The sequence below is a fragment of the Magnolia sinica genome, chromosome 1, assembly GCF_029962835.1.
Source record: "Magnolia sinica isolate HGM2019 chromosome 1, MsV1, whole genome shotgun sequence".
NCBI classification, from domain to species: Eukaryota; Viridiplantae; Streptophyta; class Magnoliopsida; order Magnoliales; family Magnoliaceae; genus Magnolia; species Magnolia sinica.
In genome coordinates, this window is record NC_080573.1 from 5,870,980 (window position 1) to 6,015,158 (window position 144,179).

The window sequence follows — 144,179 nt, forward strand, 5'->3', positions numbered from 1 at the left end:
CTTCTCGAATCCACGAGGAAATAAAGCAGAAAATAGAAATAAATTCTAAGAAATTCAAAATTGATTAATTAATCAATAAAAACGAGTTCACAATCCTTTAAATTAGGGTACCAAGCAATGGAAAAAAAATCAGAATCAAACTACAACTCAAACTCTTAGAATCTATGACTTACTATAAATAGTAACCTTAAAATTTATAGACGGCCGTGATGTATACTAGTGAGCAAGGTTTTCGGCCAAAATAGTAAGTGTCCTATTTGGCTTCACCAAACTGTTCTCCTAATTATTCTAAGCTCTTTTCACATAGGGCGCAACTCCTAAAGCCCGACGGATGAAGAGTTATAATCAAACTAAAACTTACTATTTATAGTAAAAACAAAATTAAAACAGGAAAACGACCGTCGATTCAAGGATTTTTCGCAATTCCGGGCTGCGCAACCTAGAGTAGCAGGGTTGGTTGGCTTCAGTAGCTCGTTCTACCCCAAAATCATATATTTTACGTCAGATAACTCATTTCGGATTGCAAGATATACCCAATTTAAGATTCGATGGTCTGGATCATTTCTGTCGTCGACCGGGCCTTTTCTGATCCATCTTGGCCATGTAACTGTCTGCAACCCACTTTACATCATAAAGACCCAGCTCTTCCAGGGGCATGAGATTGAATCTGGGTATTAATGCAAGCACATTAGGAATATAGAATTTGGATCATTTGCATTAATCTAGTTTGTGGTGATGTTGTCTAATTACATTGGAATAAACATGAAATTTCTGCTGGTGATGAGTAGAGAATCTGAACCCTAGAATACATTGTACAAATCACTGCAATAAATTCAGATCCTCTTTTACCGCAAGAAGAAAATTCTTATTTCTCTGCACATGATTGGTTCACATCGTGGCTGACGTTGCCAACATTGTTCTATTAATTGCAGGGTATGATGACGTGATGATGTGACCCAATTACACTGTAGATCCTGACTGAATCAAGATATATTCATGTTACGTGTATCCAATACAATCTTGGATAATCGTGCCAGATAAGGCATCAGACTCGCATCAAGGATTGAGGGAAAGGAGAAAGGTATGCTGGGGGTGGGTCCCACCAAGATGCAGTCATGAAAATCCACCCCGATAATTAGATCCATCATGGCAATTTATCTGTAGGGCTCAAAAGGCAGGCCGATTCGTGATTTGGGTGGGCAACACCAAGGGAAACAGAGGGAGAGGGGACACCTAATCTTAAATTTTTATAAGGCCTATTGTAATGCTCACGTGAAATTCACTCCAGCTTTCTTTGTAAAATTTCATGAATGAGGACCAAATATTAAGCCCTTATATGATTTATGCGGGCACACCAAGTGAAGTTGTTTGGATGATAAGCATCCCGGGACTATTTTCGCTCATGTGGACCAGTGCTATTATATATATGGCTGAATTTTTATCCCTATAGTTACATTACCGTCACACACCCTATGGTTGGAATGGATCCATCTGACCCATATTAGTTGGGACGTGGATTGCATACTGACATGTCGATAGGGACCTTACTATTTTAGGTGCTTATGGGCCCAACAATAATGTATGTATTTAATTCAAGATTTCCATCTATTTTTCCAGCTCAATTTATGGTATGAATCCAAAAAATAAGCCGGACCCAAATCTCAGGTGAAACACACCATAGGAAAACAGCGGTGAATAAACGCCTACCATTAAAATCTTCCTAAAGTCTATTGTAATGTTTGTTTTCCATCTAACCTGTCGATTAAGTCATGTAGAACCGGATGAAGGGAAAACACAAATATTAATTTGAACCAAAACTTTTGTGGCCCCAAAGAAAATTTTAATGGTGGCGGTTCTTACTATTGCGTGTGGCATGGTTCGGGATTTGAATATAACTTATTTTGGGCTCATGCCATACAATGATTTGAAAAACTGATTGAGTAGTTTAGATTAAATATATACATTATTATTGGGCCCACGAACATAGACCAGCACCAAGTAGCCACTAGCAGCCTGGATCATCGGGCCTAGGACAACCTCTCAACCAATGCTGGTAGGTTGGAAGTAGACCCAACTTGATGTGCAGGTAAAACACACTCCGATTGTAAGAGTGTGACGATAATTTAGTGATAAGGCCCCAATATCAAACACATCAATAATTTGGATGGGCTACATGAGCAGACGCAATGCAGGAAAACGCCCACCATCCAAATTGTTTCACTTGGTATAGCCCACTTACATCACATATGAGCCTATTGTTTGGTCTTCATACATGAATTTTCAAGGAAACTAATGGTTTGAGTGGATTTCACATAAACGTCATGGTAAACCCTGTAAAAATTCAAACCCCAGGGACAAATTTTCACCAAGATATAAAATTTTGGGGGGCTATAGCAAAGAGAAATGAAAATCAATGGAGGAAACTGTTTTCATTTTTCATGGCCCACAAAAGTTTTGGATCAAAGTACATATTGGGCTCGAGGAGTTTCATGAGGTGCTACTTTGCGTGGACCATTCAGATTTTGGAGTCACATCCCAATATACGATAAGTTCTCAAAAAAGTTCGCATAAGTTCCATGCAAACTGGTATGCAGTTGAGCATTTAGCTATATATATACACACACACCATACGCTCGATCGTATTATACCTTCTATAAGGTCGAGTGTTGGCGGCGCATTATTCGTCGGATGGTGAAAATTTTAAACAAACTGGGAAATTTTATAGGGCCACAAGCAATTTATGTGCAAGCCTTTTGTTGTTGGAAGATCACGTGCAAGGATTCTGTGTGGGGCCCACTATGATGTTTGTCATAAATCCAACCCGTCCATCCTTTTTCAAAATCATTCTAGGACATGCAACAAAAAATGAGGAGGATCCAAATATTAAATGGGACGCATGAGGGGAAACAATGGGGATTTAGTGACCACCGTTGAAACATTCATATGGCTACAAAAGTTTTGTATCGGTTTATGTTCGTGGCGTTTTCATTTCATATCAGTGAAAATGACCTTATAAACGGTTTGGATGGAATATAAACACCAAGGTGGAGCGTAGGAAGGTTTCAATGATAAGCATTCCTTTCCCCACTATTTCATCTCGTATGACCCACTTGAATTTTAGATCCTCCTCATTTTTGGTATAATGTCCTAAAATGATATCTAAAAACAAATGGACGGGTTGGATTTGACACAAAGATCATAATGGACCCCACACAGAATCCTTTCATGAATCTCCGTGGGAAAGGCTTTAGTAGGAAATCCGCATCCCTAGGTTTGGAAAACGAACTAACTACTCCCCCGCAACCGGCCAACGGGTGGTAGGTGTTATGTGGGCCTCACCATGCTGTATGTGTTTCATCTATGTTGTCTATATGTTTTTCTAGATCATTTTATGTTAATGAGACCAAAATTGGGGTATATCCCAATCTCAAATGGACCACATTATAGGAAACAATGTTGAATGGGCGTCGAACATTAAATTTTTTTAGGGAGCTATAAAAGTTTTGAATCAAGTTTATCTTTGTTTTTTTCCTTCATATGGGTTTGTATGAGCTAATCAACAGGTTGGATGTCAAATAAACCGTATAGTGGGCCTTCGGATGATTTTAACAGTGAGCATCACTCTCCACACTTTTTTCTATGGTGCGGTCCACTAGAGCTTTTGATCTGCCTCAGTCTTTGGATAATGCCATAATATGATCTCTCAAAATGGATGAATGGTGTGGATATAATACAAACATCATGCTGAGACCCATAGAACTTGGTGATGTACTTCAGCTACTCAACCTCTCATTAGGTAATCTGCGTCCCACTCCGAGACGGAAACAAATTGGCTGGTGTACCACACACCAGCCATTTAACCGGTGTATTAACGTCAACAAGTTTTGTGGGTCCCATCATGATGTAAGCTCATCTTAAGGCTTGAGCCTAAAGATAAGACAAATATAAAGATCAAGTGGACCACACTGCAAAAAGCAGTTAAGGATTAAACATCTACCATTGAAACCCTTTTGGGGTCACAGAAGCTTCCAATTAATATGAAATTCGTTTTTCCTCTTCATCTATATATTTGTGATCTTATTAACAAATTGGATGGAAAATAAAAGTTATGTAGGCTCTACAAATTTTAACTATGAAAATCATTGTCCTCGCTACTATTTTTGGTGTGGTCCAATTGAGCTTTGGATATGATTCATTTTTTGTTTAATAGTCTAAATTGATCTTGAAAAATGGATGAAGGGTATGGATATAAGAAATAAATCATTGTGGGGCCATGTAACTTTGATCTCCTTTGAACCGTTCGTGCAACTAGGAGCTCAAAGAGCGTTGGCACTTGTCTTCGTGCGACACGTATCTACACTAGCTATATAGCTCGTGTGTAGTACACTAGCCAATCCGCTTCCCTCCTAGATGGGAGGGGATTGCTCAGCTTACTGAGTAAACTATGTGAGGTCCACCATGATTTACATATTTTATCTTCTCCATCCATCCATTTTCCCAGAAAATTTTATGGCTTGATCCCAAAAATGAAGTATATACAATGTTCAAATGGACCACACCACATGAAACAGTTGAATTGAACTTTTATTGTTGAAACTTTCGTGGAGGCCACATAAGTTTTGGGTCAAGCTTATATTTTTGTTTTCCGTTCATCCATGTATGTATGATCTTATGAATAGGTTAGATGACAAATAAACATCACTATGGGGCCTAACAAGGTTTCAATGGTAGAAATTATTATCCCCACTTTTTCCCAGGCATGATCGACTTGATCTTTGGATATGCTTCAATTTTGGGCTCAACCCCTTAAATTAGATGGAAAAATGGATGGACGGCATAAATGAAACACATACATCATGGTGGGGCCCACATAGCACCGACCACCCGCCATTGGCCAGTGGCGGGGGAGTAGCCAATCCGTTTTCCAAACTTAAAACAGAAGGACGCAGATTTCCTACTAAAGACTTTCCCATGAAGATCAACAGAAGAATTCTGTGTGGGGACCACTGTGATCTTTGTGTGAAATCCAATTCGTCCTTTTGTTTTTAAATATCGTTTTAGGACATTATACAAAAAATGAGGAGGACCCAAAATTCAAGTGGGTCATACGAGATGAAACAGTGGAGAAAGGAATACTTACCATTGAAACCTTCCTAGGCTCCACCTTAGTGTTTATATTCCATCCAAACTGTTTATAAGGTCATTTTCATTGATATGAAATGAAAACACCATGAACATAAACCAATACAAAACTTTTGTAGCCATATGAATGTTTCAACGGTGGTCACTAAATCCCCACTATTTCCTCTCATGTGGCCCATTTAATATTTGGATCCTCATCATTTTTTATTGCATGTCCTAAAATGACTTTGAAAAACGGATGGACGAGTTGGATTTATCACAAACATCATAGTGGGCCTTACACAGAATCCTTACACATGATCTTCTAACAACGAAAGGCTCGCACATAGATTACTTGCATCCTATAAAATTTCCAGGTTTGTTTAAAATTTTCACCAACCGACAAATAACATACCGCCAGCACTCGACCTTATAGAAGGTATAATACGATCGAGCGTATAATACCTTTTCATGAGAGCAGGTTCTCATGAGAGCTTGGTGGAAACTTTTGACAAGTGATGTGAGCATAAAATCTAGATGATTTACTATACATGTCACCTCGTGAAACCTCACAGTTAACTTCTTGGCCTGATTCAAAAATCTAGTGGCCATAGCATAGAAGAAACCCCATAACCTTGATTTGCTTCTCACTTTGCTATGGCCCATCAAATTTTTGGATCATGCCAAAAAGTTAGCCTTAGAGGTTTCATGAGGTGACTCGTTTAGTGTACCATTTGAATTTTGTGTTCACACCATGTGTTGAAAGTTCTCACAAAGTTTCCTTGAGAATCGATTAATGGTCGATCTCATGGGAGTTCTGGATATTAGAGTGAAGTCACGACAAGGTAACCTAACTGAAGGCGTCGCTGGATCACCTCTGTTTTTTTATGGAGAGCTAATTCTTTTGGGTATTTTTATTTAACACTGCTTCGCACACAAAAAGAAACGAGATCTGAGTTAAGCTTGGAAATGAAAGTCTTCTTTTGTTTTTCGATGGTGGAGTAATACATCTTATTATTTTAGAACGGAACCAGAAGATAGAATCTCATTTTTACCTCCTCATACCCTAGTCAAAGTTTCATGAATGCATTGCTTATAAAGTATGCCTTGATCCTATATGCCCTATAGATCTATTATTTGTTGATTGGAGGCTAGAATCAAATATTAAAAAGAAGCAATTGTTTACCTCAAATTCAAGAAGTTCAATAGCTGGAATGGATTCATGGGAGCGGAAGAGAGAGAGAGAGAGACAGAGAGACTCAAGTCCAACTGGTTTGATTGGACGTCCAACCAACGTAGAAAATAAGGGTTGATTAATGTTAATAAAAATACCCAAGGGCAGAGTTCACTTTGGACAAGGATGGAAGCTTGGCTAGGCTCCACCATGGTGTTGATGATGCAATTCCAAAAATCAGCCTCATTCATTATTCACACGATTGGAACAGTGCATGGTGTACTCTCCAAACTTTTTCCCTTGGTGTGGCCAGCTAAATCACTAATAAGCCTGATTTTTTGGCCCTAGAACTAATTTTTAGTATGGCATCTATTGGTTGAAGTTGATATAATATAATCATCATCGTAAGCCCTGTAAAAATCAAGAATGGACATCTATCTCCCAATTGTTTCCTTTGTTGTGGCTAACTTGAATAACGGGTCAGCCTGATTTTTTTGCTCCAATTCCCAACATGGGATTACACGTCTAGTGGTCAAAATGGATCTCATATACACATCATGGTGGGCCATGTCAAAAATTAAGGACCAGCATGAAACTCATTTATTTTTCTAAACAACAATGCCTCAAGTCCAATTGGCTAGACTATTGGTTGAGGTAGGCGAGAGGTGGGGCCAACCTATCAGAAGGGTTGGATTTTACATGCACCTAGCACTTTGGATGTTATCATATGGGTGGATTATAGCTTTTCATATATGTTGGACTTAACTACTTTTTATTTATTTAGTTTTTTCTTCCTTTTTCTTTTTTTGAATAAATGTGGTTTCCTAGGAAAAGGTTGGAGAAGGACATCCACCCTTTATTTTTTAGGTGGCACTGGGATATGGATGTGAGATCTGTTCTGACACTTACATGTGTAATCCTTGTTAGGCCTCTATCCAAAATATTAAGCGCACTCATGATTATGGTTAGGGGTGCACATCGAACTAGTAGAACCGTGGAACTGGACAGAAACCGACCAAACCGTATGGTTTGGTCCAGTTCTAGAGTGCACCTATTCCGATTCTAGTTTCGAAAATTAAAGAACCGATTAGTTCAGTTCGATTCTTGATTTGGGGGTATGTAGAACCGAACTGAACTGTGAATTGATCGGTAGAACTAAACCTGGAATCAAACCAAGAACCAAACCATATATTAAAAAAAAAAAAAAAAAACCCTAAGTTCATTTTCACTTCACTCTTCACGCTGCCCCAATCCCCATCCATTCCCCTCTCTCTCTCTCTCTCTCTCTCTCTCTCTCTCTCTCTCTCTCTAGAATGATCCTAGAACCGTGAAACTGATTCGGAACCAAACCCGTTTTAATGATCCCGTTCTGGTTCGGTTTTAGGGCACTAACAGTCCGGTTCCAGTTCCGATTCTCCTAGAACCGTTAGGAACGGTTTGGTTCAGGTTTCACCCCAGAACCGGACCGAACCGACCCGTGTGCACCCCTAATTATGGTGGGCTACAACAATGAAAACTATTGGGAGAGGGACGTCTACCCTTGATTTGTTAGGGCCCAGCCCAATTATTCCACTAAATCCACTCCAAGCATCAGTTGTCGCACTAAAACTTAATATTAGGGCTCAAAAATCAGACACATTAGTGATTTATATGGGGCCCACTAAGGGAAATAGTTTGGAGGAGGAACTTTACCCTGTAAACTATTTCTAATGATGTGGTTCACCTTAATCATGGATGGGATTTTGGATCATGGGACTAACATTTGGTGACGTACATAGTTGTCAAAGTGGATTTTACATAAACACCACATTGGGGTTCACTTGAGCCGGCAACTCCTTTCACTTCCAGGAAGTCCACTCCTTTATTTTTATTAACATTAATTAATCCCTTATTTCCAAGCTGGTTGGACTTGAGAGTTTCTCCCGACAGGCACACATATATCTTCACTTACATTTGTAAACACAGATGAGAGAACTCATACAGAAAACAATAATTCAGTGGGTCAAGCTTAATCGAGTCATTAAACAAATCATAACCTATGCACCTAGATGAAAATAAATTTTAAAGAAAAAAAAAAAAAACAAGACCTTTTTCACACAGACGCTCACACCATATTGAAATTTCACCACAATGAGCAATCGAACCTATGACCTTAGGTTGAAACTCTTGTGAGTCTACCACACACGCATCTGTAAGGATCAAACGACAACATGAAAAAAGAAATATAGAACTACTAGAACAAAAAGATCAAAATATATTAAATGCTTTAAAAAATAAGTAAATGAAATTGCAACCAATGGATTCATACATCGACGACAGAACAAACAAAGGAAATCACAAACACATCCAACCCCTACATCACATGGGCACTCGATTGGCATGATCTCAAGGTTATATAGAGTCGGTCTACCACGAGCCATGGATCCAAACCCATGATAGATGATTAATATGAATAACTACATGAATTAAGCACCCAAATATGGAAACACTGTCCATCAGAAGGGCAGCTCGATGGACGTATACGATTGATTCATTACCTTTTCACTTTTACTATAGATAGTTAGCTATACCATATCCCGGTTTTATTGGCTCCACACTACAATCTCCCTCAACTACATGCATGGCCGGATCGACCATTAATCTAACCAAATGCTCCCTGTGGGTCCCCTGATTAATGCAAGAAACGATCGAAACACGTGTGCCAAATCCAGGCCGATCATGTTCAAGGTGCGTCCCATTGCTTGACACAAAAATGAGCTGGTCACTCGAGGTGGGCCACACGCATGTTGAATATAGAACCTTGCTCGTTTGCTTCTAAAATCATTCAGGGAGCCCACGGATGAGTAGACCGGTCTGATATTAAACCTAGGAATGCTACCAACTCCAGCAATCAAGCTGGCAACTCATTACGTGGGCCACACGTATGTAGGATATGGACCTTGGCCATTTGTTTCTAACCGTTTGCGGGGCCACAAACAAGTAGAGCGGCTTGATTTTGTTACCAATGGACCCCGCAACTGATGAATGACCCAGATCTTGCACTGCCCCAAATCTACCTGCAAACCACATAGCATTTGGGACAAACGATAAGAAAGAGGCCTGATCTTATGGGGCGCGGATTCAGTCAGGTCGGGACCTGACCTGAGTTCTGTCAGGTAATGACTGTGGGGGGCGGCCTTGATGTATGTGTTGTATATCCACACCGTCCATCCATGTTTCCACCTTATTTTAGGACGTGGGCCCAAAACTGAAGCAGATCCAAAACTCAGGTGGAACACACCATAAGAAACAGTGCTGATTGAATGCCTACCATTAAAAACATCCTAGGGCCCGCCGTAATGCGAATGTGCCACCCAACCTGTTGATAAGGTCAAACAGACCTAGTTGTAGGGAAAATACAAAAATCAACTTGATCCAAAACTTTTGTGGCCCACAATTAAGTTTTTAATGATCGATAACCATTATTTCCTGTGGTGTGGTCCACCTGGGATTTGGATCTGCTTCAGTTTTGGGTCCACGCCCTAAAATGTGGCGTGGATATACAGTATATGTACCCTACGGGTATTACCTGACCAAACTCAGTGAGGTCCCTAACCTGACCGAATCCACGCCCTGATACTATACACTTTGGTAGAAAAATACTATTTTACAACTCTAATCATGCGGCCCACTGTCATTTGCAGGTGGAATCAAGCCCGTCCAGATGGTAATCCCACCAAAAAAGCTGGATCCAACCATCACATGCGCCACCAGGTGATATTTGGAAGTTTGTGGTGGGACGTCCATTGTTTTCTATAGCCTGGCCCACCCAATGACCATCCTGATGGTGTGACTCAATTGATGCACGGATTTAGATGGCATACACAACATTGTGAACCCCACAACAGTTGAATAACAATTTGACAATAGGCGAATAAGTTCCACGCATGTTAATAACACCATTACACTCAGGTGAATGGGAGGATCTTTTTTTCTACAAACGTTTGTAGAGGAACTAGCCTCTATAGAAATGTTATTTGCAGACAGCCCATCGAAATGTTCCACATGTGCCAACATGCCAGAGAATGCACCACCACAGAAGGTTTCACCATCTCCTAACCTCCAAAAACACTGCACACCATAATCTGCGCTCCATTCTAAAACAGTACTTGGAAAGATGATAGTACTATCCAGAAATCAAGATCAAAGTCTTTAAGCGGAGCTGCAGAGCTCAGGTACAAAAATCTGGTCCGTTCATCAGATGGCTACTTTTCTTGATCCCTACCCACATTCATGGATGCCATTGTTTCATAACTTCTATGATCGGTATGTTGCCAATTCTCTTCTACCATCCATTGGCACAAGAGATCAGGCGGTCGACGGTCCATCAGACTCCATCTGTAGGCGATCACATCCAATGAACAGTTCAGATCATAGAGCACTGGACCATGCAGTGCATGGCAGGCCGTGAAAATAAATAGCCATTCATGAAAGCTGATCACTCTTTAGCAAATCATCTTTTGTGAAATTGAAAGAACTTTGCAATGAAAACTTTAGAAAAATGAAAAAGTGCCCACCATCTCCTCTTCTAAAGCACTCCAAGCTGCTCAAATACCATGTTCAGGGAAATAGAAGACAGTGACCCAGACAAATAAGCAATCTGAAAAATGATCCGCCCCCAAATTTGTCGCTCATCGCAGGGGGGAGACAAACTGCCGGCCCAGGTTAAGCTATCAACTGGATCAGTAACCATTGATCTGTCTCGTGGCCGGACCCGAATAAAACTCACGGGTATCAGTCAGACGAGAGAAGGGTACCTGATTCCGGCCAGGCAGGCTCCTCTGGCTTGTAAACCGGTCGGTTGACTTGCCATCATCAGACATCGATCTCGAGAATGCATGGGCGAGCTCCAAGGCAGATGTGGCCCGGCCAAAACGTGGGCCTTGAGCATCAGACATGTGCTGCTTTGGGGGCTCAATGGGCTTGCGCCAGCTTTCAGGCTCTGGTCGCCGTTCCTGCGGCTTCTCGATCTCCTTGCCATTCCTACGGTTATCATTTCTCCTGGAACTCCTCTGCATATCTGGTTTCTCAGCGTCAGGCCGGTGATCTTTCCTCTCAAAGTCCCTTGCAGTCCTCTGGTCAGGCTGGAAATTCTCAGGCTTTTCACTGTAGCGAGTGTTTGGGAGAGAGGGCTCTGGCTTTGAGTCAGGCTTGGGACTGTCGTGCTTTGCCCTTCACATTCACATACAAACAAGTGAGATGTAAGCATTTTGCCACAGAAAACAGAATAGAACGGTCTATAATCAATGGTTCACCACAATTAAAGGCATTCCTTTAAGGTTAGCATTATGTGCAGATGGGGCCCACCCTAGAGCGATCAAGACCATCTAGCAGGTTCCACAATGGATGAGCGATGGATGTGAAGCCTTTTCATCTACCAAGCAAACCAGCAATTTGCATGGTGAACTTTGTTTCCCTGATCCATATGAGCATGGATGCATTCTTTTCAACCATCCCGCTTGCAAAGTGCAGATGGCAAGGATTTTCCACGGGGAAGCTTATGCATGAGGGCCTCCAAACAACGCCCCAATCAATGAAAGACAGGTCCCATCCACACAGAATCCTCAACACAGGTTGAAGCACCGCTAGTTTGGGCCGATTCTTGTACATTTCCTCTTTTCAACCAAAATCTCCTTTTCCAGGGAGAGGGAGAGGGAGAGAGACAAGAATGCCTTGATGATGTTTTTGGCACATGATGATTTACAGTAGTTATAATGGTTTCTTGGCAGAAAAGAAAAAACCCTAAATATAATATTGATCCGGTCAACCAGCAATTCACATCCCAATTAACAAAGCAAATGGAAGCATGTAGTTTTTTGCAGAAATATCTTGCTTTTGCAACTAAAACCACCTTACAGGTCACCTGCAGGACATACAAATTGGTATGCGTTCCTGGAAGGGGGATTTTGGTCACATTTTCTGAGATGGTCCAGCACATTTTGGTCGTTTCTGCCATTCCAAAGTATTCAGAAGCATAAAAGCCAATTTAGGAAAATTAGACAAGAATTGGATAAGCGGGTACCTGTTGGCAGGTTGGCTCATGTCAAGATTGTTAATAACGACATCGTCAAACCCACGCTCCTTCAAAACCTGCAACAGAGCACAGAATCAACCAGGTGACAGTGACTGAATGACAACAACAAAAACAAAGAGATGAAAAAGGTCTAGATTGTTGGAGAACTAATGAGAACAGCTGCAAATCCCAGCAAAGTGCCTCAAATTAGAGAAACCAACTTACAAATAGAAGTAAACAGCTTTCAGGCAACATCAAGTCACAATTTGTTGCCAAGAATGTCAAAGAAAATTCAGTCTTGAGGGGAATTTTAATAATGAGAACAGCAAAGGGACTCGCGCATCTGGACTGACCATGAGACTCAAATAATATGTGCCTCAGAGATATGCCAATATAGCACGTGTATGATCCATGCCATTCTTCACATGGTCCCACATTGCATATTCCCTGGCCTATGATTATATACAGACAGTCCACTGATCAGGTGGACTACACAAGTGTAGCCACCTGATGAGCAGATATCCCTTTTGCAAGTTCATCGGCTGGACTACACAGTTGAATGTAGGGAGAGTTATGCACTTTCTCCACTAACCAGGTTCTTTGACCTTTCTTATAAAAAACAGATTTTATTAGCCAAAGGATAAAGCTGCAACACCAAGAGGGGGCGGGGGGGTCACAATACAAAGATGTAATTTCACAGTACCCCCTTCCACAAGAGAGCCCCGGGATGCATTTGCTCATGTTTTTCACTGAGTTACCAAATTAGGTTGGTCCTTATTTTCACGTGGAAAGAAATCATACACACAAGGGAGGGGGGAAAGGGGGTTTACCAATTCACGGGGGCGGGCACCACCAAACAATGTGTTCCTACAGCACCAAATAGATTGCGAAAATCATCAAATCATGGAACCGTGAAAAGGAACACTTTATCAAGGTAAAGAAATAAGAACATCAAGTTGTATGTGTAACCAAGTAAAGAAGGACCGTGTATAGAATCCATCTAAAGCCATTTCACTTGCAGTGAGCAGTCAAACCATTCAAATCCAAGACTCTTGCTTTCTACTGTGAAAACTTACATTTTTAGCCCACAATCCTACGAGAGATTCCTCACAACATTAGTAGAAAAGCCCTACAAAGACACTTGGCCTACTACTTCCAAGTTCAAAGATGTATCAATCTCTTCAGCAGCTTCATGTCGAAAGGCCTCACACATTGTGACACTCACAAGGAGGTTTGAATGGCCTTCCCGCCAAAGGGTTTGCCCCTCCATAAACAAGTATTCGTCTACTGAACCAGTAAAACTAACACTGGCAATGGCCGGGTCAGGCCAAGAAAAGTCAATATTTTGAACAGGCACGGCCCTGCAGGCCCAGCCCGACTAGTTCCAAATCCAGGCCTGCGCATTGCTAGCCCTAAGTAGAACTACATATAGGAATAAACAGATCCATACACATGGTTTGTTTGTTTGCCCAAACCATTTAGAATAAACACAACAGAAATCGTGCTGTGCAATATATAGCACACCATCATCCTCATAGCCTTGTCCCAGCTGTTTGGGGTTGGCTTTCCAAATCCTATTTCGCCCATCAATCCTATCCATGACCCTATTCTTGGCTAGCGAACAACACTTCATCTCCCTTCTCACCATCTCAATCCAGGCCCCTAACCCTTGATATCTCTTCTCACCACCTCAATCCAGACCCCTAACCCTTCATATCTCTTCTCACCACCTCAATCCAGACCCTTATAGATCTTCCTCTCATCCTCTTTTCAGGCCCTTCAACCCCAATGGACCATCTCCCATCTCCGTTGAACATGACCAAGCCATCTCAATCTGCTCTATATCAGTCTCTCTTAGTGGGACTACTCTTAGGTTGCTCTCAACGACTTCAATCTTAACTCCATCCTTCCGGCTCTTCCCACATCCATCTCAACATTCTCATCTCTGCAACCCTCAAATTCCAATCCCGGTGCCTTCTAATTACCCAACATTGCCATATATAGCTCGGTGGGTTAAATAGTTGTCTTATAACATTTCCCCTCAAGAGTCTGCTTATATTGCAGAAAAAGAAAAGAAAATTCGTAATAATTATATAATGATTATTTCTCGTCTTATTTGCATTGCAAAGAAAAGGCTGATTCCACAAAGCAATTATCAGATTTTTCCAAAGGATTCTCTGGCACAAGAAACTAGGTGCCGATTGTGAAAGGAATATGAGATTCCTAGTTGCTATCCAAACAACCCTGAAAATGGAATCCACGGAAACAATGTTACAATAATGCTCTTGAAAATTATGGTTCCATAACATTTTTCTTTTCCCACAATCCAAAGACCCTAAGCTCCATACATATGCAGCAATCACACAACACTCCATAGCCATCTTCATACACCAAGTACTAATTCTATTGGAAACAACCTTACTAATATCCCCATCCTTTTGAATAACAGATCCAAGGTATTGGAACACACTGATTTGAGGGTTCTCTTTATCATGAATTTTAACTAAATCACACCTTCATAATTATCCATAATGAGTTGCATTCCAAATACTTGGTCTTAGTTCTGTTAATTTTTAAGCCTCTAGACTATAGAGCTTTCGCTCAAACCTAAAATTAGCAATTGGCCCCACCAGTGTTTTAAATAGCGGTGGCATGATGCGTAGCGCTCAGCCCTCCATAGTGTGTATCGTAAATACGTAGCGTGCTACATGCTACACGATACTTCTATTTTTAATTTAAAAATAGGACAAATATAATAAATAGTGAAATATATATATATATATATATAAATGCCTAAAAGATGATTCATTTTATCAATTATAAGCATATTCAAAGAAGTTATTAGTTATCATTTATCAAAAGCCAATCCACATATATAAGCCAAATCAAATAATTATCACATCAACAACTTTCTAAGCAAACCACTTTAATTAATAATGTCTAATTGAAACCACATCACAATAATGAAAAGAAATAAAAATCCCATACATTAAAAGTATCAAGTACAATACAAGTGTCACATTCCTTAACATTAGAAACAAAGAAAACATGAAAAAAATAAAAAAATAAAACAAAATGGTAAAAAAATACATCGTAGCTTACGCTACGGACACTACGCACTACGTAGCTGTAGCATACGCTATGACCCCTGTAGCATAACGCTATTTGGGACGCTATGTAGCGCCACGGCTACCCTACGCTATGTAGCGTACGCTACAGGCGCTATTTGAAACACTGGGCCCCACTAGTCTCGTTGACCAACATCACACAATCCGCAAACAACATACACCAACAGACCTCATCCTGGACAGTAGAGAGTAATTTATCTATTGAGAAGTACCAAAAAAGAGCTTAAAGCTAACCCCTAAAACACTGCCAGTGGGAACTTCCCCCAAAATCTCTGTACATCCCCATCAATTGTTAAGAAGAAAATTAAGTTTGATCCTGCAACTCTGTGCATCTCTTTTGACCTTGGAATGACAATATGTAACATAGTGCCCCAAAAAGATACCTTCCTTGGTAAGATATTCAGCTACCTCCTCGGTGCTACAGAAACATGACAAAACTAAGTCCCCATCCAACTGAAAAACCTCATTAATGATGGAAGATAAATTCCCAAGGACTAGGCCCATAGTCAAAGCCCATGAGATTGATTAAGCATATGAACCACGTGTGAACCAGGATATTCTCATGTCTTACCAATTGCAATACCATAGTGGGAAAATCCACCACAAGCTGTTGTATATTCTTTAGCAATAGCTTGGTTCAATTGTAGTGCAAGAAGTAATTATTTACTTTACAGGTAAAATGAATTGAAAATAGATCCCCCCCAACCCCCAAAAAAAAAAAAAAAAAAAAAGAACAGATTGTGGAGAGCAAAACAAAAACAACTAATTGCACAGTGTGAAAGGATAAGTGTTTCATTATATAGTTATGTAATGATCCACCACATGTTATGTTTGTGAGTGTCAAATTTCGAATTTTAACTTTTGAGGGAATCTAAATTTAGTTTGACAGATTTGATGTAGTTTAGAAATTTATAAAGGACATTGCTTGTGAACACTGTTCAACAAAAAGTTAAGTCCCTATATTCCGCTATATGTGTTGAACCATTGCCTAGGGTGCTAGCCCGGATCCATCACATTGGAAGTCTTTGGACCAGCCTCATCTGTTGACTTTCACTTGGCTAGTCAGCAAGGACAAGGCCTTTTTTATACTGATTCAAGGATAAGGTCCTTAAGATAACCACTTGAGGAATAGGAAAAATATATATATATCGTTAACATGATACAGAGAGCTATTCATGCACTGGTGCCTGTCTCAGAAGATATGGTGGTCTTTCCTTGACCTATCCAGGGTGGATTGGGTAATGCCCACTCATTGGTGACTTCTTTTGTTGGCACCATAGTTGTATGAAGCATAAAGCAAAATGGCAACAGATTTGGATGGGGAATTGGGGAAGCCTCTGTTTCAAAATGTTAGCAAGTATACAAAGGCAGGAAGCAGGAGCAGGACTATGAGTCCAGAGCATGATTCGAAACGGGAGCAGTCCATTGTATCAATGATTCTCATCACAAGAGAAGTCCATTGTATCAACAATTCTCTAGCAAAGGGGACCATAGAGATATCCACTGTGTAGGGGAATTTTTTTCTGAGGAACTGCATAGGAGACTAATTCATTGCCTTGACGAATTGTATATTGTTTTCATTTTCCCTTTAGCAAAGGGGACCATAGAGATATCCTGTGTGTAGGGGAATTTTTTTTCTGAGGAACTGCATAGGAGACTTATTTATTGCCTTGATGAATTGTATATTGTTTTCATTTTCCCTTTCATTTTATCATATATATATATATATATATATATATATATATATATATATATAGAGAGAGAGAGAGAGAGAGAGAGAGAGAGAGAGAGTAATGATATCCTACGAATTTCCCTTTTAAAAAAAAGGGAGACCTCCTGGGGACAGGTCCATAAACAAATTCCACAAGAACTCAACGTGAAGTATGCACGACATCCAACCCGTCCATCATATGTATCAACCTCATGAAAGGATGTGGATTGCCTGGTGACCCAATGTGGCGGGATTTGATTGGGCCATGTATTGCTATTAGAGATGGGCCCAATCGGCCGATCGAGTAGATGCTCGACCAAACAACTTTCAAACATGCTTTGTGTGGCCCAATCAAATCCCACAACGCCGGGCCACCAAGGAATACGCTTCCCTCATGAAATCTCTAAGGCCTAGAAATCAGCCCAATCAAAAACCTAGGAGGGCCACAACAAAGGGAAGAAAGTGGAAGGGGAGACCCACCCTTGATTTTCACAACGGCCCATCTAAGTTGCACCAACTTGGTTTTCCCATGACCCTTCATCAATCCACATGAAGGGTCTGTACGTCCTATATTGCACATATGCAATTGGGGGGGGGGAGAGGAGTTGTGACTGAATTCTCATGGGTTCTTTTCCTAGGTGAAAAGGGTTTAGGGTTATGCCCGCCCGGATGGGCACTCGCACACACATGCAAATTGGTGCTGGCTCAAGTGGACCCCATCGTAATATGTACATGAAATTCATTCCGACCATCACATGACTCAAGTGGTCCACGCCAAGGGAAACAGTTGGGAGAATGATGCTTATCCTCATTTTTTATAGGGCCCACCATGAAAATAACTTAAGTCGTGTGTAGCCTACACCACATGATAATTTACATGTACGTTACACGCTACGTAGCTCACATTACAAGTTATTTTTCACTATGACATAAAAATCAATTAATGTTTTCAATGATTTGTTACATTTTCTATTTACAATAAAAAGTAGTTAATCTTTTTAATGTTTTGAGTAAAAATAATGTAAGAAACAATGTTAAATCAGTTTTGTGCCTCTTTCTTTACCTTTATACTTAATGATTACCATTTCCTATTACTTTAGGTTTGGTTTGGTTGTACCAAATATCATGAATTTTGTTAAATTTCATTATTAATCAGTCTAATTTGGTGAATATCATGAAATTGGTGCAACCAAGCGCAACCTTGATGAAAAATCTATAAGTTGGGGGTAGCTTACACTAGGTGGACTACACCAAAGGAAACTGTTTGGAGGGTGGGTGTCCCCCTGTACACTGCTCCCGATCATGTGGCGCACTTGAATCATGAATGTGACTGACTTTGGGGCCTTGGGTTAACATGGGCTTTGACACATCTGATGGCTAGATCTTATGTAATCATCATGGAGGGCCCCGCCTGAACCCACTTGTGGAACTGCTCGCGCACGTGCGTACGCACACACGCTCACACACACACACACACACACACACAAGGGAGCAAAAGCTATCCAAATATAATAGAGAAAACCCAAACTGAAAACAACAACTTAAGGAAAGCAAAACTACTGAAAAAGCCAAAAGATAACCTAAGAGAACTATACAATTCGAAAGGACTAAACAACTCCTAGCCCGAGATGGACAAGAGAAGAAAAAAGAGGGAAAACAAAAATTACAATTTGCACAATAATTGCAGGAGAGAGCGGAGTCTTTGCAACCTGAAGAGGCCAACAAAGCCACCCACTAGCAACTTCAAGGGACTCCGAAGAGCCAGAGATGAGATCTTCGTTGAGATTTTAAATTAACAAACTAATCTCCAACATCCCTGAAGATTTGGGTGATGACCTTGGATGGAGGGAAACATGTATTTCTAAAGCAATGAAGGTTCCTCTCTTTCTAAATATTCCAAAGAGAGGCCGAGAAGGATAAGCACCAAACTGTCTTAAACTTCTTCCAATCCTTCTACCATACTAGGCAAACAACAAGTCCTTCATGCTACCTGGCACTGCCCAGTGGCACTGAAAGCTACGAAGAGTAGCATCCTAGACTTCAGCAAAGAAAGGGTAGTGCATGAAGAGATGGGGAATGGATTCTGCCTCACAGAGGAATAAGAAGCAGACATTGGTGAGGATCATGCCTCTACACGAGATTGTCCACAGTGAGAGTTCTACCTCTTGCCAAGATCCAGACAAAGGCTGAGACTTTTGGAGGAGCACCATAAGACCAGAAGAAGGATGGGAAGTCTGAATGATGAGTGGAATGAGTGGAATTATGACTCCTAATAAATCGCCAGAGAGATTTTGAGGAGAATTGGTCAGAAGAAGCAAGATTCTAAAGCAGGGAGTCTTCCTAGCCCAAAGAAGGCTAGATCCCTTGTAGCAAGGACAACAACCCTAGTAGCTCTTCTGCCTCAACATCAAAAAGGGCTCTCCTACAAGGAGGGCACCAAACCCCTGGGCCAATATGGGAAAAACAATCAACAACTGGGATAGAAATCTTAAAAGACACTCATACCACCATAAGGAAAGAAGTAGCCAAGGGGCAATTGGGGATCCAATTTGTCCATCTAGAATGTTATCCTAGAACCTTCCCCAAGACCAAAAGAACGGCCTTCCCAAAAGAGATTGAGGGAGGGGGATAGGGCTTTCCATACAAAGGAAGCTCTATACAGGGAGGATGGTTTGGTGAACCATCTAGCCTCTTGAATGTCATGTTTGCAAGCAAAAATTTCCCTCCACCTATTTGCAGCCTCAATGGCAAAGTGCCAAAGTGCCAAAGCCACATCCTAAAAAGAGCCTAGTTCACTTCGGAGAGAACTCTAATAGCAGCACCTCCTTCCGAATATGGTTTGCTAACTGTTGTCCAACTAAGGAGGTGATATATCTGAATATTAGAGTTGCCATTCCAAGGAAAGTATCTTATGGGTTTGTCTATCCTAAATAAAACAGATGTTGGACAACGAAATAAGGAAGTAGGTGAAAAGGTTGGAAAGAGAGTTTTTTATCAAAGTTAAGCGTCCTCCTAGGGAAGGACAATGGCTCTTCCAAGGGAAGAGTTTCATTTCCATTCTTTAAATGATGACAACCCAAAGAGGAGTTATTAGCTTGCCGATGCAGAAGGGAAGACCCAAATAGGAGGAAGGGAAAGACCGGCTTCACATCCAAAGACCACTGCTGATCGAGAGAGAGAGGAAGAAGAGAGATTATTCACAATAGTTCACTTTGAAAAGATGTCGAACAGGGAAATAAGGAAGTAGGGGGAAAGGTTGGAAAGAGAGCTTTTGATAAGAGTTAAGCATCCTCCTAGGGATAGACAATGGCTCTTCCAAGGGAAGAGTTTCATTTCCATTCTTTAAATGATGACAAGCCAAAGATGAGTTCTCAGCTTGCCAATGCAGAAGGGAAGACTCAAATATGAAGAAGGGAAAGACTAGCTTCACATCCGAAGACCACTGCTGATAGGGAGAGAGAGGAAGAAGAGATATTAATTCCCAATAGTTCACTCTTGAAAAGATTAATCTTTAGGCCTGATATAGCTTCGAAACAGTGAATAACTTTTCTAAGATTGGAAGCTACCACCTCTGTAGCCTCATAAAACAAAAGAATTGTCCGCAAATTAAATATGAGTAATAGAGGGGCTACTAGAAGAGACTTTGAAGCCATTGAAGAATCCAACCAATTCACCTTTCTTCTCTAATGAAAAGAAACGGGGAAGGGGTCTCCCCTTGCTTGAGCCCCCTGGAAGCGCCAAAGAAACCTTTAGGGGATCCATTAATTAGTACAGAAAAGGAAGCCGAGAAGAGATGGGAGCAGATCCCGCCTCTCCATTTTTCCCCAAAACCAAATCTGAGCATTTAGTAATCCAAATATCCCCAATCTACAAAATAGAAGGCTTTTTCTATGCTCAATTTACAGACCACTCAGTCTAGGCATCCGTGGGCTAAAAAAGCACAGTCTAAGATTTGCATGTCAGCAAAGAAAGCTCCTTGCGCCTCGGAGATAATGTTGGAAAAGACAAGACATAATCTAGTAGATAGGATCTTAGCTAAAAGTTTGAAAGGGGCTCCCAACAAACTGATCGACCGAAAATTTTTAAGATCAGTATCCCCTTCAACCTTAGGAATTAAAGCAATGAAGAAGGCTCCCATCATGGTTCTAAATGTCGGTATCAATTAGCGTATCGGTCCGGCGGAAAAATGATTCAATACAGCGCCGCATATCGGCATTAGGGCCATATCAGCCTATATTGGTCAGATTTTTTTAAAAGCAAAATAATATGAAAAAATATTTAAAAAATAGGGGGGAAATGAGATATCCAAGAATCTATGATTTTTTGTTTTATATTTTGACCATTTATTCAATAGTGTGTTGGACCATTCTTTGATGAAAATATTGTTTATCGATTTGACTTGTTGAAGGTCAACTAAATGGGCCCTAATTAAACACAAATCAAGCATGATTTGGTGAAAATGGCCCATTACATTGAAATATAATAAAAAGAAGATAAAAATATAAAAAAGAAAGTGAAGGCCTTCTTTTCGATTTTTTTTCCATAATGGTCCACTACGCTTTGATTTGTCAAATCCTATTCAAGTCATTTGTTTTGATCTTAAACTAGGTATACATCTAGCCTAAAACAAGTTTTTAAGCTTCTTCCATGGTTTAAATGAAAAGGAGAAAAGGCATGAAATTTTGAGGGGGGAAAAAAAAATCAAAATTGGACTATTATAGGCGTATCGACCTGTATCGATGCTGATACACCCCATATCGGCCGATACGGACCGATAAAGATCATTTTTTTTACATATCGGACTGATACAACCTTGTATCGCGTATCGGCTTGTGCCAAAACAAATACAATACCGTCATATCGGCCAATACGATGACAATATTCATATTCATGGCTCCCATGGCTCTAGAAATGAGATTGGAATGGTGAAATTCCGATGAAAGTACAACAAGATTATTCTTTATGATATTCTAGAAAACTTGAAAGAAAGCCAGGGAATAACCATCAGGCCTCAGGGCTTTGTCCCTGCCAAGAGAAAACACGGCATTTTTTATTTCTAATTCAGATAACGGAGCCTCGAGGGCCAAAGTATCCACATCGGAGATTAAAGGGAATTCGAGATTATCCAAAGATGGTCGAAGCCAAGATTCAGCAGATAGTAAAGAAGAGTAAAAGGAGACGATGTGAGAAGATACTTGCTAAGGGTCTTCTAACTTAGTACCATGATCAAATATACTACTCATATTGTTGGACCTTGCTCTGGCACTGTCTATTGCATGGAAATACCGAGTGTTCATGTCCTCTTCCTTTAACCACACAAACCTGGATCTCTGCCTCCACTTAATATCTAGTTGTTTGACTATCCTTGAGTACTCTCCCTTAAGAGAGGATTTTTTCGAGTCTTCTTCTTCTAATATAGGATTGGATTCCTCCTACAAATCCAAGTGTTGAATGGAAGCAAGGGCATTAGAGATGGCCACTTCATCCCGGTTTTCCTTTAGACGATGAGATTCAACTTGAGGAGTTTGAGTTTCGTACTCATGATGAAGCTCGGGTTGCCTCCTTACACTGAAAAGGAATTCCACCAGTTAGCTACTAGTGAATGAAATCCCTTGGTTTCAAGCCAATATGGCTCAAATCTAAATGGCTTAAGCCCCTAGCTTTCTTCAACAGAGTCCAAAAAAATGGGACAATGGTCAGAGATTGGCCGCAAGAGTCCTCACTGAAAGAATAACGGGAAGGCTTCCAACCAAGAGGAAGAAACAAAGAACCTATCCAGACGAGAGAGAATGGGAGGGGATTGCCCATTAGACCAAGTGAATTTTGTGTATAAAAGGGGAAGATCGATAAGATTGTTTTGTCCTACAACATATATTAATGGTTATGGATGTAAAACATTAACAGATGAAAGAGAGTGAAATTAATAGGTGTCCAAAAACTAGTTTATTGAATTTGAAAAGAGAGAAAACGATGCTAATTAGAAATAAATTAATGGAAGAAGGAATGTGGAATGTCGATGAAGAATTAAATGTTAAGTGGAATGAGATGGCTAAGTGCATCGGAAATTGGAAAAGGATGTTTTAGGACCATCTAGAAGGAAAACCCATTCATACAAGGAAACTTTGTGATGAAACGACGATGTACAAAAAGCTATTCACAAAAAACGTTCATGTTTCAAAGCTTAGCAATGGACTAGAACTGATGAAAATTTTGAACAATAAAGAAATGCCAAAAAGATTGCTAAGAAGGTAGTGAGTTAATCTAGTGAGTGTTGGGAAAGAAAAGAGTTCCAAGAGGATATATTAACATAATTAGGAATATGTATGAGGGAGCAACGACAAATGTGCGGACCATTAATGGAGAGACAAGTGAGTTTCCAATTATTGTAGGCATGCAGCAGATGTTGAAATTGGCGGCCTTACCTTCGGCATTGGCCATAGAGTTAGACATGAGTCGAACGAGCCAAGCTTGGCACAACTCAGCTTGGTTCTTTCAGTAGCCAACCCTAGCTCGAACTTGGTCCTCAAGCATGAATGGCCAGCTTAGCTCGGTTCGGTCAGCAGCTCGACCTCGAGCTTTTGAGCCACGTTCGGGCTCGAGCTTTTGATGGGCAATGAGAGAGGAGAGCGAGTGTTACCAAGGTGGACAGAGAAGTGGGGACGGTCTGGCACGCAAGGCAGTGACCTGCTCGGACAAAGGCAGGGACGGGCTTGGGGCTCGTTAGCTCAAACAGAGAGAGGAGAAATAGAAAAGGGAGCTAGGGCTCGTTTCCCAAAATGACCATTTTCGATACCTAAGGTCAATAATTCATGAGAACAATGTTGTACATAGAATTCAAACTAGTTGGAAGAAACGAAGATGTGCCCCCGGAGTTTTATGAGATTGTTGTGCACCTCTCAAGATAAAAGGGAAATTTTATAGGATAGCCATAAAACTAACTATACTTTATAGAACAAAATGTTGGGCAGTTACGAACAACATGATCATTGGATGAGTAGCTAAGATGAGGATGTTAAGATGGATGATCGGCAAAATTAGGAAGGATAAAATTAGAAAAGAACACATTTGAGGGAACTTAAGACTAGTACCAAATACCAATGGGTAACAAGATACGAGAAAGTAGACTTGGTTTGGTCATGTGCAATGGAGACCAAGAACCACATAGGTTAAGAGTGATTTGGTATAAGTTGAAGGTTCTGAAGGGGCAAGGGGAAGGCCCAAAAGATGGAGGTAGCAAGAAATGATGACCAATGGTCTAACTGAAGGCCTGGCCCTTGATAAAGTGGAACGGTGGAACAAGATTCATGTAGTCAACCCCAATTAACTAGGATAAGGCTTAGACACGTGCGCCCGCGCACACAGCATTCTCACCATAGTGCCGCAAGTGAACAGTTGCGCAGTCTGCTAAGTTGTGCCCCACTATAATGTGATTCTCACATACAAGCCGCCCATCAAATGCATCACCACATCTTAGGCCTAGGGCCCGAAAAAATCAGCATGATCCATAATTCAAGTAGGCCACACAATAGGAAGCAATTGAGCATAAGACACCTACCCTTGATTTTTAACGTGTTCCATCTTGTGTGCGTGACATCCATTCCAACCATTATATATGTCACCACAATTTAGGCTCAAGGCTCAAAAAATCAAACCAATCCATAATTTGGGTGGGCCATGCTAGGGGAAACAGTTTGAACAATACGCATTCATATGTTCACTGTTTTCCTATGGTGCAACCATCCTGAATCACGAATCAGGTTGATCTTTGGGCCCTAGGCTTGGCATGCGATGACACAATTGATGGACGGCTTGGATGTGCAAAACACATCATGATGGAGCCCAACCAAATCGGACCACATGAATTCAGCTGATGTAAACAATAAAACATTTGCTCTAAAAGTTCAAACTGATAGAGCGTGGCGAATCAATCCCTTTATCTCATAGCCCAACCCAACATCCCATGGGTTAGGTCATCGGCCGAAACCCCCTTGTGGGGCCCACATCACATGGGTTCCACCTCACACAAACCACCCACCTTACACGAGCCACCCACCCTAAGTGTGCCCCTGCATCCCACAGGCCACCCCACTCGAGCCTGGTGTGAAAATGCCCCTGCATTAATCACCCCCAGTGAGGAATCTCAAACACGAGACCTCCCACTCCAATACCACTTTGACGCAGGTAGAGCTGGGCATCGGACCGAGTCGAATCGGATTGGGCCCAACTCGACCAGATCCGAGTTCTACATGGCCTGACCCGAACTCGGTCAGATCCGGGACCGAGTCATGGTCCTCTGACCCAATCCGATCCTAACCCATGTTGCCCTAGACCGATCCGAGTCCGACTCGGTCAGGAAAACCGAGTCGAATCGGATTGGCCCAGGTTCGGATCAGTCAGGACGATACAACAAATGTTTGGAAAAGAAGCTGCAAATCACCTCTTCGAGGGAAACTGACAAGATTGGATACTAGAAATCTATCTCAAATACCAAAATGCAATATCCGAACAACCCTTTGTTTGAAAATTTAAAGCATATAGAAGGATAACTGCTATAAAACTGGAAGATAAATGTTCACATAAAAGCTGTATATTACAATATAACACTTCTATCTTTGTAAAGATTACCTTGGCCTAAAAATAGCCTAATCTATTCATCTGATGTACTGTGTCGAAAGCTCATGATTTTACTTGATGTATTTACTGTGTGTGGCTCACCAAATAAATGGATTGTACAAATTTTTTCCTTATAAAGGCAAGCCTATATATTTTTAGTTTCAAGGTTGTCTTATGTATTTAGGCAATTTATCTGTAACTTCTGTTCTGTGGGGTGCTTTTTCTCCTGGGAATCCAGCCTCTGCGAAACAGATTCCATCAGCAAGAGGCTGATGTTTGTGTTTGGGTCCCAAGAAAGTGAGAAATGTATTCCCAAGAGAACTGTAAAAGGTTAGATATTGGGAAATGGATTCCCTTATTATAGTCATATTTGTTAAGAGGATAAAATGCCTCTCTTCTCCTAACATTAGCAAAAGCTTCAGTCAGTTCACAGAGAAACACATCCTTCTCATGTTCTTATCTGATGTAATTAGGCAATTCAAATTGACTTAATAACACCAAGATGATCATGCAAAATATATAACTATAAGGTATCACTTTTACTTTGCACTTCAATCCACCAAATGCAAACATCAGTCAGTACTCAGTTACGCTAGGCTGGATGTTCGATTGATCAAAACCAGTTTCACTAATGACCATGACAATCTCATTGACCTAATCAGGTTTCACATCACCATCCTACCATGGGCGAGGTTAATTTGAAATCTTACTTAAACTAGAATTTCAAAGGATTGTGATATTGGGTTATTTTTCTTCACTTTCTGTCGATTTTCTTCACAAACCCATGTTGAACATTGAAGGCAGTGACAATGGTATTGTTGAAATAAATGGAACTTCTATACAAATCAAACAAGGGCTATGATTCAATTTGTTAAAATTACTTACCAAATGGTAGGGGTTAGATGTACTGAGAGCACCCAAGAACGGCACAAAAATCCTGGTCTAAGTGACAGTAGTCAGAAAAACCAGCCATCATAATCTCGCAAGTTTTACAACTACATATAATTTGTTGGTTTAAATTGTGCCAGCCACCATTAGTGATAGAAATTGATAAGTTGTGTTTGGATGCCAAAGTGAAATACCAAAAGTTGCTAATGTTCCTGGCATTCAAAATGAGGAAGTAGCCCTCAAATTGCAATTGCATTTCCACAATTCCAGCTTGAAATCAGCAAAACTGCAATGTGGATCTCAGGCCTTCAATATGAATGTGAAAGAGCAGAACTCTGATTTGGTTATTCCCACTTTGTAAGAGGGAATTGTAATGCAGTTCAAAGTGCATCTAAACACACGCAAAATGGAACTAAAGTATGGAGTACAAAATAATAATAATAATAATAATAATAATAATAATAATAATAATAATAACAATAATAAAGCAATAGGACTTCCGTCCTGCAGGACCTGGTTCCCACAACAAAGTGAAATACCAAAAGTTGCTAATGTTCCTGGCATTCAAAATGAGGAAGTAGCCCTCAAATTGCAATTGCATTTCCACAATTCCAGCTTGAAATCAGCAAAACTGCAATGTGGATCTCAGGCCTTCAATATGAATGTGAAAGAGCAGAACTCTGATTTGGTTATTCCCACTTTGTAAGAGGGAATTGTAATGCAGTTCAAAGTGCATCTAAACACACGCAAAATGGAACTAAAGTATGGAGTACAAAATAATAATAATAATAATAATAATAATAATAATAATAATAACAATAATAAAGCAATAGGACTTCTGTCCTGCTGGACCTGGTTCCCACAACAAAGAGACTACCCTTCACTAACCTTGGATTGGAACAACAGCATAAGGTGTTTCTTGTTAGAAAGTGAACAGAAAAACATTGCTGAGAATGAGAAGTGCCATGATATTCGAGGACTGGGAGGATTTATCTTAATGCAGCTCTTTTTTCAAAGGAGTAGACTACAGTGATTGTTCACAGTTGTCTCATTCACCATGCACATGATCTGGTAAAAAAAAAAAATCCTCTACTTGGTATAAATGCACGGCAATCTGGAATTTCGACTGAAATAGTGGGGCATAGCCAGATACCGGAACAAATTAATGATCATAGCCATCTTATTTCATTCGTTAAATTTAGACTATTGAACAATTTCTTCATCTGTAAGCATCCATTTGATAGCAAGATATAGGATGGTGCTCAATTTGAAATGCTCCATCCACAACCAGCCCCACGATTTGGACAATCTAAATTTAAGTGCATGAAAAAAATAAAAATAAAACAAAGGGTGTGTGTTCCACTTGCCTGATCAGTCAACAAATGCAGGGAAGTGTTTGCATTTTTGTGACTAATATTAGAACCAAGTCAATCCAAATCAAGGAGAACCTTGCTCAATGCTACAAGAGTTGAAGTTTGACATGAGAAAAAGGAGAATCTTACAGCTCCCTTTGGTAATAAATTGAGTACAAGAAAGGACAAAACAAACTTACCTAAGCAGGAGAACACTAGAACACTCCATTCAATCACATTTTCTAATAAGAAAAATATCTTGAAAGCTGATGGTAGCTACCTTGAAAATCACCATCAATAGCCCACAAAACAAAAATTATTGAGACAATGTGTTAGATTGCACCATTATTTCATGAAAATATCATGATATTTTATGCCACATTAGACGTGATATTTAGTGCAACCAAGATGTTAAAAAGTTGTATGGATAAAAAATTGTTATGGTTGCGGCAAATACCATAAAATTTCATGACTAATCAGTCTAATTTGGTGCAGATTTTCATGAAATTTGGTACCAAACACACTTTAAGCTAAAATTTAAAAAATAATAAAGAAAGAAAGAAAGAAAGAAAAAGAAAAAGATTAAGTAACATGCACATACTAACAAAAACCATGTCTAACATCATGTCCAAAATCAAAAGTAAAAAAACCTAACATGCACATACTGACATATAGATTAGGTAAAACTTTCATACATTCAATACCCTCTATATGATGAATGCCTTTGTGGCATGTAACTAAATGAACCTTGTCCGTAATAGTAACCCCCTCCTCCACCTCCACCTTCGTTACCAGATTCATCCTTCAGTTCTCTTTTTACTGATTCAACTGCAAGAGAACTCTTGGGCGACTCCGAGCTGGATGTGTCCAAAAAATGGTCGTTCACCTCTGCTGAATCGGATGGTGGGGATCCCTTCCCATCGTCCTCATTCACAGATGCAAGAACTTTTTTCAGACGCTTTTTATGATCCGATTTGTACAGGATTCCCAATAGCCTATAAAATGCTGCAAGACTTTTAACAAACTTTGATGGTTTACTTGTGCCTGCTTCAGCATCATATTGTCTCGGAGGTGGATGTTGTTGTCTGGTACTTCTTGATCTGTATGCCATTTGCATGCTTTCTTTGACGGCCTCTTTATAATCCCGTTCTTCTTGCTCCCTTAAAATTCTCTCTTGTTCTTCTTCTCTACTAATTGTGGTTGTGGAAGGCCTGGAACTAGAGCTAGAGGCAGTTGCAGTTCCTCTGCTAAACCCTTCTTCATTTATAACTGGCCTACTTCTATATATTCTTTGGTTAGTTGTATTGGTTGTAGTTGCAAGGTGAGGGGTGTAGGAAGTCTTTGTATTAGAATCGAGAATGGCTCCAAAAAAATCTCGAACCTCCTGAGAAGCTTTGCTACAAGGTGCGGCGTCTCCTCCCCGACAAGCCAAATGTAATTTGAGTCGATTTGTTTTGTTGACAAACTGTTTTCCACACAACTTACATTTCAACTTTATCTTTCCATCCTGGGAATAGGTTTGGACTCCATAATCCCAAATATCCGCCGATGCATCATCTTCCGATGACATATCTACTGTATATCTGGTTAGCTTAGGACAAAAAAAAAAAGTTATAAATGAATGCAATTACCTAACAATATAATAAAAGATTTAAACAATATTATCTAATTGAATAGTATTAATGAAACAAAGAGAAATATTCATCCACCCAAAAAACATAACCATAAAACTTCAATGTAACTATTTTAACAAAATTACAAATAACATGATATAACAAAATTAGAAGGCATCAAAATCATATTGCAACTACAGGCACTATCTCTTCAATCTTGTCACTCTCCTCTTCATCGAACGCCTCATCAATAGAGGTCTCTTCCCCCACATCGGATGCAGTCAATCCTAAGTACAAATGAGCGCTTCAACCGATTCAGGTGTAAGTGAGCTTTTATACTTGCTTACGACCCTACTCCTCATACTGAAAGCGGATTCTGAAGCCACGATTGAAATTGGAATTGATAATATACCGCGTGCCATTAACAAGAGCACAGGGTACTGCAACTTACCTGATCTCGCCCTCTACCACTCCAAAACGTCAAAATCATCGCATTTGTTTAAAACTAGAATATCCTCCTTGAGATACTCTTCAAGTTCTGATGTATGCATCTGTACTTGAGTCCCTTTCAGCTGTGTATAGTAAGACATGAAATCATTTGTCGTGTCTTCTTGCGATTCATCAACAGCAGAATTAGAAACCACATGAGGAGATTATTCTTTTGCGGCACACGCATACAAATTGTACAATTCACTGGCTGCACCAGAAATCTTTTCGGCCTCAGCAACACCCATCACACCATACAACCTATTACATATGAAGCCAACCATAAACATCTTGTACCGAGGATCAAGAACGACCGCAACACCCATTACCAGACTACACTCAGACCAATACTTATCAAACTTTACCTGCATACCCATGGTTATGAATTGTTAAAAGTCTTGTCCACTACTGCTTTTGTGCAAGGCATCTTTTACCTTCCAAAGTTCAGTCAGAAATATATTTGTTGTTGGATACTTGCAGCCCGAAAATTTCTTCGTGCAGTTGTAAAAAACAAAAAAGAACTTACGAACTGATTCAGCTCTTGACCAATCATCTTCAGAAGGCAGCCAAATATACGCACTATCACGCTCCGCATAGTGAGAGAAGGCAGGTCTCAAATCTATCGCTGAATCCAACATTTCAAAAGTCGAATTCCAACGTGTCGTGACATCCAACTTCATCGTTCTCTGAGTTGACAAATTCAACTGCTTCACGATCTCATTCCAAGCATGTAATCGTGAACGTGACCCCCGTATGTACTTCACACTCTCTTATGTTTTCGATCGTGGGATCGATTGTTTTTAAGCCTTCTTATACAATCAAGTTTAGGATGCGGGCACAACACCTAACATGAAATATCTTTCCACCAAAATACAAGTCACCGGTGGCCTTAAACTGGTTGTGCAAATTCATTATCACGCTATCATTTACAAAGGCATTGTCTAGTGTAATTGTCGAGATCTTCTTCTCAATTCCCCACTCCATTAGACATCTGTGTATGCAATCTGAACACATCAAACCACTATGAGGAGGCGCAAGATAACAGAAGTTTATTATTCTCTTGCAAAGCCTCCATTCGGCATCAACGTAGTGAGCAGTTAGGGACATATACCCCTTTCGTTGATTGGATGCCGTCCACAAATCTGATGTCAGGCTAATTCGGGAAATCGTGGCCAACTCTCCTTTCAACTTGACCTTCTCGCCTTCATACATCTTCATACACACCCTCCTGATTGTTGTACGAGAGACCTTCTCGTATCTGAGGTTAAGGCATTTGGCTAGTCCAACAAAAGCAAGACTCTCTACCATCTGAAATATCTTTCATCTGAAATAATTAACTTGGCCGTCCACTCATTCATCGACTCTTTGTCATACTTGAAGATGGACACTGACGGACCCCCTGCAGATTGCGAAAATGAAAGTGTTTCTTGCCTTAGCCCACTTCTCGCTTTTTAAGACACTTTGTTAGATGTTTCTTCAATGTTGTGGTCGAACCATCTACTTGCTTAGCATACTGACTCTTACAGTGCTTGCATTGTATCTTCACTTGGCTGTTCTTCAGGATTACTTCTTCAAAATCTTCCCACATTGCCGACGTCTTTTTCGTATTTCCCGCAACAAGTGACTGTGTGGTACTAGTATCAACCACGTCGACGGGTACCTCTCCATGTTCAACATCTAATCCTTCATCTTCAAGGATCATCGGTGATGTAATTGATCGACCACCAGCGGTCGGGGACAGAGTATTGGAAAGACCCTTGCTTTCCATCTGATAGTTGAAATATACTAAATCATATTAGTATTAGCAATTTAATGCTAACAGAGTTATACTAAATCCTAAATTAGTTACCCATCCAAGGTTGGATAGATTGTAATACTTTCATATTCCCATTTAAATGTCCACGCCGAAAATCCGGCAGCATCTCCCCATGCCTCTCCAGATAAGTTGATCTTACGTTACATTCCGATGTCAAATATCTAAAACAATGTAAAGATATTTGGCATTGGATACGAAACGAAAGAAACATATCCAGAGTGAAACGAGGAGATGGATCGCGGATCAGGCATGAACATTTAAATAGGTTATATGAAAGCATATTATCCATCTAACTATGAACTGTCCGCCCAAACAGGCCCTTAGAGATTTCAGAATCAAACTACAACTAAAACTCTGAGAATTCGCAACTAACTATAAATTGTAAACTTACTATTTATAGGCAATCTGTGATATCCACTAGTGCGTAATGTTTTCGACCAAAAATAGTAAGTGTCCTATTTGGCTTCACTCTCTTGATTATTCCAAGTACTTCTCACGTTGGGCGCAACTCCTTAAGGCCAACGGATGAAGAGTTATAATCAAACTAAAACTTACTATTTATAGTAAAAATCGAATTAAAATAGGGAAACGATCGTCGATCTGATGGTATTTCGCAAATCCGGCTTGCGTAACCCGGCATAGTGGGTTAGGTGGCTAAAGTAGCTCGTTCTACCCCAAAATCATATATTTTACTTCCGATAACTCATTCTGAATTGCGAGATATGCCCAATTTAAGGTCCGACGGTACAGATCACTTTTGTCGTCAACCGAGCCTTTTCTGATCCATCTTGGCCATGAAGTTGTCCGTGACCCACTCTACATCAACCGTCCATCTTGTTTATAATGGTGTGAATGAGCCATTAGCACAACAACCAGAATATATTAAGCATCCCAGTCAAATTGGACACGAGTCCCGCAAAAAGTCCACAATTAGCAGGTGGAATTCACTCAAACGTGGATGGTTCAGATTGCCTGGAAGGGGCATTAACTAAAGTAATGGTTCTTATCACTCCATACCAACCACATGCATGCACGGATGGCAAGTCATGGTGTAATTGATGGATGCAAACTGGGTATTGCCCCCACCTTGACCAAGCTCCCTTAGCTTCCAAAGTGACAGGATTTTAATAGATGATAAGCACCATAGGAGGTGAGGCCCAGTCAAGTAATTGATTGAGCAACTTTCAAATATCATGCCTATATAACAATTTACCATTCAATCAAAATTTCCCATGTCATGGAGGATGGAGCTCGGCCCAGGTAGGAAAGCAAGAGTGTCCTGGGGCATAGCTTAGGTGTAGAGTTGTACACAAGCAAAACTGAGTCGAGATAGGCCCAGCTTAGCCAAAAGGCTATCCCTAGCTTGAACTCTGCTTGGCCCGGTCCTCGAGCTTGACTGGCCAGCTCGATTTAGCTCATTTAGTAGCTCAGGCCAGCTTGAGCTCAATCTTTCGAGTTGAGTTCGAACCTACGAGTTGAGCTTGAGCTTGGGTTTTAGGATTTTTAATATATATATATATATATATATATATATATATATATATATATATATATATATATATATATATATATATATAATGTTGTCATCGGGTTTTGGTTGACAACTACAATCATTCATGGAGGTACGTCCACCGATGTACCTGCAAAGGACAAGGGAGATTTGGAGAACAGGAGATGTCGGTGGTAGGCTATGGACTCTCCAATGCCTAAGTTAGGCTAGTAAATTCTGATCAAAGTTTAGAGTTTGGATTTTAGAGCTTACCTCCATTCGTTTAGGGTAGTTGTATATATAGGGTCCTTGGGAGGTTCTGGAACCGTCATGTCTTAATGGGACACATTGTAGTCCCTGTTTTGATGGAAATTTGCTCTCGAAAATGTCGTCAAGCCCACTTTGGTCAACATAATCTTCGTCCAAGGTCAAGTCAAGCCTTCCTCTTACGAGTTTAGGACGTAATCCCTTCTGGATTACTTGTACTGCTCTAGCAGTGGTCGACCGGGTCAGCTCAAGGTGTTGTCTCAAGCTCCTTCCCTTATGGGTCTCTTACCCATGTTGTAGACATTTTAGGTGAAGCGAGTCCTCTCCTATCGAGCTCTGTCCTCGCTCGTCTCCATGTCAAAGGAATTACTCGTCCTGTTTTTGGGCCTTGTGCTCTGACAACTCAGCTTAGATAACTGTCGATGGTCCTTCTGCCTAGACATACAATTTGAGCGATTTCTATGCGACCAAAAACACACTCTATCTATATATGGCCACATAGAAATCCTCAAACGGGTAACTAATTATCTAACTTACAAATAACAATTAAATCCTAAATTAGTTACCCATCCAAGGTTGGATAGATTGTAATACTTTCATATTCCCATTTAAACGTCCACGCCGAAAATCGGACAACATCTCCCCATGCCTCTCCAGATAAGTTGATCTTACATTACATTCCGATGCCAAATATCTAAAACAATGTAAAGATATTTGGCATTGAATACGAAACAAAAGAAACATATCCAGAGAGAAACGAAGAGATGGATTGCGGATCAGGCATGAACATTTAAATAGGTTATATGAAAACATATTATCCATCTAACCTTGAATTGTCCAAAAAGGGACAATTTGAGCGATTTCTATGCCACCAAAAACACACTATATCTATGTATGGCCACATAGAAATCCTCAAACGGATAACTAATTATCTAACTTACAAGTAACAATCACAACTAAGCTAAGTATACAATGCACAATAATTAACTAAGCAATGCACATATTAAGCTAAGTATACACATTACAATGTACAATAATTAACTAAGCAATGCACATATTAAGCTAAGTATACAGATTACAATGCACAATAATTAACTAAGCAATGCACATATTAAGCTAAGTTAAGGAAAAATTTGAAAACTATAGTTAAGGATTCCAATCCTCTAGAATGCTACATATGTGGTATAGATTTTGAACCATTCTTGAATTGAAATCAAGATTTTCATTTTTCAGCAATGCTAAATGAATCCACTTATATTAATTCTAGATTTCAAATCCTCACTGCGCACAATCCAAGATTTTGAGAAGGTGCCAAACGGCGCCTTAAAGATTGACTCACATGATAAAACATAGTATACATCACAGTGGGCCTATTGTGGATTGGATTTTGGACCTATTGTGCCATGCTGTCACGTGTGGCATGTACACGAGCTTTATTGCACACAAGTGCACTTAGCAAAGCTCCTTAAACATTTAAATTGTTTTCTATTGCCCCAAAATTAAATACTGAGTTGAGTGGATTTTTCAGGTGTTTGTACCCAATACATGCCATCTTCAAATGTTTATAAATCAAGTTCAAGGTAATTTTAGCCAATCTTTACTGTTAAGAAGGATTGAGTCGTAGAGCTGTTTAGATCCCCGGATTGCACTGTGATGTGTTGTGCTGAATTATTGTAACAATGACAAAATGCAATACTTGTCTCCAAGTACCACAGTGTTTTGACCATCAATGTCAGTGGTTGGATACCACTATTTCTTTGAGAACCAAACACACTATTTCTTTGTGAACCAAACATTGTAATTGCAAATGCTTACGATTGGATAATGAATGAATTGAATACCAACTACACTTTAAATTAAAAAAAAAATTAAAATTAAAAAAAAAGACAGGTCTAATAATTTATAAATGTATTTGTTAGGGCTGATCATGGGTTTCTTATGACTCCAAATAACACTTTTGTTATGTAATCAGGACCAGATGGCTATAGAAAATAAAGCCAAATCAAGGATGATTCAACCATCCAACTAGTGTAATTTTTTACGGTAGCCCCAGAACAATAAATGGATCATGCACATCTCTGTTTCATTTTAGTCAAACAAAGGGTGGACCCCACCATGAAGTTCACCTGGAGAAGCAAAACTGAGGCTCGTCCACTTATCAGATGGGTTAGCCTCACCACTGTAATCAATGGATGACAAAAAGCAGTCTGGCTCAACATGTAGGTTTGGCCCACCAAATGAGCGGACGGACCTGATTTGCTGGACACACTAACATCAACCCATCCGACAGTCCAGTGGACCGCACGAGCAGCAGGCAGCGGGACATGGCTGGCCTGGCTGACAAGCCACGACCGCACGCTCTCACAGCGAGCCATGGCCTGTGGATCCCATTTCAGTAAAATAAAGAAAAAATAATAATAATGGAGTGGCCGAGTGGGTCCTACCTAATCAGGATCGGGAGTGCTGTGCCGGGCTGCAAAGTGAAGACTCTGATCTTCGGGTAGAGATCGGGATCGGGACGGGACGACTTGGGGATTCACCGAATCTTCGAGTGCGGGTAGGGTAGAGTCGTAGAGAAGACAGTCGGGTAGGGTAGAGAAGACAGTCGGGTAGGGCCGTAGAGATCTTCGTGTGCGGGACTGCGGGTAGGGTAGAGAAGACGATTTGGGGATTTTTAGGGTTCGGGCGATTTGGGGATTTTTAGGGTTCGGGCGGCGAGAGGTGTTGTTACTTAGGGTAGGGTTAAAAACACAGCCGGGTAAAAGTAAAATATATATATATATACACACACTAATATATATGGTCCGGGTCGGGTCAGTCCGAATCGGATCCTATCGGATCGGATTCCAAGTCGAGTCGGTTCGGAACAGGGCTTATCTGGGTCCGACCCAAAAATGTTTTGGATCTGCCTTATACAACCCGATCCTGACTGATCCTGACCGTCGGTTCTATTCGAATCGGGTCGGATCCACCGGTTCGGGTATGAAATGCCCACCTCTAGACGCAGGACAACTAACTGCTTGCTCTAAAAGCTCGAACTGATAGAGCGTAGCGAATTAATCCATTTATCTCATTGCCCAAGCCCTACATCCCATAGGTCCTCGACCGAACCCCCCTCGTGGGCCTTACATCACATGAGTTCCACCTCACACAAGCCACCTGCCTCACACGGGTGGGGTTGTCTCACACCGGCCGCCCACCCCGAGGGTGCCCCTGCATCCCACAGGCCACCTGACGCATGACCGATGCAGGAACCAAATAACATGTGAGGTCAAGTAGCAGAATTAAGATAATTAACAAAAAAAACAAAAAAACAAAAAACACCAGCATTGCCATAATCATCACGAATCCCATGAAAACCAAAAGAACATCATGCATGATCTTAGCCTAAGTTACCAACATCATCACACAAGATCATTAATTAATACGAAACTAGGATCTAATGGATGTAGAGACATACAATTAGCATAGGATACAGTCTATTTCAAAGTAGACAGCCTAATACAACCTACGGTAAAAATTAGGGTTTAGGTAATTTAGGAAAATAGGAAATTAGGGATTTTAGGTTTAAGTTTAGGATTTTGGAAATGGAAGAAACGGGTTTTGATATGTGGATGATGGAAAGCCAAAAGGAGCAAGGTGTGGCTGTACAGCCAACCTGAAGGGTTCACACATGTGGCCATGCGGTCACATGTGTGGCGTGAGATGGACGGGTTAAGTCGGTTAGGGTTTGAGATTGTGGATAGGTAAAGAAAAGATGTGTTTATGAAAGGATGAAGGCTCGGGATGGGAGAATCGAAGAATTTGAAAAAAAAAAAAAAAAATACATTGATGTAGGAGAAGAGAGAAGATAGTGTGTGGATAAATGGAGACATCGCACCTCCGTTAATGAAGATTAGCCTCTCACCAATCTCCCTTCCAAACCGCATGAAAGTATCTTCAAATCGCATGAAGATGGAAGAAGAAAGCAAGAGTTTTTCTCTTTTTTTTAATCACAAAATCCAATTAGGGAGAAGGTTACACGCCCACCCTCTTTTATAGCTTCACTAAAGTTCAAAAACTACAATAAACACCCTATTTTGTGAATTTTGATGAAAATAGCCATAGTCTAACTAAAAATAACTAAAAACACTCATAATAGCGTCCAAACATAACATAAACAAAACTAAATCCTATACGCTGGTAAAAGCTGAGAAAAACTAATGTGGACGATCCACGATCAATGGCCCCATCATGTGATCCAACGGCTCGATCGTCACATCCCTCCAATCCAACAATCTGCATCGCTCCATAAAGCAGCCCATGTGCATCTTCCTAGTGTGGGCCGGGGTCTTCCAGATGCTCACACATGCACATGGGGTCTTCAACACGATCACGGATACTCGCCTAGCCACAGGTAAATCGGGTGTAGCCCACCTCCTATGATACATACGAAAGGGTGTCGGTGAAGTAATGTCCTCATCACCACCCCACTCGAGCCCGATGTAAAAATGTCCCTACATTACCAGTTCTCACACACATGCATGTGCACGCATGCACAAACACACACACATGTATATATATTCCGCCAGTAGCAATTGCAACAACTATTACCAACAAGGAGGGAGTTGATGTCAGGTAGGCAACCAGTCATTCATCAAACCTTTGCCAAGCTACCATGAGAAAAGCCAAGCCTAAGCAACTAGTATGAGGCTATGGTGATGACAATGATGATATATAGGATTGAATGAAATACAACTTTAATAGGAATATGCGTTGGAGCAATTGAAAACATCTATAGACGTCGTATGTAGGGTTGATGAATTAAAACCACGTGTTATGTTTATTTCCTGCAACTGGAAATTAGGGCACATGACTATTCTAATTTAGCGGTGCAATTCTGGAAAGTAATTAGGACTATGACGACTCCAGTTCATTTTCTTCCTAACCAACAATTATCTACTATGTCTCGGATCTTTCTTACGATGATTTGAAGATCACAAATTCTGGTATGCATCCCAGAATGTTTTGGATGTGTTTCTACCATGGTGTGCTGTAAAGGCCGTTACAGGGCCGTAAAGGCCGTTATGTTAAGGTAATGGTGGCAACCGTTACACGTTACGGGGTTGTAACGTCCGTAACAGCCGTTATGGAAAAAAAATAATAATAATAACACATAATTGTCGTTAACAACACATTACATCCCCTATAAAGGCCATAATAGTCTCATAATGGTCTATTATGGGACATATATAGGTTTTTCATACTTTTTAATCAACATTACGGGGCACATACAGCTTTTTCGAGGGTTTTTTCAATAAAATAAAAAATAAAAAAGAGAGACCGTAACGGCCGTTACGGGGTTGTAACAGCCGTTATGCCCCATATCGTAAAGGTAACGATGGTGGCCATTACAGCTACCGTTACTGTTATAGAATACCTTGGTTTCTACATTCAAATGCTGCAGATTATGTTCCATGAGACAACCATTTGATAGGCAATGATTTTCTAAGACAAACATTCAAGGGGTAGAGTGTTGGACAATTTGAAAGCAATATTAGCATATATTGACATGGATGTGTAGAAAATTAGGAAAGGTAGAATTCAGATAAAAAGTTATCCGAAGTAATCTAGGAGTTTTTTGTAGGCATGAAATAATCTATGGTTAGTCCCCAATAACAGATAAAATGAAGGTGGGCAATACTAAGATGGTCCCACCAGGTTGAACGATGACCAAAGACAGCTCTTACAAGGTGGGAAACTTTGATTACTGTTGTAGGGCCAGAAAAAAAGGATGAGAAAGAAACGACATAGATCAATGTCTTGTTCAGTAACGTAGGATATGGCCATTGGAATGATTGGCGACACATTTGATGAGAGGTTGACCTAAGCCTATGGATAACTGGAATTTGTACTTGGGAATAACCAATTTTTTTCACTTTCAAGCTGGTTAGTTGTAGTGGATGAGCCCCTCTTTGACAATTTGCAAACCTATCATTATCACACCATCATCATAGCCTTGCTGTTACCTGTCCCTGATAGAGTGGAATGGAGGAACCGGATCCGTGTAGCCAACCCAAATTAGTTGGGAATTGGGATAAGGCTTAGATGCTGTTGATGAGCCTTGGCACAGCTATTTGGTGTCGACTGTGCAAATCCTTTTTCACCAATCATTCAAAATAGGTCTCATAATTGCATCACTGACCGGCTGCCTAACCAACATCAAACCTCGTGCTTTATGACTTTACCCAGCCTTAGATCAATTGGCAGCTCAAATCAGTTGGAGTTTAGTTGGGTGCATATATTTTTATATATTGTAATCAACCTATGTAATATTCTATTAGATTGTGCCTGTGGGAATTTTGTGCTCTCATGGCCGTTCCCAAGCCCAAATAAAGGAGGGCTGCATTTAAGTTGGCAGCCAGTGTCAAACTTATGCCAGAAATTCCATCATGAATCTGAACAATATGACTAGCCAACCCCAATTAGTTGGGATAAGGCTTTAGATGATGATGATATAGTGCAAGGGAAATGGTACATGTGATGCATGTGGAGCAAGGATGGGATAGAGAAAAGGGAGAGAGAATTGGAGGGGAAGTAGAGAGGCAGAGGGAAAAGTGTGGGACCAAAATTGTCTACAAAACTTGTTTTATCCCAACGCATAAAACGCCAAATCTGTGTGTGGCCCACCATGTTGTATATGTCAAATCAATTATATCCATCAGGGAAGAACCCTTATGTTCACAGAGCGATCTAATCTGCCATAAAGCCCTGGAGGGCACCTCGTCACTAGCTGCCTAGCTTCCTGACTAATAGGAATAATTACCTTCTTTGTTTCCTTCTGTACATATAAAATATGAGTGCGATAAAAACCTCAAATTGACCACGCCAATGGTAACAGTGTAAACTTGCCAAAAACCTCTTAGTTCCCACGTTGTGGCCCACTTGAGTTTTGTATCAGCTTGATCTTTGTATCCTCACTTCATCCTAGTGATGCTTGATGAGCGAGTTTGATGAAAGACAAACACCATGGTGGCCGTAGACACAAACCTATGGTTGGCACAATGTCATAAATAGCGAATAGTGTGTAGCATAGCGTTCACCCCTAAAGTAACACGAAAGAGAAATGATTAAATATAAGGTAGAGAAAGAGCAATGAAACTGAATTAATGTTGCTATATTATTTTACTAAAAGCAATAAAAAGGTTAACTATTTTTTTATTGGAAATAGAAAAATGTAATAAATCATTGAAAACATTGTGTGAGCTACATAGCGTGTAGCATAGTCTATGTAGCATGTGGCGTATGCAAATTATCATGTACTATAGGCTACATACAACTTAAGCTATTTTCATGAGCTACGTAGCATAAAGGCTATTCTACGCTACGTAGTGTAAGCTACAAGCTACATAGCATAGCTATTTAAAACATAGTGTTGGCATTCCATCTCCATGGTTCCCTATGGTGTGCTCCACTAGAGATGTGGATATATTTGAGTTTTGGCTGCAAAGCCAATCATCGGCGAAAGCACTTGATGGACGAAGTGGATTTCACACAGACAACATGGTGAGGCCACATAGCTCTATTGTTCTACGGGCTGCATAAAACAAGTGTTGCAGAGGATTCCAGTCAACAAATGTTGGCCACACACATTAAAAGTAGTGAAAGAAGCATGTGCAGTTTTTGTGTCCTTTGTATAGTAAAATCTCAACCGTCTGCTACCAACTGGCTACATTTCATAGATAAATTTGCCTGCCCAAATATCCAAAGCTATTGACGTTATATATAGTAGAGATGCATAGATGATACATTATCAACATCACTACATAAATGTATAGATGTATCCTTTTGTCATGTTTTCATCACCATGTCTGAAACCTCATTGCCCATGTTCAACACCAATCGTGAATCTAGATCCTCTTTGTGAGGAACTTCTACTAGCAAGTTGCAAATTATACTAGACTGATAAGTGATAACACTACCACTACAATACATGTGATTGGGAGACCCTGGCCCTTCATAAACAATGAGGTAAATCAATGAAAATGCATAAATAATAGAATATTATAGATTGATTATAAATTGATGCTAGGAGGGTGAACAAGTGTAAGAAAGAACCTTCTTCCAAGATATGCATCACAAAATTAAGTAATTCCTTCTTTCTTTTCTTTTCATTTGTCTTTTTTTTTTTTGTAGTGTAGGTTTTTTAATATTTTCTACCTTGTATTCATAAAATTCCTATTGCAATATTGCAAGTAGTGTTGATTTCTTTATAGGTTGAAAAGGAAAGAGATCTCAGAGGAGAATGTGGGAGAAGGGAGATGCATTTGTATCAACCCTCTCTACCTCCACCACAGCTTCTTCACAGTTGTCAACAAGAGGATGAAATCAACAAACACACTGTAAGAAACATTCATAGATTATGTACTGCATAACTTAGACACAGACATGTATGTTGGTGGTGGCATGAGAAAAAAAAAAGTAGCATCAGTGATGGATCATAGGCATGTGGATGAAGATCAAACATGCATGATTGACACAAATGTTGGACAAGAAAACTTGCATCAAATAGCATATAAATTTGCTCTAAATGCAAAAAAAAAAAAAAAAAAAAAAAAAAGGAAAAGAAAAGAGAGAGAGAGAGAGAGGAAAGAAAGACTAAGGCCCTGTTTGGTAGACACCGAAAAATGAGTTCATCTCATTTTAGTTAACAGTGGGTGAACATGCTAGGCTCCGGCTCCGTGCACCTGCCGACACCTTTCAAAGCACTCTTTATGAAACCGCAGTCGTTAAGTGTCACGAGTCTACAAGCCTTTCTCATTTCAGTGCTCACCTCTTGAATCTTCAATAGGGGCCTTTAGTGTTTTGATTCGAGTAGGGGTCGCAAACTCATCTCATTTTAGTTAACAGAAATTATGCATTAGCGATATAGATTTCCAATACATAATGAGTTCATGACAACAGCAATCATTTATTGGAGATCAATATCTCTTATACATTATTGTTGTTAACAAAAAGGAGATAAACTCATTTTTAGGCATCTACCAAACATGGCCTTGGGTTTTTTTTGCATCAATGTGGGCACAACATAATCACCAAACATGGCCTTGGGTTTTTATTGCCTTGATGTGGGCACAACATACTCACCAAACATGGGTTTTTGAGATGACGGATGTTTAGAAAATGAAGCGTCCATCTTATATAGTACATAGCTGAATTTAGTTTTAAACAAGTCAGAACTGGTAAAACAGGAACCAACCAAAGAGGGGGTTTTTATTGCATTGATGTGGGCACAATATACTCACCAAACATGGGTTTTTGAGATGACAGATGTTTAGAAAATGAAGCGTCCATCTTATATAGTACATAGCTGAATTTAGTTTAAAACAAGTCAGAACTGGTAAAACAGGAACCAACCAAAGAGAGGGGGTTGTTGTTGGGGGGTGTTGGGAAGAGATAAAACAGAACGACAATGGAGCAACTCACAAGTACTATCTGAATTTTGCACCAATTTCGGTAAACATTTCCAAAAAAGCAGACAAATGAAGAAGAAACACAAAGACAAATAAAAAGAAAGATATATAAATGAAAAGGAGTAACATCAGCAAACAACTCCACTTCCAAAATAAGATTACCAACCTTTCCCTCTCCACGCTACCGTCCGACCTTTCACGAGGCTGGGAGCGAGGCTTCAAATTCAATTTGGGACGCTCAACAGCCCGATTGGCCCCATCACCCCCAGCGGACCCTGGTTTCGGAGGATTCACATTCCCAAAAAATTCATTAACACTTTCAACATGACCCGAGTCAGCAACCGGTGGTTGGTACCCCTAGAATCAACCCAAAAGAAAACCAGCATTTATTACAACAACCAATGCCAGAACCTCTAGAAAATAAAACACATCGAGCAATAAACATGAGGTATTTAGACAATGCTCACACCAAATTACAGGCATTTAATTCAAACCAATCTGGCTTACTAGTGGGGGGCATCTTTCAGTGATACAAACCATCAATCAGGTGGGCCACATCATGGATTGAAAATTGAAATTGAACAAAAAGCCAGCCCCCTTCCCCCCCTATAAATTCAAATCATAATCCCATTAAACATAAACATTAACTGTATTTTTTCCTCTAATTAGGGGGGCCAATTATTTGGTGGCCAGGACCGCCGTGGGGAGTTCCGTGAGCATTATCCATCAATAGTAGAGGCCCACCAGATGAACGCTCTGCATAGCCAAAACTATGAAATGCTGACCCAAATGAAAACACCAATAATTCAGGCCAAGAATTTGCATATTTCCCTCTAAGTTTTATACCTGCTTATCATAATCCACAACATGTGCCTCCGAAGGATCCATGGGCTTCGTCCTTGGAAGAAGCTTCAGCTTTGGCCGCTCCAACGCTTCCATCACTGCCTGTGATTGAGACCCACTGCCCAACTTACCCTCAGTGGAAGCTGGCCAGGCCCCATCCGAATAAAATGCCGGACCCTTCTCCTTTGCTTCAGGGTACTTTGGTGACATATCCCTATCCCCATACTTCCCTCGCGCCACTTCCAATTCGATTCTACCATCAATCTGACTGTTACCAAAACGAACATGAGTCTCCGTCTCTGCCTCAACAAATCTAATGACTTCAACATCCGGCGGTTGGTGATAGACCTGCCCAGGCTTCGACTGCCACCTCCCTGATGAGATCTTCTCGACCGCGCTAGCTTGCGCAAACTTCGATACTGCACTCGGCCCACTCCAGGCCGATGCCGTCCCTGCTGCTGCCGCCACCACAGCCGGTGGGGCGGGCTCCACTGCCTCTCTCCTCGACGCCCATGCGTTCGGGCCTGCAGCTAGCTTCACCACGGCGGGCGGCTGGGAGTGCACAACGGGCGCAGTCGACACCTGCCGCGCGGTGACGGGCTTGGGATCCGGACGGACGATCAATGGGTCCCGCACGGAATCGTCGCTTGCAGGACGACGGGTAACACCGCCATCGAACGGCTTTCGTTCGTCCTCATCGAAATTACGACCAATGTGGGGAACCGAGAGGAAAGAAGCCTTCTCGTCGAAGGTGCGGGTGGGGCCCGACGATCCGGGCCGGGATCGGTGGTCGGATCGGACGATTGAGCTGGATCCCCAGGGCGGCGTCGGGATCTGACGGTCGAAAGGTGATCGATCGGACGGTCGTACGATACTGAAAAAAGGAAATTGAAGAAACACAAAGAAAGGTTAAAGAAAAGGGATTATAATCTTTTCAGATCTGAGGCGATGGATATAAGTGGAAATATATAAAAGTAAATAAAAAGGAAGGAACATACACGCCAGGAGCGGAAGGGAGAGGGAGATCGGAAGGGATGGAACCGCCATGGAAATCTTTCAGGGTCATGGTCGAGCCGCTGAAAGCTTTCTTCTTCGACATTTTCCCCTCTCTCTCTCTCTCTCTCTCTCTCTCTCTCTCTCTCTCTCTCTCTCGCCCTGTATTTTATTTCTTTTCTTTTATGTTCTGCCTGTTGCGAGAGAGAGAGAGAGAGATCTGTTGCGTTGTTGTTCTTCAAGGAGAGATTGAGAGAGGGAGATCTCTGTTGCGTTCTTGTTCTTCAAGGAGAGATTGAGAGAGGGAGATTTTAGACAGTCGAAGATTCGTGTATGGGTATGGAGGAGAAGTTGAGTACTTGGACCGTTGATTTGAGATTATTTACGAACGCATGCTGAGATTTGAATTTACTAAAGTACCCTTTTATCTTTTTCATGGACAACTGATCTGTGATTAGTGGTGTCAATGGGCCGGGCTCGGGCCTGCTACTGTGAATGGTGAATTAATCCGGGCCTACGTCCAACTCCGAAACTGTTCAAAAGCACTATCTGTGATGGACGCGGATTGCGTCCTACCCCGTCATCTCTGGCCACGAACTGATGCCCCAGCAGCCCCAACATCGTATATCTGTTTATCCCGGCCGTCCATCACTTTTTTCATATCATTTTAAGGTCTGACCCAAAAAATGAGCAGATCCAACGCTCAAGACCGCACCATAGATGGCTCTGCATTTAATGCAACCCAAGCTTACTTATTTGGTGTGGTTCACTTGAAAGTTGGATCTGTCTCATTTCGGGGCTCATATATGATATGAGAAAAAGGATGGACGAAGTAGATAGACAGATGCATCACGGTGGGCCCCACACAGTGGCTAGAGACAGCGGAGGTATGGATGCAATCGGCGTCCATCTAAGATCACCTGCAAGCGACGTACAATAATTTATGGTACAGCACCATCTTTCCACCAGAGTTAAGTGTCAACCTTACCGTGGGGCCCACCTTGATGACTTGTGAATATCCACTCCGTCCATCCGCTTTTCCAGCCCATTTTAGAAGAAGCTCCTAAAATTAAACAGATTCAAATTTCATATAGACCACACCTCAGGAAATAGTTGTGATTGAATGCATTAAAAACTTCCCAGAGATCACGGTAAGCAGATCCGTAATGTTCATTTGACACCCAACCCGTTAATAAGGTCAAACACACCTGGATGAAGAGAAAATACAAGATCAGCTTGATTGAAACTTTCGTGGCATATAAAATGATTTTAATCGTCATTTACTACTTTTCTAGTGGTGTGGTCCACGAGAGATTTTGATCTACTTAAATTTTGGAATAAGGCCCTAAAATCATCTAAAAACACGGATGGACCGCTTGGATATACAACACATTCAGTAAGGTGGGCCCCACACGGTAAGGGTACCCAGGTAACTCCTAATCCGCTCCCCACTTGTCCATGACATCAGCACTATTAAAACGGTAGAAACGGTAAGAGCCACATGAGTATGACTTTGCACAAGAATCGGGCCGGCCCACTCATCAGGTGGGCCATACGTTGAAATCAACGGACCGTTGTTCTAACTCACTAACATGCTTGCCCTGGCCCACCTAATGAGCGTACCAGATTTATTCTTTTTAGAATGGTGATTTCATGGAGGTTCCTATCGTTTTCATGATCAAATATCCTGAATATGTGCATGCGGGGACCCACCTGGTAGATCATTCACACGTGTGGATACAGTTGACGGTATGGGAAGACTTGAATTTTTTTCCTGCCTTTGATACAACAATAAAAAGGGGTATATTTCTATTTTTAAGTTGGGATTGTATCTGTCGTTAATGTAGTCATATTGCAAAGATCCGAGCCGTTTATAAGGTGGGCCTCACCGTGGATGGTCGATGCCTGGAGCCGTGGCTATCCAAACCTAGCCACACGGACCACTAAGGCACACATTTGCAATGTCTGACCTTTCTATCAAATATCTTACTGTTTAGATCCTTTGGCCTAATAATCAGGCTCTTTTGCACCTCAGGTGGACCCACCTTTGCTTGTCTTTCTAATTCCCAAATATTACTTTGATTGGATAATCCTAACCATGGAATCAATGGCTAAGATGATGGACATGCTGCATTAATTATAGTAAAGAAGGTGCAATCAATTATATGAACCATCCTTTTATGGGATCCGCCCTTGGCCAACCACTAACATACTAGGGCTGAAAGTTGGGAGGGTTCAACCCAACCGGCCCATAATCGACCCGACATTGGGTTGGGCTTGGGTGGGATGTATTGGGCTTGGTCTCAGGCTTGGCTCATAGAAAAATCAACCCGATAAAACTTGGGTTGGGCTCGAATTGAGGTCTGAGTTGCCCAACCCAACCTGAACCCAATTAATATATAAGTTCCTCATAAATTAATTATAATTGAGAGCGGATCGTCTGTGTCAAAGGCATGGGAAATTCTAATGCCGTCAGGTTTTATTGGTCCATGTCGTTTACAATGACTCAAGCTAACAAGATATGCTAGATTTTTCTCGCAAATAGATTGCTTGATGCACAATACGGCTTTTTAAAGTGTAGTTGTCCTATATTTTAGTTTATTTATTCAGAAAAAAATAAATTCCTTTATGATAAATAACTGCATATATAATTAATTAAATTATAGGTACAAAAAATAAGATGTGTATTGAAAATATAATAGACTAGTGTGATAATGAAAATATTAGCATATATCTAACCGACCAACCAAACATAGCCCGCTTGGGTTGGGCTTTGGGTTGAGTTCTCAACCCGAGGTTGGGTTGGGTTAGAGTTGAGATATAGGAATCTTAGGTTGGGCTAGGGTTGAGCACTAACCAACCCAACCCAACCTAACCCGCCCGACTTTCAGCCCTATAACTTACTCCCACCAAACAAATGGTTGCGGAACGGTGTCAAACGCCAATCCATGACCCAAGGAACAGAGTCCAAGTATAGCCCAGCCCATGAGCTAAAGAATTGGGCTTGATCCGGGCTAGGCCTACATATTGGATCCAACCTGCGGGCCTTGAGACTCCTTTCCAAATTCCAAAGCAGGCCATGCAAGGAGGCGAGCCAGACAGCAGAACCAAGTGGCTTAGAGTAAGGCCCAAGCCCGCCAGGCACATATGCGCTAACAAGATGATCCAAGCCCGAGCCTGGGCTCAACACATGTCAAAATTTGATAAAATCCCTATTTCCCAGTTGAATATTCCTAGTATGTCCGTTGATTAAATGGGCCACATGTGCACAAAAATTAGGCACTTTGAGGAATAAAATCAACCGTCTACATTCAAGGTGCATGGATTATTAGAATGGTATATTTATAGGATACAAGATATATATATATGTCAAGTTGATTCTGGGCTAGGTTAGAGCCCAAGCCCATCCCAGAAAGCAGTTGACTGGGCATGCAATGCTCAAGCATAGCTCATGGTCCATGCTACTAATTCCAGGCCCGGCCCAAAGCAGAAATGGCTCCTTGGGCTGGGCTGCCCGCCCTTAACTGCTAACTTATGTCTGTTAGTTGTGAAAATTATCATCCTTCCCGGCTAGGAGCTGTTTATGCTCCTGGTTCACTCGTGATAGAGTTTCCTTGGTTCGAGTCTCGTGAAGTTAAATCGACTCATTTGAGTTAAGAGTCAGCCAACAAGTTTTAGAACCACGAGCAAAACCAATTAAGCAAGCATCCAACTGTAACGGCTAAGTGCCATATCTAAGTTTAGTCATCGAGTGTCAATATCCATACATTTCAACTGTTGTTGTACCTATTTTAGACGGTTCTTGGTATAGTCAATCAAAGAATGACGCTTCTTATGGAAAAGAAATAGTATGCAAAAGATCTTTAAATAAATTTGAAGCACTTTTGAAATGAGAGTTGCTACTGAGCTGCATAATACACGTCATATGATGATAATGCATGGTTGACGAAAATCGATCAAGGGAAAGAATGGCTAGAAAAATATAAAGAGGTAGAAGGATCTAAAAAATTGGCATGGCAACGATTCAACTGTCATAACGGTTGAAGTAAAGAATAGAAACAAATGTATGGTATCTGCGTAGCAGAGAAGTGTATAGATTAAAAATAATAATAATAATAATAAATCAATAGAACAAATCGTCTCATACCAACCAAACACGTTATCTTTTCTTATCATAGCTTTAGCTCTATCTTAAGAGTATTAATAATCTTTAGCGATAATCTTTAACTGTAATCTAAATCTATGCTCATATGTTAAATTATTTATGTTTCAATATAAACATTTCTTCATTCATAAAGGCTCCTTGTAGCCTTGTCCTGTGGTTGATTGTAAGTATTCCCTTTAGGGATGTATATCGAGTCGAGTCGAGTCAAGCTGGGCCAAGCTTGGCTTGACTAATATGTGCTCTCCACGAGCTCAAGCTTGCTTTCGAGCTTAACATTGAAGCTTGACTTGTTTGTCAAACCTTTCAAAGTGAGCTTGAAGCGACCTAGTGGATCAAGTCGAGACGAGCTTACCTTGAGTCAAACCTACTCCCACACCCAACACAACCCATCTGTTAGCACCCAACCTAACCCGACCCAACACCCACACTCAACCCGACCCAGTACCCACACTCGACTCAACCCAGCACCTAATTTGACCCAACCCAACACCTACACCTTACTCAACCTAGTATCCAACCCACACCCAACCAAACCTAGCACTCAACCTTCACTCGACCGAACCCAACACCCAACCTGCACCCAACTCAACCTAACCCCCCCAAATTAAATATTCAATTACTTTTAACTTTTTCTTTCGTTTCCTACATTTTTTAGCTATTAAGGTTAGAATCTCCTTTTCATTTTTATTATTTCTCAGAAACCTTAACTCTAGCGTTTGTTTATGTTAGGATTTAGAGTCCCGACAATTGATTAGGAATGACTCATGTTATTGCAAAAGCCATATTTGGGTGTAGCCCCATATGGATGCCATGGTACACAAATTCTAATTCTCGATTCGTCGAATCGAGTTACGATTTGCTCAAATTGAGTTAGGTAAAACCCTTAACCATTAATTAAAATTTAATTAGATTAGAATTCACGTTACAAACAATGAAATTGTCATGAATTGGGGTTTGGAGTGTTTTCCTAAAATTTTTGACGCTATGGCCGCATCTGAATTAATGTTTTTTTACTCTAAGGTGAATATCTACCCTTAAGCTTCTACCTACATTTTAAATGTTTCTATTTGCTCTTTAGTTAATAATAAGCTTAATGAATATACTTAAATGTAGAGGTGTACACCTAGTCGAATCGAGTCGACTTGGCCTCAGCTCGACTCGGCTCGGCCACTAGCTGACCCCAGCTCGAACTCGGATCGGCTCGGTCCTCAAGCCTGACTAGCCAGCTCGACTCAATTTGGTCAGCAACTCAAGCCAGTTCGAGCCAAAATCAAGCCTCTATGGCATTTTCATAAGCACATGCAATGCACTTTTAATTTTTCACTGTATGTAAAACAGTTGTAGCTATTTACAAGTATTTCATCAAACACCTTATAGGCAACATCAAAATTAAGGAAAGGTTGTGAGACCCGACCCGAGTTCGCATGTGTGCATGTGTCTGTGTAAGTATGTATCTCGTTCATCTTAGTCCCGTAGTGACGCAGGGATGAACGTGATGAGGATAACTGCTCCGAATCCACGGAGCTTCTCTGGACTCCTCACAGAGACTTCTCGAATCCACGAGGAAAGAAAGCAGAAAATAGAAATAAATTCTAATAAATTTGAAATTGATTAATTGATGAATAAAAACGAGTTCACAACCCTTTAAATAGGGGTACCAAGCAATGGGAAAGAAATTAGAATCAAACTACAACTCAAACTCTTAGAATCCGCGACTTACTATAAATAGTAAACTTACTATTTATAGACGGTCGTGATGTCTACTAGTGCGCAAGATTTTCTGCCAAAAATAGTAAGTGTCCTATTTGGCTTCACCAAACCGTTCTCCTAATTATTCTAAGCTCTTTTCACGTTGGGCGCAACTCCTAAAGCCCGACGGATGAAGAGTTATAATCAAACTAAAACTTACTATTTATAGAAAAAGCGAAATTAAAAACGGAGAAACGACCATCGATCCAGGGGTTTTTCGCAATTCCAGTTGCGCAACCCGACGTAGCGTGTTGGTTGGCTAAAGTGGCTCATTCTACCCCAAAATCATATATTTTACGTCGATAACTCATTCGGATTGCAAGATACGCCCGATTTAAGGTTCGATGGTCCGGATCACTTATCGACCGGGCCTTTTCTGATCCATCTTGGCCATGTAACTGTCCGCGACCCGCTCTACATCAGTCTCCTCCACTTCAAAAGAACTCGTCCTTGAGTTCTCGTCATGCTCTGGTTCATGATACTCGGTTAGGTCCGTGACATTGAAAGTCCGTGAGATTGCCATGTCATCTGGGAGATCAACAACATAAGCGTTGTCATTGATCTTTCGGATGATTGGTACCGGTTCAATCTTCTTATTTTTCAACTTGTTGTACGTCCCGGTTGAAAATCTCTCTTTGCGCAAATGGACCATAACGCGGTCGCCTACATCGAACACTTTTTATCGCCAATGCTTGTCCGCTTGTTCCTTGTACTTCTCGTTCGAGGCATGTAGCTTGGTCTGCACTTCTGCATGGATGCCCATAATCTTATCTGCCATATGTTCTGCTGCAATGCTCGTGCCTAGGTGCTTGGGCAGAGGGACCAAGTCAAGTGTGTGGCGAGGCACTCGTCCGTAAATAATCTGGAACGGTGATCTCCCTGTCAAGCGGTTCACCATATTGTTGAATGCAAACTCTGCTTGAGACAACGCCAAGTCTCACTGCTTCGATTTTTCTCCTGAAATACAGCGAAGGAGGTTTCCCAACGTGCGATTCATAACTTCGGTCTGCCCATCAGTCTATGGGTGGTAAGCACTACTGAATTGAAGTTGTGTATCGAACCGATTCCATAAAGTCCGCCAAAAGTGGCTAATGAACTTCGTGTCATGATCAAAAGTAATGGTCTTAGGGACCTTGTGTAGCCGAACGACCTTCCTGAAAAATAAATTCACCACGTATGTTGCATCGAGGATCTTCTTGCATGGGATAAAGTGCGCCATCTTTGAGAAACGATTTACCACCACGAACACCGAATCCATGTCACGTTGTGTTCGTGGGAGACCAAGCACGAAGTCCATTGATAAATCCTTCCAAGGACCGTTAGGCACAGGTAACGGGGTGTAGAGGCCCGTATTCAAAGATTGTCCCTTGGAGGTTTGACAAACATGACAACGTTGTATGGCTTTTCCCACATCGCGTACTAACTGCGGCTAGTAATACCGCTCTTCCACAAGAGCTCGCGTCTTGTCTCGCCCCAGGTGTCCACCAAGGCCACCTCCATGTAGCTCCTGAATAATCTGCTCCCTCAGAGAACTCTGGGGGATGCACAATCAATTCCCTTTGAAGAAAAAATCGTCCTATATATGAAGGCAACTGGGGTGACCTTCTTGACACTTTATCCAAGAATCTTTGAAGTCCTCATCCTCGGCATACAGCTCCTTGAGACAGTCGAAGCCGACTACCTCGTTGCTTATTGTAACTAGTTGTGATGCACGACAGCTAAGTGCATCAGCCACCTTGTTCTGCTGCCCTGACTTGTGCTTCAGAACGAACATGAATTCCTGTAAAAACGCAACCCATCTAGCATGCACACGATTCACGTTAGTCTGACTATTAATAAACTTTAATGCTTGATGGTCAGTGTACAAAACAAACTCTCTTTGAATCAGATAATGCCGCCAATGTCGCGATGCGCACACAACTCAAGCTCATAAGTCGACCACTTCTTTCAGGCCTCGCTGAGCTTCTCGCTATAGAAGGCTACCGGCCTGCCTTCATGTGATAATACTCCTCCAATTCCGACGTATGAAGCGTCACACTCAACCTCAAACAATTTGTTGAAATTAGGAAGCACCAAGACTGGTGTTGTAGACAAACGATGCTTGATCTCATGAAAGCTCTTATCAGCTTTATCGGTCCACTGGAACGGTCCTTTTTTCATGCAATCTGTTATAGGCGCGACTATGGTGCTAAAATCTTGCACAAATCGACGATAGAAAGTCGCCAACCCGTGAAAACTCCTCACCTCATGAATGTTTGTCGGGATCGGCCATTCCCTAATAGCTCGCACCTTTTCATCGTCCACACGAATGCCTGTGGACGTTACAACAAATCCTAGAAACAATAGGCTGTCAGTTAAAAAACTACACTTCTTCAAGTTGAGGTACAACTTGTTAAGTTGTAGGACATGTAGCACCTGCCTGAGATGTTTCTTGTGCTCCGCCTCATCCTAGTTATATATCAATATGTCATCAAAATATACTACAACAAATAAGCCAGTGAACGGTTTTAGAACTTGATTCATCCAACGTATAAAAGTACTTAGTACGTTCGATAGGCTGAAGGGCATGACCAGCCACTCATATAACCCTTCCTTGGTCTTGAATGTCGTTTTCCACTCATCACCGGGTCGAATACGAATCTGATGGTACCCGCTCCTTAGATCTAGTTTAGAGAACACCTAGCCCCTTCTAACATATCGAGCATGTCGTCCAACTGTGGTATTGGGAACCGATACTTGATGATAATTTTACTGATTGTCCGGCTGTCGACACACATGCGCCAGCTTCCATATTTTTTTGGCGTTAATAATGCTGGTACGGCACATGGGCTCATGCTCTCTCAAGAGACCCTTACGGATCAATTCCTCCACTTGCCCCTGAAGTATCTTACACTCATTCGGACTTATTCGATAATGAGGGCGGTTGGGCAGGCTAGCCCCAGGGATGAGGTTTATGTGATGTTGGATGTCCCTCATGGGAAAAATTCATCAGGTAAATTCTTAAGCCAAACTTCTTTGAATTCGTTTAACAATAATCTTAAACTTGGAGGGATGTTTAAGGGTTCCTCGTCCTCGCTCTTCACCACTACGGCGTATACCTTGCCGGTTTTCTTGAATTCCTACATGAAATTCCGAATGGTCAAGAGGGAACTCTCATCCACTTCAGAGGCTTCAGGGTGGTTCTCTGGTGCCATAAGGGCAAGGATTATTTTTCGATTATCCTTGATAAATATGTAAACATTGTCTCTTCCACGATGGGTCGCATCACGGTCCGACTGCCAGGGTTGACCGAGTAGCATATGACAAGCTTCCATATTGACCACGTCACAAAGTATTTGATCCTTATAAATTTTGCCAATTGAAAACGAGATAGTACATTGTTCAGTTACCTTGGTCTCATTCACCTTTTTTATCCAGCCAATTGAGTACGGGAAAGGATGTTTCATCGTTGGTAGCCGCAACTTGTCCACCATCACTCTTGAGACGATGTTCTCGCTACTACCACTGTCTATGATCACATCACAGACCTTTCCATTGACGGTGCACCGAGTACGAAATATATTGTGTCGTTGTGGATGTAATTCCTTTCGTGGGGCATACAACAATCGCCTCACAACTAGAAATTCGCCACGATCCTCGCCCGTCATTTCATCGCCACCTGCTATTTCTTCAGTGATTTGTTCATGTTCATCAAAGCGATGGTCTTCTTCTGCGGCCTCATCTTCAGTGCCCCCTTCGTTTATAGTCAAGTGTGTTACGCGACGTTGAGGATAAGTGTTTGATAAGTGGCCTAGTTGGCTACAGCGATAACAATTGTTTGACCTTGGCCGAGCATAAGGATTTGGAATCCTACTCGGACTCGCTGTTGTAGGTGCTGCACGTTGAGGCCTGGATGAGCCGCTCCCCGTATCACGGTTTGCGGTTGTAGGAAGTTGAGGTACTGGGTCTTTTCCTCGTGGCAGCACTGGATCCTGCGTGGGACCCGTCATGGGGGGTCGAGTTGAAGGATATGGACGAGCAGGAGCTCTTGCAAGTTGTGTTTCTGCCCTACCCGCCAATTGAACTGCTTCATCCACAGTCCCGACTGGGTACATCTGAACTCGGTCCTGAATTATCGGTCGCAACCCACCTATAAATCGTGCCACCTTCTGTGACTCAGATTCTGATAGATCGTTTCGTGTAGCCAGCCGTTGAAATTCTTCGGTGTAATCTATGACTATTCGATTTCCTTGCTTGCAATTTTGATATTGCTGGAATAATATCTGCTCATAATCACTGGGGAGAAATCGAGATCGAAGAAGACGTCTCATCCGTGGCCATGATGAGATGGGCGCCTTGTTCTGGCGAGCTCGTGAGAGTTGTAATTGTTCCCACCATGCAGAAGCACCAGATTTTAATTTAAACGCTACCAATTTTACCCTTTTATGATCTGGCACGTCCATGTAATCAAAATATCTCTCTACTTCAACTAGTCAATCGAGAAACTCTTTTATACATAACAATCCATTAAAACTAGGAAGTTCGGCCTTACCTCGATAGTCTCTTTTAACACAATCTAGATGATCTTCTCCATGGACTGGTCATCGGGCAATGCCATCATTGAGGTCCTTGTCGCTAAAACTCGCTTTATCTGGTATAGCCCTACAATTCACCATTGTTAGTGCTCTACGGAAATCGGGGTTGTGCCGTACAACAACCATGGGCAGTTGAGCATCATCTAGGGCTCGGGGTGGAATTAACACATCCGCAATATTGTTGAGGGTTGCCTGCAGCCCTTGCATGGTCAACTGACTCTCCTGGTGGAAAGCTTCCATTTTTTCCGAAGATAACGAATCCTTGGATCACTGTCCATAGGATTTTGATTCATACCTTCGTTCTTTGCCATCGGCCCGAGGGGAATTCTCACTTTGATACCAATTGACGCAGGGATGAACGTGATAAGGATAACTACTTCGAATCCAAGGAGCTTCTCTGGACTCCTCACAGAGACTTCTCGAATCCACGAGGGAAGAAAGCAGAAAAAATAGAAATAAATTCTAATAAATTCGAAATTGATTAATTGATGAATAAAAACGAGTTCACAACCCTTTAAATAGGGGTACCAAGCAATGAGAAAGAAATTAGAATCAAACTACAACTCAAACTCTTAGAATCCGCGACTTACTATAAATAGTAAACTTACTATTTATAGATGGTCGTGATGTCTACTAGTGCGCAAGGTTTTCGGCCAAAAATAGTAAGTGTCCTATTTGGCTTCACCAAACCGTTCTCCTAATTATTCTAAGCTCTTTTCACGTTGGGCGCAACTCCTAAAGCCCGACGGATGAAGAGTTATAATCAAACTAAAACTTGCTATTTATAGAAAAAACGAAATTAAAACGGGGAAACGACCATCGATCCAGGGGTTTTTCGCAATTCCGGGCTGCGCAACCTGGCATAGCGGGTTGGTTGGCTTCAGTAGCTCGTTCTACCCCAAAATCATATATTTTACGTCAGATAACTCATTCCGGATTGCAAGATACGCCTGATTTAAGGTTTGATGGTCTGGATCACTTCTGTCGTCGACCGGGCCTTTTCTGATCCATCTTGGCCATGTAACTGTCCGCGACCCGCTCTACATCACGTAGTCCAACCGATTGAATTTCGGCGACCCGCGACTTTCAGTTAGCACTTGCTATCTTCCTTAAGTCTCATCATATAAACTCGACCCGGATCGACCCGAAACCTGCACTGTTGCAACCGCATCGACGCCCCGGTTCCAACGTCGCGTCTCGTGTATCAATTCGAGTTATAAATCAAAAGATGTAGGCCGAGCAATTTTTGGACCCTTGATCATGATGTGGGACCCACTTTATCCTTGTTATACGTCCTCCCATGTGGGCCCACTCTAGTATTCCTCATTCCCCATGTAAGATACAAGCTAGCCTATAGCCACCCTAGTCTAGCATGATGTCATCCCTACCTAACCTAGAGCATGACTTGCTTGTCATGATTGTTAGCATGCTCTCATCTTCTAAAAAAAAAAAAACTAATCATTTCATTCCTAGCTACCATTTCTTTCTCTCTTCTCTCTCTTTTATCTCATTCTCTTCTCTAAGCCTCTTGGACTTCCATGAGAGAGAGCTTTCTCTCCAGCCCCTTTCACCCAAAAACCCTCCAAATCTAGCCCTCCAAATCTCATCTTACCCATTAAAACCTCTCCTATGTTGTTACAGATCTCTAGTGTGGAGAAAGGAAAAGAAGTTTTGAGGTGGGTAATCCATAAGATTAGTCTCTTTCCTTTATTCGTGCATGAACCTTTTTCATTTGATTAGGAGTGTGTAAGACCCACCAATCAATGGTGGAGGTCCTATATAACTCCATGAGTGTGGCCAACAACTAACTTTATGCATGCATGATTGCCATGATGGGGCCATTCTCCATGGACTCCATCATGAGATTTCCCTTTGATTTACAGGTTTGTGGGTCACCTAGACCCTAGATCCATGGTGGAGATGGTATCCCCACCTCAGATTCCTGATTTTTATAAAGGCCCATGCTTGCATGGGACCCATGATCATGTAAATGTAGTTGTGATTGTTGTGGAGGACTCATTGTGGCGGAGTCTTCCCTATGGCCGTGACTCTCTCTCTCTCTCTCTCTCTCTCTCTCTCTCTCTCTCTCCTTCCCTCATTTGTCCCTGATGTATGTGGCCCACCGATGTGTCCATAAATTCCAGACCGTCCAGATTTTTGGGACGTCCAGGCCTATCCAATTTACATGGGTTGGATGGCCACTGCGGCCTGATTTCTTGGTTGATTTTGTAAGGGGCTTGGGTCTGGAGTATATATGGCCCATCTAGGTGGACCCCATTTTGTTGAATCTAAGCTTTAATCCCTCCATTTATTTTACAATGGGCTGGAAATGGATAGCAACATGTTGCTGTCCAGATTTCAGGCCCATTGTTGTATGGTTTTGTATATTGTTGCAAGGCCTGTTCACAATGCCTTGCTTCCAGATTTTTTTGATATTCTCTGAGGTGTGGACCCCACCTTGATGTAGGATGGAGCCCACACCATCCACCCTTGATTTGAGCTCCATGGAGTGGGCCCAAGAGGGCTGGATGGTCCAAATTTTTTGGATTGTCCAGCAATCCTACATGCAGAAATTACTCAGTATCATCTTAGTTTTGGGGATAGTGGGCAACTCTGGTGGGCCTCATTTGTTGTCCATATATGGGTGCATGAAATCCACCCATTTCCAATTTTATTTGGCAGGCCTGGGCCCACCCCATTGGGTGTGCAAGATGGGACCAGCAACATTTTTTTTTTGTAGTAGCAGAATTTTATTTACAACCCTGCTGTCCATAAATTGCAGGAGTTAAATAAAATATTTTTACTATCCCAAAAATTTTAAATTTTTTTAGGGAGGTGTCTCGCCCATGGTAGGACCTACCTGCACAATTTCAGGGCTAAGGGATCCCATTTGGGCATCCAAAAGGGTGGGCCAACATATTGGACTGCCAGAATTTTCTGTTGTGCAGTCCAGCAGCATAGTCCCATAAAAAATAAAATTTTAAAAATATGTTCTAAGAAGGTGGGCCATATTTCTAGTTTCCACCTTATTTTAGGCTTGATGAAGGACCTTAGGACCAAATTTCATGGATTTTGGAGGCCCACAACCCACCCATTGGATGGCCCAAATTCAGGACAATTATATTCTAGAAATATTTTACCCTGGACAGATTGTGTTCTTCAAATTAATTAAAATACTTCTGAGTATCCTAAAATTATGAAATTTTGTGGAGATATGTTACACCCATGGTGGGACCTACCTACCAATTTTTGGGGCCAATGGACCCCTTTGCACTCCGTGACAAGGGCTGGATTGGCCCACTACGTTGGGACATCCAGGTCAGTCCGATTTTCTAGACAAACTATTTTATTTAAATTAATTAAAATACTTAAGAATATCCAAAAATTCTGAAATTTTGTAGGGGTCTGGCCCACTCATGTAAGTGTCACTCTACAAAATTTCAGACCCAACAGACATTCGAGCTGACTGTGGTATGGCCTACAAATTTGAGTCAGTTTTGAGCCAAATACCTAGGCCCGTAGGACTACCCACCATGGGACGCCCCTACCTTGGGCTATTGTTGGGCCTGTATTTCAGCAGCATGGCCCACTCCTAGTGTGTGTTATACATTTTTCTCTCATCTGGTGGGGCCCACAGTGATGTGTGTGGGTCATCAGAAAATAAATACTATAAATTAATTTATTTGCTGGACTCCAACAAACCTAAAAAGCGGGTGGGCTGGAAATTCAGCAATGGGCCTAATGTTGCCACCCCATAAATGTATATTTTGGGGAATTATGGCCTACTAGATTTGAGGAGGATTTGGGTCAGTTATCTTGCCATTTTAATTTTATTTTTGGGCTTAATTAGTGCATGATTAAGGGCCCATTCCAATTGGATTCTTCTCAGACTAGTCTTCTAGTTAATGGGTCTTATAGCCTTGGTTAGGCTGGAACTTTTGATAGGCCCGTTGGAACCTTGGGTCCTATATTTACCACGTCATTGTGATGGGTCTTATGGGCCAAATACTCAAGTAGTTGGGCCCTTGCTTGCCCACTATAATAAATCCATACTTGGGCCGAGATGTGAGGCCCAACTTACTTGTGTTAAATATAAGGATTTCCCATATGTTAGGATAATGGGCTGCCCATTAGGCCCACCACAATGAGTGAACTCATGATCCTTATGGTTGGGCCCAAACCTCACTTGAGGGCCCACTTCGTGGCCTATGATTTGGGCTTAGGGTATGGCCCATTAGACTATACATTGCTTAAACCGTAGATCTCTTATCATTTGCATAGCGGGCTACCTTTTTGGGACCTAGTTGAGGTTGGATGTCCTCCTTGGTGGCCCTAGGTAGGCCTATAGAGGCCTTTATAGGTGGTTAAAGGCCGACCTTGGGTTGGCTAGGACCGTCCCTCTTTAGGGCCATGGCTCTCTCTTAAGCTTGTGGGCCATCCCAAATTACTAGGCCCCTACTAGAGGACTTCTCTTCTTCTTAGAATGCATGTCCATGTGCCTAGACTTTGACCCTCCTTAGGATGGAGGATTCCATATTCCACAGGTAGCACACTTACATTTTTTATGACCCATATACATCATCTATATGAATTGATTGCATCGTGTGGTGGTCATTAATGGATGGAGTTTCTCCCCTCATGCACATTGTGTACCTGCAGCTAGTGTATGATTTGTATCTGTGACTCATGCATTGTCATCGCATTTCATGGTGATATCGCCCTTGCTTCACTAGGGCCTTGCCTCCATAGGTATATTCGTGGATGACCGTATGTGTGGACACCGAAAATATTACTTGAGCATACTGGGTGCATAGGATGCCTATGGGTGAAATTTCCAAAACTTCCATGGTACCAAGGAAATGCCCCAACACCGTGACCGAGTAGAAACTATGAGTGCACGAGGGCCTTATACCGTTAGGCCGCGACTCCCACAGTCGTATAGTCGGTTGGACAAGGATGTGGCCTTATCCGCTTGTGAAGGAGTGCATTATTAGGCTGAGTCTGACTAGGTCATGAAATGGGTCCGCTACCTTCAAGTCTTATTGGTGATTGGCTGTCCACGGGCAGGTAGTGAGGTCTCTTACGCTCGTTTGACTGTGTTGGTCTGTAGAGCGGCAGTCATTTAGCAGTGTAATGGACCCCGGTGATTACCTTATGATTGGAAACGTACTTGACATGTGGTTTGGATTTGAGCACTGACATTACTTGCATCGCATTAGCATTGGCCGTATAAGCCTTTCATGCATTGCCTTGGTATGGCGCCCAGTACCTATTGCATGGTATTCATGATATGCCTTCGTAAGGCTAGTGATATTCTCATTGAACATGTTTCTCTCCTTGTACCTCCTACTATTCTTCTGTGCACCATTATCACACACTTACACCACCCTCTAAGCTTCTATAAGCTTATGCACGATTGATGCGTGCAGGAGACTCTAGGCAGGCGTCGTAGCAACAGAGCTTGGAGTAATGTCGAGCTTGAGGGCCCCAGTGTTGCTGATTTCTCTCTCTTTTCCTATTATCTTATGTGTGTTCTTTTGAACATGATGTAAACTTGTAAAAGTTCAAATTCTTAGTGGATTTTGTGATGTGTATCTTTTGTTATTTCCAGATGTACTTGCTGTGATCTAGGGGATGCTCGCATCGAAAATGATTATACTATTATGGAAATCCTCCTTGTAGGATCCTAGGATCGGAACCTGTCTCAAGAGCCGAGAATGGGGTACTACGGAGGCTGTTGCGGCCAGAACCAGCCATCGGGTTCCTTGTGAGTCCGGTTACCGAGTCTGGGGCGTGATAAAAATGGCATTTGTTTTATATACATACATTCCTTGCCACTAGCCGACGCTTCATTGAGTCATTTCATTAAACACTTGGTGAGCAACATCAATATCAAAGTAACCGAGTCATCGAACTAATTCGATTTGAGTTCAATTCGGGTTGGGGATCAATCTGAGTTGATTTGAGCTTGGGTAAGCTCGAACTCAGTTCGAAATTTTTTCGACCTCAAAAAATCAACTCGACTTGGCTCGACCATAGTTTTGAATCAAGCTTTTTCGAGTCGAGTCAGGCGAGCTAACCAAGCTAACTCGGTTCGTGTACACCCCTACTTAAATGATGTGAAATTTATAATATTAGAACTCTTTGATGTCGAATGTTAAGAAATGTTGATATGGATCAAAATCTTTTGATGTGAATTTAATTATATTAAATTATACATGTGTTGATATACATCAGATTGTGTTGATGTTTGTTGGATTATATTGATTCATACATGTGTTCAATTGGTACACTTTGGTATGGTATTGAATTTCCTTGTGATTATATTTATGTAGTTGATAAATTCAAATTGTTATTGTTGTATTTGAGTTGAAAATCTTTGTAATTGACATTTAATATTTTTGAGTTGTTTTGGTTTGTCATTGGTATGAACCATGATAATGTATATGTTAGTTTTGTCACATAATTGACAAATGGAGAGATTGTTAGTACCTCAGTTTTGTCAATGACTTGAGTTAGGTATCTTGAGTCGGTTGAGCCTCCATAGAAAAACATTAAAGACTGGAGATTCAAAGACTTAAAGTATCAAAGCAAAAAACAACATGCAAATCATGAGCTGCAATGGTAATTCTAACTCTAGACTCCTTTAGGTTTAAAACAACCTACCCTAGATGACTTGATCCATATAGAAAAACTCTTAGTTATTAGGTTTGTGTCAGCTGGATCATGTGAAAAAGAAAAATAAACTATATGTACAAGTTCAATCGATCCTCAATTAATCAAGTAAATCCTCGATCAGTCTCGATAGATTGAAGGCCCTTCGCTCGCTTGATCGAAGGTGTGCTAAATCATCTAGTAAGCTTTTTGCATTATTTCGTAGAAACCTTAATTGATTGACATATGAATCTCGATCGATCAAAAGTGTGCAAAAATATCTAGTGAGCTTTCTGCCTTTTTATCAAACCAAGTTCGATCAATTGAAGGGGTTGCTCAATCGATCGAAGGGGTCACTCAATTGATCGAAGCTAGCTGTTATAGATCCGTTAAAGGCTTTTTCTATAAATTTAGCAACTGGATCTTTTTGCAAATGATGGTTTTGAGTAAATTAGAAGCTATAGTATGTCTCAATACTTTCCAACACTCATAGGCTTTCACTCAAAGAGATCCATACCTTCTTCATTGTGATTAGTCACTCTAATGAGCATTCCAAGCTCCATTTGATGAAGAATATGACATCTTGCATTTTTAAAAAGATAACACCAATCCAATGGGTAAATCCTTTATCTTTTAACCTCTATAATGCCCATCTAGGTGAATCCCCAATTGGAACCAACTATCTCATAGTTGTAAGAGATTCAACCTCTCTCCCATTACATTGGTATCCTCATTGGATCATCAAATGCAAGGTGATTAATTGTATGAGCTGAACCATCTGCATCAATGATCGATGGAGCAAATGAGAAGATGATTCAAGCATGGGAGAGGATTGAAGAAGCATCTTAAGAAGGCACATCAAAGGAGCACAATCCGACAAGTAAGGTTATCAATTGTAAAAGTTTACATAATCTTTCCTTGTGTATGTTCGAGTATAAAGTTTGTGACCCAAACTCACATAGGTTCTTGTGTAAGACTGTATCGCCACTAAAATGGGTAAGTATATGTGTAAGTCTTTGTGTAGGCCTCCGAATGAAGTGCAGTGTCTTTGGTCCTTGTGTAAGCCTTCGAAGGGAGTGTACATGTTTTATGTCCTTGTGTAGGCTTCCGATAAGGGTGTACATGTGTAAGTTTCTGTAGGAGCCTCCAGCAGGAGTGTATATTTGTAAAGGTTAAGGGTGAACCTATTGAAAACTCCTAAGATAGTGAAATCTAGTACACTCGACGAGAGTGCGTTTGCCAGGAGTGAAGTAGGCAATTGGCCGAACCTCTATACATTCTTGTGTTTGCGATTATTAATTATTTGCAATTCTATTCATGCTTATGTGTTTGATTAGTCAAATTATATTAATACTTAAATTGGATCGTATGTTAGGTAGTTAACTTGTAAGCACACACAAGATCACTATCTCTAACATATAGACTAGTTGCTCAATTATTTATATTAATATTGGTTTATGAGAATTGGACCCTTATGCCTTAATTATTCATAATTGGTAAGCTAATTAATTAGAAAATAAATTTTTAAATGGTCTTAGTCACCCCCTCTAAGATTTAGCTCCACTAAGCTTCCACATATTGTGGTATGTAATCCACGTAATTTCATGTCCCACCTAAATAACGGATGGGGCTGATCTTTGGGCCTCATGCCTAAGTTTTGGTATGGTATTTAATGGTGGGAGTGGATTCTATATAATCATCACAGGGGACCTTGTAAATATCAATGGTAGACGTCTCTCTCTCAATTATTTCCCTTGGTGTGGTCCACCTTAATCACGGGCCTGGTCTTTTGGTCATGAGCCTAACATAGGATTACACATTTAAGGCCAAAGTGAATCTCACCTACATATTGTGGTGGGCTCCGTAGAATATAAATGATAGGCCTCTCGAGGAGAGTTATGTCACGCGCGTGCGCGCACACACACACACACACACGAGGGAGAAGAATTATTTCACATGAATTTTTAGAAATGGGTCAGCGATTTGGGTGGGCTCTCCATTGGTGTTGATGTAAAATCTACCAAACCACTTGGTGGGTCACACCAGGTTAGGTCCATGGTCTCAAAATTAGCCCCATCGATGATTCAAGTGGGTGACACGTTTGGAAACAATATACATGGCAAGGCTCACCATCCAAACCGTTTTCCTTTGTGTGGCCCACTTGAATTATGGATGGGCCTGATTCCTAGGCCCCATGCCTAAATATTGGTGTGTTATCTAATAAGCCATGTAGTAATAAGGGTGGACATCTTTCTTGCAAATGTTTCCTTTTATGTAGCCCAACTAAACACAGGTCAACCTAATTTTTTTCATACTTAGCCATGATGCATGGATTTTATCCACACCGTCTATGCATTTTTCCATCTCATTTTCTCTCATGGGCTCAAAGATAAGACATATTCAAAGTTCAAATGGGCCACACCACAGGAAGCAGCAGGGAGGACGTGAGGTCGAGCACCGTCTTCCTCAAGAGGATAACTATTCCGAATCCACAAAACTTCTCTGGACTCCTCACAGAGACTTCTCGAATCCACGAGGAAAGAAAGCAGAAAATAGAAATAAATTCTAATAAATTCGAAATTGATTGATGAATTATTAAAAACGAGTTTACAACCCTTTAAATAAGGGTATCAAGCAATGGGAAAGAAATCATAATCAAACTACAACTCAAACTCCTAGAATCCGTGACTTACTATAAATAGTAAACTTACTATTTATAGACGATCGTGATGTTTACTAGTCGCAAGGTTTTCGGCCAAAAATAGTAAGTGTCCTATTTGGCTTCACCAAACCGTTCCCTAATTATTCTAAGCTCTTTTCACGTTGGGCGCAACTCCTAAAGCCCAACGGATGAAGAGTTCAATCAAACTAAAACTTACTATTTATAGTAAAAACGAAATTAAAACAGGAAACGACCGCAATCAAGGGGTTTTTCGCAATTCCGGGCCCTAAAGTAGCTCGTTCACCCCAAAATCATATATTTTCCGTTAATTTTGGATTGCGAGATACGCCCGATCTAAGGTCCGATGGTCCGGATCATTTCTGCCTCCAGGCCTTCCTCGATCCATCTTGGCCATGAAACTGTCCGCGACCCGCTCTACATCAGTCCCCTCCACTTCAAAAGAACTCGTCCTCGAGTTCTCATCATGCGCTGGTTCATGATACTCGAACAAGTCCGCGACGTTAAAAGTCCGTGAGATTGCCATGTCATCTGGAAGATCAACAACATAAGCGTTGTCATTGATCTTTCGGATGATTGGTACCAGTCCAATTTTTTTATTCTTCAACTTGTTGTACGTTCCGGTCGGAAATCGTTCTTTGCGCAGATGGACCATTACTTGGTCGCCCACCTCGAACACTTTTTGTCGCCGATGCTTGTCCGCTTGCTCCTTGTACTTTTCGTTCGAGGCATGTAGCTTGGTTTGTACCTCCGCATGAATGCCTATGATTTTGTCAGCCATATGTTCTGCTGCAATGCTCATACCTGGGAGCTTGGGCAGAGGGACTAAGTCTAGTGTGTGGCGAGGTACTCGTCCATAAATAACCTGGAATGGGGATTTTCCTGTCGAGCGGTTCACCATGTTATTGAATGCAAACTCCGCTTGAGACAAGGCCAAATCTCACTGCTTCAGTTTTTCTCCTGAAATACATCGAAGGAGGTTTCCCAACGTGCGATTTACAACCTCAGTTTGACCGTCAGTCTGTGGGTGGTAGGCGTTGCTGAACTGAAGTCATGTATCAAATCGAGTCCAAAAAGTCCGCCAAAAGTGGCTTATGAACTTCGTGTCACGGTCAGAAGTAATAGTCTTGGGAACCCCGTGTAGCCGCACAATTTTTCTGAAAAATAGATTCGCCACGTGTATTGCATCGAGAGGCTTCTTGCATGGAATAAAGTGCGCCATCTTGGAGAAACGATCTACTACCCCGAACACCGAATTCATGTCGTGTTGTGTTTGTGAGAGACCAAGCACGAAATCCATATATAAATCCTCCCAAGGGCCGTCAGGCACGGGTAACGGAGTGTAAAGGCCCGTATTATGAGATTGTCCCTTAGAAGTCTGACAAATAGAACAATGTTGGACTGCCTTTCCCACATCACGTACCAATTGCGGCCAGTAATACCGTTCTTCCACAAGTGTTCGTGTCTTGTCTCTCCCAAGGTGTCCCCTGAGGCCACTTCCATGTAGCTCTTAGATTATTTGTTCCCTTAGCGAACTGTTTGGGATGCACAGTCGATTTCCCTTGAAAAGGAACTTGTCTTGCATATGTAAGTCGCCGGGGTGACCTTCTTGGCATTTAACCCATGCGTCTTTGAAGTCGTCATCATCGGCATATATGTCTTTAAGGTGCTCGAACCCGACAACCTCATTGCTCATAGTGACTAACAAAGTTGCATGGTGACTCAGTGCATTAGCTACTTTGTTATATTGCCCTGACTTATATTTTAGTACGAACGTGAATTCCTGCAAAAATGAGATCCATCTAGCATGCACACAGTTAATATTAGCTTGACTATTAATGAATTTGAGAGCTTGATGGTCCGTATAAAGTATGAATTCCCTTTGAATCAACGCAGTGCCTGGACCACCACGTACAATTCGATCTCATACGTAAACCACTTCTTACGTGCATCGCTAAGTTTCTCACTGTAGAAGGCTAGCAGCCTACCTTCTTGAGACAAAACTCCCCCAATTCCGACATATGAAGCATCACATTCGACTTCAAACAGTTTGTCGAAGTTGGGAAGTACAAGAACTGGGGTCGTGGATAGTCTGCACTTGATTTCGGCAAAGCTCCTGTCGGCTTCGTCAGTCCACTGAAACTGCCCTTTCTTCATGCAATCTGTGATTGGTGACACAATGGTACTGAAATTTTTCACGAACCGATGATAGTCGCCAGTCCATGAAAACTTCGCACTTCGTGAATATTTGTAGGAACCGGCCATTCTCTGATTGCCTTCACCTTTTCCTCATCCACCCGAATGCCCGTGGATGTGACAACAAAACCCAGAAACAATAGGCTATCAGTCATGAAGCTGCACTTTTTTAAATTGAGATACAGTTTATTTTTAGTGAGCACTTGAAGGACCTTCTTGAGGTGTTCCATATGGGTGGTTTCGTCTTGACTGTATATCAAAATATCATCGAAGTAAACCACAACGAACCGCCCAATGAAAGGTTTCAGAACTTGGTTCATCAATCTCATAAATGTGCTAGGCGCATTCGAAAGCCCGAAGGGCATGACCATCCATTCGTATAATCCTTCCTTGGTTTTAAAGGCTGTTTTCCACTCATCACCCGACCGTATTCGAATCTGATGGTAGCCGCTCCTTAGGTCCAATTTAGAGAATATTTTTGCACCCTCTAGCATGTCCAGCATATCGTCCAACCGTGGTATAGGAAACCTGTATTTTATGGTGATTTTGTTGATGGCTCGGCTGTCAACACACATGCGCCAACTCCCATCTTTCTTTGGAGTTAATAGAGCTGGTACAGCACATGGACTCATGCTCTCCCGAATAAGACCCTTACGGATCAACTCCTCTACTTGTCCCTGCAGAATCTCGCACTCATTCGGACTCATTCGATAATGGGGACGATTGGGTAAACTGAACTCGGGGACAAAGTCAATATAGTGTTGGATATCTCGCATGAGGGGTAACCCATCGGGAAGGTCATTAGGCCAGATTTTTTTGAATTTATGTAACAAGGGCCTTAGTCTTTCAGAGATGATGGTAGGCTCGTGTTCTTCCCCTTTTACAATTAATACATAAGCCTGTTTGTTTCTTTGGATTCTTCCACGAAGTCTTGTATGGTTAAGAGAAAACGGCCATCCACTTTAGAAATTTCAGGTGGTCCATCTGGATGCATAGGGACCAATATGGTCTTCCAGCCATCCTTGACGAAGATATATATGTTATCTCGCCCTTTTTGAGTGGCATCACGATTCCGAGGAGTATGTGACATGCTTCCATGTCGACCCATCGCATACTACTTCATCCTTATAATGTTTGCCAATTGAAAAGGATATGGTGCACCGTTCGGTTACCTTTATTTTCACTGACCTTCTTGATCCAACCGATTGTCGATGGAGACGGATGAAACGCCGTTGTCAATTGCAAATTTTCTACAATGACCTTGGAGATGATGTTCTCGCTACTCCCACTGTCAATGATTACGTCACAAACCTTTCGATTCATCGTACATCTAGTGCGGAAGATGTTATGCCGCTGTGGATGCACTTCTTTTCTTGGCGCATCTAATAGTCGCCTCACGACGAGCGATTCGCCGTGATCTTGCTGAACCCAACCTAAATTATCTGCTTCGTCCTCGGTGGTTTGCTCCTGTTCTTCAATATCTGGATCTTCATAAGCATTATTAGCACTACCATCATTGATGGCGAGGTTTGCCACTTTTCGCTGGGGACAAGTATTTGATAGGTAGCCCAGTTGGTCACAACGATAGCAGTTATTGGGCCTTGACTGAGCATAGGGGTTCAGGATTCTACTTGGACCATCAGTAGTTGATACGCCCCTTTAGGGTCTAGCTTGCCCACTTCCCAGATCTCGGTTCTCAAATGTAGGAGTTTAAGTGCGTGCTCCTACGGGCTCCTTCCCCTTGGGCTGTGCAGTTCCCTAGGGCGGACCTACCACAGGGATCCTTGCAGTAGGATAGGTCTGTGTGTTAGGACGTTCAAGTTGCACTTCTGCCCGAGTAGCCAACTTGATCACATCATTCATCGTTCAGACGGACTGCATTTGGACCCGGTCTTGGGTAGCCAAACGCAATCCACCGTTGAATTGGACGACTTGCTGCAATTCAGTCACGACCAAATCGTTACACGCCACCAGGCGGTAAAATTCTTCTGCGTATTCTCTCACCAACCGACTACCCTGTCGACAATTTTGGTATTGTTGGAATAATACCTAATCGTAATCGCTAGGGAGGAATCGAACACGTAGTAGCTGCTTCATCCGCTGTCAGGTACGGATTGGTGCTTTTGTCTGACTGGTTCGCACGAGTTGCAGTTGTTCCCACCAACCTGAAGCTCCTCCTTTCAACTTGTAGACCACAAGCTTGACCTTCTTTACTTCAGGGATGTCCATATAGTTGAAAAATCACTCAACTTCAGAAAATCAATCGAGAAAATCATCAATGTGTAGTTGGTCATTGAAGCTAGGAATATCAACCTGCATCTTGAATTCTCGATCTGTTCGATCTACTCGATCGCCGCCATGTCTGGGGTGTTGGAAGATGATGTCGTCGATTTTCTCTTCACTGGAGCCCCCTTCCTTAGGAATGACCCTTAGATGCACTGTCGGTACTATCCTACGATCAGGGCAATTACGAGTTTCAGCAATTGGTGGTGGAAGATTACCATCAGGAACACGGAGTTGCCTTAGGTTTTCCACCAAGAGATCCATTATACCGTCAATGGAAGCCTGCAGCCCTTGCATGGCTTGCTGATTCTCTCGTTGCCCTACTTCAAAAGCTGCCGGCGTTAAAGGTAAATTCTCTGGAGCACCGCCCATGGGATTGTTACTCGACCTGTCGTTAGAAGCCATCAATCTGAGGAGAAACCTCGCTTTGATACCAAACTGACGAGGGGAGGACGTGAGGTCGAGCACCGTCTTCCTCAAGAGGATAACTATTCCGAATCCACGGAACTTCTCTGGACTCCTCATAGAGGCTTCTCGAATCCACGAGGAAAGAAAGCAGAAAATAGAAATAAATTCTAATAAATTCGAATTTGATTAATGAATGAATAAAAACAAGTTCACAACCCTTTAAATAGGGGTACCAAGCAATGAGAAAGAAATCAGAATCAAACTACAACTAAAACTCCTAGAATTCGCGACTTATTATAAATAGTAAACTTACTATTTATAGACGATCGTGATGTTTACTAGTCGCAAGGTTTTCGGCCAAAAATAGTAAGTGTCCTATTTGGCTTCACCAAACCGTTCCCCTAATTATTCTAAGCTCTTTTCACGTTGGGCGCAACTCCTAAAGCCCAACGGATGAAGAGTTACAATCAAACTAAAACTTACTATTTATAGTAAAAACGAAATTAAAACAGGGAAACGACCGTCAATCAAGGGGTTTTTCGCAATTGGGGGCTACCGGGCGTAGCGGGTTGGTTGGCTAAAGTAGCTCGTTTACCCCAAAATCATATATTTTACGTCGGATAACCAATGCATTTTTCCATCTCATTTTCTCTCATGGGCTCAAAGATAAAACATATTCAAAGTTCAAATGGGCCACACCACAGGAAGCAGCGGTGCTAATGACACTTACAGTTGAAACCTTCCTACGGCCCGCCATGATGTTTATTTTTCATGCAACCTGTTAAGAAGGTCCTAGAGACCTGCACCAAGGGAAAATTAAAATATCAGCTTGATCCAAAACTTTTGCGGCCTTCGCTAAGTTTTTAACCGTAAGCATTTAATTTCATTTGGCGAATCACTTGAGCCTTGGATAACCCTAAATCTTAAACCCTAAACTGCCTCATATTTGGGCCATATCCTAAAATGACATTGGAAAAATGCATGGACGGTGTGGATAAAATCCATACATCACGGTGGCCCTCAAGACCCCTAGCCTGCCCCAAGCACGGGACGGGCGAGGGAAGTACCCAATCCGCACCCGGTAGGGGTCACTACCGAATCCAAATCCCATGGGCAATTCACTATGGTGGGACCTACTTTCTGGGCAATTCAGATGTCGCAGAGAAATTGGCAAGTTGGCAGCTGCGCGTGGAGAGAGGGATGCTTGTGGGGTTATGCGATCGAACATCTTCGTGGAGATCGATGATCCTATAGAACTGATGAACATGTGGAGACTTCTAAACCGTTTATCTGATGGGCCCCACCCATTGTATGGCCACATCACCAGAATCCCATTCGAAAGGTTTGATTGGGAAGTTTTGGCCTTTCAATGTAGTGATCAGTTGCTGAGAAATGCTACCATGGCAACGCCAAGATCGAGCCCATCACAAGAATACTTGGATAAGATGCAGTGCATGTATGGTATTCTCAATCACAAAACAGAATGCAGTTCGATTCACTTGGGCATCCAAACGCAGCTCAAAGCCATCGGTGCTGGATAGCATTTAAAAGCACTAAGAGGAGAAGAGAGTAAGCATGTTTATGCTCATGTTCATGCTGGAATTGCTGATGCTTGAAAATGAGAAATGTCAAGGAGATGGAAGAAAGAGGATTTATTAATACTTCATAGCACTCATGTACAAGATCCGGGCCATTCACCATGTGGTAACTGGGAACATGCTGTGACCCAAAAAAAAAAAATTCTGGACAATATAGAGTCTATCCATCAGGTGGGCCAGTCTGAAACAACATAAGATGTGTGCTCAGAAAATACTCAAAAGCTCCATTTTTTTCATGCTTCCCTTGCACTCTCACCACCTTCCATTCCAGCCATCGTATCATATAAGGGCCGATTCAGTGTCTCTGGCAGGTAGAATGCGAGCAAACCCCCGGCGAGCCCACACACCCCAAACATCGCGAGCGGTAGTCCTCCTCCCAAAACCACCACCAACGGCGCTAGTATCGCACCCATTTGTGCCCCCTGCGTTGCACACCCCAATGCAGCATTCCTTACCACTGTTGGGAATAGCTCCGCCGCGTAAATAAACAGCAAATTATAAGTTCCGGCCATCCCGAATATCCCCAGAATGCTACAGATCATTCTTACATGCTTCCAAACACCCACATTCTTAATCAAGCTTCCCACAATGCAAAAAACTCCACTAAACCACATTGTTCCAATGGCTAATGGCTTCCGCCCAAAAATGTCCAGCAGCCACGCTGTTAGTGCGAATGCTGGCATTTCAGCTACTGCATTAAGGGCGACGTTGATGTAGATGTTCGTTCCGAGGTTGACGACGTTTAAGCTCAGGCCATAGTATACTACTGAAGTTAGGAAATTGATGATAACAATTAGGATTAGGCGCACTCGAGTGAGAGGTAATCGGGCGACGTCGATTAGAGAGCTACCTAAGATAGCTGTTTCAGTTGTTGGGTCATCACATTTTTGTGAACTAGCGTCGTCCAATGTCAGTGATACTCCATCAGGGAGGCGCTTCCCATTGCACTTGGCGATGTCTTGCATTACATTCATGGCTTTATCAATGTTTCCACGGACGAGGTACCATCGCGGTGAGTCGGGGATGAATGGGATGACTGTAACAAGGTAGAGAAGGGATGGGATGGATGAGATGATGTAGAGGTGCCGCCATGACTGGAAGATGTAAGCCATTGCTGATAGTATTGCTATCCCACCTGAGAAGAAGTAGAATGTGGACATCCCAGCTAATCCTCGCTTGGTGGGACCCACGGGCTCGGTGGCTAGGACAAATGAACATAGGCCAACGGCACCAGTGCTGAAGCCGGTGAGGAAGCGGAGGAGTGTGTAGATCCAGTAGGTTGGTGCGATTGCGGTTAGGCAACCGAAAATGAGGTTCATGACACAGACGATGGTTAGAGACCCTTTACGTCCAAGAAAGGAATCGGAAAGGTGACCAAACACGCCGGCACCTGTTACAGGAAGAAAAATAAATTATTTTTAATTATATGATTTTTCCTATAAGCATTGCATGGACATTTCATGCATACATGGTTTGTAGCAGATGAGGACCCGATTATGGATATATATGGCCGTCAACATGGTGGAACACTCTTTAGATTGCCCATCACTGATCGGATGGTTCTAATCATTCGATAGAAGAAATTTTGGGTGTTAGAGAGGATGTTGCCTGCATTTTGTTTGATCAACGGTTTGTAGGCTTTGGATTGGTTGGTTATGATCATCTGTTGACAGTGAGTATTGGACGCGGATTTCCTGCGAAGTTCGTGCGCTGGGAACCAGGTGGGGCCAACCGTGATATTCGTATGAAATCCACCCTGTCCATCGGTTTTTTGAGCTCATTGTGGCTATGAGAGTAAAATTGAGCAGGATCCACGACTCAAGTGGGCCGTACTTAAGAAAACGTGGTCAGGGAAATTCATACTGTTGAAACCTCCCTGGTTCTACAGTGATGTTTACATGCCATCCATACCGTTAATAACATCGTTCATACATTCATACTGGGATGAACTGAAAAAACAAATATTAGAATGATTCAAAACTTCTGTGGCCATGAATATTTCAACCGTTGAAATTCAATTCTCACATTTTCGGCACACTTGAGAATTAGGTACAGATCATTTTTGTCCTCGTGCCCTAAAATAAACTCAAAACACGGATGGACGGAGAGGATTTCTCAGAATCATCACAGTGGCCCCCACCTGGGTTCCCACGGTACGAGCCTGCAAAAGGCTTTCGCAGGAAATCCGCGTCCGTGAGTACTGGCAACTGGAAATCAGAAGTAGATCACACCGATAGAGGTCAAGATCTTATATGGTTTTAGGTGGAATTAGAGCTGATAGTCGGGCGGGTTTGGGTTTGGTCGGTTTGGTGCTCAACCCTAGTCCAACCCAAGGTTCCACGTCCTTCAACCCTAATTCAACCCAACCCAACCTCAGGTTGGGAATTCTCAACCCAAGCCCAACCGAAGTGGGCTCAGTCCAATTGGCAAGTTGGATACATGATAATATTTTCATTACTACATTAGTCTATCGTATTTCAATACACATCTTATTTTTTGTATCTATAATTTTATTAATTATATATGTAGTTATTTATAGTAAAGAGCTTCATTTTATTTTATTTTTCTAAACAAACAAGCTAAAACATAAGACAATTATTTCTTTCAAAGTCGTTTTGTGTAGTACGCAATCTATTTAGGAGAGAAAAATCCAGTATATCTTATTAGCTTGAGTCATCAAAAATGATGTGGACCAATGAGACCAAACAACACTAGAATTTCCTATGCCTTTAACACAAACGATCCACACTCAATTATAATTAATTAATAACTTATATATTGATTGGGTTCGGATTGGGTTGGGCAACCCAAGACCTCAACCCGAGCCCAACCCAAGTTTTATCGGGCTGGTGTTTGTATAGCCCAAGTCCAAGATCAGACTCGATACATCCTGCCCGAGCCCAATCCAATGTCGGGTCGGTCACGGGTCTGTTGGGTTGAACTCGCCGAACTTTCAGCCCTAGGTGGAATGTAGTTGAATGGATATGTATTGCATCATCTCGGAAAAGCTAACACATAAAAAGGGTAATTATAAGGAAACAGATTGGCTACTCCCTTGCCACCGGCCAATGGCTGGTCGTTGGTGCTATGTGGGCCCACCATGATGTATGTGTTTCATCCATGCCGTCCATCTATTTTTATAGATCATTTTATAGTATGAGACCAAAAAATAGGTACATCCAATATCAAGTGGACCACATTATAGGAAACAATGTTGAATGAAAATTGAACATTAAAAACTTCTTGGGGCCATAAAAGTTTTTGATCAAGCTTATCTTTGTTTTTTCCCTTAATCTGGCTATTTATGACCTAATCGATGTCAAATAAACAGTACAGTGGGCCTATTTTAATGATGAATCTACAATTACTATTGTTTTCCTGTGGTGTGGTCCACTTGGGATTTATATACCTCTCAATTTTGGTGTCACCCCCTAAAATGATTTGTAAAAATGGATGAAACACATACATCATACTGGACCCACGATCACCGAGCATCAGCCACGGGGCTGGTGGCAGGGAAGTAGGGAACGGATTAGCTGCACCGGGAAACAGTTTACTAGGGTTTTTAAAATTGGTGAATGGCTATTAAAAGCTTTTTCTTAATCAAGCTAATATTTTTTTCATATCCGCGCGCAGCCATTCCAATTTTTTCGGCGCATCACGTGAGGTTTCAATGGGTGCCGCATCACGTGAACCGTTCAGTTCCTGTGCCCATAATAACACGTGTACAAATGTGTCCACGGGTGCTTACATAAGAAGGCGAGCATCTTTATATAATATATATATATATATATATATATATATATATATATATATATATATATATATATATATGGGAAAAGTTTTCATACGGTCAAGCTCATGGGAACTCCCCATGAGGTCGAGCTGTGTGGGCCACACCATGGTGCAGTCAGATGCACCATTTCATAGTGGGTGTAGGGATTAAAAATCAAGTCAATCTGTGACTTATGTCAGCCACACCACATACAAAAGTTGAGAGGGGTTACCCTCCATTAAAATATTCATAACTATTTTTTGGTCCCACTGGGATGTGGTTCACAAATCCAGCCCATCCATTATGTGTGTCCCACTTGGATGAGGGGTCAGACCAAGTTTCAGACACATCCAAATTTCAGGTGGGCCCCACAAAGTGCTTTTATATGTTTTAGGCATGTCTTCACATGAGTTTAGAGGTATGGCCCACCTAAGTTCCATGTACTACTGATTTTTTGGATATCCTATAATTTAAAGGGACCCATCAAATGCACCGATAATGTTAGACATACATCATGATGGAGCCCACGCAGCTCCACGTCATGGGAAGTTCCCATGAGGTCGAGCTGTCTGGGCTCCATTGTGATGCGTGTCGACCATATACCCCATCAGTCAGATGCAGCATTCCATGGCGGGCGTGGGGCTTAAAAATAAAATCAATCCATGACTTGTGTGGGCCACACCACATGCAAAAGTTGAGAGGGGTTACCTTCCATTAAAACATTCATAATCATTTGTTGGGTCTACTGAGATGTGGCTCACAAATCCAGCCCATCCATTATGTGTGTCCCACCTGGATGAGGGATGAAACCAAGTTTCGGATGCATCCAAATTTCAGGTGGGCCCCACCATGTGATTTTAAATGTTTTAGGCATGTCTTCACATGATTTTAGATGGTATGGCCCACTTGAGTTCCTTATACGGCTGATTTTTGGGATATCCTATAATTTAAAGGTGACCCATCAACGCATCACGGTGGGGCCCACACAGCTCGACCTCAACTGCATTTAACCTCCCCCCCCCCCCCCCCCCACACACACACACATATATATATATATATATATATATATATATATATATATATAATATATATATATATATATATATATATATATATATATATATATATATGGGATAAGAGATTCTTTATTTCCTGCATGTAGCCTCACAACCTAGGCAGGAAAAAGAAGAGAAAAGAAAAGAGAAAGAACAAACGCTTTACCTGGGCCGGGGAGAAACCCATAGCACTTCGGTGGTCGGGAAAAAAAAGGGGAAAGGGAAAGAGGAAGAATCCACAGACTGGGTGGGCCACGGAATAAAAAGGAGATTTTGGAAATATTGCCAATATTTTGAAAATCTTACTATGATATTGCCAAAAATACATTAAACAATATTATCATGAGATTTTTAAAATTATCTAATTGTTGTGATATTATTGTGATCAATATTTAAAGAATTTCGTACATGAATATATATTTACATTTTAAATATATTTATTAATTTAGAATAAATATTTTAAAACATTTTTATTTTTGACGAGAGCTCCTAATAGTAATAGCATTCCAAGAACAAAGCCTCAAAACTCTTAGGCGGATACATTGTTAAAAATGAGATTTGTTACAGGACTGAAGTTTCCGAATTTATTTATTTATTTTTTTAAAATTGCCGTGGGGGTACACTTAAATAGGTGTACACAAATCGAGCTAGCATGGTTAGCTCGCTTGACTCAACTCGAAAAAGCTTGATTCAACTCGGTTCAAAGCCGAGTTTGAGCCTAGTCAAGCTGATTTTTTTTAGCTTGAAAATGAGTTTGAGCTGGCCCCAGCTCGACTCGACTCAACTCGGATCGAACCCAGCTCGAATCGACTGGGATTGAACCAGTTCAATGACACAGTTACTTTGATATTAGTGTTACTCACCAAGTGTTTGATGAAATGACTCAAAGAAGTGTGGTCGGTGGCAAGGAAGTATGTACACGAAACCAACACCCTTTTTTTCTTAACTTCTATGTTGCTTAGAAGGTGTTTGATAAAATACCTATAAATCCATTGCTGCTGTCTCAAATACAGTGAGATTTTGAAAGTGCAATCTAGGTGTTTCTGAAAATGCTGCAATGGTGAACTCGGCTCAAACTGGCCTGAGCTGCTAATTGAATTGAGCCGAGCTCGCCAGTCAGGCTCAAGGACCGAGCCGAGCTGAGTTCGAGTTGAGGTCAGTTAGTGGCCGAGCCGAGTCGAGCTGAGGCCAGCTCTACTCGATTTGACTTGATGTACACCCCTACACTTGATGAATTTGTTACATATCCGTGCAGCCAATCCTTTTTTTGCAGTGCATTTAAGGATGTTATCCCAAAACTTAAGCAAATCCAAATATACAGTGGAACACACCGGTGGAAAAATTGGTGAATGACTATTAAAAGATTTTTCTTAATCAAGCTAATATATTTATTTTCACTTCATCCGATCCTGGATGGTGGGATGAGAATAAAACATTACAGATCTGCTTACAGTAGGCGTTGGAAAGTTTTGATGGTGAGCGTTTAATCATCACTGTTCCTATGGTGTGGTCCACATGAGATTTTGATATACTTAATTTTTGGAAACGTAGCATAAAATGAGCAGTAAAAACTGATGGACGGAGTGGATATACAACATATGATCAAGGTGGGCCCTACGGTAAGGGTAACACCTAATCCGTGCCCATTATAAAAAAGACAATGGAGCGGGAACAACGGAAATTTGGCAGAGCCATCCCTCCACAGCACACGTGGCAGGTTTACGCATGGCCTAGTTTGGATGGTTTATATCCAAAAAAATTACAATTATCAGACAATCGTATCCATACGATGTGTGGCCATTAATTTGAAAGGGGGAAACAAAAGCAGTTAACGGTCAAATATGCATTGGAATAAACTATGGATAAAAAAAAAAATAGTAACCGATGCTAACGTTTCATGACTTTTATATTCAATTTGCGAACAATACATGCTGGCCTGTTGATAGATAACCCTATCACGTGTCCTGTAGAGAGTTGTCTCTATCATATTTTGGTTTTTCCGGTTCTAAAGGAATGTGGGCCACCCACAGCCTGAATTTGGGCCAGTGCATCTGACAACCGATGGGAATTTCAAGATCTTCAAGAGGCTCTAAGTAGTTTGATAACATTATCACAAGTAGTTGGACCACTAGATCCACATGGAAGTCAATGCAGCAACTGATATTTTGTCTACTCATGCTTACACAAACTATCGTGAATGTATGATCACAACTTCTTAATTTATTGTAAATTCACGTGGAGAGAGAGAGAGAGAGAGAGAGAGAGAGAGACAGAGAGAGGAATAAAGAAAAACGCGGGAAATACATTGGCAAGAAAAGACGAGAAAAAAAAAATAAAAAAATAGAAGGAGAGCATGCAGCTTAACGTACAAAGAGGAAGAAGGTTGCCTATCATGGGCAACTTTATTGGGATGTAATTTGGCCATCTGGTACATGTGTAATTTGTGGGTGTGTCATAATCGATCTGTGGTTCAATTCTCAATTCAATCTGAATGTTACTGACCCATGGCGTCGAGATAGAGTGATATGTAATTAATTGATCAGGAAAACAACTTTCTATTCTGTCAATTGTAAAGTGTACTTATCAAGTGATTTGCAGATATTGAGGCTCTTCCTCCAATGAATTCTTTTTATCTTAAAAACCAATGACTTTTGAAGATGCAACAATTGTTTGGTCGAACGGAAATCGAAAATGAAGATAGAAAAGTGAAACTTACCACTAAAATATGATAATTGTCCCGGCTGAGAGCATCAGAGTGCTTAATCGAGTAAGTCACTGATGAGTGAAGAAAGGGTAATGGCAAGATTACAAGCTACTGTAAAGTGGCGGTTGCCTTTACCCGATCGTACATTACCATTGTTAAGTGCATCTTTATTCTTACAATAGGTTATCGAATGTGACTCGATGCTAATATAGCCCTAACGGGTACTCATCCTTATTCAAATATTGCCTAAGCACTACAACTCTTCGAAGACTTGATCATTAATGAGCCATCCTCCATAAATTTGGCGCACGTTATGAAGATATTATGACTGCCACGTGACTACATCTATACCATTAATTTGGTGCCACCAAATCTTGTCTGAACACTACCCCCCACATTTCTCTCTATACGGCAAAGGATGGAGAGAAACGTAAAACCTTTCGTTGAGCATTTATTGCTTGGCCACATGGTAGTACCCTCATTCGTTTAACCTGCGAACAATGCTTATGTCGCTTCATTCTTTTTGCAGGCTTTGGCCACATGTTCCTCTGCCGAAGGTATTCTCTGCCTTGGTGATAGTTTGATAAATTTTTCAGCCCTAAGGAGATCGAAAATCGCCTACCATGTTTTATAAATTTCTTGGTAGTATTCAAACTCTAAGTAGAAGACTCTTCATCAATCTTTGTCAAGGTCGTATAGAGAAAAATCTTTTAAAAGTTTATTTCAATCATTGCTGGCTCATAATTCGATTTATGGTAATAACATCATTTTCTTGTGCTAACAAAGTGCCAATTGATTCCTTGACAGCTGATATGTATAGTATAAGAGATCTTTTTTTTTTTTTTTTTTTCCTATGGAGGAATTAACACTGGTGGCTTTGTCAAATATTCTTTTATTTTTTTGAGAGTTGCCTGATGATATTCTTCCCACTTAAATACTTCGCCTGTTTTCAACTTAATTAAAGGAGAAAATACATTAGTTTTTTCCAATGAATTATAAATGAAATGGCGGAGATAATTAACTTGCCCAAGGAATCTTTGCAATTCTTTTTTATTCTTTGGAGGTTGAGTTTCGATGATAGGTCATGTTTTATTACGGTTTACTTTTGTTATAGGTAAAATTGAATTGACCTGGTGTATGAGATGCATGGCAAAGCGACCATCGGAACAAAATATCTGAAAATAGCTAGAGAAGATGAGCTGAGCAAGGAAACTCAATGACTGAGCTGAAACAATTAAACCAAACTCATCAACAGACCTACCAACCTCGACATTTAATATCGACCTCGACCTCGATACTGACCTTGAACTTGGATATCGACCTCGACCTCGGAATAAAAACATGTAGAGAAAAATCCTGCAAATCGTATATGGTGGGACTGCCCAACGAGGCCTCGGCTGAAGATCATGTAAATTGAGGCGTAATCAGAGAAATATTTAAGAGCATATTCTAACTCCACTACAGGTCCCTCCAGTGTATTTCGTGGAGTCTCTCGGATACGCATGCTATCCGCCCCCCTTATAAATACATCTCCTTATTCAAGAGAAAGATACACACAATTATCCTGATTTTATTAAACCTACTGTAAGTCCATACACCTGACTTAGGCATCGGATGATCCCTGGCCACAACTGGTACCCCTAGTATCTCTTTGTTCTCCATTAACTTGTAGGTACCTAACGGCTCCTAGGAAGTGGGGCATGATTGACCAAATTCAAGCATCAGTACAGTTTTGGCACCATTTGTGGGAACGATAGCAAAGCCGTTCAGAAGTTCCTATTGTATCAAATTTACTCGCCCTCTTTCCCCCTTTACCTTACGGTGGCTAAAGGGAAAAAAGGGCTTTAGCCGCCATTACTGAACCGATCCCTGTGTCGGAAGAACAGCTTGAAGATCCTCAAGCCCCACATTTAGATCACCACACTGATCCCCTCCAACAGTGGCCGTGCAAAGATCCCGTAACAGGGGGGCGGATCGTCTCCTTAAAAAATCAAGTTGAGGCCTTGGCTAGCAACGTGGATCGGATAATGCGGATATTAGAGAGATAGTAGCCATTCCCCAATCAAGGCGAGGAAGTGGGGGCAACAACCGAGCAATCCAACCTCCACGGGTATCTCATGATCCACACGAGATGAAGGACCGACTAATACGACACGGGCAGGTTCCCACACATATTGTCGGAACGACCATGCTCGCTGAGTTTGACTTGCGACATACCCTAGAAAAAAGGAAGTGTGGGAAGGCCCTTGAAGTTGTGGCAAAAAGTGAGGTCCCGTGGGAGGCAGAGCTCAAAGAAATCCAAGATCAGCTCGATGATATTCGGCAGGTGTGCCGAGCCAAAGCCTCGGCCTCTGTCGAAGCCGTGCTAGAAGAAGTCGAGCCTCTTTTCATTAACGAAATTATAAGATCTCAGCTCCTGTCTAGGTTTTGGATGCCCTAGATCACCCATTACCCTGGATCTAGGGATCCGACCGAATACCTCAAGTCCTTCAGATCCTGGATGGAGCTCCACGGTGCCTCGGGGCACATAATGTGTAAAGCGTTCTCCTTAACCTTATCGAGAGTAGCACGAAAATGGTATAGACAACAGAAGCCAAAATCTATCAGCTCTTTCACCTAACTCAGCGAGGCTTTCATCACACAATTCATCAATGGGAAAGAGAAGAAAGCTCTCAACTCATTTCCTCACAATCACACAAAGGGAGGATGAGCTATTAAGGGATTATATTATTAATTTAAAAGTGGAAGCAATACAGGTCGACGATTACTCCGACAAGATAACTCTCGCGGATATGATAGATGACCTCAAACAAGGAAAGTTCCTCTTCTCAATTAGCAAGAACCCCCTACCACTCTAGCCGACCTCTTTAACTGAGCTTAAAGGTATTCAAACGTAAAGGAGCTCTTTAGTTTGCGGAAGGTTACTCAGGGCATAAGTAGCTCGGTTAAGGGTAAGAAGTGAAAGGAAGAAGGGGAGTTGTCCACTGTTAACAACAAAAAGAAAAAAGAGGATGACCAGAGCAGAGGTCAATGTACAAGTCGATGGTCAGAGAGTGGACTCCACTCGTATACTTTTTTGAATGCCACGCCCAAACAAGTGCTCATGGAGATACGCGACAAAAGAAACCTGAAGTGGCCAAGCAGAATGAAGGCCAATGCCGAGAAAAGGAATAAGTAGAAATACTGTCATTTCCACCAAGACCACGGTCATAACACTGCAAAGTATTTTAACTTTAAGGAAGAGATTGAGTCCCTCATCTAGAAGAGGCACCTGTGATAGTTTTCGACAAGAGAAAGGAAGACTGACTAGACAAGTAGGACAAGCAACACAATGACTAGAACCACAACAAGGCAACGTGTGAGATATGTACCATATTCGGTGGACCGGCCAGTAGTGAGGACTCAAACAGAGCACGTAGAACACACACTCGAAATGCAAACAATAACGATACAGAGCAAAACGTATACCTCACCAGCAGGACCGTGAAAGAGCATATGCTAAGTTCGTGCAGCTTAACCTTCATAGAAGAAGACACCTGGGCATTCTATAACCCGTATGACGATGTCTTAGTAGTCACTATGACTGTGGCCAACCACAAAGTGCATCGGATACTAATTGTTTTTTTTTTTTTTGTTTTTTTTGTTTTTTAATATCCACGTTATCCATCCATTTCTCCATCCCATTTTAGGACGGAGTCTCAAAAGTTATGTATATCCAAATCTTAGGTGGACCACACTAAAGGAAACACTAGTGATTGAGTGCCTCATCATTAAAAATTCGAAAGGACGTATCTTAAGGTTTTTATAATGTTTATTTGCAATCCAACCTGTTGATAATGTTAAGAAGATCTAGATGAAGGGAAAATATAAAGATCAGCTTGGTCCAAAATACTTGTGGCCCACAAAAAGCTTTTAATGGTAAGTAGTTTGGTCCACCCGAGATTTGGATCTTCTTAAGGCTTGGATCGCACACTAAAATCAGATGGAAAAACATATAGACGGTGTGGATATATGAAAAAATACATCAGTGTGGGCCTCACACGGTTAGAGTAGCACCCCCTGAGGCTTTACAGATAACATCTAATCCGCTCCGCACCTAGGAAGAGTGAGGGACGCGGATTGCCTGTTGTTGGAATTTTCTGTGAAGCTATGTGGAGTCTACAGCAATGTTTGTCATAAAAATCCACTCTGTCCATCCACAGATGGACGCGGATTTCCTGCGAAAGCCTTTCGCAGGAACTTCCTGCGCAAGAATGCTATGTGGGGCCCACCGAGATATTTTGGAGAAATACAATCCGTTCATCCGTTTTAGTAGATCATTTTAGGACACGTGACCAAAAATTAGGTGGATCCAAAACTCAAGTGAGCCACAAGAGAGGAAACAATGGGGATTCGGTGAGCACCGCTGAAACATTCTTATGGACATGAAAGTTTTGTATCAGGATATTTTTTCGGTTCTTTCACTTTATCCTATTGAGAGTGACCTTATAAACGGTTTGGATGGCCCATAGACATCAGAATGGAGCCCAGGAAGGTTTCAACGGTACAAATTTCTTTCCTCAATTTGCCCTCCTGTGTGACTCAATTGAGTTGTGGATCTAACTCATTTTTGATCACGTGTCCTAAAATGAGCTATAAAAACGGATGAACGGAGTGTATTTCTCCAAAATATCTCGGTGGGCCCCACATAGCATTCTTGCGCAGGAAGTTCCTGCGAAAGCCGAAATCCGCGTCCTCCACAGATTATGTTAGGACATATGTCAAAAAAATAAGCAAATCCATACTCAGGTGGGCTGCATGACCGTAAAAAAGTGGATAAAAATGGCTACCTCATAAACCTTGTTGGGATTCACCGTAATATTTATATGCCACGCATGCCGTTCATAAGGTCATGCACGAATGTTTCAACAATGGGTGTTCAAACCCCACTGTTTCTTTGAGTTTTGGATTGCCTTATTTTTGGTGTATTTCTTAGCATGATGGAAAATTGGATGGACGGTGTAGATTTCTGATAAACATCACAGTGAGCCCCACCAAGCTTCCTGGGGCAGGAGCATTCTATCGGATGGCAATCCGCGTCGGTTGGGAGGAAAAGGCTTACCGCCAGAAACGGATTAGCCACTCCCCCTGCCACCAGCCCGGTGGCTGATGGTCGGTGCTCTGTGGGCTCCACCATGATGTATGTATTTCATCCATTCCGTTCATCCAATTTTACAGATTATTTTAGTGCTTGATACCAAAAATGAGAGGGATATAAATCACAAGTTGACCACACCACAGGAAAACAATGGTGATTGGATATCCACCATTAAAATCCTCCTAAGGCCCACTGTACTGTTTATTTGACATCAAATCTGTTGATTAGGTCATACAGACCAAGATGAAGGGAAAAAACAAAGATCAGCTTGATCCAAAACTTTTATGGCCCCCAAAAAGTTTTTAATGGTCGACGTTCATTCAACACTGTTTCCTGTAATGTGGTCCACTTGAGAATTGGATATACCTAATTTTTGTTTTCATAACATAAAATGATCTATAAAAATAGATGGACGGCATGGATGAAACAAATACATCATGGTGGGGCCCACAGAGCACTGAACACCAGCCATTGGCTGGTGGCGGGGGAGTAGCCAATCCGTTCCCCAGCCACAAACAGTAGAGTACGGTCCGATAGGGTGGGGCAGAGAAAGAGAAGGCGTGGTTGCGCGCCAGACATGGCCGAATCTTCTAGATTTCCGGCGCATCCCTTTCTAACGGGAGCGGGTTAGGTGTTACCCGGGTAACACCTTAGTGGGTGTTACTCTTACCGTGTGGGGCCTACCTTAATGAACGTGTCGCATATCCACACCGCCCATCTGTTTTTCCAGATAATTTTACGACGTTACTCCGAAAATTAAACAAATCCAAATCTCAAGTGGACTGCAAAACGTAGTGAATGACAATTTAAAGCTTTTTTAGACCACAATAGTTTTAGATCAAGCTGATCTTTGTATTTCCACCTCATCCAGGTCCACCTGAGATTTATATCTGCTTAATTGTTCAGAGCACGTACTAAAATGGTATGGGAAAACGGATGGACGGAGTGGATATCCAACACATCATCAAGGTGGGTCCCAGGGTAAGGGTAACACCTAACCCGCTGCCCTTTCTAACATGATCCCGCGCATCAGCAAACGTCAGCATTCTAACTAGCAAGATTCAATGCATTTTGGACCGTTGGTTCAGTGATCCAAGCCTTTGATCTGATGGGTCTCACCTACTATGGGATGCACTGGAATTTCACGCAATCAAAGATCCCAACCCTTGGTGGACGATTAGTAGGTTCTCAATCCAAGGGTTGGATCTTTTAGATTTCCGGTCCTGGACCATCAGATCAACGGTTTGGATTCCATATACGATGTACCCTCGGTGCAAGTTAGAGGACTCACCAACCATGCATCCGGCGAAGAAAGCCGACTGAGCCAAGCCGACCTTATACTTCTCTCCGCACACGAGCCCCCACTCCGCCACCGTCGAGACGCCTGGCCCACCTATCCACTCCCACGTGCCCGGCACCAAATCGCAGACCGTCGCCCCACCACAACCTGGCAGACCACCCGGAGCCGTACATCTCCAAGCCGGCTCGCGATCGGCGAAGATCATGACCATCGTATGAAAAGCCTCAAGCGCCCAAGCCAAGCTGGTGAGAACGAAGTGCCTCAGTTGCCACGGCCCGAACTCCCCGCAGAATCTCTGTAGCATCTCGTCGATCCCGATCTTCTCCTCGCCTTCCGATTTAATCGGGAGGAGGACCGACGAGAGATCCGAGCCGCCGGAATCTGACGCCACCGCCATCATCTTTCCCTGATCCCTTTCGGAGGTGGGAGGGATATACGTCAAAGGGCCTTTTTTATAAAGAGACGGAGGTTTTTCCTTTCTGACAACTAATCCCACACGAGTGTAGAGCCCAAGTCCACGTGTCAGGTGGGCCATACTAGTCTGATCAACAGGAATGTAAAGTCGTGTCGTCGCTCTCCTTTTGTGGGCGATGCTCGGAGTAAATGGATGGTTGAAATAGTTCATTTTACCCGTCTGTTGTTGTACGTAGTGGCCCACCTGAAGAGCGAAAAGGCCCGATTGAAGGTCGGATCTGGCACGCGAGTGCTTATTGGTGCACGTGTGATTATCCGATGGATTAGGAGAGCTTGAGGGAAATGTTTGGGGGTGGAAATTGTAACGACGGGGGAGGCTGAGTCGTCGCTTCCCTGTTAAACGTAGAAAAACTTTGATACTCTGGAAGAGTGTGATAGTTGATGCACACGCGCTTAGAAATTGCACATGTGGCATACACGTAATCAAATTGAACCGTCCAAATTATTGTACCTATTATACATGTAACATGAAGAAAATTGATCGTATTAATCATCTGATTATTGGATTAGTGGACACTTATTGGACGGTTCACATGAAAAACATCCAATGGTGTTATTTCCACAAGCAAGAGTATGTGGATCATAGGTTAGATTTGATCTTGGGATTGTGATTTGGCGATAGCGGTCTCCACGGTTCAGATAGTCCTTGGAACATTAATCATAATCATCAGAAATTAGAAGAAGATAAATAATCATTTTCTTCAACACATGTTTGAAAAGGAGGAGAGTTTCACCACGAAACTCAACATCCCGAACCGTGCTTCCAAGCCAAAATCCGTGGGCCCCACCAAAATGTATATGTTTGTCCATTCTAATTTTTAAATCATTTCCCGTAACAAATCTAAATTTTGGTACACATAAATTCTTAAGTAAAGATGTTAAAATTTTATTTATTTTTTTGTTAATAAACAAAACAAGTCACTTAGATCCAAAGTGCAGTGTGGTTGGATCCTTACTCTTGATGTGGTGGTAGACTTTCAGGAGTTTCAACACCCGGTCAAGGGTTTGGGCATCCATAGGTGGTGAAATCCTACCATGGTGTGAGTGTGTGGTGGTGTGTGTGTGCGCGTGCAACAAAAATAAGGAAAAATAAAAGAAGAAGAAGAAAAAAAAAAGAAGAAACAGTGCAATGTGGACCACACTAACGGAAAGAGGGAATTGAATACTTCTTTTCGAAAACTTTTTGAGAGAGATTGATATTTGTTTTTTCCCTTCATCATGCATAAGGACCACAAGCAAACATCACTATCGGCTCCAAAAGGTATTTGCTTTCAAAGGTGGATTTCATATCTCTCCCACCAGTTTGGTTAACTTGAGCTTATAATCTGCCTTATCTTTTGACTCATGCCTTTAACATGAGCTAGTAAGATAGATAAATGATATGGATCAAGCACATATAAACAGTGGGACCCACAGATTTTACTCATGCAATTCCCATTAAGTTTTGCCACCTGCAATTTATGTTGGAGGCATACTCTCTCATGTACTCATCAAAACCATAATAATAAGTTGTTATTGTTGATTTATCACTATTTACGTACACTGAAAAATGAAAAAATATATACGAAATAAAATTGAGAAAATAAAATAACCATGATTCACAACGGCTGTATATTCAGAAGAATTTCAATATTTGAATGGATAGTTCATAAGATAATAATGTAAGGCCTGTTTAGATTAGAAAATTCCATGAGAGAAGAAATCAAAAGTGCAACGAGAAGTACAATAATTACATTTTATCCTTTTCGTTGTTTAGAAAATGTTCAAAATTCGTAGTCGTTTGCAACAATTGCTTATGGACAGAAATAGGGATCATTGCCCCAACAATGGAATGGCTACATGTGAATTGCAGGATGAAAAAATATTTTGTTGCATGTAAAAGTCTAAGGTACTCTGCTCGACAGCACGAGCAACCACTTTATACATGTTTGAATGAATGGAACACCTCAATAATTGAAATACGACACCCAACACACAACAATACATGATTTACCGAAGAACTCCATAATCCTACTCTCTATGCATAGAAGATATGCACCACTTGATATAACACTTGTGCTTAGTTCAACAGATAATGTTGTCTCGTAAGTCATTAATGACCATTAAAATTAGAAACATCATCTACATTATTTGGGAAATAGAAGGTGATCAACACAACAATTTGTACTATCAGAGGAGACAGTTCGTAGGGAGTACAATAAATGATGAATCAAAGATGAGTCTATATCACAAGAATCACTAAAGCTTTAACTGCAATTGGCATCATTTTACAACAGTAGAGAGAAAAATAACTAGAACTAGTAATTCCACAAGCAATTTCCATTTCCATCTTTCCTTCAATTTATATCTAGGAAGCATGCATGATGTCTGAGGTTAAGGTCGTGAGAAATACCTCTCTTAATTGGCAATGCAGCAGTCCTGCCTTCATCTCTCCTGTTGTTGTTGACAGTCCTACATAGCATGCTCTGTAACTGCTTGCAGATGTTGAAGATGATACTGTAAGGGGCCTCCGACAAGACCCAACTTTAGAACCTTTGTAAGGGAGGAGTGTAGAGTACGAGAGCTCCCAAGACTTTCATTGTCGATGGAGGGGCTCAAACAGTTACTTGCATTCATATGGGAGTCCATCCTCTCAAGTCAATATTGGGCAATTTTCCTTGAAAACCGTAGGATTTCAACTGACACTGAATAAGTTGATATTGGGATTGTAAGTTACTTTAGATAATTAACTTATCTTGGTTTCTACTTAGGAATTAAGCTTGTTTTGTAAACAATTAATTTATCAGCTAAAAAAATATAAAATCATGTTTTGTTACCAACATCACATAAGTATTTATCCCCTTACTTTGTTTGGTCCACCCTCATATTCAGTGTCCATCATGTTGGGAGGACCGTTTATTGTGTAGACCCCATCTTTGATGTGGGCCATCAATCATGTAGGGCCCACCTTGGATGTGTGCCATTCATCATTAGGGCCAACCTAAAATGTGCATCGTCCATTATGTAAGCTCCACCTTTGATGTTAGCCATCCATCACATGGGGCCCACCACCAATATTATTTTCCATCATGTGGGGTTCACCTTCAATATTCATTGCTCATCCTATGAACTGTCCATCATGTGGGGCCTGGCTTGGATGTGGGTCATTAAACATTAGAGCCAACTTTTGATATGGACCATCCATCATGTGGTGCCCACATTGATGTGGGTCATCCACTTTGTGAAGCCTACCTTTGATGTCGACCGTCCATCATGTTGGCTCCACTTTCAATGTGGATTGTCCATTATATCGGCCCTACCTTCAATGTGAGTCGTCTATTATGCCGGACTCGCCTTGGATGTAAACCATCCGTCATTAAGGGCCAACCTTTAATATGGATTGTCCATTTGGGGCCCTTCATGATGTGGGCCATCCATCACTTGAGGCCCCGCTTCAATGTCCATTGCCCATCATGCGGGGCCCACCTTTGATGTGGACAGTATTTCATATAGGCCTCACATTTGAAGTGGGTTGTCCATTATACTAGCCCACTTTAGATGTGGCTATTTATCATTAGGCCCAACTTTTAATGTGGACTATCCATTATGTGGGTGCACATTAATATGGGGTCATCCATCATGTGGGGCCTACATTTTGACGTGGTATGTTTATAGTGTGTGCCCCACATTTGATGGAAACAATCCATCATACGGGGCCTCCTTTGATAAGGATCATGAGAGGTAGTATCCTTTGACATGAGCAGTGGCTTAGAGAAAGTAAGTAGAAAAATAATATGTCGAAAATCTATAGCAAATAAAACTTGTAAGATAAGTAACTTTCACTACGTGAAAAATGGGAAAAAATGATGGATTTAGAGATGGTTCTGGACCGTCTCTAAAATTGCTTGGTTTAAAGACGCTTTAGAGACGGCTGTAAACCGTCTCTAAATTTTTAGACAGCCCTTGACCGTTCTTATTTTTGTCCTAAAAATTTGAACGTTGAAAAATCATTTAAGACGGTCAAAAACCGTCGTTATCTGCAAATAAAAGACGGCCATTGACCGTCGGGAATAAGAGACGGTCCTTGACCATCTTATATGGTGAAATTTGAGACGGTCAAAGACCGTCCCTATTAGAGACGGTTATTGACCGTCTCTTATAATTTGAGACTGTCAAGGACCGTCTCAATTAGAGACGGTCGCTGGCCGTCTTTTCCTGTAATATGGGACTGTCAAAGAGCGTCTGTATTAGGGACGGTTCTTAGCTGTCTCTGTTTAAGACTGTCAAGGACCGTCTCATACAGGTAATCTGAGACTGTCATTAACTGTCTCAATTATAGACGGCTGATGGCCGTCTTTTACTAGTGCTGGAAGTGAGGAGAAAATAGGCTGGATTAGGGACGGCCCTTAGCAGTCTCTATTGGAGACTGTCAATGACCGTCTCTGTTAGAGACGGTCCTTAGCCGTCTTATTATAGTTATTTGAGACTGTTAACGACCGTCTGCATTAGAGACGGTCCTAAACCATCTCTAATGCTCAAGTCAAACATTAAAAATAATATAAATTATGAATTTCGAAAATAAAAAAGGTTTAAAAACTTTTAAAAATAACTAACAATGTTGAAGAAAAAAATTTAGATTTTGAAAAAAAATGTAATTTTATAAAAATCTAGATTTTGAAATAAAAGTTAAGAACTTTTAATAATGTTGATAATTTTGAAAAAAAAAAATCGATAAGAAAATGATATTTTGACAAAGAAAATTTAAAAAATTAAACAAAATTGTAAAAAAATTGTCAAATTGCAAAAATATATATATTTTAAAAAAGAAAACTAGATTTTGTATTTTGAAAAGAAAAATTAAAAAGTTGTATAACAAAAGTGATATTTAAAAAATAATTTTTTGAAAAAGAAAATTTAAAAAATTAAACAAAATTGTAAAAAAAATTGTCAAATTGCAAAAAAAAAAAAAATATTTTTTTAAAAAACTAGATTTTGTATTTTGAAAAGAAAAATTAAAAAGTTGTATAACAAAAGTGATATTTAAAAAATGATATTTTGAAAAAGAAAATTTAAAAAATTAAACAAATTTGTGAAAAAATTGACAAATTGTAAAAAAATATATATTTTAAAAAAGAAAACTAGATTTTGTATTTTGAAAAGAAAAATTAAAAAGTTATATAACAAAAATGATATTTAAAAAATGATATTTTGAAAAAGAAAATTTAATAAATTAAACAAAATTGTGAAAATTTGACAAAATGTAAAAAAAATATATATATTTTTTAAAAAAGAAAACTAGATTTTGTATTTTGACAAGAAAAATTAAAAAGTTATATAACAAAAGTGATATTTAAAAAATGATATTTTGAAAAAAAAAAATTTAAAAAATAAACAAAATTGTGAAAAAATTGACAATTTTTAATTTGTAAAATATATATATATATATATATATATATATATATATATATATATATTAAAAAAGAAAACTAGATTTGTATTTTGAAAAGAAAAATTAAAAAGTTATATAAAAAAAATGATATTTTGAAAAAGAAAATTTAATAAATTAAACAAAATTGTGAAAAAATTGACAAATTGTAAAAAAAAAAATATTTTAAAAAAGAAAACTAGATTTTATATTTTGACAAGAAAAATTAAAAAATTATATAACAAAAGTGATATTTAAAAAACGATATTTTGAAAAAGAAAATTTAAAAAATTAAACAAAATTGTGAAAAAATTGACAAATTGTAAATTGTAAATTTATATATATATATATATATATATATATATATATATATATTTATGTGTGTATAGATGTATGTATGTATGTATGTATGTATGTATGTATGTATGTATGTATGTATGTATTAGAAAAGAAAACTAGATTTTGTATTTTGAAAAGAAAAATTAAAAAGTTATATAACAAGATTTCAATAAAAAAATGATATTTTGAAAAAAAAAATTTTAAAAATTAAATGAAATTGTGAAAAAATTGACAAATTGTAAAAAAAAATATATTTTTTTAAAAAAAGAAAACTAGATTTTGTATTTTGACAACAAAAATTTAAAAGTTATATAACAAAAGTGAGATTAAAAAATGATATTTTGAAAAAAAAAATAAGAAATTAAACAAAATTGTGAAAAAATTGAAAAAATGTAAAAAAATATATATTTTAAAAAAGAAAACTAGATTTTGTATTTTGACAAGAAAAATCGAAAAAAAAAAAGAGATATATAACAAATTGAATGGATGTGGCCTACAATACACAAGGTGGGATTAAAAACATATAAACATGAAAGAAAAAAGAAAAAGAAAAAGAAGAAGAAGTGTTAACTCGAGGTTAAAAAAAAAATATACACGTTGAAGAAAGAGGAGTGCAAATCAAAGTTCCTCAATACCTTGGTAAAAAAGAAAATGGTTTAAATTCAACGGTAATATCAGATGGTTGAGATTATCCAATCATTGTGTATTCAAATAAGTGTTCTACCCAACAGAATAGATGTGCCCTTCAACACAAGTGCAGACCAAAGGAGAGGGTTAAGATCCAGCGACACAAGTGAAGCATATAGATGTTTAAAAAGAATAGTACAAGTCAATGTTCCTCAGGATAGTTAAAAAGAAAATGGTCTAAATTAATCCAGCGGCAATTTCAGACAGTTAAGATCATCCAATCAGTGTGACCTTTAGAGAGGGTACAGGTATGCCAGGTGTTGCCAACATTAAGAATTGGTACCAAATGCATACATTAGTATAGACCATTCTCATGTTATCATTTTTCGGCTATTAACTCGTCTCCAAAGCAATGAGATGTAAACTTGCATAGCTTAGATATAATTTAAGCTGCTTGTTAATTAAAAAGGAACTGAAATATAGTTAATTAAGCCAAATGGAATCTCAAAAAAAGAAAAAAATAAGACGACCGACATCCATCTAATCGTACTAAGTCCACCAATCAGGTGGTAGAGATTGTTCCATGAAAGGCATTTCCAGCTCTCCACTCATCTACAGTCGGCCCCTACATATTAGCTCTAAGGACTCAAAAACAGTAAAACACAACACATAAGTCTCACTAGAAACCTTAGAACTTGCAGAAACACAAGACATTGACACAGACAGAATTTTTTCCAAATGGAATCAAATTAATATCAGAGGTTAGTTTCCAAACACCACTAGTAGAATCGAACAATCTTTAATAAGAAAACAAAATCAAGCCCTACAACCCCTAAAATTCAACATACAGCCTCATCAAAACAGCAAAATCCAAAGGTGAAAAAATCACCATAAGAGCGATTTCATGACCCAAACCAAACCAAACCTAAACCTAAATCTATAACCTATAGCCTAAACCTAAACCTAAAACCTAATGTATTCTCAAATCCCTAAACCTAAACCTACACCTAATCCTAATCTAAACTCCCTAACCTAAACCTAAACCTAAACTTGATAACCCAAACCTAAACCCGATCCCGAACCCGAACCCGATTTCCTAAACCTAAACCTTAACCTATTCTCAATTTGCTAAACCTATTGCTTATAACCTAAACCAAAAGTTAAACTTATACCTTAACCTAAACCTATAATATATAACCTAAATCAAAACCAAAACCAAACCTAAACCTAAACCTATAACTTATAATCTAAACCTAAACTTAAAACCTAATGTATTCTCAAATCCCTAAACCTAAACCTACACCTAATCCTAATCTAAACTCCCTAACCTAAACCTAAACCTAAACTTGATAACCCAAACCTAAACCCGATCCTGAACCCAAACCCGATTTCCTAAACCTAAACCTTAACCTATTCTCAATTCCCTTAACCTATTGCTTATAACCTAAACCGAAACCAAAACCTATACCTTAACCTAAACCTAAACCTAAACCTATAACCTATAACCTAAACATAAACCTAAAACCTAAATGTATTCTCAAATCCTTAAACCTAAATCTAAACCTTAACCTAAACCTTAACCTAAACCTATAACCTATAGCCTTAACCTAAACCTGTAACCTATAGCCTTAACCTAAACCTAAAACCTAAATGTATTCTCAAATCCCTAAACCTGAACCTACACCTAATCCTAATCTCAACTCCCTAACCTAAACCTAAACTTGAAAACCCAAACCTAAACCTGATCCTGAACCCGAACCTGATTTCTTAAACCTAAACCTCAACCTATTCTCAATTCCCTAAACCTTAACCCATAACCTAACCTAAACCTAAATCTATAACCTAAACCTAAACCTATAACCTAAGTGTATTCTCAAATCCTTAAACCTAAACCTACACCTAATCTTAATCTCAACTCCTTAACCTAAACCTAAACCCGATCCCGAACGGGATACCGATTTCCTAAACCTAAACATTAACCTATTCTCAATTCCCTAAACCTATATCTTATAACCTAAACCTAAACCTAAACCTAAACCATAACCTAAACCTAAACCTAAACCTATAACCTATAACCTTAACCTAAACCTAAACTTAAACCTGTAACCTATAACCTAAACCTAAACCTAAAACCTAAATGTATTCTCAAATCCCTAAACCTAAACCTACACCTAATCCTAATCTTAACTCCCTAACCTAAACCTAAACCTAAACTTGAAAACCTAAACCTAAACCCGATCCCGAACCTGAACCCGATTTCCTAAACCTAAACCTTAACCTATTCTCAATTCCCTAAACTTATAGCTTATAACCTAAACCGAAACCTAAACCTATACCTAAACCTAAACTTAAACCTAAACTTGAAAACTCAAACCTAAACCCGATCCCGAACCCAAACCCGACTTTCTAAACCAAACATTAATGTATTCTTAAATCCCTAAACCTAAACCTACACCTAATCCTAATCTCAACTCCCTAACCTAAACCTAAACCTGAACTTCAAAATCCAAACCTAAACCCGATCCCAAACCCGAACCCGATTTCCTAAACCTAAACCTTAACCTATTCTCAATTCCCTAAACTAATTGCTTATAACCTAAACCGAAACCTAAACCTATACCTTAACCTAAACCTAAACTTATAACCTATAACCTATAACCTAAACCTAAACCTAAACCTAAAACCTAAATGTATTCTCAAATCCCTAAACCTACACCTAATCCTAATCTTAACTTCCTAACCTAAACCTAAACCTAAACTTGAAAACTCAAACCTAAACCCGATCCCAAACCCGAACCCGATTTTCTAAACCTAAACCTTAATCTATTCTGAATTCCCTAAACCTATAGCTTATAACCTAAACTTAAACCTATAACCTATAGCATAAACCTAAACCTAAACCTAAACCTGTAACCTATAACCTAAACCTAAACCCAAAACCTAAATGTGTTCTCAAATCCTTAAACCTTAACCTAAACCTATAACCTATAGCCTTAACCTAAACATGTAACCTACCTAAATATAAACCTAAAACCTAAATGTATTCTCAAATCCCTAAACCTAAACCTACACCTAATCCTAATCTCAACTCCCTAACCTAAACCTAAACCTAAACTTCAAAACCAAAACTTAATGCTGACGCACGTCACCCACAAAGCAACCCCTCTCCTCCACGACTCCCTCTCTTCCCACTACTCTGTGGTATGGTTGCGGATGGGAACCCATCCACCATGATTGCTGTCATCATGGTGGGACCCAGTCCTCAATCTAAACCGTTCATTAAACTCCCAACCCACTAACTCACCTGACATTATTTTTTATATCTCATTTTCTCATGCTATCTAGAGGAAACGAGAGAGAAAATCATAAAAGAAAGATTGTGATAAGAAAAAAAGAGATCAGGAGAAGGGAGAGTATCCGTGAGGGTTTAACATCGAGTTCAGAGTCGATCAATCCAAGCTAGTACACGTAGAAATCAACATCACTTCAGATTATTTTCCTCCCATCACGCAATTTTTTCATAACAGGTAGGTGATCTTTCCCTATTTGAAAAATTCATAAGAAATTGCCTTATATAATCTGGATATTGGAATATTCATAAGGAATTCCCTATTGAAGAATATTCTTTATGTGACTACTGAACCAATGCAAATATTATTATTATTATTATTATTATTATTATTATTCTTCTTCTTCTTCTTCTTATTTTCTTTGCATTTGATATTATCTAATGGGATGATGAATATTTATATGATCAATTATTATTTTTATTTATGCAATGATTCTTACAGATGCTCTGATATTATTTGTTACAATGTTTCCTTGTAAGTTAGATGTATCTTATGTGAATAATTATTTGTTTTATGCAATGATTCTTACGGGTGCTCTGCCCAGGGTCATTCCCGAAATGATCAGCACAACACGGTGCTCTGCCCAGGGTCATTCCCAAAAGGATCGGCACGGGTGCTCTGCCCTGGGTGATTCTCTAAAAGGATCAGTATACACGGGTGCACTACCCTGGGCTTTTGTTCCTAAAAGGTTATACCGGTGCTTTACTGAGGGTCATACCCTGAAAGGATCAACACCGGTGCTCTACCGTGGGTCATCCCCTAAAAGGATCAGCACACATGAGTGTTTTGCTCACTCCAAATTTTAGTATTTTTAGAAAAGTTATGTTAAATAATTTATTCATTTCATAATCATAAATGTTAAATTATTTACTATGATTTTACATCCAATGTTCGTCTTATTTTGATTAATATGTCGAGATTAAATTTAGTAATATTTGTGAGATTTTCAACTCGGGATTGATGTGATCCTATTGAGTTGTCAACTCATTATATTTTAACCGTTTCAGGTTATGAATATTTCGAAGATGCAGGGTACTACTATTAGTAGTGGAGCATGGAACGTGGTTGGATGCACATGACATGTCATTCTGCATAGGATAAATTTTATTTTTATTTTAGAACTCTAAATGTAGTAATGTTTGATTTGATTTTCTTATTTCAAGTTAAGTTAAATAAGTATGCATCGATGAAATAATAAATTATGTAATTAGTTATCATAGTTTGTGTTTGGATTTTAAAGTTTTAGGCTATGGTGGGAAAAAAAATGAAATGCATATGAAATGGACATACTTTATCTTTTTATTTTTATTATTTTTATTTTTTTTAATATATATGTCACGGGTCTGGAATTCGGGTCCTGGACACCCTATTCGGATACCCGAATTTTGGAACGTGCCAAACATGGCTTAATTAAATCCCACCACACCATCACCAAGGATGTATGCCACTAGACAAAACCCACAATGGGAACTAAAATGAGTTGGTAAAATAAATGCTCCACTTTAGCTTGGATATGGCTCATGTTTGGACTCATCCCCTAAAATGAGTGGGCGAAATGGATAGACCCAGTGGATATAGCACATACATCACGGTGGCCCAACAGCATGGGGCTGCAAGGCATTCCCTGTCCATTTTACATGGGCCAGTACAGGAACCGGCTTCGTCAATCATTTCAACAGAACTCAGTTTGATTCACTTGTGCATCCAAACGCAGCTCAAAGCCATCCTGTTGGATATCATTTTGAAGCACTAGCTAGCAGGAAGAGGAGAGTAACAACGTCCGTATTACATCCAGACCATTCATCACGTCGGCCCCACTGGGAAAATTCTCTGTCACAAAAGATAGGCCAATCTGCAGTCCATCCATCGGGTGGGCCATTTAAAGAGTAGACCAGCCTAAATTTTGTTCCAGTGATGTGCTCACAACAGGTGCGACTGATGAATCTCCACAGCATTCCCCCCAAAAAGACATAAAATATATCCTTTAGTACAAAATTCAAAATCTATGTTTTTTTTCATACTCACTTCACAATCTCACCAACCTCCATTCCAGCCATTGTATCATACAAAGGCCTATTCAATGTCTCCGGCAGGTAGAATGCGAGCAAACCGCCGACAATTCCACACACCCCAAACACCATGAACGGCACTCCCCCTCCCAAAACCACCACCAATGGCGACAGGATTGCACCCATCTGCCCCGCCTGTGTCGCGCACCCCAGCGCTGCATTCCTAACAACCGTCGGGAATAGTTCTGCCGCATAAATAAACAGCAAATTGTAAGTTCCGGCCATCCCAAATATACCCAAAATGCCGCACGCTGCTCTTACCGTCTTCAAAGAACCTGCACTTACAATCAAGCTTCCTGCAATGCAAAACACTCCACTAAACCACATTGTTCCAATTGTTAATGGCTTCCGGCCGAAAACATCCAATAGCCATGCAGTTAACGCGAATGCTGGCATTTCTGCCACTGCATTGAGGGCAACGTTGATGTAGAGGTTTGTTCCAAGGTTAACAGCATTTAAGCTCAGACCATAGTACACAACCGATGTTAGGAAATTGATAATGACGATTAGGATTAGGCGACTCCGAGTAAGAGGTAATCGGACAACGTCAATTAGCGAGCTCGAGGTTGACACTTCATTAGTTGGATCGTCACACTTTTGTGAACTAGCATCGTCTAATGCGAGTGATACTCCATCAGGGAGGTGCGTCCCGTTGCGCTCAGCGATGGCATGCATGACTTTCATGGCTTTGGAAACGTTACCGTGGACAAGGTACCACCGCGGCGATTCAGAGATGAAGGGGATTGCCATGATGAGGAAAAGGAGGGATGGTATGGAGGCGATAATGTAGAGTTGCCGCCATGACTGGAAGACGTAGGCCATAGCTGCGAGTACCGCAATTCCACCTGAGAAGAAGTAGAATGCAGACATACCAACCAAGCCTCGTTTGCTTGGGCCAACGGGCTCAGTGGCGAGGACGAATGCACATAGGCCGACGCCACCAGTGCTGAGGCCAGTAAGGAAGCGGAGGAGCGTGTAGATCCAGTAGGTCGGTGAGATTGCGGTTAGGCACCCAAAAATGAGATTCATGACAGAGACGATGGTTAGTGAACCTTTACGTCCGAGGAAGGAATCGGAAAGATGTCCAAACACGCCAGCACCTGTTTCACTAAATAAATATAGTTAATTTGATTTATATGTATTTTTTTCTTGTAAGCATTGCATGAACATTCCAGGCATACCTGGTTTGTATCGGCCGGTATTTTATAAATTTTTGTGTAATCAAATCCAGCCGATATTTCATACCTTGACCATTTTAATTATTATGATGGGTCATCGAACTCGAAGGAAAGTTGGGCAGGATTGATTCTTGTGACCAATGTGGAGTGTCCCCCGAGGTTTGGATTCCTGGCATCCATTGATGAAGTAGAATACGAAGCACTCCTCGTCAGGTTCAGATTGGCCAATGCAATAGGAACCTGAGCCTTAAAAATCCACCGTGATTCTCAGCTCATAGTCAACCAGATCGCCATGAAATACCAAATTAGATGAGAAAAAATGATTATCTATTTACGAAGTTCGACAAATATGAGATGATCCTGATTCCCGGGTCAAAAAATACCAAGGTAGATGCTCTAGATAAGCTAGATGATAACCTCTCGAATTCTTGTTTGAGCCCAGTATCAGTCAGCCCAACTAGAAAAAGATCCTGCCTATAAATCAATCACTGAGCTGATAGACCCGATTATACTTTACTTATAACTGGGTATGAAATTTTGTAAGATCCTAATGAATATGGAATTTCAACATGGTGGGAAACTTTTTGGATGATCCTAACCATCGGATAGAAGGAATTTTGGATCTTGGATCTTGGAGTGGATGTTGCCTGTATTTTGTTTAGTTTGATAGGTCTTTCGTAGGCTTTGGATCGGATGGCTATGATTATCTGATGTGAGAGAGCTTGGCCATTGGCAATCCGATCTGGCCCCACGAGGTAGAGACTGATGTCCTATTTTTATTGCCAAAATGGTTGTGCCCCATCACGTGTAAACCATCCGCTCATTGATTGGGAATTGTCCATTTATTTGAGCTAATGGCAGAGAACAGTGCAATAATTACGCTAATCCGACGATCCTAGCCATCCATAGCACTAAATGGACTCTTAAGATCGTGCAAAGAAGAATAAGTCCAATGACCAACTTTGAATCATCCGTTCGGATTACCCACCTTACATTGTTCACTACTAAAAAAGACAATTCGGTCAAATGCTGCTGACCATCTGATCTGATCTAGGGCTGGCCGAACAGTCTGTTATGAAAAGATGATAACATTCAACTGACAGTATAATATGATCCAAGCCATATATGTGTTAGGGTGAAAATACCGTCTGAGATAAGTTTTTAATGCAGGGGCATTTTTAAAGCGGGTAGCTTGTGGGATGCAGGGGCACACATAGGGTGAATGGCCTGTGAGAGGCGGGTGGCTCGTGTGAGGTGGGTCCCATCCGTATGAGGCGGGTAGCTCGTGTGAGGTGGTACCTATATGATGTGGGGCTCACGATGGTGTTCAGCCAAAGTCCTAACCCATGCGATATGGGGCCTGGGCTATGAGATAAAGGGATTAATTTACTATAACATATTATTTTGAGCTTTTAGAGTAAGTAGTTAATTGTTATGCATCAAATTAGTATTAGAGTGGGAGGTCTTGTGTTTGAGACTCTTCATCGGCTCTAAGTAGATGTTATCCTCTATATAATTTAACTCTCTTAACTAAGATATTAGGAGTGGTTTTTCTTTAATTTCACTAGTTTTGTCTATATAATCTAACTCTCTTAACTAAGATATTATGATTGGTTTTTCTTTGATTTCATTAGTTTTGGTCATAGCCGTTTATCAGTGTTTTAAATAGATAGAGCTTTAAAAATTGAATGGATTATTTGAATTTTAATACAATGGAGATTGCTTGATCAGTGTCATTACTCTAAAAAAAGTGCTCTACGACTTGAATGGTCTGTATAGCCATAACGACTGCCACATGCGAAGAGGATGAGAATGCCATTAAAAGTTCTGTATGTTATCGTGATATTGATGGGCCATCCAATAAATAATATACAAACATGGTAAGAGCATCTCGTGGGGAAAATGGGATGAGGATCTGAAAAGGATATGCTCAGTGCTCTGAGAGCACTTATTAAGTTATAGTGCTCCTCGTTGTAATGGGACGTTTTGTCCAATCCATTGATCTTGACCGTTCACTAGAGCCATCAGACATATCATGGCTACCATGAAAATATCAAAACGATCTGAAAAATGTTAACTGTTTGATCTATGGCCTTAATGTGGCTGTTTAGATCATTTACAGGAAAATAAGTCCAATCTACAATTTGATCCTTTCTTTGTTAGGGTCCATCACGGACTGGTTATGATCCTAAGGGATCACTTTTATTTGGAAATCATAGCCATATCATCAATGGCTTGGAAAAAAAATGGCCGTAGAAAATGAGGCCAGATGGACGATGAATTGGATCATCCAATCAGTGCAATGTTTGGATGATAACAAATGAAATGTGTTTTTAAACTTAATGGACAGTTCAGATCAGTCGATTAGACTGTCCAAGCGTACGGATATAAGTAGGATCACTGTAACTAATAATGTTCTGAGAGCAGTGGAGCATCTCTCATAAAAAATAAAAAAAAAACAGAAAGAAAGCCAATAAGCATCACGCAAACGAAGAAACTTCCAAAAAGAGCTGTTAGAAGAAGTTTGACTTTAAGAAAATCTAGAAAACAGAAACATGGTTTGCTAACATCCTCTCACATGGTTGATATCTTGATTGGACGGTTAGGATTGTTCAGTTGGTGTGGTCTTTGCAATGGTAGCCATCCAGAATGGATTCCACTGGATGAATGGTTTGGATTCGCTGATCGTGTAGCCATGTGTGATATCGTGCCTCGTAAGAGGAAAACTTTGACACTCTGAAGTGTGTGGCGGATGATACGCAGGCACTTATAAATTGCCTAGAAATTCCATGCATGGGATACAGGTAATCATGTCCAAATTTCGGGTCCCAGCTTCAACGTACCGCTACCAAAAAATTACGGTTACTTGATGATCCGACGATCGGAGGACAGGGATTTGACGGCTAAAAATGAAACTTATCCAATGGTTCCCTTTCAACAAATAAGTGTCCACCAATCAGAGGTTTGGATTATTAATCCAATCTGATTTTGGAATCGTGAACTAAAGACATAGAGTTTTACAATTTAGCCGGTTTAATTTGAGTTGATATATTCCACGTGCACAATTACTAAGTGCATGAGTGTCAAGAAAAATAGTCTGCAAGAGTATCAAATAAACAACCCTGACCGGACAGCTCAGATTATTCAACGACTGGTATTTTATTTTTTTATTTTTATTTTTTCTTTTATCCAATGTGGGATCGGTACGGGTTTGGACTGTGGTCCACCACAAAAGTGGCCCACGATTTATATTCTGGACCAACATGCATGTAGCCCACGTGTACAGTGGATGGGTTGCCTCGATTTAATAAACGTGGATTTAATGAGGTCATATGCCGACTTCGGTGAGGCCGTGATCGTGGGCCCACCTTGATGTATGTGTTGTATATCCACGCCGTCCATCCGTTTTTGCATAAGCAAATATGAAGCAGATAAAACTTTCAGGGTGCCGACATCACAAGAAATAGTCAAGATCGAATGCCCACCGTTGAAAAATTCCTAAGGCTTACTATAATGATTGTTTGCCGTTGATAAGGTCACACTGCTGTTTTAACCGTAGGCATTCAATTACTACTATTTCTTGTGGTATGTTCCAACTGAGATTTGAATCCGCATCGTTTTAACCCAAGCCCTAAAATGAGTTGTAAAAACGGATGGACGGCGTGGATATACAACACATACATTAAGGTCGGCTCTAAGACCACGTCCTCACCTAAGTCGGTGTTTCCTGGCTGCACCGAATCCGGGTTCGATTTAATAATAGCCCTTGAAACGACCGTCGTCAAAAGATACCGCGAATCGTTCGTGACGACAAATGACTGTTTTGCCCTTACACGTTGCAATTTGCAGACTCACGTTGAATTTTTAGAGCTGAAGAATCGGGAGCGGATTAGGTGCGGCCCCACCCTCACCCAATAGGGTACGGCTGTTACGGTAGAACACAACTTGATGTATGTATCCACAATCCACACCGTCCATCCATTTTGATAGATAATTTTAGGCCATGAGCCAAAAATTAAAGCAGTTCCAAATATCAAGTATATTATACTTATAGGAAACAGTGGTGATTGACCGCTCCACCGTTAAAAACTTCCTAAGAAAAAATATCAGCTCGATCCAAAAAATTTGTGGCCCGCAAGAAGTTTTTAATGGTTAATCACCACTGTTTCCTATGGAATGGTGCACCTAAATTTGGATCTAGTTTATTTTTGGTATAATGCCATAAAATAATCCATCAAAACGAATGGACCGCGTGGATATGAAATATATACATTAACGTGAGCCCTACAGTAGGGGCCCGGCTTCAGCGAAAATTTAGCTTGGCGACACTTAAGCCCCATGTTTAACTGATCCGAACCTTTGATGCGATGGGCCCACAAACTATATGGTGCACTGGAATCTCCCAGATTCAAATATACCAACACTTGGATCCAATTGAATCTGAACCATTGATATTCTCTTAAATATTAGCTGCATATTTGTAGGATATGAATCGAAACGCTACACCTTCTAATCCAGGGGATTTAGGGTTCAAAACCTATCAACGATGGGCCCATCATATCAACGGCTTGGATGACCCTAAACCTTTGCAAAACGTAGTGCTCCATGAACATAAAAGAAGAAGATGATGAAAAAAAAAAACTTACCGACCATGCAGCCGGCGAAGAAAGCCGACTGAGCCAAGCCGACCTTATACTTCTCTCCGCAGACGAGCCCCCACTCAGCCACCGTCGAAACGCCTGGCCCACCTATCCACTCCCACGTCCCGGGTTTCAAATCGCAGACCGTCCGTGGATCCACCACGCCACCGCAGCCTGGCCCACCACCCGGAGCCGTACACCTCCAAGCCGGCTCGCGATCGGCGAAGATCATGACCATTGTATGGAAAGCCTCGAGCGCCCATGCCAAGCTGGTGAGAACGAAATGCCTCATTTGCCAGTGCCCGAAATCCCCCAAGAATCTCTGCAGCATCTCGTCGATCCCGATCTTCTCCCCATCATCGGATTTCTTCGTTAGGAGGGCCGACGAGAGATCCAAGATAGCAGAAGCCGGTTCCACCGCCATTATCTTTCCCTAATTCCTTCGGTAAGGATATACATTGAATTGAACCGCTTTTAAAGGGAGGGAGATTTGTTTTATTTGGTATATAACCCTGCACTCGTGACAATCGTGTTAGAGGTGGGAAGTAGGGACGGTTGAATTGGAAACGGATTGGCTACACCCCTGCCACCAGCCAATGGCTGTGGTGGTTGGTGCTCTGTAGACCCCACCACGATGTATGTGTTTCATCCATGCCGTCCATCTATTTTTGTAGATCATTTTATGATATTAGACCAAATGAGGAATACAACAATCTCAATTGGACCACATTACATGAAACAGTGTTGAATGAACGTCGACCATTAAATTTTTTTTGGGGGCCATAAATGTTTTTGGATCAAGCTGATCTTTGTTTTTCCTCCTCATCTGGGTCTTTATGACCTAATCAATCGATTGGATGTCAAATAAACAGTACAGTGGGCCTCGGAGGATTTTAATGGTGGATATCCAATCAGTATTGTTTTCCTGTGGTGTGGTCTACTTGAGATTTATATCCATCTCATTTTTGGCTTGAAGTCCTAAAATTATCTTTAAAAATGGATGAACAGAATGGATGAAATACTTGTTGTAGTTGTGCTTCATTCTTGTTGAATCTAGGTATAATGGTAGCTTCCCCATGTGCAATTGGTAACAGTGCGTTGTTGGTTTTAACAACCACTTTGCTGCCATGTTACCTGGTAATTAAGGGTAACAAACTTTGATTTTGCCACTTTGCCGCCATTGTACCTGGTAATTAATTAAGGGTCACAAACTTTGATTTGGTCTCCTGTCATGTGATTGGAATATCCTAAGTCAATGATCTAGTGCCTATATTATAGTTAATGTCTTTAGGATTGAAGACCGTCGCGAGTGTTTTTTCTTTGCAATTCTCAATAGTGGCACCAAATACCTCCTCTTGAATCCTGTTTAAGTGGTATATCTCGCATAGTCCAAACTCAACAATTTGATCTTGCTGGAGTTGCTTGGACCTCCTAATCTTCTTCACATTCGCTCTAATAGCTCATTGTAGTCATCAAATTTCCTTCATTCGCTTATTTCTTTTGTAGTCTATAGTCACGAGCAAAGTGACCCATCTTGTCATAATTATAGTACTCGATGTTTCATCCTAAACTCTATTGTTATCGATTACCATCTATGTTATTTTATGAAGTTTCCTCTAGTTGAGAATTATTTTTTTTCACAAGTTAGCCTTAACAATCTTTGATTTCTTTGGTCTTGTGATGGATTTTCCCTTTCTTCTTCATTTTCTTTTATTAAAATGCTGGCCATTTTGCTTAATCTTAGTCAGACTTTCTTGATTTGCTAATAAACTCTCAAGCTTTACAAGAGACGGTTGAGTCGGCCAACCCCTGATGGTCGTCATGAACATGTTATACTCGAGTCTCAATCCTCGAGCAATAATGTGCCTCATCCTAACTTCAATGATTCACAAATCAGGATCGATTTGTGAGATCTTGTTACAAACTTTCATGAAATATTGGTCAATTATCGTTGACCCTTGTGTATCTCGTTTTTAAATATTAAAGATGAGCATCATTTGTCGTAGTAAAGAAAGTTGCCAATGTGTCCCAGGCTAATTTTAATGTATCATCTTCCCAAGTGTACTCTAACAAATCCTCTTGAATTGTTGTCTTTGCACGACTTTTCCCACTTTAATCCGCCACAGACATGGTGCTTTTGTATCTTCTTTTGAACGTGCAACAGTTTCATGGTCGCTGACGACCTCCTAGAGATCCTAACCTTGTAGGAATGATTCTATGCATGAACGCTAGAATTCATAGTTGTGATTGTTCAACATTTTGAGCCATCCAAGTATATTTGCAAGATCCGCTATCATGCTTGGTGTGATCACCCGTTGATCTTCACTATTAAGAAGCTCAATCCCTGATCAATTGACTTCATAAAGTCACACTACTCACAATAAACCGTCCTTAAAGAGAATAGTTGCTCCAATACCACTTATAAGAAGAGAGAGAAAAATAAAGTACAAAAATCTTATGTATATAAAAATAAAGATACATACAATTATTACAAATCACAAATACAATTTATACTTTCGATTTATACATTTATTCCTCCTATGCTTATTATTGTAATACTTACAACAATTAATACACCAAGCAATTACAATTTTTGTTGGAAAATATTTCATAAATAATATTTGAAACTAAAAAAAAAAAAAAAAAATTAACACCGGGCTGAATCATATATGTTGGGGAAAAAATAGGACAAGTCCAGGGACTCGGCTATGGAATGGTCCAATTCTACTAACACCGCCTGGGATCCCGAGGCAACAAGCCCGACCAAGACAAATATATCAAGTGCCTGAAGGAGAGACTTGGCTCGGATTGTAGGAAATGGATCCTAACCGACACTTACAAAGTCAAGAGCCGCAAGGCAAAAGTATATAAGATACATAAAGTTGACTCGGCAAATGAGGCAGCAACATTCGAAGAGGCTAATTAGAGCCCAACGCTCAGAAGCCACCCGATCAACCATAAAACCGACCCATCTTAGGTCAATTACAAAGTTGGCTCTCAGATTAAGAGAGTACACTAAGTATGAATCAGTCTAATCTCATCCGACAGTAGGCGAATAACACTACCCTTGAGAGCCGGCCGAGACTTACTCACCAATGGAATCGGCTCGGCCCAATCCAAGCAACGCAGAAACGGTGTAAAACAAAACACCTTCCCGAGAATATGGTAAAAAGATTCCCGATCCCGAAGATCTCGGGATCGGCTGGAAACCAAAAATGGATTAATACCAAATCTCTAAAATATCAGGAGATGAATCCTGGCACGATGGGATCCTCCCCTTCGTATAAATATAGGAAATCTCCAAGGTGAAAGGTACACAAAAACTCCCTAAAAAACCCTCTTAAACAATCACAGTTCTGACTTTAGCATCGGAGGGCCCCCGGCTCTAGCTAGGGTCTCCTTTGTCTCCTTCCTGTGCAGGTGAATGGAAGAAAGAGAGCATACTAATTTTTTGCATCAATAGTTTGGCGCCGTCTGTAGGAAACGATACAAAAAGTCATTTCCTGATTCTATCCAAATAACTTCAAATAGATCTCCAATGGCGAGAACTAGAAGAACCACTCAAAATAAGCCTAATGAGGTCGCTGCCATTGGACCACCAGCGACGGAAGGCCCGCCAGGCACGAATGGAGCCCAAGGGGCCCAAAACTGCCCCAACAATCGAAAAAGTTCCGCGCCTCGGTCAGCAACCTCCGTTTCGACCAGGCATACTTAGCGGAACCAGGGGAACATGCGGTTAGATAAAGAAGTCCAAAAACTTAGGACCGACATGAACTACATGAAGCAAATACTGGAATAGATCCATCGCCAGCAAGTTCTGCCTCAGCATGATGGCGGTCGAGAAAATGCCCCACAATAATTCCTGATCCTCAACCTGTTACTCCGCGAGCTATCCCTCAGCAAAGTCAGCAACAGGGTCCGACCGAGTCTGCACCCTCTTATTCTGTGACCGCCCTACTGCCTGCCACCGATCTACGACACGAAATATATCAGAGAAGGCGCAGCAGGCCTCCGGTCGAGGGTACAGCTGATAGCGACGAACCTTAGATAGCTGACCTTCAGAATTTTAGGAGGGAAGTGTGGGAAGGGATCACCGATATGAGGCAAAACTGAAATCTAGGTCAAACCAGACCCGAGGCGAAGGCATCCTTGTTTACAGAGAAAATTATGCATGCCTGGTTATCGGAGCGATTCCATCTACCTCACTGGCAAAATTGATCTAACCAAGTATATCGAATCCTTTTGGACGTATATGGAATTGCACGATGCCTCGAACGTCGTGACGTGCGGAGCATTCTCCCTCACTTTAGTCGATGTAGCTCGGTTTTGGTTCAAACAGTTGAAACTAAAGTTCATTAGCTCATTTACAGAGCTCAGCGATGCTTTCCTCACCAATTTCATCAGTGGGAAGAAAAAGTTGAAGTCACCTGCGCACCTGAACAACATAGTTCAAAAGGAGGGAGAGCTGCTAAAGGATTATACCAAGTGCTTTAACTTCGAGTCGCTCCAAGTCCGGAAACATTCGGACGAGACAACTCTAAATTCGATCATGCAAGGTGTCAGAGATAAGTCGTTTATTGCATCCTTAGATAAAAATTCGTTTACTACTCTGGCAGAATTCATGGCCCGGTCGGATAAATATGCAGATGCTGAAGAAACTTGGATCATGCGTGAAGCCGCCCAAAAAGCACAAGCCCCGGCTAAAGAGTCAGCAAAAAAGGAAGTTGACTCAGCTAGTGGAAAGAAGCGTAAAAATGATCGGACCCGTGATGAGTGTAGGTCGAGTAAGCGACCTGACCTCAAATTTTCAACAAACAGCCCGCTCAATAAACCACAGGAGCAGGTATTGATGGAAATCAAAGGTGAATGGTTTGTCAAGTGGCCAGAAAGACTTCGAAGCAATCCAAACCGATGGAGTAAGAATAAATATTGCCATTATCATCGCGATCATGGGTACAATACGAGTAACTACTATCACTTGAAAGAAGAAATCAAGAGGCTCATCCAAGAAGGCCGTCTCAAAGAACATGTCGAGAGAACCAGGATGATGGAAGAACGTTTAGGTGACAACCGACCCATAGAAGAAATTCGAACTATTGTCGGTGGTCACCGAGGCGGGGGCGACTCAAACAATGCTTGAAAAAATCACGCCAGGAGCATCAATCGACCTGAGTCTGAGAACTTGATTCTAGTTCGGCTTTCAAAAGAAAGGAAAAAGGAAAAGTACTATATATCGTTTACCGATGAATATGCTCGGGGTATTCATCATCCGCATGACGACGCATTAGTTGTCACCCTCACTATAGCAAACCGCAAGGTATTTTGTATTCTCATTGACACAGGGTCGTCCGTAGACGTACTGTTTACTCAAGCATTCAACAAAATGAACGTCAAACGATCAACATTACGACCAGTTCATACCCCATTAATTGGATTCTCGGGTGGACAAATCCTTCCTGAAGGAGTCATCTCAGTGCCCCTCACTGCCAGAAATTCTCCACATCGAGCGCAAATAATGGTCGACTTTTTAATAGTTAATCAACCATTAGTCTACAACGCCATCCTCGGTCGACCCTCTCTGTGTCTTCTCCAATCTGTAGTATCAACGTATCATCTCTCCATGAAATTTCTGACTGAGTTGAGAGTAGGTGTCATCAAAGGTGCTAAAAAGACACAAGGCATTGTCATGCAACGGCCGTAAAGGCTCCAACTAAGGTAACCACGATTGAATCGTTGGACCCTCGTGCCGAGACTTACGAGCGAGGACAACCGGTAGAAGACCTCATCCTGATACCTTTGGTTGAGTCAAACGGATCTAAGACAGTTCGAATTGGCTCGTCCCTGCAGTCACCCCTGAAAGATAAGTTGGTATCCCTACTCCGATGGTACGCCGATGTATTTGCATGGAGCCATGAAGATATGCCTGGGATCGATCCCTCGGTGATGACCCATCACTTCAACATCGATCCGACCTACCGATCGATCCGACAAAAGCGACGACCACTCGACCCTGAGAGGTATGCCATCATCGAAGAAGAGGTTAGCAAGCTCCTCAAGGGTAACTTCATCGAGGAGATATACTATCCAGAATGGGTAGCAAATGTTGTATTCGTCAAGAAAGCCAACGGGAAATGGCGAGTCTGTATTGATTATACCGACTTGAACAAAACCTGCCTAAAGGATAGCTTTCCTCTTCCAAGGATCGATCAATTGGTGGATAGTACGACACGACATGAACTTCTTAGTTTTATGGATACTTATTCTGGATACAATCAAATTGTAATGCATCAGTCAGATAAATCTAAAACTACCTCTGTCACTGACAAAGGTCTTTACTGTTACCGTGTGATGCCGTTTGGTCTAAAGAATGGAGTAGCAACTTACTAACGATTAGTAAACAAAATGTTTACTCGGGAGATCGGCTGGACCATGGAAGTAGACATTGATGACATGCTCGTCAAAAGTATACATGCAGCCGATCATATTGCTGACTTAGAAGAGATGTTCCTTATCCTTCGTAAATATCAAATGAAGTTGAACCCAAGCAAGTGTGCCTTTGGGGTAAGCTCGGGTAAATTTCTCAGATTCCTGGTCAGTCAGCGAGGGATTAAAGTGAATCCGGATAAAATCAAAGCATTGCTTGACATGGAATCCCTGAAAACGATCAAAGATATACAAAGGTTGACTGGACGAGTAGCTTCACTCAACCGCTTCCTTTCCTGAGTTACCGATAAGTGCCTCCCTTTCTTCAAACAATTGAAGGGACAACAAACGGTAGATTGGACAGAAGAGTATAAAGCAGCATTCTATTAGTTAAAGTCGTATCTTGGATCTTCGCCTCTCTTATCAAAACCCGAACCCGGGGAAGCCTTGTTGTTGTACCTGACAGTTTTCGATGCAGCTGTAAGCTCGGCTTTGATACATGAACATGAAGGGAAGCAATTGCCAGTGTATTACATCAGCAAGGCATTACTACCGGTAGAAACCAGATATCCGCCCCTGGAGAAGGTGGCCTTAGTCTTAGTTGTCTCCTCACGATGACTTCGGTTATACTTTCAAGCTCATATTATCATCGTCGTGACCGACTTCCCACTGCGTCAGATTCTTCAGAAATCAAAAGCTTCCGGCCGACTAACGAAGTGGGCGATCGAGCTCAGCGAATTCGATATTGAATACAAACCAAGGGTAGCAATTAAAGGACAGGTTGTGGCTGACTTCATAGCTGAAGTTACCCCACAAGCCTATTCACTTACCCGAACTTGCAGATGAGCCAGCCAACCAGTCAACGACTGCAACTCCTGAGTTCTCGCCTGACCCAACCCCCTAGAAGCTATATGTCGATGGCTCATCCAACTCTAAGGCAAGCGGGGCAGGAGTCATCCTAAAAACTCCCAATCAAACCTACATGCAATATGCCTTAAGACTTGGATTTTAAGCCTCGAACAATACAGAAAAATATGAAATTTTGTTGCTCGGCCTTCAACTAACAGCCAGTCTGGGTGTTACTCATCTCAACATATTCAGTGACTCACAGTTGGTTGTCAATCAGGTTACTAGCGTGTATCAAACAGCAGCTAAAAACATATATGAAGAAAGCTAAGGAATTGATCGACGGTTTTCAACGATGCACTGCCACTCGGATCCCTCGAACAGAAAATGCTAAAGTTGATTTATTGGCGAAACTTGCCTTTGCTGACGAGGATGACATACCCAGGTCCATTCCAATCGAGTACATCGCCAAGCCAAGCATCGATGACCCGCTTAGCTCGGCCGTACATTAAATCGACTTGGAACCCACTCGGCTCGACCCGATTGTCCAATATCTCGACAATGGAAAGTTGCCCAAGGATCGTGCCGAGGCCCGACGGTTGAAGATCGGAGCCTCTCGTTACACCATACTCAACTGGGTATCGTATAAAAAAGAATTTTTTACTCCTTTGCTTCGCTGCTTAAATCACGATGAGGCTAATTATGTATTGTGGGAGATCCACGAAGGGATTTACAAAAATCACTTGGGAGGACGATCGCTCACACATAAGGTCTTACGACAAGGGTATACTGGCCGACCATTCAACATGACGCACATAAATTTGTCCAAAGTTGTGACAAATGCCAATGATTCGTATCAATTTCGAGATAGCCGCCTAAGGAACTGACCCTAATGGCCGGTCCTTGGCCCTTCGCGCAATGGGGAATCAACATCATCGGACCACTCCCTTTGGGGGAAGGCCAGACCAAGTTTGTTGTTGTTGTGGTAGATTACTTCACAAAGTGGGCCGAAGCCGAGTCATTGTCTAGGATAACCAAACAAAATATCATAGATTTTATCTAGAAAAATATCATCTGCCGATTCGAGATACCTCGAACCATTATTACCGACAACGGGAAACAGTTTGATAACCGGCACAAAGTAAGTGATGTGCTGACGCACGTCACCCACAAAGCAACCCCTCTCCTCCACGATTCCCTCTCTTCCCACTACTCCGTGGTATGGTTGCGGATGGGAACCCATCCACCATGATTGCTATCATCATGGTGGGACCCAATCCTCAATCTAAACCGTTCATTAAACTCCCAACCCACTAACTCACCTGACATTATTTTTTATATCTCATTTTCTCATGCTATCTAGAGGAAACGAGAGAGAAAATCATAAAAGAAAGATTGTGATAAGAAAAAGAGAGATCAGGAGAAGGGAGAGTATCCGTGAGGGTTCAACATCGAGTTCAGAGTCGATCAATCCAAGCTAGTACACGTAGAAATCAGCATCGCTTCAGATTATTTTCCTCCCATCACGCAATTTTTCCATAACAGGTAGGTGATCTTTCCCTATTTGAAAAATTCATAAGAAATTGCCTTATATAATCTGGATATTGGAATATTCATAAGGAATTCCCTATTGAAGAATATTCTTTATGTGACTACTGAACCAATGCAAATATTATTATTATTATTATTATTATTATTATTATTCTTCTTCTTCTTCTTCTTCTTCTTCTTCTTATTTTCTTTGCATTTGATATTATCTAATGGGATGATGAATATTTATATGATCAATTATTGTTTTTATTTATGCAATGATTCTTACAGATGCTCTGATATTATTTGTTACAATGTTTCCTTGTAAGTTAGATGTATCTTATGTGAATAATTATTTATTTTATACAATGATTCTTACGGGTGCTCTGCCCAGGGTCATTCACAAAATGAGTAGCACGACACGATGCTCTGCCCAGGGTCATTCCCAAAAGGATCGGCGCGGGTGCTCTGCCCTGGGTGATTCTCTAAAAGGATCAGTACACACGGGTGTACTGCCCTGGGCTTTTGTTCTTAAAAGGTTATACCGGTGCTCTACCGAGGGTCATACCCTGAAAGGATCAACACCGGTGCTCTGCCGTGGGTCATCCCCTAAAAGGATCAGCACACATGAGTGTTTTACCCACTCCAAATCTTAGTATTTTTAGAAAAGTTATGTTAAATAATTTATTCATTTCATAATCATGAATGTTAAATTATTTACTATGATTTTACATCCAATGTTCGTCTTATTTTGATTAATATGTCGAGATTAAATTTAGTAATATTTGTGAGATTTTCAACTCAAGATTGATGTGATCCTATTGAGTTATCAACTCATTATATTTTAACCGTTTCAGGTTATAAATATTTCGAAGATGCAGGGTACTACTATTAGTAGTGGAGCATGGAACGTGGTTGGATGCACATGACATGTCATTCTGCATAGGATAAATTTTATTTTTATTTTAGAACTCTAAATGTAGTAATGTTTGATTTGATTTTCTTATTTCAAGTTAAGTTAAATAAGTATGCATCGATGAAATAATAAATTATGTAATTAGTTATCATAGTTTGTGTTTGGATTTTAAAGTTTTGGGCTATGGTGGGAAAAAAAATGAAATGCATATGAAATGGACATACTTTATCTTTTTATTTTTATTATTTTTATTTTTTTTAATATATATGTCACAGGTCTGGAATTCGGGTCCTGGACACCCTATTCGGATACCCGAATTTTGGAATGTGCCAAACATGGCTTAATTAAATCCCACCACACCATCACCAAGGATGTATGCCACTAGACAAAACCCACAATGGGAACTAAAATGAGTTGGTAAAATAAATGCTCCACTTTAGCTTGGATATGGCTCATGTTTGGACTCATCCCCTAAAATGAGTGGGCGAAATGGATAGACCCAGTGGATATAGCACATACATCACGGTGGCCCAACAGCATGGGGCTGCAAGGCATTCCCTGTCCATTTTACATGGGCCAGTACAGGAACCGGCTTCGTCAATCATTTCAACAGAACTCAGTTTGATTCACTTGTGCATCCAAACGCAGCTCAAAGCCATCCTGTTGGATATCATTTTGAAGCACTAGCTAGCAGGAAGAGGAGAGTAACAACGTCCGTATTACATCCAAACCATTCATCACGTCGGCCCCACTGGGAAAATTCTCTGTCACAAAAGATAGGCCAATCTGCAGTCCATCCATCGGGTGGGCCATTTAAAGAGTAGACCAGCCTAAATTTTGTTCCAGTGATGTGCTCACAACAGGTGCGACTGATGAATCTCCACAGCATTCCCCCCAAAACGACATAAAATATATCCTTTAGTACAAAATTCAAAATCTATGTTTTTTTTCATACTCACTTCACAATCTCACCAACCTCCATTCCAGCCATTGTATCATACAAAGGCCTATTCAATGTCTCCGGCAGGTAGAATGCGAGCAAACCGCCGACAATTCCACACACCCCAAACACCATGAACGGCACTCCCCCTCCCAAAACCACCACCAATGGCGACAGGATTGCACCCATCTGCCCCGCCTGTGTCGCGCACCCCAGCGCTGCATTCCTAACAACCGTCGGGAATAGTTCTGCCGCATAAATAAACAGCAAATTGTAAGTTCCGGCCATCCCAAATATACCCAAAATGCCGCACGCTGCTCTTACCGTCTTCAAAGAACCTGCACTTACAATCAAGCTTCCTGCAATGCAAAACACTCCACTAAACCACATTGTTCCAATTGTTAATGGCTTCCGCCCGAAAACATCCAATAGCCATGCAGTTAACGCGAATGCTGGCATTTCTGCCACTGCATTGAGGGCAACGTTGATGTAGAGGTTTGTTCCAAGGTTAACAGCATTTAAGCTCAGACCATAGTACACAACCGATGTTAGGAAATTGATAATGACGATTAGGATTAGGCGACTCCGAGTAAGAGGTAATCGGACAACGTCAATTAGCGAGCTCGAGGTTGACACTTCATTAGTTGGATCGTCACACTTTTGTGAACTAGCATCGTCTAATGCGAGTGATACTCCATCAGGGAGGTGCGTCCCGTTGCGCTCAGCGATGGCATGCATGACTTTCATGGCTTTGGAAACGTTACCATGGACAAGGTACCACCGCGGCGATTCAGAGATGAAGGGGATTGCCATGATGAGGAAAAGGAGGGATGGTATGGAGGCGATAATGTAGAGTTGCCGCCATGACTGGAAGACGTAGGCCATAGCTGCGAGTACCGCAATTCCACCTGAGAAGAAGTAGAATGCAGACATACCAACCAAGCCTCGTTTGCTTGGGCCAACGGGCTCAGTGGCGAGGACGAATGCACATAGGCCGACGCCACCAGTGCTGAGGCCAGTAAGGAAGCGGAGGAGCGTGTAGATCCAGTAGGTCGGTGAGATTGCGGTTAGGCACCCAAAAATGAGATTCATGACAGAGACGATGGTTAGTGAACCTTTACGTCCGAGGAAGGAATCGGAAAGATGTCCAAACACGCCAGCACCTGTTTCACTAAATAAATATAGTTAATTTGATTTATATGTATTTTTTTCTTGTAAGCATTGCATGAACATTCCAGGCATACCTGGTTTGTATCGGCCGGTATTTTATAAATTTTTGTGTAATCAAATCCAGCCGATATTTCATACCTTGACCATTTTAATTATTATGATGGGTCATCGAACTCGAAGGAAAGTTGGGCAGGATTGATTCTTGTGACCAATGTGGAGTGTCCCCCGAGGTTTGGATTCCTGGCATCCATTGATGAAGTAGAATACGAAGCACTCCTCGTCAGGTTCAGATTGGCCAATGCAATAGGAACCTGAGCCTTAAAAATCCACCGTGATTCTCAGCTCATAGTCAACCAGATCGCCATGAAATACCAAATTAGATGAGAAAAAATGATTATCTATTTACGAAGTTCGACAAATATGAGATGATCCTGATTCCCGGGTCAAAAAATACCAAGGTAGATGCTCTAGATAAGCTAGATGATAACCTCTCGAATTCTTGTTTGAGCCCAGTATCAGTCAGCCCAACTAGAAAAAGATCCTGCCTATAAATCAATCACTGAGCTGATAGACCCGATTATACTTTACTTATAACTGGGTATGAAATTTTGTAAGATCCTAATGAATATGGAATTTCAACATGGTGGGAAACTTTTTGGATGATCCTAACCATCGGATAGAAGGAATTTTGGATCTTGGATCTTGGAGTGGATGTTGCCTGTATTTTGTTTAGTTTGATAGGTCTTTCGTAGGCTTTGGATCGGATGGCTATGATTATCTGATGTGAGAGAGCTTGGCCATTGGCAATCCGATCTGGCCCCACGAGGTAGAGACTGATGTCCTATTTTTATTGCCAAAATGGTTGTGCCCCATCACGTGTAAACCATCCGCTCATTGATTGGGAATTGTCCATTTATTTGAGCTAATGGCAGAGAACAGTGCAATAATTACGCTAATCCGACGATCCTAGCCATCCATAGCACTAAATGGACTCTTAAGATCGTGCAAAGAAGAATAAGTTCAATGACCAACTTTGAATCATCCGATCGGATTACCCACCTTACATTGTTCACTACTAAAAAAGACAATTCGGTCAAATGCTGCTGACCATCTGATCTGATCTAGGGCTGGCCGAACAGCTTGTTATGAAAAGATGATAACATTCAACTGACAGTATAATATGATCCAAGCCATATATGTGTTAGGGTGAAAATACCGTCTGAGATAAGTTTTTAATGCAGGGGCATTTTTAAAGCGGGTAGCTTGTGGGATGCAGGGGCACACATAGGGTGAATGGCCCGTGAGAGGCGGGTGGCTCGTGTGAGGTGGGTCCCATCCGTATGAGGCGGGTAGCTCGTGTGAGGTGGTACCTATATGATGTGGGGCTCACGATGGTGTTCAGCCAAAGTCCTAACCCATGCGATATGGGGCCTGGTCTATGAGATAAAGGGATTAATTTACTATAACATATTATTTTGAGCTTTTAGAGTAAGTAGTTAATTGTTATGCATCAAATTAGTATTAGAGTGGGAGGTCTTGTGTTTGAGACTCTTCATCGGCTCTAAGTAGATGTTATCCTCTATATAATTTAACTCTCTTAACTAAGATATTAGGAGTGGTTTTTCTTTAATTTCACTAGTTTTGTCTATATAATCTAACTCTCTTAACTAAGATATTATGATTGGTTTTTCTTTGATTTCATTAGTTTTGGTCATAGCCGTTTATCAGTGTTTTAAATAGATAGAGCTTTAAAAATTGAATGGATTATTTGAATTTTAATACAATGGAGATTGCTTGATCAGTGTCATTACTCTAAAAAAAGTGCTCTACGACTTGAAGGGTCTGTATAGCCATAACGACTGCCACATGCGAAGAGGATGAGAATGCCATTAAAAGTTCTGTATGTTATCGTGATATTGATGGGCCATCCAATAAATAATATACAAACATGGTAAGAGCATCTCGTGGGGAAAATGGGATGAGGATCTGAAAAGGATATGCTCAGTGCTCTGAGAGCACTTATTAAGTTATAGTGCTCCTCGTTGTAATGGGACGTTTTGTCCAATCCATTGATCTTGACCGTTCACTAGAGCCATCAGACATTTCATGGCTACCATGAAAATATCAAAACGATCTGAAAAATGTTAACTGTTTGATCTATGGCCTTAATGTGGCTGTTTAGATCATTTACAGGAAAATAAGTCCAATCTACAATTTGATCCTTTCTTTGTTAGGGTCCATCACGGACTGGTTATGATCCTAAGGGATCACTTTTATTTGGAAATCATAGCCATATCATCAATGGCTTGGAAAAAAAATGGCCGTAGAAAATGAGGCCAGATGGACGATGAATTGGATCATCCAATCAGTGCAATGTTTGGATGATAACAAATGAAATGTGTTTTTAAACTTAATGGACAGTTCAGATCAGTCGATTAGACTGTCCAAGCGTACGGATATAAGTAGGAGCACTGTAACTAATAATGTTCTGAGAGCAGTGGAGCATCTCTCATAAAAAAAAAAAAAAAAAAAAAAAACAGAAAGAAAGCCAATAAGCATCACGCAAACGAAGAAACTTCCAAAAAGAGCTGTTAGAAGAAGTTTGACTTTAAGAAAATCTAGAAAACAGAAACATGGTTTGCTAACATCCTCTCACATGGTTGATATCTTGATTGGACGGTTAGGATTGTTCAGTTGGTGTGGTCTTTGCAATGGTAGCCATCCAGAATGGATTCCACTGGATGAATGGTTTGGATTCGCTGATCGTGTAGCCATGTGTGATATCGTGCCTCGTAAGAGGAAAACTTTGACACTCTGAAGTGTGTGGCGGATGATACGCAGGCACTTATAAATTGCCTAGAAATTCCATGCATGGGATACAGGTAATCATGTCCAAATTTCGGGTCCCAGCTTCAACGTACCGCGACCAAAAAATTACGGTTACTTGATGATCCGACGATCGGAGGACAGGGATTTGACGGCTAAAAATGAAACTTATCCAATGGTTCCCTTTCAACAAATAAGTGTCCACCAATCAGAGGTTTGGATTATTAATCCAATCTGATTTTGGAATCGTGAACTAAAGACATAGAGTTTTACAATTTAGCCAGTTTAATTTGAGTTGATATATTCCACGTGCACAATTACTAAGTGCATGAGTGTCAAGAATGATAGTCTGCAAGAGTATCAAATAAACAACCCTGACCGGACAGCTCAGATTATTCAACGATTGGTATTTTATTTATTTATTTATTTTTTTTTTCTTTTATCCAATGTGGGATCGGTACGGGTTTGGACTGTGGTCCACCACAAAAGTGGCTCACGATTTATATTCTGGACCAACATGCATGTAGGCCACCTGTACAGTGGATGGGTTGCCTCGATTTAATAAACGTGGATTTAATGAGGTCATATGCCGACTTCGGTGAGGCCGTGATCGTGGGCCCACCTTGATGTATGTGTTGTATATCCACGCCGTCCATCCGTTTTTGCATAAGCAAATATGAAGCAGATAAAACTTTCAGGGTGCCGACATCACAAGAAATAGTCAAGATTGAATGCCCACCGTTGAAAAATTCCTAAGGCTTACTATAATGATTGTTTGCCGTTGATAAGGTCACACTGCTGTTTTAACCGTAGGCATTCAATTACTACTATTTCTTGTGGTATGTTCCAACTGAGATTTGAATCCGCATCGTTTTTAACCCAAGCCCTAAAATGAGTTGTAAAAACGGATGGACGGCGTGGATATACAACACATACATTAAGGTGGGCTCTAAGACCACGTCCTCACCTAAGTCGGTGTTTCCTGGCTGCACCGAATCCGGGTTCGATTTAATAATAGCCCTCGAAACGACCGTCGTCAAAAGATACCGCGAATCGTTCGTGAGGACAAATGACTGTTTTGCCCTTACACGTTGCAATTTGCAGACTCACGTTGAATTTTTAGAGCTGAAGATTCGGGAGCGGATTAGGTGCGGCCCCACCCACACCCAGTAGGGTACGGCTGTTACCGTGGAGCACAACTTGATGCACGTATCCACAATCCACACCGTCCATCCATTTTGATAGATAATTTTAGGCCATGAACCAAAAATTAAAGTAGATCCAAATATCAAGTATACTATACTTATAGGAAACAGTGGTGATTGACCGCTCCCCTGTTAAAAACTTCATAGGAAAAAATTTCAGCTCGATCCAAAAATTTTGTGGCCCACAAGAAGTTTTTAATGGTTAATCACCACTGTTTCTTATGGAATGGCGCACCTAAATTTGGATCTAGTTTATTTTTGGTATAATGCCATAAAATAATCTATCAAAACGAATGGACCGCGTGGATATGAAATATATACATTTACGTGAGCCCTACAGTAGGGGCCCGGCTTCAGCGAAAATTTAGCTTGGCGACACTTAAGCCCCATGTTTAACTGATCCGAACCTTTGATGCGATGGGCCCACAAACTATATGGTGCACTGGAATCTCCCAGATTCAAATATACCAACACTTGGATCCAATTGAATCTGAACCATTGATATTCTCTTAAATATTAGCTGCATATTTGTAGGATATGAATCGAAAGGCTACACCTTCTAATCCAGGGGATTTAGGGTTCAAAACCTATCAACGATGGGCCCATCATATCAACGGCTTGGATGACCCTAAACCTTTGCAAAACGTAGTGCTCCATGAACATAAAAGAAGAAGATGATGAAAAAAAAAAAAAAAACTTACCGAACATGCAGCCGGCGAAGAAAGCCGACTGAGCCAAGCCGACCTTATACTTCTCTCCGCAGACGAGCCCCCACTCAGCCACCGTCGAAACGCCTGGCCCACCTATCCACTCCCACGTCCCGGGTTTCAAATCGCAGACCGTCCGTGGATCCACCACGCCACCGCAGCCTGGCCCACCACCCGGAGCCGTACACCTCCAAGCCGGCTCGCGATCGGCGAAGATCATGACCATTGTATGGAAAGCCTCGAGCGCCCATGCCAAGCTGGTGAGAACGAAATGCCTCAGTTGCCAGTGCCCGAAATCCCCCAAGAATCTCTGCAGCATCTCGTCGATCCCGATCTTCTCCCCATCATCGGATTTCTTCGTTAGGAGGGCCGACGAGAGATCCAAGATAGCAGAAGCCGGTTCCACCGCCATTATCTTTCCCTAATTCCTTCGGTAAGGATATACATTGAATTGAACCGCTTTTAAAGGGAGGGAGATTTGTTTTATTTGGTATATAACCCTGCACTCGTGACAATCGTGTTAGAGGTGGGAAGTAGGGACGGTTGAATTGGAAACGGATTGGCTACACCCCTGCCACCAGCCAATGGCTGTGGTGGTTGGTGCTCTGTAGACCCCACCACGATGTATGTGTTTCATCCATGCCGTCCATCTATTTTTGTAGATCATTTTATGATATTAGACCAAATGAGGAATACAACAATCTCAATTGGACCACATTACATGAAACAGTGTTGAATGAACGTCGACCATTAAATTTTTTTTGAGGGCCATAAATGTTTTTGGATCAAGCTGATCTTTGTTTTTTCTCCTCATCTGGGTCTTTATGACCTAATCAATCGATTGGATGTCAAATAAACAGTACAGTGGGCCTCAGGAGGATTTTAATGGTGGATATCCAATCAGTATTGTTTTCCTGTAGTGTGGTCTACTTGAGATTTATATCCATCTCATTTTTGGCTTGAAGTCCTAAAATTATCTTTAAAAATGGATGAACAGAATGGATGAAATACTTGTTGTAGTTGTGCTTCATTCTTGTTGAATCTAGGTATAATGGTAGCTTCCCCATGTGCAATTGGTAACAGTGCATTGTTGGTTTTAACAACCACTTTGCTGCCATGTTACCTGGTAATTAAGGGTAACAAACTTTGATTTTGCCACTTTGCCGCCATTGTACCTGGTAATTAATTAAGGGTCACAAACTTTGATTTGGTCTCCTGTCATGTGATTGGAATATCCTAAGTCAATGATCTAGTGCCTATATTATAGTTAATGTCTTTAGGATTGAAGACCGTCGCGAGTGTTTTTTCTTTGCAATTCTCAATAGTGGCACCAAATACCTCCTCTTGAATCCTGTTTAAGTGGTATATCTCGCATAGTCCAAACTCAACAATTTGATCTTGCTGGAGTTGCTTGGACCTCCTAATCTTCTTCACATTCGCTCTAATAGCTCATTGTAGTCATCAAATTTCCTTCATTCGCTTATTTCTTTTGTAGTCTATAGTCACGAGCAAAGTGACCCATCTTGTCATAATTATAGTACTCGATGTTTCATCCTAAACTCTATTGTTATCGATTACCGTCTATGTTATTTTATGAAGTTTCCTCTAGTTGAGAATTATTTTTTTTCACAAGTTAGCATCAACAATCTTTGATTTCTTTGGTCTTGTGATGGATTTTCCCTTTCTTCTTCGTTTTCTTTTATTAAAATGCTGGCCATTTTGCTTAATCTTAGACAGACTTTCTTGATTTGCTAATAAACTCTCAAGCTTTACAAGAGACGGTTGAGTCAGCCAACCCCTAATGGTCGTCATGAACATGTTATACTCGAGTCTCAATCCTCGAGCAATAATGTGCCTCATCCTAACTTCAATGATTCACAAATCAGGATCGATTTGTGAGATCTCGTTACAAACTTTCATGAAATATTGGTCAATTATCATTGACCCTTGTGTATCTCGTTTTTAAATATTAAAGATGAGCATCATTTGTCATAGTAAAGAAAGTTGCCAATGTATCCCAGGCTAATTTTAATGTATCATCTTCCCAAGTGTACTCTAACAAATCCTCTTGAATTGTTGGCTTTGCACGACTTTTCCCACTTTAATCCGCCACAGACATGGTGCTTTTGTATATTCTTTTGAACGTGCAACAGTTTCATGGTCGCTGACGACCTCCCAGAGATCCTAACCTTGTAGGAATGATTCTATGCATGAACGCTAGAATTCATAGTTGTGATTGTTCAACATTTTGAGCCACCCAAGTATATTTGCAAGATCCGCTATCATGCTTGGTGTGATCGGCCGTTGATCTTCACTATTAAGAAGCTCAATCCCTGATCAATTGACTTCATAAAGTCACACTACTCACAATAAACAGTCCTTAAAGAGAATAGTTGCTCCGATACCACTTATAAGAAGAGAGAGAAAAATAAAGTACAAAAATCTTATGTATATAAAAATAAAAATACATACAATTATTACAAATCACAAATACAATTTATACTTACGATTTATACATTTATTCCTCCTATGCTTATTATTGTAATACTTACAACAATTAATACACCAAGCAACTACAATTTTTGTTGGAAAATATTTCATAAATAATATTTGAAACTAAAAAATAAAAATAAAATTAACCTCGGGCTGAATCATATATGTTGGGAAAAAAATAGGACAAGTCCAGGAACTCAGTTATAGAATAGACGAACTCTACTGACACCGCCCGGGATCCCGAGGCAAAAAGCCCGACCGAGTCAAATATACCAAGTGCTTGAAGGAGAGACTTCGCTCGGATTGTAGGAAATGGATCCTAACCGACACTTACAAAGTCAAGAGCCGCAAGGCAAAAGTATATAAGATACATAAAGTTGACTCGGCAAATGAGGCAGCAACATTCGAAGAGGCTAATTAGAGCCCAACGCTCAGAAGCCACCCGATCAACCATAAAACCGACCCATCTTAGGTCAATTACAAAGTTGGCTCTCAGATTAAGAGAGTACACTAAGTATGAATCAGTCTAATCTCATCCGACAGTAGGCGAATAACACTACCCTTGAGAGCCGGCCGAGACTTACTCACCAATGGAATCGGCTCGACCCGATCCGAGCAAGGCAAAAATGGTGTAAAATAAAATACCTTCCCGAGAATCTGGTAAAAAGATCCTCGATCCCAAAGATCTCGGGATCGGCTGGAAACCAAAAACGGATTGATGTCAAATCTCCAAAATATCAGGAGAAGAATCCTGGCACGATGGGATCCTCCCATTCCTATAAATATAGGAAATCTCCAAGGTGAAAGGTCTGCAAAAACTCTCCCAAAAATCCTCTTAAACGATCCCAGTTCTGATTTTAGCATCGGAGGGCCCTCGACTTTAGCCAGGTCTCCTTTATCTCCTTCCTGTGTAGGCGAAAGGAAGAAAGAGGGCGTACCAGTTTTTTGCATCAACAGTTGGTGCTGTCTGTAGGAAACGATACAAAAAGTCGTTTCCTGGCTCTATCCAAATAACTTCAAATAGATCTCCGATGGCGAGAACTAGAAGAACCACTCAAAACGAGCCTAATGAGGTCGCTGTCACTGAACCACCAGCGATGGAAGGCCTGCCAAGCACGAATGGAGCCCAAGGGGCCCAAAACTAGCCCAACAATCGACAAGGTTCCGCGCCTCATCCAGCAACCTCCGTTTCGACCAGGCATACTCAGCGGAATCGGGGGAACGAGCGGTTAGACAAAGAGGTTCAGGAACTTATGAACGACATGAACTACATGAAGCAAATGCTGGAACAGATCCATCGCCAGCAAGTTCCGCCTCAGCATGACGGCGGTCGGGTAAATGCTCCACAACAATTCACCGATCCTCAGCCTGTTGCTCTGCGATCTGTCCCTCAGAAAAGTCAGCACCAGGGTCTGGCCGAGCTTGCACCCTCTCATTCCATGACCGCCCCGCTACCTGCCACCGATCTACGACATAAAATAAATCGGAGAAGGCACAGCAGGCCTCCGGTCGAGGGTATAGCTGATAGCGACGAACCTTGGAAAGCTGAACTTCAAGATTTTCGGAGGGAAGTGCAGGAAGAGATCGCCGATATGAGGCAAAACTGAAATTTGGGTCAAACCAGACTCGAGGCGAAGGCATCCCCATTTATAGAGGAAGTTATGCAGGTCCGGTTATCAGAGCGATTCCGTCTACCTCACTGGCAAAACCGATCCAACCGAGCATATCGAATTCTTTCGGACGTATATGGAATTGCATGATGCCTCGGACACCGTGATGTGCAGAGCATTCTCCCTCACTTTAGCCGATGTAACTTGGCTTTGGTTCAAACAGTTAAAACCAAAGTCCATTAGCTCGTTTACAGAGCTCAGTGATGCCTTCCTCACCAATTTCATCGGTGGAAAGAAAAAGTTGAAGCCACCTGTGCACCTAAACAACATAGTTCAAAAGGAGGGAGAGCTGCTGAAAGATTATATCAAGCGCTTTAACTTCGAGTCGCTCCAAGTCCGGAAACATTCGGACGAGACAACTCTAAACTCAATCATGTAAGGTGTCAGAGATAAGTCGTTTCTTGCATCCTTAGATAAAAACATGCCTACTACTCTAGTAGAATTCATGGCTCGGTCGGATAAATACACAGATGTCGAAGAAACTCAGATCATGCGTGAAGCCGCTCAAAACACAAAAGCCCCGGCCAAAGATTCAGCAAAAAAGGAAGTTGACTCGGCTAGTGGAAAGAAGCGTAAAGATGATCGGACCCGTGATAAGCGTAGGTCAGGTAAGCGACATGTCCTTAAATTTTTGACATACACCTACTCAATAAACCACGGGAGCAGATATTGATGGAAATCAAAGGCGAAGGGTTCGTCAACTAGCCAGAAAGGCTTTGAAGTAATCCAAACCTACGGAGTAAGAATAAATACTGCCATTATCATTGCGATCATGGGCACAATATGAGTGACTGCTATCACTTGAAAGAAGAAATCAAGAGGCTCATCCGAGAAGGCTGTATCAGAGAACATGTCGAGAGAACTGAGACGACAGAAGAACGTTTGGGTGACAACCGACCTACGGAAGATATCTTAACTATTGTCGATAGTCCCCGAAGCAGGAGCGACTCAAACAATGTTTGAAAAAATCACGCGAAGAGCATCAGTCGACCTGAGTCCGAGATCCTTATTCTAGCTCGGCCTTTAAAAGAAAGGAAAAAGGAAAAGTACTGTATATCGTTTACCGATGAATATGCTCAGGGTATTCATCATCCGCATGATGACGTATTAGTTGTCACCCTCACTATAGCAAATCGCAAGGTATTCCGTACTCTCATTGACACATGGTCATCCGTAGACGTACTGTTTACTCAAGCATTCGACAAAATGGGCGCCGAACGATTAGCATTATGGCCAATTCACACCCCATTAATCGAATTCTTGGGTGGACAAATCCTTACTGAAGGAGTCATCTCACTGCCCCTCACTGCCAGAAATTCTCCACATCAGGCGACAGTAATGGTCGACTTTTTAATAGTCGATCAACCATCAGTCTACAACGCCATCATCGGTCAACCCTCTCTGTGTCTTCTCCAAGCTATAGTATCAACGTATCATCTATCCATGAAATTTCCAACTGAGTCGGGAGTAGGAGTCGTCAAAGGTGACCAACAGGACGCAAGGCGCTGTTATGTAACGGCCATAAAGGCTCCAGCCGAGGTAACTACGATTGAATCATTGGACCCTCAGGCCGAGACCTACGAGCGAGGACAATCGATAAAAGACCTCATCCCGATACCTTTGGTCGAGTCTGACGGATCTAAGATAGTTTGGATTGGCTCGTCCCTGCAGTCGCCCCTGAAAGATAAGTTGATATCCCTACTTCGACGATATGTCGATTTATTTGCATGGAGCCATGAAGATATGCCTGGGATCGATCCTTCGGCGATGACTTATCGCCTCAACATTGATTCGACCTACTGACCGATCCGACAAAAGCAACGATCACTTGGCCCCGAGAGGTACGCCATCATCGAAGAAGAGGTTAGCAAGTTCCTTAAGACTAAATTCATCGAGGAGATATACTATCTGGAATGGGTAGCTAATGTTGTACTCGTTAAGAAAGCCAACAGGAAGTAGCGAGTCTGTATTGACTATATCGAATTAAATAAATCCTGCCCAAAGGACAACTTTCCTCTTCCAAGGATCGATCAATTGGTGGATAGCACGGCAGGATATGAACTTCTTAGTTTTATGGATGCTTATTCTTGATACAATAAAATTGTAATGCATCAGTCAGATAAATCTAAGACTACCTTTGTCACTGACAAAAGTCTTTACTGTTACTGTGTGATGCCATTTGGTCTAAAGAATACATGAGCAACTTATCAATGATTAGTAAACAAAATGTTTGCTCGGTAGATCGGTCGGACCATGGAAGTATACATTGATGACATGCTCGTCAAAAGTATACATGCAGCCGATCATATTGCCGACTTAGAAGAGATGTTTCTTATCCTTCGCAAATACCAGATGAAGTTGATCCCAAACAAGTGTGCCTTTGGGGTAAACTCGGGTAAATTTCTCGGATTCCTGGTCAGTCAACGAGGGATTGAAGCGAATCTGGAGAAAATCAAAGCATTGCTTGATATGAAATCCCTGAAAACGATCAAAGATGTACAAAGGTTTATTGGACGAGTAGCTGCACTCAACTGCTTCCTCTCTTGAGCTACCGATAAGTGCCTCCCATTCTTCAAACAATTGAAGGGACGTCAAACGGTAGATTGAACGGAAGAGTGTGAAGTAGTGTTCCAACAATTAAAGTCATATCTCGGATCTCCGCTTCTCTTATCGAAACCCGAGCTTGGGGAAGCCTTGCTATTGTACCTGGCAGTTTTCGACGTAACCGTAAGCTCGGCTTTGATACGTGAACATGAAGGGAAGCAATTGCCGGTGTGTTACATCAACAAGGCATTACGACCGGAAGAAACCAGTTATCCGCCTCTGGAGAAGGTGACCCTAGTCTTAGCTGTCTCCTCACGATAACTTCGGCTATACTTTCAAGCTCACACTATCATCATCATGACCGGCCTCCCACTGCGTCAAATTCTTCAGAAACCGGAAGCTTCTGGCCGATTAACGTAGTGGGCGATCGAGCTCAGCGAATTCGATATTCAATACAAACCAAAGGTAGTAGTTAAAAGACAGGTTGTGGCCGAGTTCATAGCTGAAGTTACTCCACAAGCTGATTCACCTACCGAGCCTACAGATGAGCTAGTCAACCAGTCGACGACTACAACTCCCGAGTTCTCGCCCGACCCAAACCCCTGGAAGCTATATGTCGATGGCTCATCCAACTCTAAGGCAAGCGGGGCAAGAGTCGTCCTATAAACTACCTATCAAACCTACATGTAATATCCCTTAAGACTTGGATTTCAAGTCTCGAATAATATAGCAGAATACGAAGCCTTGTTACTCGGCCTTCGACTAACAACCAGTCTGGGTGTTACTCATCTCAACGTATTCAGTGACTCACAGTTGGTCGTCAATCAGGTTACTAGCGTGTATCAAACACGTAAAGAGCAGCTAAAAACATATATGAAGAAAGCCAAGGAATTGATCGACGATTTTTAACAATGCACTGTCACTCGGATCCCTCGAACAGAAAATGCTAAAGTCGATTTACTGGTAAAACTTGCCTCTGCTAACGAGGACGACATACCCAGGTTCGTTCCAATCAAGTATATCGCCAAACCGAGTATCGACGACCCGCTTAGCTCGACCGTATGTTCAATTAACTCGGAACCCACTTGGCTCGACCCGATCGTCCAATATCTCGACAATGGAAAGTTGCCCAAGGATCGTGCCGAGGCCCGACGGTTGAAGATCGGAGCCTCTCGTTACACCATACTCAACTGGGTATCGTATAAAAAAGAATTTTTTACTCCTTTGCTTCGCTGCTTAAATCACGATGAGGCTAATTATGTATTGTGGGAGATCCACGAAGGGATTTACAAAAATCACTTGGGAGGACGATCGCTCACACATAAGGTCTTACGACAAGGGTATACTGGCCGACCATTCAACATGACGCACATAAATTTGTCCAAAGTTGTGACAAATGCCAATGATTCGTATCAATTTCGAGATAGCCGCCTAAGGAACTGACCCTAATGGCCGGTCCTTGGCCCTTCGCGCAATGGGGAATCAACATCATCGGACCACTCCCTTTGGGGGAAGGCCAGACCAAGTTTGTTGTTGTTGTGGTAGATTACTTCACAAAGTGGGCCGAAGCCGAGTCATTGTCTAGGATAACCAAACAAAATATCATAGATTTTATCTAGAAAAATATCATCTGCCGATTCGAGATACCTCGAACCATTATTACCGACAACGGGAAACAGTTTGATAACCGGCAGTATCGAGAGAATTGTGATAATCTCAGAATCAGAAATGTCTACTCGTCCCCCATCATCCTTAGACAAATGGACAAGTCGAGGCAATCAACAAAATCATTAAAAAGCACCTTCGAACCAAACTCGACCGAGCTAAAGGAGCGTAGGCCGAAGAACTTCCTAAAATACTGTGGGTATACCGAACTACCGTTCGAACGGCCACAGGAGGGACCTCTTTCTCCCTAGCGTATGGATCGGAAGCCTTCACTCTGGTAGAGATCGGACTACCTTCAGCTCAAATCAGCTCGTTTAACGAACAGGACAACGAAGAATTGCTAGATCTCGGACTCGACCTCTTGGAAGAATAAAGGGAAAGAGCTCGACTGCGGATGATGGCTCGGCAACGACAAGTAGCTCGGTTCTACAATGCCCGAGTCAAGGTTAGACGATTCCAAGCAGGAGATATGGTCCTCTGAAAAACGTTCCTAAACACAAAGTAGGTTGGTGCGGGCATGATGGGACCTAATTGGGAAGGACCCTATGTTGTCTCGAGCACCATTCAACCTGAAACGTATATATTAGAAGATCTAACTAGGCAATTACTTCTCTATCCTTAGAATACTGAGCATCTAAAAATCTACTATCCCTAGGTCGGCCATTGAGCAATTAGTTGCATTCATTTATCAGACTAGCAAACAGTGGAAAACATGTAAACTGAGTCAAACAAATGAGAAAACTGAGTATATTCATTCATCAGTATGAGTTTTACATCAGATTACATTAGTTTCTTCTCTAGAAATATACTAACAAAACGACAAAGACAAATGCGAGAAGAGTCGGTCGAGACACGCGATGTCTCCTCTCGGCAGTGGATGCTCTCGAACCCAGCTTGAAGCTTGGTGTGCTTGAAGTGCCTGACACGCTTTGCAACCCAAGATTATTTTCAAAGTTCACTAGGAGCTAAATTAAGAGGTGGCCCGGGTTCAACTGCTGCCACCACTCAGAGCAACCTCTGGCGCCGCCCCAGGAGCAGCCTCGGAAGCAACCTCAAGATCAGCCGCTGCCACACTAGTCGACCCAGCTACCTCGGCCTCCGGACCCTCAGACCTAGAGCCACTTTCATTAAATCTCGAAAGATCAAGGTCGGGGAAGGACTACTTCATCAGGTCCACGCACTTGATGTAACTGTCCTGATACAAGTGATCTCGCTCCTCCAAGTACTCTCGGGATTTGAGAAAGGCCGTTACGGCCTAGACCTTGGCTTGCTCGATGATAGCCCTAGTCTCGGTCTTGAGCCGAGATAACTTCTCTTCGGAAGAAGCAAGGGCCTGGTGATTCCGTCGACTCTCCTCCCAGGCCCCTTGAAATTGCAAGGTGAAACGGGCACTCTCGGCCTTGGCTTCCTCGCAGGACTTTCGGGTGAGTCCTAGGTCACCTCTCATTTGTTGAGCCGAGTCACAGCAGCAGTGTTGAGGGTCAAATACTGCATACTAGACCCCAATTAATTCCTGAATTTACAAGCATGATGCCGGTTAATGACCTGATTTAATCGTATTTGTGATGCAGAGTATATTTACGAGCATGGGCTGGAAAGGATGTTAAAAGCATGGATTTAAAGCTCAGGCATTACCAAGGGCAAGGGACGGACTCCAGGGGACAAAGATCGAAGAAATTACACTCCAGGGGTCTGAGAAAATTGAGAAACTGAAGCTCAAGTGGCCTGAAAAGTGTCCAGAATGCAAGATCATAGGGTTCCCATCATCTGATCAGTTTAAAACTCCATACGTGGCCTGAGGACCGTAAATGAACCGTACACGTAAAATTTCATCCATTGGATCCCTTTAGAAGTGGCCCAACGGACAGATCAGCCCCTTTAATCGTTATGTGGGGCCCGCCTGATATCTGGATATGCTTCAAACTTGGTCTGGACAGTTTAAATGATATGACAGAATGGATGGACGGAACGGATTTCATGAATGTATCAAAGTGGACCCTATGCAGCAGTGCATGTACACCACGTACCGGAAGACTCGCTGTGCACCAAGAAATTGAAGACGGTTAACAAGGCGTTGGCCGATTACAACTCAAAAACGGCAAAGCCCGTCCGCTATTTGCAATAGAGAGTTGCGGTTGAAGTCAGGTAGGCCACCATCATCGCAGATATCTCTAATCCGGACCGTCCATTTGTTTCAGAAGGTCAAACCGACCGTACACATGAGGTTTTTCAAAACCTATGCTCGCATACACAGGAAAATACCGTTCAAACGCAGGTTGAACGACAATATGGAAAATCAGGTGGGCCGCTTCAGCGTCAATCCAAAACCGACCAGATCCGAACGGATTTTCGCGGAAAGTGCAATGGACGGTGTGGATTTCTCATATATGGTCGATCAATGCCCATCAGCCACGGCGCAAGAAGCCTTACGACGTCTCTGCTTCGCGACCAGATCTGCGGACGATCCTTGTGGGCCACGAAAATGATCTTTTCGGATGATCCGGTCCACCCCTCTTGATCAGGGTCAAAAACCGACCGGTCAATGTGGTTTTTTTCGATCTATGTTAACCGGACGAAAATTAATCCGCACCGCACCGTCCTCGGACTCCGTTGCACGATCCACGTTATAGATCGTTGTGGGCTCCTATCTTCAAGGTGATTAAAGATCTGCATCGTCCATCTTGTAGGGATGAGGGACTAGACCAAACCCTAGAAGATCTTTCACCGATCAGCAAGGGTGGAGTGCATCGTCTAAATCCCTGCGTAAACAAAGGTTCCGCAGGAGGCCTTGCGTAAACAGACTTGCGGAGAACGTTTCACCGTCAGCAAAGCCCTATTAAAGGGGAATCGGCGTGGGGAGGAAAGCGGCTTTTTGGGAGGCAGCGGAGGAGTGCTCGTTTTGGACAATTGAAGGAGAACGGCCGTGGAGCAACGGCTGCTGCACGTCAGGGAGAGAGAAAGTAGTATTTTTGAATTTGTTTATTCGTTTATTTCTATTACTGTTTTTTTCATTGCTTTGAGGATGTTGAGCTGAAACATGTCTAGTCTTGGCTGAACCTCTTAGCTAGGGCTAAGAGGTGAAGCTTGTAGCCTGATGGGAGAAATGTTGCTTGTGTCCTTTGTTTAGATTGAAGAGGTTTTTGATTTAATTTTATTATAGGAATATTTTTAGTTTTTAATAGCATGTTGTGACTGAAATTACAATGGACTTGCAATGGCTTTGAGTATTTCTTTTTCTCTTTTAATGTTTATGACGTCAGGAAGCCCTATTGTTCGCCATCGTCTCATGGGCATGGTCGGATGACGGTACTCTTCCTAACTTTCATGCACTATTGATTGGTTGGTAATTAGTTTAATCCTATTATTTGCTTTGTCTCCTGGGCATGGTTAGATGATGGAATCCATTCTAATTTATTTACCTTTCATCTTTTGAAAACCAGATTAAGTAGGTTCAGCTTAAATTCCATGATTTCTGAAGCAGGCATAATTTCTCCCTGATCTCTACAAGTGGATCCTCTGAATCCCTAGTTTCCTTCCTCTGAATTCCTTAAAGTTTTAGATAATTGTCCACAATTATTTCTTAAATTCTATTTGGTTTAGATCACATCTTAGTCTAGTTCTAGTTCTACTTGGTTTCAGATAACGTACAGGTATCAGTCCCTGTGGATTCGACCTCGGTCTTACCGAGTTTATTACTACATCACAACCCTATACTTGGGGAGTGAACAAGCAGCGAGGTGTGCTTCCGCCTCCCTTGCTCATTTCTGAGTATCGGCCAGATCCGAGTAAGCCCTGAGTGCACAAGGGGTGAACTGCAAAAGGAAAACACAAGGTCAAATCATGTTTGGGGAAACCGACAGACCAAGCGTAAAGTTTAACTCTTACCTCGAGAAGCATCTTCACCATCTGAGAGAGAGTCTGCCTCGAGGGAGCTTCGAAGAGGGCAGCGAAACCCTTTTCACACCCGTGGAAAATGACCCAGGGGACCATGTCCTTCACGGCCCGTTGGAAGACCGACATCTCCTATTGAGTCGTCTCCCCTCCCGAAGACTCCCCTCTCCTCTGCTCCTCCCTTTGCTCCGAAACCTGCTCCGCAACAGGTCCTGGCTCAGGAGCCACCAGGGACTCAAGAGCCACCCCGTCCACCACCTCCTTTGAGTCGGGAACTATCACGATCGGGATGGCCGGGGCGGGTTGCCCCCTAGCCTTCGAGACCGTCTTCGACCTCTTTGGGGGCCGAGGCTCTAACCTTGGAGGGGCCTTCATCTTGGAAGGCAGATGGAGGAAAGGACGAGCCTCAGCCATCTCTGCGTCAAAAGCAAGTCGAGTTAAACGAAATTTAAAGGAAATGCGAAAGGACAGTCCGAAAGTACCTGTTAAGGTCGATTTCAAACCCGAATAAAAGACGCTCCGGTTGGAGAAGTCTCTTCCGAGACCGCTGCTCTGGACTCAGCGCCTTCAGATCCTTAATCCGAGCTAAAGCGCTGATTCTGAGTTTCGGCCTTCACTCGGGGATATTTGCAAAACGCATTCAGTCAGACTCAAAGACGTAATAGTGTGAGAAGATATATAAAAGAGCATACGCCGAGTCACTTGCTTGGGAGAACACTTGAGGAACATGAGATTCTTTAGACCTTGGCTCGGTAGTCTCCCAGCGGCCACACGCCCATAACCATCTATCTCTCAAATGCTTGTTGGAGGTAGGAGGGTCAGTTATCAGCGGTCCACCCTTATTCCGCCAAGCACACAAAAAGTACCAGCCAGGCTGCTGCGGGTTCAACCGCACTTGAAACAGATAGAGAAACTCATTGATAGTCAGTGGGGGCTGCTCTCTCTCATCCCATAATACTGAGTATCCGAACAAGTTCCTCCACCCGTTCGGAGCTATCTGCCCAGACGCTATCCAAAGTCAGGAAGCAAATCTCAAGCTATCCTCTGAAGGGGTAGACGCAAGCCACATTGTAAAGAGACTTGGAAAATAATGACCATCCCAGCAGGAGGATGGTCGGATAACTCATTCGGAAGAGGGATGCGAATGATGACCGAGTCTGGGACATGATACCCAGCCCTGATCCTGTCTAGATCTGCCTCGGTTAAAACCGAGGGAACGGGACCCTTTTGCTCATCTCCATCCTCCCCTTCCTCGGCCCCCGACTCAGTAGCCTTTGCCGATCTTCGGGCAAAGACCGACTCACTGACCCCTTTGGCCACCTCATCCCCTTCCTCTGTTTCCTCCCTAGGAGGATTAGGCCTGCCACAAGCAGTCGTCAATGACACCCCTCCACGAGAGGGACCCGCAGAGATAGGGCGCTCCGCCGAGAATCCAGCCACCCTTTCGGAATACTGGAAAGCTGCATTGGCACCTACAGCCATCTCCATCAGCAATGAAGGCGATTCCGAAACGTCCCAGAAACGCCTCGTTTCACCTTCGTCATTGGAAGCTCCCTCCCGGGGGCTCAAAGAACCTTGCATTGCTATTGAAATTAAAAGCGAAAGGGAGGGAGAGAATTAAAAACTCACCGGAGACAATAAGAATGATCGAGAAAGAGGCAGACGCGGAAGCAGAAATCGAAAACAGAGGGTGAAAATGGCGGATAATGCAAAAATAACAAAAATGAAAATTGGAGAAGAGGAAAACGTGCGCACAAAAATGGGAGAAGAGCTCCCGCTCCCCCTTTTATAACCCGGCCACGTGACAGGGGCATTTAAGGAGGAGTCGAGTCGATGACAACTTCGACTCCCCCGCCTGACATGTGGCGCACCTCGGATGATGCGAGCACCGCCCTTGCCATGTGCCCAGCTCTCATAAGCTGGAAAAGTGACGGCTACCCGCTCATGCGGCCTCGATCAACGGACCGACGCGTATTCTGGATGATGCAGGACTCATGCGGGCATTAAATGTTCCATCATAAAGTCGGTCCCAAGTCAACTCGACTCAACAACTCTTAACTCCTTAGCGCCAACATAGTTGATGCAAGGAGTAGGGGGCTTACTGTTGGGGAAAAAATAGGAAAAGTCCAGGGACTCGGCTATGGAATGGACTAACTCTACTGACACTGCCCGGGATCCCGTGGCAACAAGCACGACCGAGGCAAATATACCAAGTGCCTGAAGGAGAGACTTGGCTCGGATTGTAGGAAATGAATCCCGACCGAGACTTACAAAGTTAAGAGTCGCAAGGCAAAAGTATATAAGATGCATAAAGTTGACTTGGCACACGAGGTAGCAACATCCAAAGAGGCTGATTAGAGCCCAATGCTCAGAAGCCACCCGATTGACCATAAAATCGACCCATCTTAGGTCAGTTATAGAGTCGGCTATCAGATTAAGAGAGTACATTGAGTACGAATCAGTCCCATCTCATCCGACAGTAGGCAAATAACACTACCCTTGAGAGCCGGCCAAGACTCACTCACCAGTGGAGTCGGCTCGACCCGATCCGAGCAAGGCAAAAATGGTGTAAAATAAAACACCTTCACGATAATCTGGTAAAAAGATCCTCGATCCCAAAGATCTCCGGATCGGCTGGAAACCAAAAACGGATTAACGCCAAATCTCTAAAATATCAGGAGAAGAATCCTGACACAATGGGATCCTCTCATTCTTATAAATATAGGAAATCTCCAAGGTGAAAGGTACGCAAAAACTCTCTCAAAAATCCTTTTAAACGATTTTAGTTCTGACTTTAGCATTAGAGGGCCCCCGGCTCTAGCCAGGGTCTCCTTTGTCTCCTTCCTGTGCAGGTGAAAGGAAGAATGAGGGCGTACCAGTTTTTGGCATCAACAATATATATATATATATATATATATATATATATATATATATATATATATATAATACGCTGTCCTTAAAGCTTGTTCACTCCCTTCTCAATTGAAATTGAGACTGTTGATGGGTTACAATCAAATTGCTTCCAGGATATATAAGACAAGCCTTTTTGTTTTGTTTTTTTTTATAGGTCCTGCAAGCAGCAATCACGAATAGACTTACTCAAGAACTTTGTTAACGCATCTCGGATCTGTGGCATATTTGTTGAGTAACCAAACTTAGTGACTGAAACAAAGTTCGAGTCACTCAACGAATTCTTCTTAAATAATCTTAATTAAAAGGAAAACTTAGAGAGATAAGATTGGATTGGATTGGATTTGTTGGACTTGAATGATTTTGGACGTGGATGATCCATTTTATTTATATAGCATCTAGGGTGTGGACTGTTGCCAGTGGTCATCAATGACTCAGAACATTTGTGAAATATTTTTTTATCGTTGACACAAATTTCTGAATATTTCAGATCATTGGATCAATGATTTGACCGTTGGATCATTAAGGGTCGTCTGATTTTGGACCGTTTTAGCTATTAAAGCTACTAGCCGTTCTTAGAACAGTTAAAGTTTTGGATCCATTGATTCGACTATTTCCAACTGCTTATAAATTCCAAACCACTTCACGTGCCATCTCGCGCCACTACAACCATACTGCGCATATCCAGACCGAGGCCGAGTGTGCATATTAGCACTATAACATGCAAACCGAGCGTCTCTTTCTCAATTTCTCGAAGTAAGAATACTCGACACTCAAATACTTATAAACAAAAACTTTTCTCCACTATCTAATGTGAGACTAAATAAAAATTAATATTTCCTTCTTCTTTTTAAAAAATTATTTTAACAAAAAATAACTTTTTTTAAAACTTATTTATTTTTTAAATCAAAATTTCAACAATTTCTAATTACCACTGACAGCTACTTTTACACAACCAACTAAATTGTATGTTGGCTAGTGAACAGCAGCGTCCCTTATTTTCTATCGTATATATTGTACGTCCGAAGTCTCTTAAATGCTAAAAGCGTGGTATCACTCGTGAATGTGTTAGAATGAGGGACGTCGATTGTGTACTGTGTAACTCAGCGCGCTAAGTGTACTGAGTAAACTCTGTGGGGTCCACCATGATTTACATATGTTATCCACTCCGTCCATCCATTTTAAAAGATAATTTGAGGGCTCTAGCCCAAAAACGAAGTATATCAAAATCTCAAGTGGACCTTAACAGAGAAAACTGTAAGGCTCGTATCCTAGTCCGTACCATTTCGTAGGCTTCCGCGGTCCTCCCAGTCGAATTTCGGTAACCCTCGACCTGTATTCGACGTTTGTGCGCGATCTTAAGTCGAGTCCTGCATATCGGAGTCGACTCGACTCGAAACTTATACCCTAGCGACCGTGCCGTTGCCGCGGTTCCAATGTCGTGACTTGCGCACCGATCCGATACTCGGGCTATAAGATATGGGCCCGCGTTCATCTCGAGGAAAACATCGCGCGTTGTGAATTTCGAGAGAATCTCTACAACATGTCCCATCAATCAAGTCAAGTACATCGTCCATACCCCAATGCTACCTCACCCTATCACAAGTACAAGCAACTATTACCTCTTTTTCCTAAGTCAACTCTCTTTCTCCCCACTCATTCCTCTTTTACCCAAATGTCAACCAAACGCATACCTTCCCATCCCCATTCCTTACAACACCTATTCCACCATTCTTTAACAATCCATCAATTCTTTCTCTCTCTTATTCTCTAAGCAATCTCCCAACTCCCAAGAGAGCTTCCAACGTCCAAACTCCACAAGCTTCCCAAAGCCAAGTGTGACCCACTTTCCTATCCTCTCATCTCTCATCTCAACCCTCCATTCGCCATTAACTTCCATCAAGATCAAAGACAAGGAGCATTGGAGTCCAAGGAGCTAAAGAAGAAGGTCAATAGGTGGGTGATCCACCGTTGATTTAAATTTTAGGGCCCACTTGATGTGAGACCCTCATGATGTAGGCATTGTATAAGGGCGGGCCCATTAATGGCGGGGTCCCTCCCCTTTCACGCTGTTCTCTCTTGACTTTTCTCTTTTTTTTATTATTATTATGTGATAATGATGTATGTGGCCCACCTGATCTAGGCCGTCCATGTGTTGGGCCCCACCTCACTGTTTGTCCAATGGACGGGCCTGGACTGGATGAAGCAAAAACACAAATATTAGCCGAACCAAATGTCATGCCCCAGACTCGGAAACTGGGCTTATGAAATTCCCGATCGTCGAATCTAGTGCCGACAACCTCCGTAGTAGCCCATTCTTGGCTCCCAGCGCACTTACGCTAGATTTTGATCCTAGGATCCTATAAGGAGGATTTTTCAACGCACATTTATCTCATAAGAAGCATGACTACAAGTTTACCCAAATCACAAAGGCAACATCATCATCACATATCCACTAATATAAACATTTGAATACGATACTGAAAGGAAAATACATATGTCAAAATCAAAGCTTCATAAGTAAGCTACATGCTCCAAGCTCCATGCTGCTGTAGCCTAACATTACCTGCACGCATTTATCATGCATAAGCTTATAGAAAGCTTAGAGGGTGGTGTAAGTGTGTGCACAATGTAAGTGTCAAGTATTCAATACAATGCTATAATCATACAATATCGGGAATACTGGTAAGATCATGAATCATACGATATTAGAGTAAGTGGAAATACTGATAAGTCCATGAGTCAATCAATATCAGAATATGCAATATAAATCAGCTATGCAAATGAGGAGTCATAAAGAGCCAAATATCAGATGTCAATGGTGCAATGTAATATACAAATTCTAATGAGTTCACAAATAGCGTCAGCTGTACCTAGACCATAAAATGCAGAAACACAATAACCCAAAATGCCATATGTCGTAGATGTAATGCAATATGCAGTGCGAATGGAATGACTATGCTGGAGTGTGAAGCCGGGATGATAGTACATAATATCGCAGGTTATGGGGTTCATCGCAAGGGACTTCTATCCAAGCTAGTCTCATACTTAATTTGGATAGTCAGACTCAATGTGGTAAACTCCTATTCTCAGGTTAGTCGCGCACCCCAACCGAAATCCTGGCTATTACGAAGGTATATGTAATAATTAGTTACGCACCACCAGCCTGAGTGGATAGTAAATGAATGAATGAATGAGTATATAACTCCTGCTCCATAAATCAGCACTGTACATCTCTGAGATCATCACCGGGGTCTAGTACACTCTACACCAGCTTGCCGCCCCATCAAGCGCACAATTGGGTAAGTGGAAGAGATCTCATAATCCGCCTGACCAGTAGTCAGCCAATATCTACCCGACAAGTCGATAGTGGACCCATTCACGAGCTGGTCAAATTCAATCTAGCATTATCTACTCCCTCAGGCGGGTAAGGTTACACCCCCTCCCAACCGACCACAACACAGTGGGAGACGCGGCCTACAGTCATATGACCCTCATACGCTCATATATATCCACTTGGTCTTGATGTTGGGGCATCCTCTGGTACCAAGAGGGTTTTGAAATTTTCACTCATAGTCATCTATGACAGCACGATGCTAATAACAGATTTTCAGTGTCCCATCTGGCCATCCACGACATGACTGTGGAGGCTACGGCCCTGATGTCGTTAGGGCGTATAATAATCACAACACACAATGCAAGATGCATGAATCATACAATTCAATCATGCATTAATCCTGCGCATACCTTGCGCTCATATGAGACGATCTTCACCTATCAGGGAGTCTCATAAACCACCAGCACTATGACATATGCAATGGTCAATCATATCTCATAACAAACATGCAGATGATGCGTATGGACATGTATTATGATGTTATGTTATCACATACTCACAATCGGTATCAATAACTGGCATCGACAATCGACCTCGACAATGTGGACATTTAACCAACATTGCTCTCAAGGAATGGCCCGCATAGAGATTAACATATAGTGGACCCATAGCCTTACACAAGGGCCAAATATACAACACCATGGGCCTCACTCAAGAGCTTAATACACATCACAGCGGGCCTCAAATACGAGCCGCATATACATCACATTGGGCTTCAAACACGGGCTAAATGCACATCACAATGGGCCTCAAATACGGGCCGCATATGCATCTCATTGGGCCTCGACAATCGAAATCGGTATCGATAATCGGAATCTACCTCTATAATCGGCCTCAACAATCGGCCTCGACAATTGGAATTGGCCTTGACAATCGAAATCGGAATCAACAATCAAAATCAGCCTCGATAATCGACCTTGACAATCGGAATCGGCCTAACAAAGGGCTTAAGGGAAGGTCACAATATGGACATTTAACCATCATTGCCTATCAATGTGGACATTTAACCAACATTGCTCCCAAGCAGTGGCCCACATAGAGCCAAACATAAAGTGGGCCCATGGCCTCACACAAAGGCCTAATATACATCGCAATGGACCTCATACAAGGGCTACATACATATCACTATGGGCCGCATCTCATGGTCCTAATACACGTCACGGTGGGCCTTAAATACAACAGGTGGGCCGTATCAATGGACCGTACCAATGGACCTCATATACACAACAGGTGGGCCCTGCTCATGGGCCTCAAATGCATAACATGTGGGCCCTTCACATGGGTCTCGTATGCATCAAATGAACCATGTATTTGGGCCTAATACACGTCACAATGGGCTGCACGATAAGGGCCTAATCCACATCACAATGGGCCTTGCCTATAGGCCCCGAATACATCACAATGGGCCTTGCCCATAGGCCTCGAATACATCACAATGGGCTTTACCCACGGGCCTCAGATTCAAGCAGGTGGGCCCCATCATATGGGCCTTAAATATAAGGGAAGTGGGCCCTATCACATGTGCCTCAAATATACACATGATGGGCCTCATAGATGGGCCGCACTAATAGGCCAAATCAAATGGGCCATATCAAAGGGCCGTACCAAATGGGCTAAATCAAATGGGCCATATCACTACACCATTCATCTATTTTTAGAGATCAATTAAAGTATTATTTAAAAATATATCATATCAAATAATCATCTGCACCATACCACAAATAACAATGGTGATAATGGTTTCCACTAATGAAATTCCAGTGGGCCCACCATAGCATTTATTTTCCATCCAGTCTGTTGATAAGGTCACAGAGACTTAAACAAAGGGAAAGACAAATTTCATAGGGATTCAGTCTATTCATAAGGTCTCAAAGACCTGATCTAAGAGGTTAAACAAATATCATGTTAGTCCAAAACTACTGTAACCCAAAGGGGTTCAATGGTAGACATTCAATCCCACTGTTTCTATAATGTGGTCCACTTGATACTAGATTTGTCTTACTTTTAGTCTCAAGCCTTGAGACGTGACGCCAAATGGATGAACGGTTTAAATGTAACACATACACCAGCGGGCCCCACAGAATTGTTGGTGTCATGGGGCCCATCGAAGGGCGGTATAGATGCAGCACATACATCAATGGTGGGGTGGCCAGCACGTCAGATGGATGGACGGTTGGAAATTATATATATCACGTGTGGCCCACCGTCCAACCATCTGCATGGCAGGGATAAAACACATATATATCGTGTGTGGCTATGGCAGCACGGTGTATATACAACACATTCATTAAAGTGGAGTCCATGAAGATGGATAGTGTGGATCAAACCCACCTAGCTGCTAGCTGCTGACACAATACAACACCTATTTAGTTGGTGAGCAGTGGACCAACCAATCCCCTCCTTTCATCAAGGTAGGCCACACGTCAGGGTGGGTCCCTATCGTCCTAAACAATGGATGGTGTGGATGACCCATACACCATCAAGGCAGGCCCCACGTCCATCGATTGGACCCTGGGGATACAAAACATTCATAAAGGTGGTCCCACACATGGGAGAGATTCCACTTATAAGTGGAATGGTATTGCTTCAAATACATTAGAGGTGGGCCCAGGATTGCACATCACAATGGAGTCCACACGTGTATGGGGCCCACGCTACTGGGCAGTATGGATACAACACACATATCATGTGTGACCCACCATCCAGACATCTGGACGGTGTGGATCACGCCATATGCCTCACGGTAGCCCCCACATGGGACCCATGCTCGGACGGCATGGAAGAAACTCATACATCAGGGGTGGGTCCACACGCGTGGCCCACCCCAGCTAGAATGAAGTTGATATTTGTATTTTCACTTCATCCAGACATCCTGGACGTCCAGCAGACGGTCGTTTGGATGGAAGGCATCATCAAGGTGGACCCCATGCTAGGGATGTAGGGCATTGGCTTAAAGAACATACATCATGTTGGCCCCATAGAACTTGCTGACGTCAGTCAGTAGTGGGACCCACTGAGCTTGGTGGTGTCAATACACCAGCTATATAACTGGTGTGAGGTACCCAACTAATCCATATTCCATATCAGGTGGGTCTCTCATGCGTGGCCCACCAGAACTTGGTGTTCCTGTACATCGGCCAATCAACTTTCAAGGTGGGGTCCATCTCGTGGACGGCGTGGATCAAGTGGGCCATACAATCATCATCACCATCAAGAAGGAAAGAAAGAGAGAGAGACGTCGGATGGTGGAGGGACCTCGCCACTGTGGGCCCCTCTTTGAATAATGCACACATCAAGATGGGTCCCACCATATGTGGGCCCTCAAATCATCAAAATTAACAAATAAGATCACCCACCTATGATCTTCTCCTCATTCTTCTGCTAAAACAACCTAGAGCTCCAATGGACGAACTTCAACGGTTGAGATGGACTTTGAATGGTGGGATTGGGTGATAGGGAGGTGAGCCACACCTAGCTTTCTCCTCTCCCTTGGACGTTGGATTTTCATGGGGTTTGCCTGAAAATGAAGAAAATGAGAGAGAAAAAGGGAGGATGAGATGTAAAGAGACAGAGAGGGATGGGTGAGTGAGTGATGGGTGATGTGTACTTTGACATGTAAGGGATGAGTTGTTTTGACTTTGGGGTTACTTGGGGATGGGGTGTTATACTTGACATGTGAAGTGATTGATGAAATATTTCTCTTGCGTTTTGCAATGCGCAACATTTTTCTTGAATTGAACGCGGGCCCACATCTCCTGACCCGGGTATCACTTCAGCACGCGAGACGCAGTCGCAAGGATACAAGTCTCGGGTCGAGCCGACTCAGGATCGCGCGCAAACGCCAATTACAGATTGCGGGTCACCGGAATTCGACCGGGAGGACCGCAGAAGCCTACGGAATGGTACGGGCTAGGACATGGGTCTTACAGCTCTCCCTTCCTAATAAAAATTTCATCCTCAAAATATACAGAATAGACAAGGAAAAAGGAAGCATCAACTTATACATATACCAATCAATACCATACAAGGCATAATCAATCTATAAACAAATAGCGCTCTCTAATCTGAACGTCACGCCCTCAAGATGCCTCATCAACGCTATGATGACCCCATTGATCCTCGGATTCTGGATCAGAAATAATCGAAACTGGAATACTATGCAGCCTCATAATCTCAACGGTAAGGAGCTATATCAGAAAATCTCTAAGTTATTCGAACTTGGGGGGTCTAACCATTCTAAGTTCTCAACAATCATAGAGTATATGATAGCTATCAGCAGATATGTGATGTTATATTCAAGTATTCCCAAGTTTCTGAGTCACGCCCCAAACTCAGAAATCGGGCTCACGAAATTTTCGATCACCGAATCTAGCGCCGACAGCCTCCGTAGTACCACATTCTTGGCTCCCAACGCACATACACTAGATTCCGATCCTGGGATCCTACAAGGAGGATTTTTCAACGCACATTTATCTCGTAAGAAGCATAACTATAAGTTTACCCAAATCACAAAGGCAACATCATCATCACATATCCACTAATATAAACATTTGAATACAATACTGAAAGGGAAATACATATGTCAAAATTAAAGCTTTAGAAGTCAGCTACATGCTTCAAGCTCCACGCTACTGTAACCTAACATTACCCACACGCATCTATCGTCATAAGCTTATAGAAAGCTTAGAGGGTGGTGTAAGTATGTGCACAAAGTAAGTGTCAAGTATTCAATACAATGCTATAATCATACAATATCGAGAATTTCGTGAGCTCGGTTTCCGAGTCTAAGGTATGACACCAAAGCTCTAGTGGGCCACCATGTGGAACTCATTCGTTGCATGTGTGCAACCGTCCATTCATGTGGGGCCTACCATGATGGACGTGTATGACATCCAGACCGTCCATTCATGTGGGGCCAACCATGATGGATGTGTTTCATCAGGCCGTCCATCCAGTGTCTGTGGACGCTGGGCGCTGACATTCCCACCCTCCCACACACACACATGTATATATATATATATATAATATTATATTATATTTTATATTAATCAAATGATATGGTGGGCCACTCCCACGTGGGACCCACCATACCTACAGCAGTTGTATTGACGTTAGCTGCAACTGACGTGAGGTGAAATCCTCACCGTCTAGAGGTCTGGACGGTGGGACTAACCGTTGATGGATGGATCTCATCCAACTCTCCATCCATTTGGCTTGCCCGCCATGGTAGGCCACGCTCCTGGACCCCACCATGATGCTTGTGTTGTATCTGTACCATCCATCTGCTAGACACTGGGCTTTGGCCCAGCAGTCTAGCAGCATGGATGTCGTGTGCGGTCCCACCATGATTCAGGCGTTGTATGTACATCGTCCAACCATTTGAGAAATAATTTTTAAAGGCTTGAGACTAAAAATAAGACAGATCCTGTTATTAGGTGGACCACACTACAGTGAATAGTGGAGTTGAGTGTCTACCATTAAAACCCCTTTTGGGATCACAGAAGTTTCGAATCAATATAATATTTGTTTTTCCCTCCCTGTTCAGGTCCTTGTGACCTTATGAACAGACTGGATGGAAAATAAATACAATGGTGGGGCCCGCTAGAATCCAACTGTGGAAATCATTATCACCACTATTAGATGTGGTATGGTCCAGTTGATCTTTTGATATGATTCATTTTTTTTATAT

The 144,179-nt window shown here is 41.6% G+C and overlaps 5 protein-coding genes across 7 annotated transcripts; 1 reads left to right on the forward strand and 4 right to left on the reverse strand.

Annotated features, from left to right (window-relative positions):
* Positions 1 to 10,708: 10,708 nt before the first annotated feature.
* On the reverse strand, positions 10,709 to 101,876 carry LOC131237701 (uncharacterized). Of its 3 annotated transcripts, none has more exons than XM_058235610.1 (7): positions 101,870 to 101,876; positions 45,004 to 45,128; positions 44,009 to 44,879; positions 43,329 to 43,519; positions 13,178 to 13,214; positions 12,357 to 12,424; positions 10,709 to 11,506 (listed from the first exon to the last, which is right to left on the reverse strand). In XM_058235610.1, the coding sequence occupies exons 2-7, from the start codon at positions 45,102 to 45,104 to the stop codon at positions 11,017 to 11,019; spliced, it is 1,758 nt and encodes a 585-aa protein (XP_058091593.1). In that variant the 5' UTR covers positions 45,105 to 45,128; positions 101,870 to 101,876; the 3' UTR covers positions 10,709 to 11,016. The 3 variants fall into 3 exon arrangements, with proteins under 3 accessions (XP_058091593.1, XP_058091603.1, XP_058091611.1); XM_058235620.1 differs by lacking the exon at positions 101,870 to 101,876 and adding an exon at positions 67,545 to 67,549; XM_058235628.1 differs by lacking the exons at positions 10,709 to 11,506; positions 101,870 to 101,876 and adding an exon at positions 11,566 to 12,283 and having other exon boundaries at positions 45,004 to 45,349.
* LOC131237691 (organic cation/carnitine transporter 4-like) lies at positions 71,345 to 86,068 on the reverse strand. The gene is made up of 2 exons (XM_058235600.1): positions 85,268 to 86,068; positions 71,345 to 72,695 (listed from the first exon to the last, which is right to left on the reverse strand). The coding sequence occupies exons 1-2, from the start codon at positions 85,899 to 85,901 to the stop codon at positions 71,539 to 71,541; spliced, it is 1,791 nt and encodes a 596-aa protein (XP_058091583.1). The 5' UTR covers positions 85,902 to 86,068; the 3' UTR covers positions 71,345 to 71,538.
* Positions 97,454 to 103,840, reverse strand: LOC131237713 (organic cation/carnitine transporter 4-like). The gene is made up of 2 exons (XM_058235642.1): positions 103,364 to 103,840; positions 97,454 to 98,639 (listed from the first exon to the last, which is right to left on the reverse strand). The coding sequence occupies exons 1-2, from the start codon at positions 103,779 to 103,781 to the stop codon at positions 97,492 to 97,494; spliced, it is 1,566 nt and encodes a 521-aa protein (XP_058091625.1). The 5' UTR covers positions 103,782 to 103,840; the 3' UTR covers positions 97,454 to 97,491.
* Positions 103,841 to 107,609: 3,769 nt separating this feature from the next.
* Positions 107,610 to 108,497, forward strand: LOC131225079 (uncharacterized). Its single transcript, XM_058220533.1, has one exon. The coding sequence runs from the start codon at positions 107,610 to 107,612 to the stop codon at positions 108,495 to 108,497; it is 888 nt and encodes a 295-aa protein (XP_058076516.1).
* Positions 108,498 to 113,989: 5,492 nt separating this feature from the next.
* Positions 113,990 to 120,389, reverse strand: LOC131237719 (organic cation/carnitine transporter 4-like). Its single transcript, XM_058235657.1, has 2 exons — positions 119,920 to 120,389; positions 113,990 to 115,183 (listed from the first exon to the last, which is right to left on the reverse strand). The coding sequence occupies exons 1-2, from the start codon at positions 120,330 to 120,332 to the stop codon at positions 114,028 to 114,030; spliced, it is 1,569 nt and encodes a 522-aa protein (XP_058091640.1). The 5' UTR covers positions 120,333 to 120,389; the 3' UTR covers positions 113,990 to 114,027.
* Between the last annotated feature and the right edge of the window lie 23,790 nt (positions 120,390 to 144,179).

Excerpts from the sequence above, each read along its gene's own strand:
- LOC131237691 (XM_058235600.1), bottom strand. The coding sequence starts at position 85,901 with ATGAACTATTTCAACCATCCATTTACTCCGAGCATCGCCCACAAAAGG. Across the intron at positions 72,696-85,267 it reads CTTCGCCGGATGCATGGTTG|GTGCCGGCGTGTTTGGTCAC; the intron begins GTGAGTCCTCTA and ends TTCCTGTAACAG.
- LOC131225079 (XM_058220533.1), top strand. The coding sequence starts at position 107,610 with ATGGAATTGCACGATGCCTCGAACGTCGTGACGTGCGGAGCATTCTCC.
- LOC131237713 (XM_058235642.1), bottom strand. The coding sequence starts at position 103,781 with ATGGCGGTGGAACCGGCTTCTGCTATCTTGGATCTCTCGTCGGCCCTC. Across the intron at positions 98,640-103,363 it reads CTTCGCCGGCTGCATGGTCG|GTGCTGGCGTGTTTGGACAT; the intron begins GTAAGTTTTTTT and ends TTAGTGAAACAG.
- LOC131237719 (XM_058235657.1), bottom strand. The coding sequence starts at position 120,332 with ATGGCGGTGGAACCGGCTTCTGCTATCTTGGATCTCTCGTCGGCCCTC. Across the intron at positions 115,184-119,919 it reads GCTTTCTTCGCCGGCTGCAT|TGAAACAGGTGCTGGCGTGT; the intron begins GTTCGGTAAGTT and ends ATATTTATTTAG.
- LOC131237701 (XM_058235610.1), bottom strand. The coding sequence starts at position 45,104 with ATGTCGAAGAAGAAAGCTTTCAGCGGCTCGACCATGACCCTGAAAGAT. Across the intron at positions 43,520-44,008 it reads TTGTGGATTATGATAAGCAG|GGGTACCAACCACCGGTTGC; the intron begins GTATAAAACTTA and ends GGTTGATTCTAG. Across the intron at positions 12,425-13,177 it reads GTGCCCGCCCCCGTGAATTG|GTTTTGAAGGAGCGTGGGTT; the intron begins GTAAACCCCCTT and ends GCTCTGTTGCAG.